Source organism: Mixophyes fleayi, chromosome 7, assembly GCF_038048845.1.
Source record: "Mixophyes fleayi isolate aMixFle1 chromosome 7, aMixFle1.hap1, whole genome shotgun sequence".
In the NCBI taxonomy this organism is placed as follows: Eukaryota; Metazoa; Chordata; class Amphibia; order Anura; family Limnodynastidae; genus Mixophyes; species Mixophyes fleayi.
This window is the reverse complement of record NC_134408.1, coordinates 153,621,208-153,755,468: the sequence shown is the minus strand read 5'-3', so window position 1 is coordinate 153,755,468 and position 134,261 is coordinate 153,621,208. Positions and strand designations below refer to the sequence as shown.

General features: G+C 46.3%; 3 protein-coding genes across 7 annotated transcripts; 1 reads left to right on the top strand and 2 right to left on the bottom strand.

The window, feature by feature from the left end:
• Window positions 1-38,187: 38,187 nt before the first annotated feature.
• On the bottom strand, window positions 38,188-68,210 carry DTX3L (deltex E3 ubiquitin ligase 3L). 3 transcript variants are annotated; one of them, XM_075181242.1, is made up of 6 exons: window positions 67,960-68,210; window positions 66,400-66,502; window positions 56,624-56,970; window positions 42,795-44,204; window positions 40,005-40,222; window positions 38,188-39,284 (listed from the first exon to the last, which is right to left on the bottom strand). In XM_075181242.1, the coding sequence occupies exons 1-6, from the start codon at window positions 68,053-68,055 to the stop codon at window positions 39,215-39,217; spliced, it is 2,244 nt and encodes a 747-aa protein (XP_075037343.1). In that variant the 5' UTR covers window positions 68,056-68,210; the 3' UTR covers window positions 38,188-39,214. The 3 variants fall into 3 exon arrangements, with proteins under 3 accessions (XP_075037343.1, XP_075037344.1, XP_075037342.1); XM_075181243.1 differs by lacking the exon at window positions 66,400-66,502 and having other exon boundaries at window positions 67,960-68,008; XM_075181241.1 differs by lacking the exon at window positions 67,960-68,210 and having other exon boundaries at window positions 66,400-66,815.
• Window positions 68,079-111,434, top strand: PARP9 (poly(ADP-ribose) polymerase family member 9). 2 transcript variants are annotated; one of them, XM_075181245.1, is made up of 10 exons: window positions 68,079-68,305; window positions 68,358-68,473; window positions 88,273-89,188; window positions 89,922-90,140; window positions 98,191-98,406; window positions 98,887-98,953; window positions 101,433-101,978; window positions 102,207-102,349; window positions 105,574-105,745; window positions 110,573-111,434. In XM_075181245.1, the coding sequence occupies exons 3-10, from the start codon at window positions 88,277-88,279 to the stop codon at window positions 110,881-110,883; spliced, it is 2,586 nt and encodes an 861-aa protein (XP_075037346.1). In that variant the 5' UTR covers window positions 68,079-68,305; window positions 68,358-68,473; window positions 88,273-88,276; the 3' UTR covers window positions 110,884-111,434. The 2 variants fall into 2 exon arrangements, with proteins under 2 accessions (XP_075037346.1, XP_075037345.1); XM_075181244.1 differs by having other exon boundaries at window positions 68,079-68,482.
• A 2,489-nt stretch (window positions 111,435-113,923) lies between these two features.
• Window positions 113,924-128,235, bottom strand: FAIM (Fas apoptotic inhibitory molecule). 2 transcript variants are annotated; one of them, XM_075181238.1, is made up of 6 exons: window positions 128,157-128,211; window positions 121,964-122,012; window positions 121,366-121,501; window positions 120,799-121,027; window positions 118,889-118,938; window positions 113,924-115,031 (listed from the first exon to the last, which is right to left on the bottom strand). In XM_075181238.1, the coding sequence occupies exons 2-6, from the start codon at window positions 122,005-122,007 to the stop codon at window positions 114,882-114,884; spliced, it is 609 nt and encodes a 202-aa protein (XP_075037339.1). In that variant the 5' UTR covers window positions 122,008-122,012; window positions 128,157-128,211; the 3' UTR covers window positions 113,924-114,881. The 2 variants fall into 2 exon arrangements, with proteins under 2 accessions (XP_075037339.1, XP_075037340.1); XM_075181239.1 differs by lacking the exon at window positions 121,964-122,012 and having other exon boundaries at window positions 128,157-128,235.
• Window positions 128,236-134,261: the final 6,026 nt, after the last annotated feature.

Sequence of the window (134,261 nt, the reverse complement as noted above, 5' to 3'; positions counted from 1 at the left end):
TGTGGCAGTGCTGTGCTGGAGGCGGTGTTAGAAGCTCGGGAGGTAAGTAGTGGCAGTGCTGTGCTGGAGGCGGTGTTAGAAGCTCTGGAGGTAAGTAGTGGCAGTGCTGTGCTGGAGGCAGTGTTAGAAGCTCTGGAGGTAAGTAGTGGCAGTGCTGTGCTGGAGGCAGTGTTAGAAGCTCAGGAGGTAAGTAGTGGCAGTGCTGTGCTGGAGGCAGTGTTAGAAGCTCAGGAGGTAAGTAGTGGCAGTGCTGTGCTGGGGGCAGTGTTAGAAGCTCAGCCGGTAAGTAGTGACTGCTGTGCTGGAGGCAATGTTAGAAGCTCTGGAGGTAAGTAGTGGCAGTGCTGTGCTGGAGGCAGTGTTAGAAGCTCAGGAGGTAAGTAGTGGCAGTGCTGTGCTGGAGGCAGTGTTAGAAGCTCTGGAGGTAAGTAGTGGCAGTGCTGTGCTGGAGGCAGTGTTAGAAGCTCAGGAGGTAAGTAGTGGCAGTGTTAGAAGCTCAGGAGGTAAGTAGTGACAGTGCTGTGCTGGAGGCAGTGTTAGAAGCTCAGGAGGTAAGTAGTGGCAGTGCTGTGCTGGATGCAGTGTTAGAAGCTTGGGAGGTAAGTAGTGGCAGTGCTGTGCTGGAGGCAGTGTTAGAAGCTTGGAGGTAAGTAGTGACAGTGCTGTGCTGGAGGCAGTGTTAGAAGCTCGGGAGGTAAGTAGTGGCAGTGCTGTGCTGGAGGCAGTGTTAGAAGCTCAGGAGGTAAGTAGTGGCAGTGCTGTGCTGGAGGCAGTGTTAGAAGCTCAGGAGGTAAGTAGTGGCAGTGCTGTGCTGGATGCAGTGTTAGAAGCTCAGGAGGTAAGTAGTGACAGTGCTGTGCTGGAGGCAGTGTTAGAAGCTCTGGAGGTAAGTAGTGACAGTGCTGTGCTGGAGGCAGTGTTAGAAGCTCTGGAGGTAAGTAGTGACAGTGCTGTGCTGGAGGCAGTGTTAGAAGCTTGGGAGGTAAGTAGTGGCAGTGCTGTGCTGGAGGCAGTGTTAGAAGCTTGGGAGGTAAGTAGTGACAGTGCTGTGCTGGAGGCCGTGTTAGAAGCTTGGGAGGTAAGTAGTGGCAGTGCTGTGCTGGAGGCAGTGTTAGAAGCTTGGGAGGTAAGTAGTGGCAGTGCTGTGCTGGAGGCAGTGTTAGAAGCTCTGGAGGTAAGTAGTGACTGCTGTGCTGGAGGCGGTGTTAGAAGCTCGGGAGGTAAGTAGTGGCAGTGCTGTGCTGGAGGCAGTGTTAGAAGCTCGGGAGGTAAGTAGTGGCAGTGCTGTGCTGGAGGCAGTGTTAGAAGCTCGGGAGGTAAGTAGTGGCAGTGCTGTGCTGGAGGCAGTGTTAGAAGCTCGGGAGGTAAGTAGTGGCAGTGCTGTGCTGGAGGCGGTGTTAGAAGCTCGGGAGGTAAGTAGTGGCAGTGCTGTGCTGGAGGCGGTGTTAGAAGCTCGGGAGGTAAGTAGTGGCAGTGCTGTGCTGGAGGCGGTGTTAGAAGCTCAGGAGGTAAGTAGTGGGCAGTGCTGTGCTGGAGGCAGTGTTAGAAGCTCAGGAGGTAAGTAGTGGCAGTGCTGTGCTGGAGGCAGTGTTAGAAGCTCTGGAGGTAAGTAGTGGCAGTGCTGTGCTGGAGGCAGTGTTAGAAGCTCTGGAGGTAAGTAGTGGCAGTGCTGTGCTGGAGGCAGTGTTAGAAGCTCGGGAGGTAAGTAGTGGCAGTGCTGTGCTGGAGGCGGTGTTAGAAGCTCGGGAGGTAAGTAGTGGCAGTGCTGTGCTGGAGGCAGTGTTAGAAGCTCGGGAGGTAAGTAGTGGCAGTGCTGTGCTGGAGGCGGTGTTAGAAGCTCGGGAGGTAAGTAGTGGCAGTGCTGTGCTGGAGGCAGTGTTAGAAGCTCTGGAGGTAAGTAGTGGCAGTGCTGTGCTGGAGGCAGTGTTAGAAGCTCAGGAGGTAAGTAGTGGCAGTGCTGTGCTGGAGGCAGTGTTAGAAGCTCAGGAGGTAAGTAGTGGCAGTGCTGTGCTGGAGGCAGTGTTAGAAGCTCAGGAGGTAAGTAGTGGCAGTGCTGTGCTGGGGGCAGTGTTAGAAGCTCAGCCGGTAAGTAGTGACTGCTGTGCTGGAGGCAATGTTAGAAGCTCTGGAGGTAAGTAGTGGCAGTGCTGTGCTGGAGGCAGTGTTAGAAGCTCAGGAGGTAAGTAGTGGCAGTGCTGTGCTGGAGGCAGTGTTAGAAGCTCTGGAGGTAAGTAGTGGCAGTGCTGTGCTGGAGGCAGTGTTAGAAGCTCTGGAGGTAAGTAGTGACAGTGCTGTGCTGGAGGCAGTGTTAGAAGCTTGGGAGGTAAGTAGTGGCAGTGCTGTGCTGGAGGCAGTGTTAGAAGCTCTGGAGGTAAGTAGTGGCAGTGCTGTGCTGGAGGCAGTGTTAGAAGCTCTGGAGGTAAGTAGTGACAGTGCTGTGCTGGAGGCAGTGTTAGAAGCTTGGGAGGTAAGTAGTGGCAGTGCTGTGCTGGAGGCAGTGTTAGAAGCTCAGGAGGTAAGTAGTGGCAGTGTTAGAAGCTCAGGAGGTAAGTAGTGGCAGTGCTGTGCTGGAGGCAGTGTTAGAAGCTCAGGAGGTAAGTAGTGGCAGTGCTGTGCTGGAGGCAGTGTTAGAAGCTCAGGAGGTAAGTAGTGGCAGTGTTGTGCTGGAGGCAGTGTTAGAAGCTCAGGAGGTAAGTAGTGGCAGTGCTGTGCTGGATGCAGTGTTAGAAGCTCAGGAGGTAAGTAGTGACAGTGCTGTGCTGGAGGCAGTGTTAGAAGCTCTGGAGGTAAGTAGTGACAGTGCTGTGCTGGATGCAGTGTTAGAAGCTCTGGAGGTAAGTAGTGACAGTGCTGTGCTGGAGGCAGTGTTAGAAGCTTGGGAGGTAAGTAGTGGCAGTGCTGTGCTGGAGGCAGTGTTAGAAGCTTGGGAGGTAAGTAGTGACAGTGCTGTGCTGGAGGCCGTGTTAGAAGCTTGGGAGGTAAGTAGTGGCAGTGCTGTGCTGGAGGCAGTGTTAGAAGCTCAGGAGGTAAGTAGTGACAGTGCTGTGCTGGAGGCAGTGTTAGAAGCTTGGGAGGTAAGTAGTGGCAGTGCTGTGCTGGAGGCAGTGTTAGAAGCTTGGGAGGTAAGTAGTGGCAGTGCTGTGCTGGAGGCAGTGTTAGAAGCTTGGGAGGTAAGTAGTGACAGTGCTGTGCTGGAGGCAGTGTTAGAAGCTCTGGAGGTAAGTAGTGACAGTGCTGTGCTGGAGGCAGTGTTAGAAGCTCGGGAAGTAAGTAGTGGCAGTGCTGTGCTGGAGGCAGTGTTAGAAGCTCTGGAGGTAAGTAGTGACAGTGCTGTGCTGGAGGCAGTGTTAGAAGCTTGGGAGGTAAGTAGTGGCAGTGCTGTGCTGGAGGCAGTGTTAGAAGCTTGGGAGGTAAGTAGTGACAGTGCTGTGCTGGAGGCAGTATTAGAAGCTCGGGAGGTAAGTAGTGGCAGTGCTGTGCTGGAGGCAGTGTTAGAAGCTCAGGAGGTAAGTAGTGGCAGTGCTGTGCTGGAGGCAGTGTTAGAAGCTCAGGAGGTAAGTAGTGGCAGTGCTGTGCTGGATGCAGTGTTAGAAGCTCAGGAGGTAAGTAGTGGCAGTGCTGTGCTGGGGGCAGTGTTAGAAGCTCAGCCGGTAAGTAGTGACTGCTGTGCTGGAGGCAATGTTAGAAGCTCTGGAGGTAAGTAGTGGCAGTGCTGTGCTGGAGGCAGTGTTAGAAGCTCAGGAGGTAAGTAGTGGCAGTGCTGTGCTGGAGGCAGTGTTAGAAGCTCTGGAGGTAAGTAGTGGCAGTGCTGTGCTGGAGGCAGTGTTAGAAGCTCTGGAGGTAAGTAGTGACAGTGCTGTGCTGGAGGCAGTGTTAGAAGCTTGGGAGGTAAGTAGTGGCAGTGCTGTGCTGGAGGCAGTGTTAGAAGCTCAGGAGGTAAGTAGTGGCAGTGTTAGAAGCTCAGGAGGTAAGTAGTGACAGTGCTGTGCTGGAGGCAGTGTTAGAAGCTCGGGAGGTAAGTAGTGGCAGTGCTGTGCTGGAGGCGGTGTTAGAAGCTCGGGAGGTAAGTAGTGGCAGTGCTGTGCTGGAGGCAGTGTTAGAAGCTCTGGAGGTAAGTAGTGGCAGTGCTGTGCTGGAGGCAGTGTTAGAAGCTCTGGAGGTAAGTAGTGGCAGTGCTGTGCTGGAGGCAGTGTTAGAAGCTCAGGAGGTAAGTAGTGGCAGTGCTGTGCTGGAGGCAGTGTTAGAAGCTCAGGAGGTAAGTAGTGGCAGTGCTGTGCTGGGGGCAGTGTTAGAAGCTCAGCCGGTAAGTAGTGACTGCTGTGCTGGAGGCAATGTTAGAAGCTCTGGAGGTAAGTAGTGGCAGTGCTGTGCTGGAGGCAGTGTTAGAAGCTCAGGAGGTAAGTAGTGGCAGTGCTGTGCTGGAGGCAGTGTTAGAAGCTCTGGAGGTAAGTAGTGACAGTGCTGTGCTGGAGGCAGTGTTAGAAGCTTGGGAGGTAAGTAGTGGCAGTGCTGTGCTGGAGGCAGTGTTAGAAGCTCTGGAGGTAAGTAGTGGCAGTGCTGTGCTGGAGGCAGTGTTAGAAGCTCTGGAGGTAAGTAGTGACAGTGCTGTGCTGGAGGCAGTGTTAGAAGCTTGGGAGGTAAGTAGTGGCAGTGCTGTGCTGGAGGCAGTGTTAGAAGCTCAGGAGGTAAGTAGTGGCAGTGTTAGAAGCTCAGGAGGTAAGTAGTGACAGTGCTGTGCTGGAGGCAGTGTTAGAAGCTCAGGAGGTAAGTAGTGGCAGTGCTGTGCTGGAGGCAGTGTTAGAAGCTCAGGAGGTAAGTAGTGGCAGTGCTGTGCTGGAGGCAGTGTTAGAAGCTCAGGAGGTAAGTAGTGGCAGTGTTGTGCTGGAGGCAGTGTTAGAAGCTCAGGAGGTAAGTAGTGGCAGTGCTGTGCTGGATGCAGTGTTAGAAGCTCAGGAGGTAAGTAGTGACAGTGCTGTGCTGGAGGCAGTGTTAGAAGCTCTGGAGGTAAGTAGTGACAGTGCTGTGCTGGATGCAGTGTTAGAAGCTCTGGAGGTAAGTAGTGACAGTGCTGTGCTGGAGGCAGTGTTAGAAGCTTGGGAGGTAAGTAGTGGCAGTGCTGTGCTGGAGGCAGTGTTAGAAGCTTGGGAGGTAAGTAGTGACAGTGCTGTGCTGGAGGCCGTGTTAGAAGCTTGGGAGGTAAGTAGTGGCAGTGCTGTGCTGGAGGCAGTGTTAGAAGCTCAGGAGGTAAGTAGTGACAGTGCTGTGCTGGAGGCAGTGTTAGAAGCTTGGGAGGTAAGTAGTGGCAGTGCTGTGCTGGAGGCAGTGTTAGAAGCTTGGGAGGTAAGTAGTGACAGTGCTGTGCTGGAGGCAGTGTTAGAAGCTCTGGAGGTAAGTAGTGACAGTGCTGTGCTGGAGGCAGTGTTAGAAGCTCGGGAAGTAAGTAGTGGCAGTGCTGTGCTGGAGGCAGTGTTAGAAGCTCTGGAGGTAAGTAGTGACAGTGCTGTGCTGGAGGCAGTGTTAGAAGCTTGGGAGGTAAGTAGTGGCAGTGCTGTGCTGGAGGCAGTGTTAGAAGCTTGGGAGGTAAGTAGTGACAGTGCTGTGCTGGAGGCAGTGTTAGAAGCTCGGGAGGTAAGTAGTGGCAGTGCTGTGCTGGAGGCAGTGTTAGAAGCTCAGGAGGTAAGTAGTGGCAGTGCTGTGCTGGAGGCAGTGTTAGAAGCTCAGGAGGTAAGTAGTGGCAGTGCTGTGCTGGATGCAGTGTTAGAAGCTCAGGAGGTAAGTAGTGGCAGTGCTGTGCTGGGGGCAGTGTTAGAAGCTCAGCGGTAAGTAGTGACTGCTGTGCTGGAGGCAATGTTAGAAGCTCTGGAGGTAAGTAGTGGCAGTGCTGTGCTGGAGGCAGTGTTAGAAGCTCAGGAGGTAAGTAGTGGCAGTGCTGTGCTGGAGGCAGTGTTAGAAGCTCTGGAGGTAAGTAGTGGCAGTGCTGTGCTGGAGGCAGTGTTAGAAGCTCTGGAGGTAAGTAGTGACAGTGCTGTGCTGGAGGCAGTGTTAGAAGCTTGGGAGGTAAGTAGTGGCAGTGCTGTGCTGGAGGCAGTGTTAGAAGCTCTGGAGGTAAGTAGTGGCAGTGCTGTGCTGGAGGCAGTGTTAGAAGCTCTGGAGGTAAGTAGTGACAGTGCTGTGCTGGAGGCAGTGTTAGAAGCTTGGGAGGTAAGTAGTGGCAGTGCTGTGCTGGAGGCAGTGTTAGAAGCTCAGGAGGTAAGTAGTGGCAGTGTTAGAAGCTCAGGAGGTAAGTAGTGACAGTGCTGTGCTGGAGGCAGTGTTAGAAGCTCAGGAGGTAAGTAGTGGCAGTGTTGTGCTGGAGGCAGTGTTAGAAGCTCAGGAGGTAAGTAGTGGCAGTGCTGTGCTGGATGCAGTGTTAGAAGCTCAGGAGGTAAGTAGTGACAGTGCTGTGCTGGAGGCAGTGTTAGAAGCTCTGGAGGTAAGTAGTGACAGTGCTGTGCTGGAGGCAGTGTTAGAAGCTCTGGAGGTAAGTAGTGACAGTGCTGTGCTGGAGGCAGTGTTAGAAGCTTGGGAGGTAAGTAGTGGCAGTGCTGTGCTGGAGGCAGTGTTAGAAGCTTGGGAGGTAAGTAGTGACAGTGCTGTGCTGGAGGCCGTGTTAGAAGCTTGGGAGGTAAGTAGTGGCAGTGCTGTGCTGGAGGCAGTGTTAGAAGCTCTGGAGGTAAGTAGTGACAGTGCTGTGCTGGAGGCAGTGTTAGAAGCTTGGGAGGTAAGTAGTGGCAGTGCTGTGCTGGAGGCAGTGTTAGAAGCTTGGGAGGTAAGTAGTGACAGTGCTGTGCTGGAGGCCGTGTTAGAAGCTTGGGAGGTAAGTAGTGGCAGTGCTGTGCTGGAGGCAGTGTTAGAAGCTTGGGAGGTAAGTAGTGGCAGTGCTGTGCTGGAGGCAGTGTTAGAAGCTTGGGAGGTAAGTAGTGACAGTGCTGTGCTGGAGGCAGTGTTAGAAGCTCAGGAGGTAAGTAGTGACTGCTGTGCTGGAGGCAGTGTTAGAAGCTCGGGAGGTAAGTAGTGGCAGTGCTGTGCTGGAGGCAGTGTTAGAAGCTCGGGAGGTAAGTAGTGGCAGTGCTGTGCTGGAGGCGGTGTTAGAAGCTCAGGAGGTAAGTAGTGGCAGTGCTGTGCTGGAGGCGGTGTTAGAAGCTCTGGAGGTAAGTAGTGGCAGTGCTGTGCTGGAGGCAGTGTTAGAAGCTCAGGAGGTAAGTAGTGGCAGTGCTGTGCTGGAGGCAGTGTTAGAAGCTCAGGAGGTAAGTAGTGGCAGTGCTGTGCTGGAGGCAGTGTTAGAAGCTCTGGAGGTAAGTAGTGGCAGTGCTGTGCTGGAGGCAGTGTTAGAAGCTCAGGAGGTAAGTAGTGGCAGTGCTGTGCTGGAGGCAGTGTTAGAAGCTCAGGAGGTAAGTAGTGGCAGTGCTGTGCTGGAGGCAGTGTTAGAAGCTCGGGAGGTAAGTAGTGGCAGTGCTGTGCTGGAGGCAGTGTTAGAAGCTCAGGAGGTAAGTAGTGGCAGTGCTGTGCTGGAGGCGGTGTTAGAAGCTTGGGAGGTAAGTAGTGGCAGTGCTGTGCTGGAGGCGGTGTTAGAAGCTCTGGAGGTAAGTAGTGACAGTGCTGTGCTGGAGGCAGTGTTAGAAGCTCGGGAGGTAAGTAGTGGCAGTGCTGTGCTGGAGGCAGTGTTAGAAGCTCGGGAGGTAAGTAGTGGCAGTGCTGTGCTGGAGGCGGTGTTAGAAGCTCAGGAGGTAAGTAGTGGCAGTGCTGTGCTGGAGGCGGTGTTAGAAGCTCTGGAGGTAAGTAGTGGCAGTGCTGTGCTGGAGGCAGTGTTAGAAGCTCAGGAGGTAAGTAGTGGCAGTGCTGTGCTGGAGGCAGTGTTAGAAGCTCAGGAGGTAAGTAGTGGCAGTGCTGTGCTGGAGGCAGTGTTAGAAGCTCGGGAGGTAAGTAGTGGCAGTGCTGTGCTGGAGGCAGTGTTAGAAGCTCAGGAGGTAAGTAGTGGCAGTGCTGTGCTGGAGGCGGTGTTAGAAGCTCGGGAGGTAAGTAGTGGCAGTGCTGTGCTGGAGGCAGTGTTAGAAGCTCAGGAGGTAAGTAGTGGCAGTGCTGTGCTGGAGGCGGTGTTAGAAGCTCGGGAGGTAAGTAGTGGCAGTGCTGTGCTGGAGGCAGTGTTAGAAGCTCTGGAGGTAAGTAGTGGCAGTGCTGTGCTGGAGGCAGTGTTAGAAGCTCTGGAGGTAAGTAGTGGCAGTGCTGTGCTGGAGGCAGTGTTAGAAGCTCAGGAGGTAAGTAGTGGCAGTGCTGTGCTGGAGGCAGTGTTAGAAGCTCAGGAGGTAAGTAGTGGCAGTGCTGTGCTGGGGGCAGTGTTAGAAGCTCAGCCGGTAAGTAGTGACTGCTGTGCTGGAGGCAATGTTAGAAGCTCTGGAGGTAAGTAGTGGCAGTGCTGTGCTGGAGGCAGTGTTAGAAGCTCAGGAGGTAAGTAGTGGCAGTGCTGTGCTGGAGGCAGTGTTAGAAGCTCTGGAGGTAAGTAGTGGCAGTGCTGTGCTGGAGGCAGTGTTAGAAGCTCAGGAGGTAAGTAGTGGCAGTGTTAGAAGCTCAGGAGGTAAGTAGTGACAGTGCTGTGCTGGAGGCAGTGTTAGAAGCTCAGGAGGTAAGTAGTGGCAGTGCTGTGCTGGATGCAGTGTTAGAAGCTTGGGAGGTAAGTAGTGGCAGTGCTGTGCTGGAGGCAGTGTTAGAAGCTTGGGAGGTAAGTAGTGACAGTGCTGTGCTGGAGGCAGTGTTAGAAGCTCGGGAGGTAAGTAGTGGCAGTGCTGTGCTGGAGGCAGTGTTAGAAGCTCAGGAGGTAAGTAGTGGCAGTGCTGTGCTGGAGGCAGTGTTAGAAGCTCAGGAGGTAAGTAGTGGCAGTGCTGTGCTGGATGCAGTGTTAGAAGCTCAGGAGGTAAGTAGTGACAGTGCTGTGCTGGAGGCAGTGTTAGAAGCTCTGGAGGTAAGTAGTGACAGTGCTGTGCTGGAGGCAGTGTTAGAAGCTCTGGAGGTAAGTAGTGACAGTGCTGTGCTGGAGGCAGTGTTAGAAGCTTGGGAGGTAAGTAGTGGCAGTGCTGTGCTGGAGGCAGTGTTAGAAGCTTGGGAGGTAAGTAGTGACAGTGCTGTGCTGGAGGCCGTGTTAGAAGCTTGGGAGGTAAGTAGTGGCAGTGCTGTGCTGGAGGCAGTGTTAGAAGCTTGGGAGGTAAGTAGTGGCAGTGCTGTGCTGGAGGCAGTGTTAGAAGCTCTGGAGGTAAGTAGTGACTGCTGTGCTGGAGGCGGTGTTAGAAGCTCGGGAGGTAAGTAGTGGCAGTGCTGTGCTGGAGGCAGTGTTAGAAGCTCAGGAGGTAAGTAGTGGCAGTGCTGTGCTGGAGGCAGTGTTAGAAGCTCTGGAGGTAAGTAGTGGCAGTGCTGTGCTGGAGGCAGTGTTAGAAGCTCTGGAGGTAAGTAGTGGCAGTGCTGTGCTGGAGGCAGTGTTAGAAGCTCGGGAGGTAAGTAGTGGCAGTGCTGTGCTGGAGGCGGTGTTAGAAGCTCGGGAGGTAAGTAGTGGCAGTGCTGTGCTGGAGGCAGTGTTAGAAGCTCGGGAGGTAAGTAGTGGCAGTGCTGTGCTGGAGGCGGTGTTAGAAGCTCGGGAGGTAAGTAGTGGCAGTGCTGTGCTGGAGGCAGTGTTAGAAGCTCTGGAGGTAAGTAGTGGCAGTGCTGTGCTGGAGGCAGTGTTAGAAGCTCAGGAGGTAAGTAGTGGCAGTGCTGTGCTGGAGGCAGTGTTAGAAGCTCAGGAGGTAAGTAGTGGCAGTGCTGTGCTGGAGGCAGTGTTAGAAGCTCAGGAGGTAAGTAGTGGCAGTGCTGTGCTGGGGGCAGTGTTAGAAGCTCAGCCGGTAAGTAGTGACTGCTGTGCTGGAGGCAATGTTAGAAGCTCTGGAGGTAAGTAGTGGCAGTGCTGTGCTGGAGGCAGTGTTAGAAGCTCAGGAGGTAAGTAGTGGCAGTGCTGTGCTGGAGGCAGTGTTAGAAGCTCTGGAGGTAAGTAGTGGCAGTGCTGTGCTGGAGGCAGTGTTAGAAGCTCTGGAGGTAAGTAGTGACAGTGCTGTGCTGGAGGCAGTGTTAGAAGCTTGGGAGGTAAGTAGTGGCAGTGCTGTGCTGGAGGCAGTGTTAGAAGCTCTGGAGGTAAGTAGTGGCAGTGCTGTGCTGGAGGCAGTGTTAGAAGCTCTGGAGGTAAGTAGTGACAGTGCTGTGCTGGAGGCAGTGTTAGAAGCTCGGGAGGTAAGTAGTGGCAGTGCTGTGCTGGAGGCAGTGTTAGAAGCTCAGGAGGTAAGTAGTGGCAGTGTTAGAAGCTCAGGAGGTAAGTAGTGACAGTGCTGTGCTGGAGGCAGTGTTAGAAGCTCAGGAGGTAAGTAGTGGCAGTGCTGTGCTGGAGGCAGTGTTAGAAGCTCAGGAGGTAAGTAGTGGCAGTGCTGTGCTGGAGGCAGTGTTAGAAGCTCAGGAGGTAAGTAGTGGCAGTGTTGTGCTGGAGGCAGTGTTAGAAGCTCAGGAGGTAAGTAGTGGCAGTGCTGTGCTGGATTTAGTGTTAGAAGCTCAGGAGGTAAGTAGTGACAGTGCTGTGCTGGAGGCAGTGTTAGAAGCTCTGGAGGTAAGTAGTGACAGTGCTGTGCTGGATGCAGTGTTAGAAGCTCTGGAGGTAAGTAGTGACAGTGCTGTGCTGGAGGCAGTGTTAGAAGCTTGGGAGGTAAGTAGTGGCAGTGCTGTGCTGGAGGCAGTGTTAGAAGCTTGGGAGGTAAGTAGTGACAGTGCTGTGCTGGAGGCCGTGTTAGAAGCTTGGGAGGTAAGTAGTGGCAGTGCTGTGCTGGAGGCAGTGTTAGAAGCTCAGGAGGTAAGTAGTGACAGTGCTGTGCTGGAGGCAGTGTTAGAAGCTTGGGAGGTAAGTAGTGGCAGTGCTGTGCTGGAGGCAGTGTTAGAAGCTTGGGAGGTAAGTAGTGACAGTGCTGTGCTGGAGGCAGTGTTAGAAGCTCTGGAGGTAAGTAGTGACAGTGCTGTGCTGGAGGCAGTGTTAGAAGCTCGGGAAGTAAGTAGTGGCAGTGCTGTGCTGGAGGCAGTGTTAGAAGCTCTGGAGGTAAGTAGTGACAGTGCTGTGCTGGAGGCAGTGTTAGAAGCTTGGGAGGTAAGTAGTGGCAGTGCTGTGCTGGAGGCAGTGTTAGAAGCTTGGGAGGTAAGTAGTGACAGTGCTGTGCTGGAGGCAGTATTAGAAGCTCGGGAGGTAAGTAGTGGCAGTGCTGTGCTGGAGGCAGTGTTAGAAGCTCAGGAGGTAAGTAGTGGCAGTGCTGTGCTGGAGGCAGTGTTAGAAGCTCAGGAGGTAAGTAGTGGCAGTGCTGTGCTGGATGCAGTGTTAGAAGCTCAGGAGGTAAGTAGTGGCAGTGCTGTGCTGGGGGCAGTGTTAGAAGCTCAGCCGGTAAGTAGTGACTGCTGTGCTGGAGGCAATGTTAGAAGCTCTGGAGGTAAGTAGTGGCAGTGCTGTGCTGGAGGCAGTGTTAGAAGCTCAGGAGGTAAGTAGTGGCAGTGCTGTGCTGGAGGCAGTGTTAGAAGCTCTGGAGGTAAGTAGTGGCAGTGCTGTGCTGGAGGCAGTGTTAGAAGCTCTGGAGGTAAGTAGTGACAGTGCTGTGCTGGAGGCAGTGTTAGAAGCTTGGGAGGTAAGTAGTGGCAGTGCTGTGCTGGAGGCAGTGTTAGAAGCTCTGGAGGTAAGTAGTGGCAGTGCTGTGCTGGAGGCAGTGTTAGAAGCTCTGGAGGTAAGTAGTGACAGTGCTGTGCTGGAGGCAGTGTTAGAAGCTTGGGAGGTAAGTAGTGGCAGTGCTGTGCTGGAGGCAGTGTTAGAAGCTCAGGAGGTAAGTAGTGGCAGTGTTAGAAGCTCAGGAGGTAAGTAGTGACAGTGCTGTGCTGGAGGCAGTGTTAGAAGCTCAGGAGGTAAGTAGTGGCAGTGTTGTGCTGGAGGCAGTGTTAGAAGCTCAGGAGGTAAGTAGTGGCAGTGCTGTGCTGGATGCAGTGTTAGAAGCTCAGGAGGTAAGTAGTGACAGTGCTGTGCTGGAGGCAGTGTTAGAAGCTCTGGAGGTAAGTAGTGACAGTGCTGTGCTGGAGGCAGTGTTAGAAGCTCTGGAGGTAAGTAGTGACAGTGCTGTGCTGGAGGCAGTGTTAGAAGCTTGGGAGGTAAGTAGTGGCAGTGCTGTGCTGGAGGCAGTGTTAGAAGCTTGGGAGGTAAGTAGTGACAGTGCTGTGCTGGAGGCCGTGTTAGAAGCTTGGGAGGTAAGTAGTGGCAGTGCTGTGCTGGAGGCAGTGTTAGAAGCTCAGGAGGTAAGTAGTGACAGTGCTGTGCTGGAGGCAGTGTTAGAAGCTTGGGAGGTAAGTAGTGGCAGTGCTGTGCCGGAGGCAGTGTTAGAAGCTTGGGAGGTAAGTAGTGACAGTGCTGTGCTGGAGGCAGTGTTAGAAGCTCTGGAGGTAAGTAGTGACAGTGCTGTGCTGGAGGCAGTGTTAGAAGCTCGGGAAGTAAGTAGTGGCAGTGCTGTGCTGGAGGCAGTGTTAGAAGCTCTGGAGGTAAGTAGTGACAGTGCTGTGCTGGAGGCAGTGTTAGAAGCTTGGGAGGTAAGTAGTGGCAGTGCTGTGCTGGAGGCAGTGTTAGAAGCTTGGGAGGTAAGTAGTGACAGTGCTGTGCTGGAGGCAGTGTTAGAAGCTCGGGAGGTAAGTAGTGGCAGTGCTGTGCTGGAGGCAGTGTTAGAAGCTCAGGAGGTAAGTAGTGGCAGTGCTGTGCTGGAGGCAGTGTTAGAAGCTCAGGAGGTAAGTAGTGGCAGTGCTGTGCTGGATGCAGTGTTAGAAGCTCAGGAGGTAAGTAGTGACAGTGCTGTGCTGGAGGCAGTGTTAGAAGCTCTGGAGGTAAGTAGTGACAGTGCTGTGCTGGAGGCAGTGTTAGAAGCTCTGGAGGTAAGTAGTGGCAGTGCTGTGCTGGAGGCAGTGTTAGAAGCTCGGGAGGTAAGTAGTGGCAGTGCTGTGCTGGAGGCGGTGTTAGAAGCTCAGGAGGTAAGTAGTGGCAGTGCTGTGCTGGAGGCGGTGTTAGAAGCTCTGGAGGTAAGTAGTGGCAGTGCTGTGCTGGAGGCAGTGTTAGAAGCTCAGGAGGTAAGTAGTGGCAGTGCTGTGCTGGAGGCAGTGTTAGAAGCTCTGGAGGTAAGTAGTGGCAGTGCTGTGCTGGAGGCAGTGTTAGAAGCTCGGGAGGTAAGTAGTGGCAGTGCTGTGCTGGAGGCGGTGTTAGAAGCTCGGGAGGTAAGTAGTGGCAGTGCTGTGCTGGAGGCGGTGTTAGAAGCTCGGGAGGTAAGTAGTGGCAGTGCTGTGCTGGAGGCGGTGTTAGAAGCTCGGGAGGTAAGTAGTGGCAGTGCTGTGCTGGAGGCAGTGTTAGAAGCTCTGGAGGTAAGTAGTGGCAGTGCTGTGCTGGAGGCAGTGTTAGAAGCTCTGGAGGTAAGTAGTGGCAGTGCTGTGCTGGAGGCAGTGTTAGAAGCTCAGGAGGTAAGTAGTGGCAGTGCTGTGCTGGAGGCAGTGTTAGAAGCTCAGGAGGTAAGTAGTGGCAGTGCTGTGCTGGGGGCAGTGTTAGAAGCTCAGCCGGTAAGTAGTGACTGCTGTGCTGGAGGCAATGTTAGAAGCTCTGGAGGTAAGTAGTGGCAGTGCTGTGCTGGAGGCAGTGTTAGAAGCTCAGGAGGTAAGTAGTGGCAGTGCTGTGCTGGAGGCAGTGTTAGAAGCTCTGGAGGTAAGTAGTGGCAGTGCTGTGCTGGAGGCAGTGTTAGAAGCTCTGGAGGTAAGTAGTGACAGTGCTGTGCTGGAGGCAGTGTTAGAAGCTTGGGAGGTAAGTAGTGGCAGTGCTGTGCTGGAGGCAGTGTTAGAAGCTTGGGAGGTAAGTAGTGGCAGTGCTGTGCTGGAGGCAGTGTTAGAAGCTCTGGAGGTAAGTAGTGGCAGTGCTGTGCTGGAGGCAGTGTTAGAAGCTCTGGAGGTAAGTAGTGACAGTGCTGTGCTGGAGGCAGTGTTAGAAGCTTGGGAGGTAAGTAGTGGCAGTGCTGTGCTGGAGGCAGTGTTAGAAGCTCAGGAGGTAAGTAGTGACAGTGCTGTGCTGGAGGCAGTGTTAGAAGCTCAGGAGGTAAGTAGTGGCAGTGTTAGAAGCTCAGGAGGTAAGTAGTGACAGTGCTGTGCTGGAGGCAGTGTTAGAAGCTCAGGAGGTAAGTAGTGGCAGTGCTGTGCTGGAGGCAGTGTTAGAAGCTCAGGAGGTAAGTAGTGGCAGTGCTGTGCTGGAGGCAGTGTTAGAAGCTCAGGAGGTAAGTAGTGGCAGTGTTAGAAGCTCAGGAGGTAAGTAGTGGCAGTGCTGTGCTGGAGGCAGTGTTAGAAGCTCTGGAGGTAAGTAGTGACAGTGCTGTGCTGGAGGCAGTGTTAGAAGCTCGGGAGGTAAGTAGTGGCAGTGCTGTGCTGGAGGCAGTGTTAGAAGCTCAGGAGGTAAGTAGTGGCAGTGCTGTGCTGGAGGCAGTGTTAGAAGCTCTGGAGGTAAGTAGTGACAGTGCTGTGCTGGAGGCAGTGTTAGAAGCTCAGGAGGTAAGTAGTGGCAGTGCTGTGCTGGATGCAGTGTTAGAAGCTCAGGAGGTAAGTAGTGACAGTGCTGTGCTGGAGGCAGTGTTAGAAGCTCTGGAGGTAAGTAGTGACAGTGCTGTGCTGGAGGCAGTGTTAGAAGCTCTGGAGGTAAGTAGTGACAGTGCTGTGCTGGAGGCCGTGTTAGAAGCTTGGGAGGTAAGTAGTGGCAGTGCTGTGCTGGAGGCAGTGTTAGAAGCTTGGGAGGTAAGTAGTGGCAGTGCTGTGCTGGAGGCAGTGTTAGAAGCTTGGGAGGTAAGTAGTGACAGTGCTGTGCTGGAGGCAGTGTTAGAAGCTCAGGAGGTAAGTAGTGACTGCTGTGCTGGAGGCGGTGTTAGAAGCTCGGGAGGTAAGTAGTGGCAGTGCTGTGCTGGAGGCAGTGTTAGAAGCTCGGGAGGTAAGTAGTGGCAGTGCTGTGCTGGAGGCGGTGTTAGAAGCTCAGGAGGTAAGTAGTGGCAGTGCTGTGCTGGAGGCGGTGTTAGAAGCTCTGGAGGTAAGTAGTGGCAGTGCTGTGCTGGAGGCAGTGTTAGAAGCTCGGGAGGTAAGTAGTGGCAGTGCTGTGCTGGAGGCGGTGTTAGAAGCTCTGGAGGTAAGTAGTGGCAGTGCTGTGCTGGAGGCAGTGTTAGAAGCTCTGGAGGTAAGTAGTGGCAGTGCTGTGCTGGAGGCAGTGTTAGAAGCTCTGGAGGTAAGTAGTGGCAGTGCTGTGCTGGAGGCAGTGTTAGAAGCTCAGGAGGTAAGTAGTGGCAGTGCTGTGCTGGAGGCAGTGTTAGAAGCTCAGGAGGTAAGTAGTGGCAGTGCTGTGCTGGGGGCAGTGTTAGAAGCTCAGCCGGTAAGTAGTGACTGCTGTGCTGGAGGCAATGTTAGAAGCTCTGGAGGTAAGTAGTGGCAGTGCTGTGCTGGAGGCAGTGTTAGAAGCTCAGGAGGTAAGTAGTGGCAGTGCTGTGCTGGAGGCAGTGTTAGAAGCTCTGGAGGTAAGTAGTGACAGTGCTGTGCTGGAGGCAGTGTTAGAAGCTTGGGAGGTAAGTAGTGGCAGTGCTGTGCTGGAGGCAGTGTTAGAAGCTCTGGAGGTAAGTAGTGGCAGTGCTGTGCTGGAGGCAGTGTTAGAAGCTCTGGAGGTAAGTAGTGACAGTGCTGTGCTGGAGGCAGTGTTAGAAGCTTGGGAGGTAAGTAGTGGCAGTGCTGTGCTGGAGGCAGTGTTAGAAGCTCTGGAGGTAAGTAGTGGCAGTGCTGTGCTGGAGGCAGTGTTAGAAGCTCTGGAGGTAAGTAGTGGCAGTGCTGTGCTGGAGGCAGTGTTAGAAGCTCTGGAGGTAAGTAGTGGCAGTGCTGTGCTGGAGGCAGTGTTAGAAGCTCTGGAGGTAAGTAGTGGCAGTGCTGTGCTGGAGGCAGTGTTAGAAGCTCTGGAGGTAAGTAGTGGCAGTGCTGTGCTGGAGGCAGTGTTAGAAGCTCTGGAGGTAAGTAGTGGCAGTGCTGTGCTGGAGGCAGTGTTAGAAGCTCTGGAGGTAAGTAGTGGCAGTGCTGTGCTGGAGGCAGTGTTAGAAGCTCAGGAGGTAAGTAGTGGCAGTGCTGTGCTGGAGGCAGTGTTAGAAGCTCAGGAGGTAAGTAGTGGCAGTGCTGTGCTGGGGGCAGTGTTAGAAGCTCAGCCGGTAAGTAGTGACTGCTGTGCTGGAGGCAATGTTAGAAGCTCTGGAGGTAAGTAGTGGCAGTGCTGTGCTGGAGGCAGTGTTAGAAGCTCAGGAGGTAAGTAGTGGCAGTGCTGTGCTGGAGGCAGTGTTAGAAGCTCTGGAGGTAAGTAGTGGCAGTGCTGTGCTGGAGGCAGTGTTAGAAGCTCTGGAGGTAAGTAGTGACAGTGCTGTGCTGGAGGCAGTGTTAGAAGCTTGGGAGGTAAGTAGTGGCAGTGCTGTGCTGGAGGCAGTGTTAGAAGCTCAGGAGGTAAGTAGTGGCAGTGCTGTGCTGGAGGCAGTGTTAGAAGCTCAGGAGGTAAGTAGTGGCAGTGTTAGAAGCTCAGGAGGTAAGTAGTGACAGTGCTGTGCTGGAGGCAGTGTTAGAAGCTTGGGAGGTAAGTAGTGGCAGTGCTGTGCTGGAGGCAGTGTTAGAAGCTTGGGAGGTAAGTAGTGGCTGTGCTGTGCTGGAGGCAGTGTTAGAAGCTCCGGAGGTAAGTAGTGGCTGTGCTGTGCTGGAGGCAGTGTTACAAGCTCTGGAGGTAAGTAGTGGCTGTGCTGGAGGCAGTGTTACAAGCTCAGGAGGTAAGTAGTGGCAGTGCTGTGCTGGAGGCAGTGTTAGAAGCTCAGGAGGTAAGTAGTGGCAGTGCTGTGCTGGAGGCAGTGTTAGAAGCTTGGGAGGTAAGTAGTGGCAGTGCTGTGCTGGAGGCAGTGTTAGAAGCTCAGGAGGTAAGTAGTGACAGTGCTGTGCTGGAGGCAGTGTTAGAAGCTCGGGAGGTAAGTAGTGGCAGTGCTGTGCTGGAGGCAGTGTTAGAAGCTCAGGAGGTAAGTAGTGGCAGTGCTGTGCTGGATGCAGTGTTAGAAGCTTGGGAGGTAAGTAGTGGCAGTGCTGTGCTGGATGCAGTGTTAGAAGCTCGGGAGGTAAGTAGTGGCAGTGCTGTGCTGGAGGCAGTGTTAGAAGCTCAGGAGGTAAGTAGTGGCAGTGCTGTGCTGGAGGCAGTGTTAGAAGCTCTGGAGGTAAGTAGTGACAGTGCTGTGCTGGAGGCAGTGTTAGAAGCTCTGGAGGTAAGTAGTGGCAGTGCTGTGCTGGAGGCAGTGTTAGAAGCTCTGGAGGTAAGTAGTGACAGTGCTGTGCTGGAGGCAGTGTTAGAAGCTTGGGAGGTAAGTAGTGGCAGTGCTGTGCTGGAGGCAGTGTTAGAAGCTCAGGAGGTAAGTAATGACAGTGCTGTGCTGGAGGCAGTGTTAGAAGCTCAGGAGGTAAGTAGTGGCAGTGTTAGAAGCTCAGGAGGTAAGTAGTGACAGTGCTGTGCTGGAGGCAGTGTTAGAAGCTCAGGAGGTAAGTAGTGGCAGTGCTGTGCTGGAGGCAGTGTTAGAAGCTCAGGAGGTAAGTAGTGGCAGTGCTGTGCTGGAGGCAGTGTTAGAAGCTCAGGAGGTAAGTAGTGGCAGTGTTAGAAGCTCAGGAGGTAAGTAGTGACAGTGCTGTGCTGGAGGCAGTGTTAGAAGCTCAGGAGGTAAGTAGTGGCAGTGCTGTGCTGGATGCAGTGTTAGAAGCTTGGGAGGTAAGTAGTGGCAGTGCTGTAGTGTTAGAAGCTCGGGAGGTAAGTAGTGGCAGTGCTGTGCTGGAGGCAGTGTTAGAAGCTCGGGAGGTAAGTAGTGGCAGTGCTGTGCTGGAGGCAGTGTTAGAAGCTCTGGAGGTAAGTAGTGACAGTGCTGTGCTGGAGGCAGTGTTAGAAGCTCTGGAGGTAAGTAGTGACAGTGCTGTGCTGGAGGCAGTGTTAGAAGCTTGGGAGGTAAGTAGTGGCAGTGCTGTGCTGGAGGCAGTGTTAGAAGCTTGGGAGGTAAGTAGTGACAGTGCTGTGCTGGAGGCCGTGTTAGAAGCTCAGGAGGTAAGTAGTGACAGTGCTGTGCTGGAGGCAGTGTTAGAAGCTCTGGAGGTAAGTAGTGGCAGTGCTGTGCTGGAGGCAGTGTTAGAAGCTTTGGAGGTAAGTAGTGGCAGTGCTGTGCTGGAGGCAGTGTTAGAAGCTTGGGAGGTAAGTAGTGGCAGTGCTGTGCTGGAGGCAGTGTTAGAAGCTTGGGAGGTAAGTAGTGGCAGTGCTGTGCTGGATGCAGTGTTAGAAGCTTGGGAGGTAAGTAGTGGCAGTGCTGTGCTGGAGGCAGTGTTACAAGCTCGGGAGGTAAGTAGTGGCAGTGCTGTGCTGGAGGCAGTGTTAGAAGCTCTGGAGGTAAGTAGTGGCAGTGCTGTGCTGGAGGCAGTGTTAGAAGCTCAGGAGGTAAGTAGTGACAGTGCTGTGCTGGAGGCAGTGTTAGAAGCTCAGGAGGTAAGTAGTGGCAGTGTTAGAAGCTCAGGAGGTAAGTAGTGACAGTGCTGTGCTGGAGGCAGTGTTAGAAGCTTGGGAGGTAAGTAGTGGCAGTGCTGTGCTGGAGGCAGTGTTAGAAGCTTGGGAGGTAAGTAGTGGCTGTGCTGTGCTGGAGGCAGTGTTAGAAGCTCCGGAGGTAAGTAGTGGCTGTGCTGTGCTGGAGGCAGTGTTACAAGCTCTGGAGGTAAGTAGTGGCTGTGCTGGAGGCAGTGTTACAAGCTCAGGAGGTAAGTAGTGGCAGTGCTGTGCTGGAGGCAGTGTTAGAAGCTCAGGAGGTAAGTAGTGGCAGTGCTGTGCTGGAGGCAGTGTTAGAAGCTTGGGAGGTAAGTAGTGGCAGTGCTGTGCTGGAGGCAGTGTTAGAAGCTCAGGAGGTAAGTAGTGACAGTGCTGTGCTGGAGGCAGTGTTAGAAGCTCGGGAGGTAAGTAGTGGCAGTGCTGTGCTGGAGGCAGTGTTAGAAGCTCAGGAGGTAAGTAGTGGCAGTGCTGTGCTGGATGCAGTGTTAGAAGCTTGGGAGGTAAGTAGTGGCAGTGCTGTGCTGGATGCAGTGTTAGAAGCTTGGGAGGTAAGTAGTGGCAGTGCTGTGCTGGAGGCAGTGTTAGAAGCTCTGGAGGTAAGTAGTGGCAGTGCTGTGCTGGAGGCAGTGTTAGAAGCTCTGGAGGTAAGTAGTGACAGTGCTGTGCTGGAGGCAGTGTTAGAAGCTCTGGAGGTAAGTAGTGGCAGTGCTGTGCTGGAGGCAGTGTTACAAGCTTGGGAGGTAAGTAGTGGCAGTGCTGTGCTGGAGGCAGTGTTAGAAGCTTGGGAGGTAAGTAGTGGCAGTGCTGTGCTGGAGGCAGTGTTAGAAGCTTGGGAGGTAAGTAGTGGCAGTGCTGTGCTGGAGGCAGTGTTAGAAGCTTGGGAGGTAAGTAGTGACAGTGCTGTGCTGGAGGCAGTGTTAGAAGCTCAGGAGGTAAGTAGTGGCAGTGCTGTGCTGGAGGCAGTGTTAGAAGCTCTGGAGGTAAGTAGTGACAGTGCTGTGCTGGAGGCAGTGTTAGAAGCTTGGGAGGTAAGTAGTGGCAGTGCTGTGCTGGAGGCGGTGTTAGAAGCTCTGGAGGTAAGTAGTGACAGTGCTGTGCTGGAGGCAGTGTTAGAAGCTCTGGAGGTAAGTAGTGGCAGTGCTGTGCTGGAGGCAGTGTTAGAAGCTCTGGAGGTAAGTAGTGACAGTGCTGTGCTGGAGGCAGTGTTAGAAGCTCTGGAGGTAAGTAGTGGCAGTGCTGTGCTGGAGGCGGTGTTAGAAGCTCGGGAGGTAAGTAGTGGCAGTGCTGTGCTGGAGGCAGTGTTAGAAGCTCAGGAGGTAAGTAGTGGCAGTGCTGTGCTGGAGGCAGTGTTAGAAGCTCTGGAGGTAAGTAGTGGCAGTGCTGTGCTGGAGGCAGTGTTAGAAGCTCTGGAGGTAAGTAGTGACAGTGCTGTGCTGGAGGCAGTGTTAGAAGCTTGGGAGGTAAGTAGTGGCAGTGCTGTGCTGGAGGCAGTGTTAGAAGCTTGGGAGGTAAGTAGTGACAGTGCTGTGCTGGAGGCAGTGTTAGAAGCTCAGGAGGTAAGTAGTGGCAGTGCTGTGCTGGAGGCAGTGTTAGAAGCTTGGGAGGTAAGTAGTGGCAGTGTTGTGCTGGAGGCAGTGTTAGAAGCTTGGGAGGTAAGTAGTGGCAGTGCTGTGCTGGAGGCAGTGTTAGAAGCTCGGGAGGTAAGTAGTGGCAGTGCTGTGCTGGAGGCAGTGTTAGAAGCTTGGGAGGTAAGTAGTGGCAGTGCTGTGCTGGAGGCAGGTGTTAGAAGCTCAGGAGGTAAGTAGTGGCAGTGCTGGAGGCAGTGTTAGAAGCTCAGGAGGTAAGTAGTGGCAGTGCTGTGCTGGAGGCAGGTGTTAGAAGCTCAGGAGGTAAGTAGTGGCAGTGCTGGAGGCAGTGTTAGAAGCTCAGGAGGTAAGTAGTGGCAGTGCTGGAGGCAGTGTTAGAAGCTCAGGAGGTAAGTAGTGGCAGTGCTGTGCTGGAGGCAGTGTTAGAAGCTCAGGAGGTAAGTAGTGGCAGTGCTGTGCTGGAGGCAGTGTTAGAAGCTCAGGAGGTAAGTAGTGGCAGTGCTGGAGGCAGTGTTAGAAGCTTGGGAGGTAAGTAGTGACAGTGCTGTGCTGGAGGCAGTGTTAGAAGCTCAGGAGGTAAGTAGCGGCAGTGCTGTGCTGGAGGCAGTGTTAGAAGCTCAGGAGGTAAGTAGTGACAGTGCTGTGCTGGAGGCGGTGTTAGAAGCTCAGGAGGTAAGTATTGGCAGTGCTGTGCTGGAGGCGGTGTTAGAAGCTCAGGAGGTAAGTAGTGACAGTGCTGGAGGCAGTGTTAGAAGCTCAGGAGGTAAGTAGTGGCAGTGCTGTGCTGGAGGCAGTGTTAGAAGCTCAGGAGGTAAGTAGTGACAGTGCTGTGCTGGAGGCAGTGTTAGAAGCTTGGGAGGTAAGTAGTGGCAGTGCTGTGCTGGAGGCAGTGTTAGAAGCTCGGGAGGTAAGTAGTGGCAGTGCTGTGCTGGAGGCAGTGTTAGAAGCTCGGGAGGTAAGTAGTGGCAGTGCTGTGCTGGAGGCGGTGTTAGAAGCTCAGGAGGTAAGTAGTGACAGTGCTGTGGAAGACATGGCAAAATGGAAGGCGAACAAAGTAGGGCGAGGAAGGGATGGACAAAAAAGGAGAAGGACTGTAGAGGGCTAAAGACCAGAGTGGAATGGAAAGGTAGTGTCAAAATGGAGTACAGTAAGCATAAAATAACATTGGAATAAAAGTAAAATCAAATGCAGTAAATAAAATACAATAAAATGAACTAAATAAGAGAAGGTAAAGGTGACCAAATTGTAAAGTAGAAATGAGAAAGAAGGTACAATGAAAAGAACAATACACTGTAAATGAGATGAAAAATGCAATGAGAAATAGGATGAAAAATACAATGTAACAGGAGAATGGAGGACTAAAGAGAGCAGGTACCAGGCAATGAGGAAGGAGATCGCAGGGAACGAGCGAGTCCAGGCAGAGTCCAGGCAGATCACGGGTCACAGGTAGTAGCTGGAGGGACAGTGATCTAAGGGAAACCGAGTTCAGGCTGGATGAGAGGTCCGGGAAGTAACAGTCACAGAGAGCAGGAGACAGGTGATGAAGAACCAGGAGAGCCCAGAGTTCAGGAGGACCAGCGATCAGGAGGGCCAGGTGAGACAGCATTGGAACATCAGTGGGAGCAGCAGGACGGGAGACCCAGAAGACGGAGCAGCAGGACGGGAGACTTGGAAGGAGCAGCTGGAATCAGGGCCATCTTTTCCATTGGGCACGATGGGCAGCTGCCCGGGGGCCCCACGGGCAAGGGGGCCCCATAGGCACGGCTCTTAATGAGAATAAATAATCCTGCAAAAGAAAAAAACCTGCAAAAAAAAACCTACAAGGGTCACTGGGCAAGTACATCTATCTATCTCTATATATCTATATCTGTATCTGTATACATCTATATATCTATATCTAGTGGCCCCGGTGCACTGCTTTGCCCGGGGGCCCATAATGTTGTTAAGATGGCCCTGGCAGGAATCCACATGCGGCGACCCAGGAGAAGATCATAAGGACCGGAGAGAGCAGCGTCGTCCCGGAGGAGAGTAGAATAAAAGGGCCACAGGACCGGAGACAGCCGGAGGACCAGGACCGGAGGCAGCCGGAGGACCAGGACCGGAGGTAGCCGATGAAGGAGCAGCAGCAGAGGACGGAACAGCGTCGTGGAGGCAGGAAGCGGCCACGTGGTCAAGACTGCAGGCGTCCAGCGGAGATGGAGTCAGAAGGGCAGCGGGAGTCGGCAGCAGGAGAGCCAGAAGGCAGCGTGGCAGACGGACCGGCATCAGGTAAGAGCTTAACGCTGTTAGGAGGTTAATCTCACATTAGTACAGGGAGTTATGACCTACAATAGCACGGGCCCCGGTCACCCCGCAGCCTGCGCCGCCTGTGTCCTCCCCGGCTGCTCCGTCGTTTGTAGTTTCTCCTTTCTCTTCTCCTTGTTGTAAAACCCGGTCAATATCTGTATCGTTTATTTTTTCTAATGGACGCTGTTTGTTTTATTACCTGTATATTCATATGCTGTTTGTAACACATCGCGTCATTGATTGATACGTACAGTTCACACTTGCAAAAATAAAATCTTTAAAAAAAAAAGTCAGTATTAAAAGTGGTTATTAAAAATGTTTAAAACTTGTTATCAAACGGTGTTAGTAATGAACAGTAACAATAACGATTAGTATGATTAGTAAAAATTTGACATCCATTTACAGACAGAAGAATGCACGAGGTGCGTGAGGTGCACGAGGTGCGTGAGGTGCACGAGGTGCGCGAGGTGCGTGAGGTGCGCGAGGTGCGTGAGGTGCGCGAGGTGCACGAGGTGCGTGAGGTGCGCGAGGTGCGTGAGGTGCGTGAGGTGCGTGAGTGCGTGAGGTGCGCGAGGTGCACGAGGTGCGTGAGGTGCACGAGGTGCGTGAGGTGCGTGAGGTGCGTGAGGTGCGCGAGGTGCACGAGGTGCGCGAGGTGCACGAGGTGCGTGAGGTGCACGAGGTGCGTGAGGTGCGCGAGGTGCGCTGTGCAGCTAGTCAGAAAAGTTAGAATGGAAGATGCTGTAGCCACTAAAACAAGAAAGAAAACACAGATAGGAATTGAAGAAATAAAAGAGGAATGTAAAGAAGGTAATTAAAACACGTTAAACAATTTAAGAAAACTATAAGGTGCACCCGGTTCTGTTATATTAAAAAAAGGACTTCCATATTTCAGTTGGTATGGACAAGCACAACAGTATCCCTGACCAGACCCAAGAGGGATATCAGCATAAAGTGAGTTCAAGCAGTGTCCAAGGTGAGCAAATGGTAGTACTCCCCATGGTAAAAACGATGTGTTCTGTTTCTTTGTTAAACATTATTAAAATATGTTTTAAGATTGTACGCTCCTCTGAGCAGGGCCATCTCTCCTCCTGTTTCCACCACTTCTAACTGCTCTCCAGCTACCTTGCCCTCCTCCTCGAGAGCCCTCCTCCCCCCTCTGGGGGTCTCCCTGTCTTCCGCGCCCTCCTTTTGGGCCCCGTCATTTGCGGATACTCCCCCCGCCCTCACTAGCTGTGCATTGAACTTACTGAGTTACTGTGCTTTATGTTTACTGTACTGTGCTGTCTCACCTTGTATTGTAATTCGTTTTTGTCCCTGTACGGCGCCACGGACACCTTGTGGCGCCCTATAAATAAAAATTAATAATAAAAATACTTGTCCTTCCCTTATATAGATACCATCGTCATTTCAGACAAATGTTCGGAAGGAGAGAAGGATGCAATATGCACTAATATTTATAGTACTTCTGGTGAAGGGCAGCACGGTGGCTCAGTGGTTAACACTTCTGGCTCACAGCACTGGGGTCATGAGTTTGATTCCCGACCATGGCCTTATCTGTGTGGAGTTTGTATGAAACCGGAGCACCCAGAGGAAACCCACGCAAACACGGGGAGAACATACAAACTCCACACAGATAAGGCCATGGTCGGGAATTGAACTCATGACCCCAGTGCTGCGAGGCAGAAGTGCTAACCACTTAGCCACCGTGCTGCCCAAATGACACAAACCCCTGAGGAGAGTCCATCCACAAGTGCTATGTGTAAGCCTGGCCTTTCTGGTAGTGTACCCATAAAGAAGGCCCCTTTCAGCATTTCTGCAGATGTGTGCATGAACAGCCCGAGTGTAGCCAGTGATACACAAATTGAGGATGTCACTTTGGAATTGCAACAGGATGAGGGGGGATATTTGTGTATCTGATGAGGGCACTAATGAGGATTTTGATGAGGATGATGTTGTTTGTGTAAGTCCTGCAACAGTGGAAGCAGCTCCTGCACGTGACAAGAAGAAGGCCATTGTCATGCCTGGGCATAAGACCAAAAATTTTACCTCTTATGTGTGGAATTATTTTTACCCAAATCCTGATAACAGTTATCTAGCCATTTGTAGCATTGTAAAGCCACAGTCAGTAGAGGTAGGGACCTTAACCATCTAGGAACCTCATCCATGTTACGCCATTTGAAGAGAGTTCATGGGAAGCTTTTGGGAAAATCAAAAACTTATGCTAAAAAAATAACAACAAGCATCAGCTAGGTCCCTTCTCTCAGCTACATCCCGACACCTGCAATCTACACCCACAACACCGTCCTTATCAATATTCTCAGTAGCGATTGGAGTTAGTCCTGCATCCAAGTTGCTAAGGCGAGATGACTCCCCCACTATCCTGGATTCCTCTGAAGAATTCTTGAGCGTTAGTCCCACTGCTGCTGCTGGGGGTGAATCTTCATCCTAGAAGCAGACCAAGAAGAAGACTACTTGTAGTTTACAACAATTGACTGTTAAACAATCCTTTGCAAGAGGAAGCAAGTATGAAAGCTGTCACCCAGTCGCAAAGCGGATCACAGACGCCATAGCGACTATGCTAGTATTAGATCTGCATCCAATATCCACTATTAATGCAGCTGGTTTTAGACAGTTAATTGAGGTCTTGTGGACATAACACCATTTTACTAGAAAAGCTATCGCTCATCTCTACCAGAAGGTTCATAAAAACGTAATCATTGGGCTACAAAATGCCATTCTACCCACTGTACACTTAACCACAGACATGTGGACAAGCGGAAGTGGGCAAACTAAAGATTATATGACTGTGACAGCCCACTGGGTTGGTGATTCACCTTCACCAGCAGGAACAGCAGCAGCATGTACCCAACTACATCAGATTTTTCCCAGGCAGCTGCTCTGTGTATTACTGGCTTCACTAAGAGGCATACAGCTGACAATATGTTACACAAACTATGGGATGTCATTGATAAATGGCTTATCCTGCTTGGACTCTCCTCCGGATATGTCATTTCTGATAATGCCACCACTAATGTGAGAGCATTACAGATGGGTAAATTTCATCACATTCCCTGTTTTGCTCACACAATCAACTTGGTGCTTTTTGAAAAATAAAAAGGACGTGCAGGAAATGCTGTCTATGGCCCGTAAAATTTCGGGGCATTACCAGCATTCTGCGACAGCATGTAGGAGATTGCAGCAGCTACAAGAACAATTTAATTTGCCCTGCCACCAACTGAAGCAAGAGGTGGTAATTAGGTGGAATTCTGTCCTTTATATGCTTCTGAGGATGGAGGAACAGTAAAAAGCCATCTTGCTAACTCTACAAGCCATAACATTGGGAAAGGAGGGGGATGTATATTAGTCCTGCGCAGTGGAGAATACTTTCCATGTTGTGCAAGGTGCTGAAACAAGTCAAAGTAGTCACCTGTGAAGTGAGTTCAGACACTGCTAGTTTGAGCCAAGTGATTCCCTTGATTAGACTTTTGGAAAAGGAGCTTGAGAAACTGAAGGAGGTAATGAAACAAAGCAATTCCGCTAAGTATGTCGGGTTTCGCCAGGATCCAAGAGTTATTAAATCTTAAAATCGTATCACTACATTTTGGTCACTGTGCTTGATCCTAGGTTTAAGAGCTATGTCTTCTCTTTGCTTCCAACTGACCCAGAGCTGAAGAGATGCAAGGAGCTCCTGTTGAGCAAGTTGACAGCTCAAGTGTTACGTGACATGACGGAGTCTCCTTCTTCAGCTTCTCAGGCAACTGCTGCTAGAAAAAAAACTTAGCTTTCCCAAGAGACCCATGGATGATGCAGATGACTCAGCACAACATTTTGACATTTTGGTCTAAAAGAATTGACGAAAAACATGACACCTCTGCCGTAACTCTGCCTGATCCTACTATCAACATACAGAGGATGGTGGAGGATTATTTTAACGACAGCATTGAAATAGACATTTACATACTGGGAGGAAAAAAATGCAATTTGGAGACCCATGTACAAACTCTCTTTGCAATACCTAAGCTGCCCACCCTCCAGTACTCAGAAAGAGTTTTCAGCACAGCCGGGAACCTTGTCAGTGTTCGGCGTAGAAGGCTACTTCCTAAAAATGTGGAAAGGATGATGTTCATCAAAATGAACTACAATTTCCACGATGAAGGTGTGGTGGTCGTGTACTGATGGGAAATCCTTCCCTTACCTTGTCTCCCAGATACAAGTCAGGTTCTTTTCTCTTTTGGATATCCGGTGGTCAGGAGATAAATACTTCAATGAAAGGGACAAAGATTGGTCAAACAACTTGATTTTATTGAGAATGCGGTAAGGATAGTTTTGGTAAGACACCGCGCCACTGACCCCTTCAGCTCAATAGTAATGACAAATTAATGCGTCTGATCAGCATAGAGCACAATAGCATTTAACATATGACATACACCTGGTGAGTATAAGGCAGAATAACAATAACATCTTCAATGCACATTGTCTAATAAGGCACACTGGTAATCACAGTTACTACTTTCACGTTAACAATATCTGACTGGTGATGATTAGAGATGAGCGGGCTCGGATATCTGAAATCCGAGCCCACCCGAACGTTGCCGATCCGAGACAGATCCGGGTATTCCCGCCAATTGCAAAACTGAAACCGAGGCTCTGAGTCATAATCCCACTGTCGGATCTCACGATACTCGGATCCTATAAATTCCCCGCTAGCCGCCGCCATCTTCACTCGGGCATTGATCAGGGTAGAGGGAGGTTGTGTTAGGTGGTCCTCTGTCCTGCTATATCTCGTGCTGTGCTGTGCTGTGCTGTGGAAATAACAATGCCCTTAGAAGGACACAGCACAGCACAGCACGAACATTTTTAAAAAAAGTTATAAAAAAAAGAAATAAAAAAAAAATATCCAAAAACAATCCTGCAGTATAAGTCCATTGGTACTGCAATATTACAAAGTTCACTGATTCTGCAGAATAGACTGGGAATTAGTGGAAATGATTGTTATTGAATGTTATTGAGGTTAATAATAACGTAGGAGTGAAAATAAACCCAAAAACTTGATTTTAACACTTTTTATGTTTTTTTTATCAAAATAAATCCGAATCCAAAACCTTAAATCCGAACCAAACCCTTTCGTCAGGTGTTTTGCGAAACAAATCCGAACCCAAAACCTCAAGCAAATCCGAATCCAAAACACAAAACATGAGACACCAAAAGTGGCCGGTGCACATCCCTAGTGATGATGCAATAACCATCAATAATAACCCATCAAGACTCTTACGGTCACTACCACGCCCACTAGAGGGCTACTTCTTATTCAGGTGTTTGGGGTACCGTGCTATTCCCTATGGGTCAGGCGCCCCACTTTTAGCATCTACTGCTGAGTTAACTTGAATTGCAGCGGTACCACTAACACTGAATGTCACACCTTCAATATTCATAAATCAATTCTTAGGTAAATCACATAACATTAACATCATCTAAAACATTTGGTGCACCAATATTATCCCCGGTAACGTTACCATATTTTCCACTCAGTCCTGGGCTGACCTGTGCACAGGAATTTGGGTACTGTTCCAATGTCCTGCAGAGGTTTCCATCAAGGGTTAAGTATTATAGTAGAAAGCAGAGGTGTTGCTCATTTCAGCCACAAGATGGTGCTGTTCTCTCAACAGTCAATGAATCTCTATCAGCACATGTGCTCTGCAGCAGGGTATAACGTCCAGATATCAGCACACACACACACACAGGATATAGCTGAAACGACCGTCTTAATTGTTCCCTGCAGCCTGTGTATAGGTATGATCTGGGGGAAAAGCTCTCGCAATCCTTCCTTGTACAAGAATGCAATGTCAGTTTTGGATAGATTCTCTCATCACTCTTCCCTCTGACACTAGGGTGTGTGCAGTACACTGCAGGCTGAGGTTTTACCTTGAAAAGAGTTCTGTAGTTAGTGGGGACTGTCTTTGGCGCCCACTGCGTGTCCCCAGCTGTTCTCCGTCCGCTTTGCTGGCAATGTCACAGTTCTGGCAGCAGCTTATCTTCTCTCTGCTCAGCTGCACATCCTCCCCCTTGTTCCTTCTACCATGCTGCTCTCTCTCCCCCTTCCTGCACAACCTCTTCCTGTTACTCCCCCAGCCAATCAGGGCCTTCATCCTCCTCCTGTCAGTCACTCCTGGGCACAAGTTTTCAGGAGCACAATTAACCCCTTGTAGCCCTGCATTTTAAAAGCGTTTATGCACTCCTCTGTGCTGTTCAACAGGGCTTTGGGGTACCACAAAGGCTTTTACCGCCAATTACATCAAAGTACAAAGACTTCTGTAATGGTGAATTCAAGCAGCAATGAATTAATATTGTGTGAGGATGATGTACACACTGATGAGGATGAGGCTGAAGATGATGACAACAACATCTTGTCACTGTAGAGTTCGTTGACAGCATTGTTGGCTACCAATAGCTTGTTTTGTGGGGGCCCAAACAAACCAAGCACTTCAGCCACAAAGGTGGCTCTCCTTGTCGCTGGAATGCTTGGTTTGTTAAACTGTACATGTCCTTTTCAGTATCTTACATAAGAGTGGGTGGGAGGGCCCAAGCACAATTCCATCTTGCACCACTTTTATTTTCTGCCACTGCTATGTGGCAATGTTTCCTAGATGTGCTATGAACTGCTGTGTGTTTGTGTCGTTGCTCTGTCGCTTAGCATCCAGCCAGCTCGCTGCACTCTTTGTCTGAAAGTGTATAAAAATAATATTGTGACCTGTGAGGTGGTCAAAATTTACTGGAAATGACTGGAAATTAGTGTTATTGAGGTTAAAAATAATGTAGGAACAAAAAAAGAGCAAAATTATGTGATTTTAGCATATTTTAGCAATCTTTCTAAAAAATACAAATCCAAAACCAAAACACGCAAGGGCGGTTTTGCCAAAACTAAAACACGAAGTTCATACAGATCCAAAATCAAAGCACGGGGGTCAGTGAACATCTCTAATATTTACTAATTTGTGGTTTTGAAAAAGTGGAGATGTTGCCTATAGCAAACAATCAGATTCTAGTTGTCATTATGTAGAATGTACTAAATAAATAACTAGAATCTGGTTGCTATAGGCAACATCTCCACTTTTTGAAACCCACAGTTTAGTTAAAGGGTGGAGGCAGGTGTACAATTATGCAAGGTGACATATGCAATACAAATCTATATAAATAGTTTCCTACTCAGCCATTACTTTAAGAAAGTTCTGTACACACACAGGTTTTAACGACAATAACATGTACAATCAATACACATAAATATATGACTATTATGCCATTGTATTTTAAAAATAATTACATATAATAATGCAAAATCAAATAGATGGACACATGTCACATTAGGAAATTAGTGATACTTTAATGAGAATATGTATTTTAACATGTGACACACATACATGTGTACACGTGCATACAGGATTACATGAGTATCATATGGATCATGTAAAACAGATTTATTATTGCTTCTCCATTAAAAGCATATTATTCCCAGTTAACTGACGTTCTGACACCGCACCACGTGGGAGAGGTAGAGACAACATCATAAATTTCAATATATACACCCAGACAGGAGTCTCTGTTTGAGGAACTATCGGCAGTCGGTCAAGCAATTGGTTATGATTTCCTACACACTGCAGGATCGGAAGGCGGTTGGAACGAGATTTATAGTTCTGCTGAATAATTAAACGACAATCGGTACTTTGGAACGACTGTCGTTCATCGTGCAAGTATACACATGCGATATCGTGCCGAACGGTTGTTTATCGGGTGATTGTCCTGATCATTGGCTGAAAGCACTGTAGTGTGTCCCCAGTCACACTATCCCCATGTTACAGATTGGACTAATATTATGACTGCTACACAGAACTCTACAGAAATGTGCTGAATACCATTACATTTTTTTGAGGTATTGATCTAAGGCTGGGTACACACTACAGGTTTTTCAACCGATTATCGTGTCAATCACAAGATAAATGACTGTTAGTTCCGATATTGCATTAGTGTGTACGCTCCAGTGATCATGTTGTTCAAAAGCACATCGTATCGTTTAGTTTGATTTTATAAATGGACTAAAAATCTGTATATACGATGGAACGATGTTGGGCAAATTCTGCAGTGTGTATGCACTTACAACCAGCAGTGTAGGCAGATCTCCATAGAGTTTACAGAGTCATGATCTTTTCATCATCATCATCACCATTTATTTATATAGCGCCACTAGTTCCGCAGCGCTGTACAGAAAACTCACATCAGTCCCTGTCCCATTGGGGCTTACAGTCTAAATTCCCCAACACACACAGACACACAGACAGACACACAGACTAGGGTCAGTTTGATAGCAGCCAATTAACCAACCAGTATGAATATCTTCCACGACTTCGGTTAATATCAAATTTGCTCATACACAGAGCAAAATACATAAAGAGTAACTCATGGCAAAGGTTTGAATTCAATATATAGTTGAAATGTTGATTTGATTAAAAAAGTATAATAAACCTGTTAGGAGCCACAGCGGCCACGGGCACCGCCGCTACTCGTCTATTACCCCGCTGAGCGTCCCGGCCGTCTCCTTAGTGACCGGGACGTCACTTCTGCCAGCTGGTCCGACCGTTGCTAAGACAACGGCTGGACGCCGATTCCATGCACAGCGCGCCCCGGCAAACAGGACAGCCGGGCGCAGGCACTGAAATCTCCCCAGCCTGTGGGCTGAGTAATGTGGCTTTCATTAATGTGTATTGTTACAGGGCTGAGCCCTGATTGGTTGCTCTATGTATTTAAGGCAGGGAGGGCTTAGTCTCCCTGCCAGTTATAGCGTTTCTGACCCAGTCTTGCTGACCTGCTCCTGTTTGCTGTACCCTGTCCTGTGGATACTCTGTTGGATTTTCTGTGTATGACCCCTGCCTGGACTTTGCCTGTTTGTTCGTGACCCTGACCCTTTTGGCCTGTACCTTGGACTCTGTTACCTTGCCTGTGACCCCAACCTTTGGTGTGTTTATTGACTACCCTGCTTGCCTGTGACCCTTGACCTCGGCTACCATTTGACTATCCGCTGCTTTCTACCAGTCTCCTGGCCTGCCACTGTTGTCTGCATTACCAACCCACACTACACCTGGAGCTAAGTCCTGGGGGCATCTGAGTAATGGTGAACGCATCAAGCTGTAAGAGAAAGGCGGCTGCTATAGGTGAAAACCTCCGTCATCTAGTTCTGTGGGTTGGTGATCAGACCAGCAGCCTAACAAAACCAAAGTAAGAATTGAAACCACCATAAAATAACACACTATATCTATTGAGGGCTGGGTTTGCTAAATTGAGTTATTTGCAAAAGTCTTCCTAGGTAGAGCAGCAGTGCAGTTAAGTAGGAGAGCTATGATTGTCCGCTATGTCAGGTACTTTTGGTGCATAATATAACACAGAAAACGTGGTATATTTGTTTCAATGCACTCCATATTCATTTTACTATATGTTATATCAGTTTTGCCATATGCCATATTCATTTTACAACAGTCAAGGCCAAAGGCTCCGAGAATGACACAAATATTGCCACGTCATCTTAAATTAATAGGCCCCGCTATTAAATTAAATTGCCCCACTATCACCCCACAAATAAAATAGCACCCATTAGCCACCACCTACCTCACACCCACATTACATTTCCACAAGCCCCAATGCCCACACACACACACATTACCATAACACACATAACACACAACACACATACCTTGTTTCAGGCGCGCTTCCTGCAGTGCACACATGGGACGGCACCTGTCACATGGTGCGCGTCCCATGTGACTCCTGAGAATCAGGGGATGGAATAGGCTATGCACGGGAAGGGGCGGCCAGATAAAGGATTCGCTGCTTTCGCGGTCACAAGAAGGAAGTTGATTGCTGCTCGCCCGCTGGCCCCCCTGGTGGTGGTGGTGGGGGGGAGGGTGGTCCTAAAGCGTCGGGGCCCACCAGTGATTCTTCCGGTATCCCGTCGGGCCAGTCCGACGCTGTTCCCAACCCCTCCCAACAATCCCTCCACCTGATCCGCAATTTGCCGAGCCCGAGCACCCGGAAGACAACACACTGTTCGGCATGTACGGTCCCGGTAACAGATTACCTTCCTAATAATTGAATCCTCTACCACCACAATCTGCCTGGGTCCCTGAGTAACTTTGGTCTCCTCTATGCTGGAGAGACCATTCCCCTGGTTGCTAGAGGAAGCAGTGTCATCCAACTCTACCAATTCTGTACTGACTTCCACAGTATCTTCATCCAATCTGGCAAATCTGCTCAGAACTGGCCTGCCTCTTCCTCCCATTGCTACCGCTAGTAACTGTTACCCAGCTGCCTACCTGTGCATCCTCCTCTGTCTCTGATGTTCAGCTAACGCATCTACGATGAGCTGTAAACTCTGCTCCAGGTTGGCAATCTCTCTCAATGCTGCAATGGTCTGCTTTAGATCAGTTACCTGGGCTTCCAAAGAGACCAATTGCTCACATTTCTCACAGAGGTATAAATATTGGAACAATTGCTCCAAGTGTGCATACATATGACAAGTTATGCATTGAGTGAGATCATCAAGCCTGCTACCACTCATCTTATTATGACAAACGTAACTTCTTATAGCCTACAGCAGTGGTTCCCAAACTTTCTCAGCTCGAGTCACCCTTATGGTCACCATAATCTTTCCAAGGCACCCTAAGCAAAAATAATTACCAGGTAGTCCCGTTTTTTAAGTAGTTGGGTCAAAATGACGTCAAATGTATTTAGACCCCTTCACCATATCACTCTGTACCCCCTTCGCCATCTCACACTGTGTCCCCCTCTTCATCAGCTCACACCCTGTGTCCCCCTCTTCATCAGCTCACACTCTGTGTCCCCCTCTTCGCCATCTCACACCCTGTGTCCCGCTCTTTGCCATCTCACACCGTGTCCCCCTTTTCGCCATCTCACACCCTATGTCCCCCTTTTCGCCATCTCACACTCTGTGTCCCTCTTCATCAGCTCACACTCTGACCCCCCTTCAGCATCTCTCTGTCCCCCCCTTCAGCATCTCTTTCTGTCCCCCTCCTTCAGCGTCTCTCTCTGTCCCCCTCCTTCAGCGTCTCTCTCTGTCCCCCTCCTTCAGCGTCTCTCTCTGTCCCCCTCCTTCAGCCTGTCTCTCTGTCCCCCTCCTTCAGTCTGTCTCTCTGTCCCCCTCCTTCAGCCTGTCTCTGTGTCCCCCTTCAGCCTGTCTCTGTGTCCCCCTTCAGCCTGTCTCTCTGTGTCCCTCTTCAGCCTGTCTCTCTGTGTCCCCCTTCAGCCTGTCTCTCTGTGTCCACCTTCAGCGTCTCTGTCCCCCTTCAGTGTCTCTCTCTGTGCCCCCCTTCAGCCTGTCTCTCTGTGTCCCTCTTCAGCCTGTCTCTCTGTGTCCCCCTTCAGACTGTCTCTCTGTGTCCCCCTTCAGCCTATCTCTCTGTGTCCCCCTTCAGCCTATCTCTCTGTGTCCCCCTTCAGCCTGTCTCTCTGTGTCCACCTTCAGCGTCTCTCTGTGCCCTCCTTCAGCGTCTCTGTCCCCCTTCAGTGTCTCTCTGTGTCCCCCTTCAGCCTATCTCTCTGTGTCCCCCTTCAGCCTGTCTCTCTGTGTCCACCTTCAGTGTCTCTCTGTCCCCCTTCAGTGTCTCTCTCTGTGACCCCCTTCAGTGTCTCTCTGTGCCCCCCTTCAGTGTCTCTCTGTCCCCCTTCAGTGTCTCTCTGTGCCCCCTCCTTCAGCGTCTCTCTCTGTGCCCCTCTTCAGTGTCTCTCTGTGCCCCTCTTCAGTGTCTCTCTGTGCCCCCCTTCAGTGTCTCTCTGTGCCCCCCTTCAGTGTCTCTCTGTGCCCTCCTTCAGCGTCTCTGTCCCCCTTCAGTGTCTCTCTGTGCCCCCCTTCAGTGTCTCTCTGTCCCCCTTGAGTGTCTCTCTGTGTCCCCCTTCAGTATCTCTCTATCCCCCTTCAGTGTCTCCCTGTCCCCCTTCAGTGTCTCTCTGTCCCCCTTCAGTGTCTCCCTGTCCCCCTTCAGTGTCTCTCTCTGTCCCCCTTTAGTGTCTCTCTCTCTGTGCCCCCTTCACTCTCCCTTACTTACCTTCTATCCTGACGTACTCTCTGCTGCTCCTCGTCACTGAGGCTGACGGACGGGATAACGTCACGCCCGGCAGTCAGTGAGGAGGAGGATCCGGCGCTGGATGATGGGTAAGTTTCTTTGTTTGTTTGTTTTTTTTGTTTTTTTTTACTATGGCGATCGCGGCACCCCTGTGATAGCACCGCGGCACCCCAGGGAGCCGCGGCGCACAGTTTGGGAACCGCCGGCCTACAGTGAACTCAGAAGAACTAACCTTTGCTAGCCCCTTATCAAATTAAACCCCCTCTTGGATTCAACTCCCTACTGGATCCAACTCCGCACTTTAAACAAATATCACTTGCAATCAAAATGCAGTGGAAATCACAAGCTCAATGAAATCGCTTACCACCATCTGTTAAATAGAGCTTGCACTCACCAGCTGTATCAACTAATGCAATTAAACACACCCACTAGCTCTAACAGAAAAAAGACACTTACTAAACACAGAAAAACAAATCCCGTTCAATTAAGCACTGAGAATATTTCCCCAATGTATATCACTCTCTCACACAGAACTGCACTCCTTACTGGATCCAACTCCACACTTTAAACAAAAAGCATTTGAAATCAAAATGCAGTGGAAATCACAAGCTGTGCTGCATCAAATGGTGTGAGCGCCATTCTTCTAGGCTGAATCTTTCAGATTACACCATCTTTTGGCCTTCTTGCAAGTAGGTTTGTAGGTGGGCCTAAGACTGACTTCTCTGAAAGTAAAGGTCTCTGATCTCTCAGTGTTCTTCCAAGGTAGACTTGCAGTTCTGCTAGATGTTCGTACGTTTTTCCAGGGAGTGTTACGGGTTCAACCACCTTATGTTCCACCCGTGGCTTCCTGGGATTTGAATTTGGTTTTGGAGGTTCTTCAGCAGGCTCAATTTTTTTGCAGGTCATAGCGTCTGCGTGCAGGGTGTCAGAACTGGGTGCCTTATCCTGTAGGGCCCCATACTTGGTGATTCATGAAGATAGGGCTGTCCTCAGGACAGTTCCTTCTTTCCTACCAAAAGTTGTATCAAGTTTTCAAATGAATCAGGATATTGATGTTCCTGCTTTTAGGAACAGTTTGTCTTCCTTGGAACCTTCATTCCCTGCATCCTTGGATGTCGTTAGAGCATTGTTAATTTATGTGGATAGAACATCGTCTTGCAGAAAGACGGATTCTTCTTTGTTCTTTATGATTCTCAGAAGAAGGGTTGGCCGGCCACCAAGCAGACTATTGCTTGCTGGATCAGATTCATAATTAAGCACGCTTATGTGAGAATCACTGGTCACTCCACTCGTTCAGTTGGGTCATCTTGGACCGCGCGCCATGGGCTTCTGCAGATCAACTGTGCTGAGCGGCCACCCGGTCCTCCGTTCATACCTTCACAAAGTTCTAAAAATGTAATGTTCTTGCGTCAGCTGACGTGGGGTTTGGCTGCAATGTCTGGCGGATCAGGCTGTCAGAGCGTTCCCTCCCTTAGGGGGCTTCTTTGGGATGTCCCCATTGTAGCAGTGTCCCCCAGAGTGGATGACTGAGAAAAGAGGATTTATGTACTTACATTAAATCTCTTTCTCTGAATCCATCTGGGGGACACTGCGTTCCCTCCCTTTTGCTCTTCTGCTGTGTTGTCTTGGTTGGTTATTCTCTTCCTTTGGGCTTTTGTATTACACTGAGGCTAGTAGGGGTTACAGAGGGGAGGAATGAGCAGCAAGTTTAGTTTGTTAACTGTTTAGGTGCCAACTCCATGCGCCCTCATACAAGCCCATTGTAGCAGTGTCCCCAGATGGATTCAGAGAGATTTAACTTAAGTACATAAATCCTCTTATTTTGCACATAAGTTTAATACTGTGTTTTTTTCATGTCACACAAATATTTTATAGCTTTATTTGTACACTGAAATTTAAAGTTGATCTAGGACATGCCCTACCCCAACTATAAATCTGCCATCACATTTTAAATTTGCCTCCCCCTCCAATGCAACATGGTTTTGCCAAGGTGCAAAGTTACCCCATTTTTTTTTGCTTTCCTTTCCTTAATGAATCAGGCCCGTAGTGTATATTGTAATATATGGCACTAACATTCCCTGTCTTTAATAGAAACTAAAGCTTGAAGTAGCTATATTATTACAAATAATGTTTCGGACATTGAGAATGTTGGTGCATGGTAATAGAGACTTAAAAGAGGATCTAGAAATTATAGACCCTTTTTGGGTGATTTCAGCTGAAATACACCTGAGGAATAATTGGAAGCCGGAAGCAGGGGTTGCACGCTAAGAGAGACAGAGCAAATTTCAGAAGAGGGGACGTGGCATCCTATAAAGCGGGAATAACCATTCCAATAAACAAAACATTGTCAGGTGGAAACATTAATTAGTTACAGTAAAGACCCAGAACAGAAGGAGGGCAGCAAAGCGGGGAATACTTGTGGTGCAGGTGATTGTCAGCTTTTCAGACAAATATAATATCTCTGTTAAGCTTGAGGATACGTGTGATGATGAAGATTGTCTATCACAAGTGAATGTGATTCAACCAATAATTTATTCCCCCCGGGATGACCCGGTGCCCATTATTTTCACAAGCTCCGTCTATGCACCACTTCACCTGCCCCATCTACATCACACCTACATGTGCCTCTGTCTGCCCACACTGACCCATTACCCTGAGATGAGAGACTGAGCTTCTGGTACGGTCGTTCAGTGTCACTTGGTATCCTGGAGTGAAAATCCGGACTGGTCAGTCAGATTGAAATTGTGTCAACGATGATTGGTCTGATCTAAATCACTATGTGAATGTAAGTATGTACGTCCAGGTTGGCGGCCAATGCGTAAGAAGAACCATATTCTATAATACATACCAGATCATTTACAGGGAACTGTTTGATCTTTTAGGGGGGTATTCAATTGTTTGTTTTAACGCGCTAAAACCCAAAAAAACGAGCGCTCTAAAAAAACTTCATATTATACGGTAATTTTGCGCGCGTAAACAGTTAATACGGTACTTACTCGCTGCCAGCGGGCTGAATTTCAGCTCGCTGCTCAGGGAGCTGCGAGATGAAATTTAGCGAGTAATTACCGTATTAACGGTAATATTTTTAGAGCGCTCGTTTTTTTTGGTTTTAGCGCGTTAAAACAAACAATTGAATACCCCCCTTAGTGTGTGATTGACATTAGGGCTTGTATATATATGAGCGACGCATTCCCTGGAAGGTGAGCGCAGTGTAAGTGACATTTATCACTAAGAGGAATCCTTCATATATACTCACCGCACACTAGATGGACCCTGACCGCAGCTGGTATCTTTATTCCATCCAGCACTGAGTACTGACAAAGCGTAATAAGTTCCTCTTAGGGATCAGTAGATTTGCGCACACAGCGCTCACCTTATGGTGAATGTAGACAACGCAGCACAGGCAGAAGATCAGCGGCTCTCACAAGGGTATAATTACAGCATAAGCATCAATAACATAATGTGCGGACGTACAGTAAGAGGCATCAACAGACACTTGTAGATTTAATCGCTTTTAATCATGTTTTTAACTGAATGAACATTTTTCTGAACGTGTGAATAAAAATCAGTATTTTCCACAGCCTCAAAAATAAAGAAAATCACCGGATTTATACATCTGGACGAAAGTAAACAGAGTAAAAGCAGATAGTACTGTAAATAAAATTATGATTACAAGAGAAAAGAACATTATACACTGATTTTATTAGCAGTCAGATTGTGGGGACTCCGCTATGGATAGTGCCTATAATCTTCCCAATCTGGCTCCCAGATGGTCTTCTGCAGGGATCCCCAAACACACTGGGGGTCATTTGTGATTGTGCAAAAGTGCGCAGCACATGTCTTCAGTGTATACTTTTGTTCAATGTGTCCGATTTGAGCCACATGCATTGATTTTGCACATAAACATAGTGTCAATGTCGCATCATACCATGGAAGAACCTGGGCAGATTGGGGTGTTTCTTGCTGAATGCAGAGTAAGTGCCCTCAGGCAAATAGGAGATTCTATTTAGGGGAGAGGTGCTCATTGTTTAAGTACAGAACTTACTCCTCTATGGAACATATACGTTTGTGAATGGTACAAGCTGCATTTTCATATTGGATCAACTTGTAGTGTAGGGTTAGTGGCTCTATAAGGGATCGTACACCAGGGACTGAGTTCAGAATTAATTAAAGTGTCTACTTAGCCTCACTGCAGCACAACACACAATGTACTTAATGTGCGACTCCTATGCAGGTCCATTGTATTTACCTAGTGTTAGCTCACGCACACTGCAAGTAACATTGAGGCCAAGAGAAGCTGAAACTGTGTGTACAGATCCGTTCACTTACATTCGTTTTTAGGCTACCTGTGTCAAAGAGCGTTAAATAGACATTGAGAAAGCATGTTAAATACTTCAGAATAACACCTGTGTGTACGAGGCCTCAGCAGAGAAAGAGAAAATCTTATAAGTAACAAAAAAACATCAGCCAATATTATCAGAGTAATTAGACAGAAAGAGCAACAGCAGCTTCTCCTGAGATCTTCACTCAATGCCTTTGGCTTTCAGCTCATCTCGAACACGTTTCAGATAATCAGGATCAGGGTACCCAAAGCTGCAAGAGAAAAATAGGGACAAATAGGTATAAATTATACTGTGCAGAACACCCCCTGCTCTGTATATAATACACATACACCCCCTGCTCTGTGTATAATACACCCCCTGCTCTGTATATAATACACATACACTCCCTGCTCTGTGTATAATACACCCCCTGCTCTGTATATAATACACATACACCCCCTGCTCTGTGTATAATACGCATACACCCCCTGCTCTGTGTATAATACGCATACACCCCCTGCTCTGTATATAGTACACATACACTCCCTGCTCTGTGTATAATACACCCCTGCTCTGTATATAATACACATACACTCCCTGCTCTGTGTATAATACACCCCCTGCTCTGTATATAATACACATACACCCCCTGCTCTGTGTACAATAGATACATCCCCTGCTCTGTATATAATACACATACAGCCACTGCTCTGTATATAATACACATACACCCCCTGCTCTGTATATAATACACATACACCCCCTGCTCTGTGTACAATAGATACACCCCCTGCTCTGTATATAATACACATACACCCCCTGCTCTGTGTACAATAGATACATCCCCTGCTTTGTATATAATACACCCCCTGCTCTGTGTATAATACACATACACCCCCTGCTCTGTGTATAATACACCCCTGCTCTGTGTATAACACACATACACCCCCTGCTCTGTGTATAATACACAAATAGACTATTTTCATCTTACTTCGCTGGGCCACCAAATCTGCTGGTTTTATGATGGATATCATTCCAGGTCACGGTGTCTGTAGCGCCAGTGGTACGAGAATCCCCCACAGTAAAGATTAATCTTTGATCAAAAGCCCTTTTCAGTAAGCGCAGGATCTCTTTGCCCTCCTTGTTATCCGGTAAATAGGCTGTGCGACTAGTACCAGAGAAATACTTTCCTGGGCGAGGATGGTTTTGCTGATATTACCAAAACAAGATAGACACAGAAACAATACAGAGTAAATTAAACATTTAATAATAAAGCAGTATGCATAATATTCTAATAAAATGAACTTGCCCATATAGATAGAAAACAGCAGAAATATTCCTGCATTAGTTTTTAGGCTACCTGTGTAGCCTTAATAATAATAAAAAAGAAGTTTGTTAACCTAAAACTTGATAAGGAAACTACAAGTGGGGGAATAGTCACAGAAGTTAGTTGGAAAGTGCTTGTAAGTACATGTAAACCCGTCAGGCGGGTAACCTTCAGGGAGAGTGCCAGGCGGGTAACCCCATAGGGAGAGCGTCAGGCGGGTAACCTGCAGAGAAAGTGTCAGGCGGGTAACCTTCAGGGAGAGCGTCAGGCGGGTAACCCCATAGGGAGAGCGTCAGGCGGGTAACCTTCAGGGAGAGCGTCAGGCGGGTAACCCCACAGGAAGAGCGTCAGGCGGGTAACCCCACAGGGAGAGCGTCAGGCAGGTAACTTGCAGGGAGAGCGTCAGGCGGGTAACCTTCAGGGAGAGCGTCAGGCGGGTAACCCCATAGGGAGAGCATCAGGCGGGTAACCTTCAGGGAGAGCGTCAGGCGGGTAACCTTAAGGGAGAGCGTCAGGCGGGTAACCCCATAGGGAGAGCGTCAGACTGGTAACCTTCAGGGAGAGCGTCAGGCGGGTAACCCCACAGGGAGAGCGTCAGGCGGGTAACCCCATAGGGAGAGCGTCAGGCGGGTAACCTTCAGGGAGAGCGTCAGGCGGGTAACCCCACAGGGAGAGCGTCAGGCGGGTAACCCCATAGGGAGAGCGTCAGGCGGGTAACCCCATAGGGAGAGCGTCAGGCGGGTAACCCCATAGGGAGAGCGTCAGGCGGGTAACCCCATAGGGAGAGCGTCAGGCGGGTAACCTTCAGGGAGAGCGTCAGGCGGGTAACCCCACAGGGAGAGCGTCAGGCGGGTAAACCCACAGGGAGAGCGTCAGGCGGGTAACCCCATAGGGAGAGCGTCAGGCGGGTAACCCCATAGGGAGAGCGTCAGGCGGGTAACCCCATAGGGAGAGCGTCAGGCGGGTAACCCCATAGGGAGAGCGTCAGGCGGGTAACCCCATAGGGAGAGCGTCAGGCGGGTAACCCCATAGGGAGAGCGTCAGGCGGGTAACCTTCAGGGAGAGCGTCAGGCGGGTAACCCCACAGGGAGAGCGTCAGACTGGTAACCTTCAGGGAGAGCGTCAGGCGGGTAACCCCACAGGGAGAGCGTCAGGCGGGTAAACCCACAGGGAGAGCGTCAGGCGGGTAACCCCACAGGGAGAGCGTCAGGCGGGTAAACCCACAGGGAGAGCGTCAGGCGGGTAACCCCATAGGGAGAGCGTCAGGCGGGTAACCCCACAGGGAGAGCGTCAGGCGGGTAACCCCACAGGGAGAGCGTCAGGCGGGTAAACCCACAGGGAGAGCGTCAGGCGGGTAACCCCATAGGGAGAGCGTCAGGTGGGTAACCCCATAGGGAGAGCGTCAGGCGGGTAACCTTCAGGTGGAGTGCCAGGCGGGTAACCCCATAGGGAGAGCGTCAGGCGGGTAACTTGCAGAGAATGTGTCAGACAAAGAGAACTGCATGAAACACATGAGCCCATGAAGCCCCCAGGAAGCGAGTCAGCCAGTAAGGCAGGAGCCCCACAAGACATTCCACAGGTTTAGTTGCCCTGTCAGTGGGTTAGTTGTTTTTTATGATGATTTTACATGTTTCAGATTTTTTCCTACCGTTTGGACAACAATGGATGAAGAAAGATTTTTTTTTTTTATGTAATAAAGCCGTGAACAAAGGTTAAACGTTATCTGAATATTGTGTATGTGTGTTATTTACTCTTTTGGTACATAGGGAGCTCTGTCTATGATACTTGGAACAATGGGATGACAAATCGTGTTAGTTACCCTGATCCGCTCTGACCAGCTTGGGGCTGTTTTTTTACTATAGCAGAGGAACCGCAAGGTCACAGTCTCCATGTTAGTGTGGAAACCAGACCAGGCAATCTAAGACTGGGGCAGTTTGAAGATCATGGGGGAAGGGCAGCTCCCCATTTTCTAATTCCTTATTTTACTTTTGACACGGTGCGCTGGGTATGGGAAGTGTTGTATTAGAGACCGATCTCCATCAGTTCTGAGCTGATGCAAAAATCAAGTCTTTGGTCAGTGTGTAAATGGCCGGGATCCCCTCCGTGGGGCGGGGAACGCTCCTGAAAATGATCTCTCGGAATGATATTGTGTTTCTGCACTGCTCCGTAATTCTCCAGTGTGCTTCTTCCATACATTAGCAGGAACACCTCCCCTCCACAACCTGAGGGGCACAGTGCTCTGTCTGCACTGCAGAGCGGAAGCATTTCCTCAATTACCTCCACTTACGGTTGGGAACACTAAGCTGAACCTTATGGTAATGTAAACGGACAGTTTGGCTCCACCATGTTATATAATAAGTTGGATGTTGAGTAGATTTGCCCTTCTAGACACAGAATATCCCATTGTATCACTGCTTATCTGAGTACAACGGAGTTAATGACCTTCACACTCACCTTCTGACTGCCGCTTTGGATGTTGTAGTGAATCTCAATGGTTCCACATCCTAGAAATCCCTGCAGAGATTCTCTCAGTACTTTGTCTGACATAGTTCCATCTGGCTGATTACCGGTAAGAACCCCGTATGAGACGCTACATATTGGGCAGACTGGCTTGTGTGTCATGGCTTCCCGGAGACAATCAGCGCAAAATACATGCTTACATTTAGACAGAGCTTCTTTATTTTGTATCTTGTCCAGGCAAATAGGACATTTATCCTCCTGATCATCAGTGTCCATCGGCTCCTCAGTGTCACCTCCAGAGGCTGCAGCTTCCGGAGCTCCCTGCGGGTTGCAGAATCCAATGAGCTTCTCTCCAGCAAAAGCCACATGGATTGGAGAACCGATCAGGGCCACGGACCCTTTGGAATATTCCAGAATAATATCTACGCCTCCTGACTGCAGCTCTTTGTGAAACGGACCAAGGATTCCTTCTTTCAGTTCTGGTTTCACAGTGATTATCTTTTTCTCGATGTTAGTGATAGTCTTCTGCAGAAGGCTGATGAAGCTGTGACAGGCATAAGGGCCAAGGTCAGGGGATCCATTTAAAGCTCTGAATGTGACACATACACTTCTGCCTTTGCTCCGTTCCTCCATCTTCACATTGTACTTCTGCTCAATGTCTCTAATCTCCCTGTATTTTAATTTCTGTAAGATATCCATGTGTCCCACGTCTACTAAGACCTCAGTCTCATCTCTGGAGGAGATGGTCACAACTCTACGAGGCAGGACGGGTTTAACTTCACCCTTTTCTAGTAGTTCTACAGCTTTGGACAATTCATATTCAGGTCCACGAAGAACTATTTTATCTCCATCCTCTATCACTAATATTTTGCTGTATCGTTCTTTTATGAACTGTTTCATGTCTTGTGGTAGAACTTTAATGCCTGATAAAGACACTTCTTTCTGCCCCCAGTCACTGGTAATTTTTTGGATCTTAGTAGTAAAACGTTGCTTGGCATGATCAACGGCGGAATCCGATCCCAGAGAATAGAATTTTATGAATGCAGATTCCTGTGATGTGTTTACATGGGATATTCTCACTTTACATTGAGTCTCTATGTTTTTCGCTTCCTCTGGGTAAATCTCCTGAAAATATTTGTATAAAGCTTCAGGAACACATAAACAGTCCTCCAGATCCTCCGTCAAGCTCTTCTCTGTCCTGCTCTCTGACGATCTATTTATCTTACCTCCTAGTTGCTCCTGGAGATAGTTGTGCAGTTTATTTATCTCACTAAAGGTTCCTCTCACCTTGATGACTTCACGTATCGGCTCCATTTTTATATACGGAAACTTGTGTTGCATTTCCTGTATTATCACCTTGCCGATCAAGTCAATATTTAATTGTGCTAAAACTATAGGAAAGATCTATAAAATAAATAAAAAAATAAAGGTGAGATGAAGATAATGCTCATATTCCTAACATTATTCTATTTAGAACTCTATAGGATGCACATTATAACATAAGCACCTATTGGGGAAGGCTAAAAGCAAACTATGCCAATATATAAATGGGTGCGTATGCCCAGACCCACCACTGTATCTTCCGTCTGACGTCAGCAGGTTCCAAATTACTAGTGTGTACAGATATTCTCGGTAATGATTCAAAAACTGCTGAATTTGATGTATGCTGAAACGGTGGGCAACATAAACCCAGCTCCCTGTAGGAAGATACACTCTGCTTGAAAGTGTATCTAACCAACAGTGATAGCTTGTGTAGGGATTATACTTACAAAATAGACCTGTGGCTCAATAAAGACCATTTTAGTAAAAATTATAAGAAAGAGATTTACTTTAATTATGACTCTAATGTGGTTAGATGCTATTGATCAACAACATTCCTGTTTCATACAGACTGAGATGTTGTCGAAGCCCCTCCCTGTGAGCCTCCCATTCACGTGTGGGCTGGGCCAGAAACCGCATGTAACCTTTAACAAAAGAATGTGGCTGTCAGGATAACACCATCCCCATTCCTTGAGCAAATATTTATCTTTCAAGTCACATGGCATATTATAATAATACGGGAAAATAATTTTACCATGAGGAATTGGAGAACGTCACAAATACAAATGTATTACTATGGAAATGATCTGCTGACATGTTTTTGAAGTAATATGGTGGTAAAACAAAGAAAGCCATTTATTAAAAAGAATTTACCAGTGTTTGAATGACACAAACTTGGTTGAAAGAGTCAATCACAGAGTCATTTTAATATATCACATTTTCAGTTGACTGACAAGGTACATTTGGATATCAATGGAGGTATTATTCAGTTATTATTAAAATAAAGTGTAAAGATTTAGTAAAAAGATAAAAAGCCCAGGAGCAGATCAATATTAAGTCATTTTTAAACAAATATCCTGTTGCAAAATGATTTTTCAGCATTAAGATGAGTAAGTTGTATTGTACATTTTCTAGATCTATATTTGTGTTTTTTACATTGATATGTACTTTGGTGATTGGTGTGGTATGAATAGTGTAACATTGCTTCTCGGCCTTTTGGCTAAGGTCAAGTGTAGATGCCCATGTACGTAGTAGTGGCTTAAAGACACCCCCTATAGGCGATTGGCCGTCACCTAGTCCTCTGGCCAAAAGGCCCCTGGTTAGAAAGGGCCGGGAGTGCCTGAAAATTCACTGGTGATGGGGAAACTGAAGCACCCTTAATAGTGAACAGAGTATGGCACTGAACACTAAGCACTTTCATTTCCTTTCATCATTTTTCATTTCTTGGTCCTGGCCTTTTGGCTGGACCATAAATCTTTTTAAACCCACCGGCCATTAGGCTGGGGCCTGCGGGCACTTATTTATTTATTGCCACATAGCACTTATCACAAGTAACTTTTTATGTTTTTCTTTTTTTTTTATTGATGTGGAGTACCACATTTTGTCGAGGTTTGGGTATAGACCCTTATGGGTGACCCTCTCTCCCCAAGTCATCTGAGGCTCTCCTCTTATGGGGGAAACTGAAGAACCAGTCCCCCGGGGGAAGCTTCGGCCAACCTCGGGGTAAAGACCTGTCACTCACCGGACTGTGAGTGCCTCTTCTCCCGTTGTTAGGAACCGTGGCCGTCCGCCATCCTGATGGTCTGCGCATGCGCAGCCTCTATGAACCCTTCAGACCTGTTGCTTTTAGTTAATTGGCTGATCAGGCAACACTCCCTATTTAAAGTACCTGTGGTCATTACCTGATCTTGGAGTCTCATTCCCTGTGAGTCTCTGAAGGTGTTCCTGTGTTTCATCGTGTCTTCAGCTCCAGCTGATTCCTCGCTACTGCATTACCGGTTTCCAGACCGCTTCAACTCTCCTGTGTTTCATCGTGTCTTCAGTTCCAGCTGATTCCTGTCTACTGCATTACCGGTTTCCAGACCGCTGCAACTCTCCTGTGTTCATCGTGTCTTCAGTTCCAGCTGATTCCTCGCTACTGCACTGCCGGTTTCCAGACCGCTTCAACTCTCCTGTGTTTCCTCGTGTCTTCAGTTCCAGCTGATTCCTCGCTACTGCATTACCGGTTTCCAGACCGCTTCAACTCTTCTGTGTTCATCGTGTCTTCAGCTCCAGCTGATTCCTCGCTACTGCACTGCCGGTTTCCAGACCGCTTCAACTCTCCTGTGTTTCCTCGTGTCTTCAGTTCCAGCTGATTCCTCGCTACTGCATTACCGGTTTCCAGACCGCTTCAACTCTTCTGTGTTCATCGTGTCTTCAGCTCCAGCTGATTCCTCGCTACTGCATTACCGGTTTCCAGACTGCTTCAACTCTTCTGTGTTCATCGTGTCTTCAGTCCTAGCTGATTCCTGACTACTGCATTACCGGTTTCCAGACCGCTTCAACTCTTCTGTGTTCATCGTGTCTTCAGTCCTAGCTGATTCCTGACTACTGCATTGCCGGTTGCCTGACCGCTTCAACTCTCCTGTGTTTCATCGTGTCTACTATTCCTGCTGACCTCCGCAAGAATCATCATTGCTCCACTCGTGTTATGTTCTCTGTCTGTGTGCTTCACAGACACGGATTATCGCTACCACTCTCCTGTGGCCTCTACTCGTGTCGGCGTTCAGCCGCTCAGCTATCCCTGTGTTTCTCTCGTGACAGCCTGCTCAACTGAACCGCGGTATGCTTATCTTTTATTGACTTTACCAGTTTATTGCATATCCGCTTGGACTGTGTTCTGCTCATCTACGGAGTCCTCTATCTCACGAAGTTATAGATGCTATTGACTTTGTCTCATATGACCTGGATCTCAGTAGTGACTTTGTATCTTCAAGCAGCGCTAGACATTTGCTATTGTATATTATATACCATTGGAATCAAGTTCCTTGTGCTCTCCGTGTTACCTTTGATGCTCCACTCATCTACCCTAGTGCCTATCCTCACCTATATATGCAGTGGTACAACTTGCTGTACGCAGACCACTGACTTCCCCCGTTACCTACTTGCACCTGGAACCAGTCCCGTCACTACAAGCAGTGGTACAACTTGCTGTACGCAGACCACTGACTTCACTACCTCCTATCTATCCCTGGACATTCCTCTCACTATAGCAGTGGTACAACTTGCTGCACGCAGACCACTGACTTTCCTCATGTCTTCACGTCCATCAAGATCCTCGTGTTCATATTGTTTAACCCATAACCTGTTGCTGCTAGTCATAGACCTTCCTCTAGCATCCTCTCACCATCTGCTGATTCTCCTGTCCTGCTAGTCACCCTGCTACCAGAAGACCACTGTGTGCATACACTACTCTGGTAAGACTACATCTGGTGATATCCTGGGCAAAGACTCCTAGTGCCCGTGACAAGACGCTTGCCTCCTAAGGGTCCTTTTGGCTCCGGAGGCCGGGAAAGTTAAGGGGCTCTACCTAGGTTCGGCGAAGAAGTGCCCGAAGATCTCCTTTTTTCACTCTCTGGGGCCTTCTGGCTCCTGAGAGAAGGGGCCCTTTCCCTTCTGGGTACCCAAGCCCCCAGCACAGTCACAGACTGCACTGGGTGATTTGGAGCACGCACCTCAAACTTAATAAGAAAAAAAAATTAGCAGTGTATCATAATGTATCATCTCTTAATTGAGTAATATATAAATGAATGAACTCACCACAACCCCTGTGGAAGCCAGTTTACTTGATGAAGCATATTGGGCAGGTGATTGTGGTGGCAGATACTTGTAGTTACATTGGATGAAGAATTAACACGAAAACTACAAAAACGTTCACGTAAAGCAGAACGTCACTGGCGTAAATCTTGTACCTCTAATGATTTCATAACATATACTGCTATCTACCACTCCTATAGAAATTCTCTGGACACTGAAAAACAAACATCCTTCCAATCTCTCATCTATGCTCAGGCTTCTAACCCCAAATGCCTTTTTAACATATTTAAATCTCTTCTCAATCCTCCCACCCCAAACCTTCAGACTACCATCAGTGACCAGGATCTTGCTTCCTATTTGAAGAATAAAAAATAGATAAGATCAGACTTGTAATGGTATCATCTCCCTCGACAATCAATCAACTCAATTAGTTTGTAGCACCCTCTGACACTCTCTCTTCATTTGATCCCACAAAAGAGGAAGTTTCTACTCTCTTCTCATCTTCCTACTCTACCTCCTGCCCTCTTGATCCCATACCCTCACAAATTAGTAAGTACCTGTCTCCTGTGGTCATTCCCCCTCTAACTAAAATCTGTAATCCCTCTCTCTCTACTGGTATATTTCCATCACTATTCAAGCATGCAGTGATTACTCCCATTTTGAAAAAACAAAATTCTGACCCAAATTCTCTCTCAAATTACCACCCCATCTCCCAGCTCCCATGCACCTCCAAGCTTCTCGAGAGAATTGCTTAAACTCACCTCACACACTTTCTTACAGCAAACAACCTACTGGATTCTCTTAAGTTAGGCTTTCGCTCTCAACACTCCACAGAGACTGCGCTGACCAAGGTTGTCAATTCTTTGATCACAGCAAAAACTGAAGGCCATTTTTCTCTTCGAATTCTCCTGGATCTCTATGCAGCATTTGACACTGTTGACCACTCTCTCCTCATACAAACACTACAATCCCTAGGTCTTGAAAGCAACGTCCTATCCTGGTTCTCATCCTACCTATCTAATTGCTCTTTCAGTGTTAATTTCTCTGGATCCACCTCTGCTCCGCTTCCTTTATCAGTTGGGAGTATCACAAGGCACAGTCCTAGGTCCTCTGCTATTCTCTATCTACACCACTTCTCTTGGAAAATGAATAAGCTCCTTTGGATTTCAGTATCATCTCTATGCGGATGATACACAAGTCTATCTATCCTCTCCTGATCTCTCACCATCTGTGTTGTCTCGCGTTACTGACTGTCTTTCTGCTATTTCATCTTGGACGTCTTCTTGCCAACTCAAACTCAATCTTTCAAAAACTGAATTAATAATATTCCCACATCAAAAAAAAGGATTTTTATACTTAGGATAAATCCGTTTCTCTGATTCCATCTGGGGGACACTGCTACCGTGGGGGTTGTATGAGGGGAGTGTGGAGTTGGCACTTAAGTAGTTAACTTGTTTAATGTATCAATGCTGACTGACCTCTCCCCTCTGTGACCCCTGTAGCTCCTCAGTTTAATTATAAAGCCCCAAGGAAAATAGGCTAAACAACCAAAGAACATATTGCAGAAGAGCAGAAGGGAAGGAACGCAGTGTCCCCCAGATGGAATCAGAGAAACGGATTTATCGTAAGTATAAAAATCCTCTTTTTCTTGCATCCTATCTGGAGGACACTGCTACCATGGGGACGTTCTAAAGCAGCCCCCCTAAGGGTGGGACCACTCTGACAGCCCGGCACGTAGAGCCCTATGGCCAAAATTGGAGTCTTTAGACGCACAGACATGGAATTGATAGAATTTAGTAAACGTATAGACTGAGGACCAGGTGGTTGCTCTGCAAAGTTGGTCTGCTGAGGCCCCATTTCTCGCGGCCCAGGATGCCCCACCGAATGGGCGGTAAGGCGATCTGGCATCGGCCGGTTAGCACTGATGTAAGCCTGCCTAATGGTTGCAGTAATCCATCTGGCAATGGATTGCTTTGAGGCCGACCAGCCTTTTTTGTGAGGGTCAAACAGGATAAATAAGGAATCAGTGCGTCTAATGTGGAACCACAATTTCCTGGTTCAGGTTAAAAGCCGAGACCACTTTAGGTATGAAGGAAGGAATAGTCCGTAGAACTGCTCTTTACTCGTGAAAAACCAAATATGGTTCACGACACGAAGGGCTCCTATCTCTGACACTCTACGAGCTGATGCAAGTGCGAGAAGGAAGGCTACTCTCCATGTTAAGAACCTTAAATCAGCTGAATGTAATGGTTCAAAAGGAGGCCCTTTAAGCATATAAAGTACCAGGCTGAGATCCCATGGAGCTGTAGGCAGTACGTAAGGCGGTTGTATATGCAAGACTCCCTGCAGAAAAGTCTTAACATCAGGCATGTCCGCCAATCGAAGGTGAAAGAAAACTAAAAGGGCTGATATTTGTACTTTTAGAGAGTCCAAACGGAGACTCCCATCCAGGCCATCTTGGAGGAATGCCAGAAGACGGGGAAGACGAAAGGCTGATGTATGGCATGGCCAATTTTCACACCATCTGATATAGGTGCGCCAGATGTGATGGTAGATACGAGTGGAAACTTACTTGTTAGCCCGCCTCGAAGAGCCATTAGCATGGCCTTTTGTTCTAGAATGTTGATGGACAGGGAGGACTCCTGAGTTGACCAAAGGCCTTGAAGGCATAAGTGAAGGGCTACAGCCCCCCACCCCATCAAGCTGGCGCCCAGGACCACGGGGAAAAGGACCTGCCTGCCGCTAGGTGATCCTGGACCAACCACCACTGAAGAGATTCCTTCGCTTTGGATGACAATTTTATCCTCTGGCGATCCAAATGTAGATGTGAACCTGACCACTTGGTTAAAAGATCCCAGCGGGAATGGAACCGACCATAAGGAATTGTCTCGAATGTCGACACCATCTTCCCTAGGAGGTGCATGTGTAAGTGAACGGTTGGACTGGGAGTGGCCAGGACCAGCATAATTAGTTCTCGTAACAATCTGGTCTTGTGCTCCGGAAGAAACACCTTTTGTTCCCTGGTGTCTGTGATGAGCCCCAGGAAGGTCATCCTCTGGCAGGGAATCATTTGAGATTTTTTTAAGTTTATCAGCCATCCATGGTGCTCCAGGATCCTGATGGTAAGCGCCAGGTGCTGTTGTAATAGATTCGCTGATGTGGCCTTAATGAGGAGGTCGTCTAAATATGGTATTATTTTGACCGCTCTGGAACGAAGGCATGCCGCCATCACTGACATTATTTTTGTGAAGACTCTGGGCGCTGTGGAAAAGCCGAAGGGGAGAGCCTGGAATTGGTAGTGGGCTGAACCTACCGTGAATCTGAGAAGTGACTGATGTCCTTCCCAGATGGGGACATGAAGATAGGCGTCCATTATGTCTATTCACGCTAAAAAAACGCTAAAAATTCGTCTGCCTCCAGTCCATTGATCACTGATTGGAGAGACTCCATGCGAAATCTGTCCATCTTCAGGTGTAGATTTAACATTTTTAAATTGAAAATGGGTCAGAATGAGCCATCCGGTTTCGGAACCAGGAACAGATTTAAGTAGAACCCTTGTCTCTTCTGATTGTCTGGTACCGAGCAAATGACTCCTGCAGAAAGAAGACAAGCGACACAGAGTTGCATCGCCTGTCTCCTTTCTGGATCGCGGGGTATGTCGTAAAGAAGCAACGAGGGGCCGGGCCTGCAAGGTCTACCATGTACCCTCTCGGCATTATTCTGCAAATCCAAATGTCTTGGGAGGCCGCTATTCACTGTTCCTTGAATAGACTCAACCGCCCCCCCCCCCCCCCACCCTCCCCCACTCCTGCTGCTGCAAGAAGGGGTGGGTGAGAGTCAGGAAGCAGGTTTTTCTTGAACTTTATCAGACGGACGTCTCGTGGAGGGGGAGGGTCTGCCTCTGAAGGAATGCCCCCTGCTACCAGATGGTCTTCCTCTGGCCGTCTGACCTCTAGTAAAGGAGCCTCCCCGAAATGGCTGTCTAAAGGAGCCAAAAAAAGGAGGTATTCTTAGGCACATTTACTGGTACAAAAGTACTTCTGCCACCCGTGGCCTGACAAATGATATTGTCCAATTCAGGCCTGAACAATACTGCGCCTGAATAGGGTAAGGTTTCAAGCGATTTTTTAGATTCTGTGTCAGCATCCCAGGACCTCAGCCATAGGGTCCTTCTAGCTGCCATCGCTGAGGCTGAAATGAAGGACGAAATAGAGGCTGCGTTCTGGGCCGCCTCTTATAAGTATCCAGACGCCTCTTTCAGATGTAGGGCTAGGGGAAGCAATTCTGACTCCTGCAGTCCCTCTGCCAGCTGTTCTGCCCATGTTTCCATCGCTCTGGCAACCCATGCCGATGAAAACATGGGCTTGATGGAAGTGCTTGCTGCTACATAGATAGATTTTAGATGACCCTCAACCTTGCGGTCAGTGGTATTCTGTAGGGCCACTGTTCCTGGCACCGGAAGCATAGTAGGACGAGCTAAGCGAGCAACCGTTGTATCAACTTTTGGAATCTGCTCCCATTGGGCCAAATCCTCCTCCTGTAACGGGTACAGGGTGAGGAATCTCCATGGAATGGTAAACTTCCTGTCCGGCTGTTTCCAAGCAGCCTCTGCATTGTCTGTGAGTTCCACTGACGGAGGAAACCGGATTGCGCGTCTTCTCATTTTTTGAAAAGGCCCTGATCCAAAGATTTGGGTTCATCCAAATCCATAAGATCCAGAGCTTTCCTGACGTCTAAGACCAGATCCTCAATACGGTGATGTCTAGGGCAATCGTCCTGATCCGTGATATGTGTAGAGTCAGAATTAAAAATAACCTCACCTTCCTCTTCTGATGATTTCTCAGAATCAGAGAGGGATAGGAGGGGATTTGTAGACGAGACCTCTTATTGGTAGAAAGCACCGTTCTTGGCGCTTCTAGAAGGCGGTTTAGTCTGCCTAAGCCTCTTACCAAGCAGGACCAAGCAGGTTCTCCGGAGGAAGAGCCTGGCTTAGTGGGCAGTGAAGATGTTCCGATGTCCCTGCGGTCACTGGCATCCCTGTAGTCACAGGGAGGACAGTTTCCCCCGAAGCTGTGGGGAGAACGGCAGAAACTGCTGTTAACCCCGTAGACTTAGTAAGCAGTTGGTGCAGTGTAGTAACCGACTCCGCCAGGGAAGATACCTATGACGGTTCCTCCGGCAATGGTAGTACGTTATCCTGGGCCTGCATAGAGAGTGTCCCTGCGTCACAGTCAGTACAAAGTGCCCCCAGGTCCTTTTGTCCAATAGGCAACTTAACTTTGCATTTTGAACATGTGAAATATTTTGTAAAAGGTGCTTTTCCCTTATCAGACATATTTTTAAGAGGAAAACACACTGAAGTAACAGAATGCAGTCACACAAGGTATAGTGTGAAAATATATACAAGAATAGTAAGTAATCTCTAACAGACAGGTTATATCTTGTAACAAACAGTATGAGAAAATGCAAGTTGGCTAAGTAGAATCTAATATACATATAATCTACTAGCAACACAATAACCAAGCATATATATATATATATCTAATATGAATATTAAGAAAAAGTCAGATAAGGAGGACAGGAGTCATTCAGTCAGTGTCCCTTGAAGTGCTGAGGTGAGTCTGCAGTCTTCCCGGGCAAACTCTTGGTGCCAGCAGGGAGGAGAATCCACTGTGCAGTAGAACGAAGGGGGAGCTCTAAACAGCTTAGCTCCCCCCCCCCCCCATGAGGATTTCTGCTCCGGCTTCAAACTGTGGCTACCTCTGTTATTTTTCAGGCCACCGTTGTTTGTCCTCTGCTGTTGCAGGGATAAGCCCGATGTCCGCAGTCTAAAGCCAAGACTAAATTCCTTCTTTATTGAGTAGGGAACTTGGTCTGGCCCCGTAAGATGGCGCCCGCCATTGCTCCGAGTACCGCCACTCTATGCCTGTCAGGCATCGCCGGTACTTGGGAGGCTTGAAGTGTGACAGCGGATTCATTATTGGCCTGCCAGCACTAAACACTGACAGCGCTTTCAGTGAGAGCAATCCGGCTCTCACAAGACAACATAGTGTGGCTACATACCAGGAGTGTGTTCTCTATAGGTAGAACACACTCCTCGCATAAGAAAACAATAAAAAATTCCTTTAAAAAATTAATAAAATTAAATAAAGTTAAATAAAATGAAAACAAAAAAGTAAAACCCTAGCATTGAGGATTAAGCCCAACTCCCTTGGGCACTTAATCTAAACTGGGGAGTTACAGGGGGTTGCAGAGGGGAGGTGTCAGTCAGCATTGATACATTAAACAAGTTAACTACTTAAGTGCCAACTCCACACTCCCCTCATACAACCCCCATGGTAGCAGTGTCCCCCAGATAGGATGCAAGAGAAACAGAAGCTTCCTGCCTGACATTTCTGTTTCTGTTGATAACATGACCATAAATCCCACCCCGCAAGCTTGTTGCCTAGGTGTAATCCTTGACTCACAACTATCATTTATTCCCCACATCGACTCTATATCTAAATCATGTTACATACATCTAAAGAACATTGCCATAATACGCACATATCTCACACAAGACACCGCAAAAACATTAATTCATGCACTCATCATCTCCCGCATCGACTATTGTAATTCCCCCCTTACTGGTCTTCCCAAAGTCAGACTTGAACCCCTACAATCTATTTTGCACGCAGCATCTAGATTGATTTTCCTTACTGATCGTTCTTCCTCTGCTGAGTCACTCTGCCAGTCTCTACATTAGTTGCCTGTTTTTCAATGAATCCAATATAAAATTCTTCTTCTTACATATAAGGCCGTCAATAAAATTGCGCCAACATACATTTCCTTACTGGTCTCAAAATATCTCCCAACTCAACACCTCCATTCTATACAAGATCTGCATCTCTCTTCCACTCTCATCACATCCTCCTATTCCCGGTTACAGGACTTTTTTCGGGCTGCACCCACTTTTTAGAATTCCCTCCCTCGCACAATAAGACTTTCCTCTAGTCTTCAAACCTTACAGCGTTCTCTGAAAACCCACCTCTTCAGACAAGCTTATAATATTCCTCAACTAGCATCTTAAGCTCTCTAGGTTATCCTATTACCACCATCTATACAGCTTACACAAGACAACAACCCTCTGACCAACATTGCTGTGTGACTGATCACACAGCCCACTCAATACTTTTTGCCTTTGCAGTCTAGCTGGTCCAGTGTGCAATATGATGTAGCACATGCCTTTGTGTTTCAAACTCCCATTGTCACATACATTGTAAGCTTGTGAGCAGGGTTCTCTTACCTCTCTGTCTGTCTGTATTACCCAGTATTGTTTTATTAATGTTTGTTCCCAATTGTAAAGCGCTACGGAATCTGCTGGCGCTATATAAATAAATGTTGATGATGATGATGATGATGGATACAGGTTAACACTACTACAATAGACTCTTACTCTAATTGGGACTATAGTCCATTGTCTGGGTGGTCCTATAATATGGAGATTAAAGCCACCATTTGGGAAAAGATACCTCGATGATGGGGTGCCTTGTTGATCAGGGTCCACTAGATTATACTGTGGGTAATGTCTCAAATATTATTAAAATTGAAGATCAGTTACTTTCCTACAATAACTGTGGAGCTGGGCTGATTTGCTGTACAAGATTCCACTTGGGGATCTGATTGATTTTAGCTGTGGACAGTTAGAAAGGAACAAGATCCCTAAGATCTCAATTTTATTACATCCACAAGGACAACTATTAATTTATATTCTTAATTACCAGTGTTGAGATGTTTGAATCCTTACACTGAGTAGCATAATATATGGGGACAATAGTCACCCTCAAGTGTTTTAAATAGTATCTAGGGGCCTGATTCATTAAGGATCTTAACTTGAGAAACTTCTTATTTCAGTCTCCTGGACAAAACCATGTTACAATGCAAGGGGTGCAAATGAGTGTTCTGTTTTGCACATAAGTTAAATACTCACTGTTTTTTCATGTAGCACACAAATACTTGATAGCTTATTTGTACACTGAAATTTAAAGTTGATATTTGTGTCCTACATGAAATAACAGTCAGTATTTAACTTATGTGCAAAACAGAAAACTAATTTGCACCCCTTGCATTGTAACATGGTTTTGTCCAGGAGACTTAAATAAGAAACTTCTGAATTTAAGATCCTTAATGAATCAGGCCCTAGATGTTTGTTTAAGCTAATAGGCTATCCAGGAAACAGTTCCAGATTGTGTGCTTTTCTGCAGTATAACTATGTTGGTGTTAGAGGGCATAAGTTAAATACTGTCTGTTTTTTAATGTAGCCCACAAATATCAACTTTAAATTTCAGTGTACAAATAAGTTATTAAGTATTTGTGTGCTACATGAAAAAACAGACAGTATTTAATGTATGTGCAAAATAGAAAATTAATTTGCACCCCTTGCATTGTTTGTAACAGGGTTTTGTCCAGGAGACTACTTACTCTATTTTTTACTTAACTTTCCCTAATGAATCAGGCCTAGAGTTACAACACTAAATGGTTAACATTTAAGTTCATCAAATAGCTGGGCACAAGCTGTATTGTGGAGCGATGTCTAAGCTCACAGACACAATCACTGCACCATGCAGCCTGGCAGAGCAGAGAAAACAAAGAGCTCATCTATTCTACCTGCAAAGTTCACTGACCACAAATATGAGTTACACCTGTACCTACAGTAATAACATGCTTACCTCTGGGTGATCCAGCTGGGGGCGCTCCTCTGCACCGGTAGTGCTGCCTGGATAATACGTTCGTGTCATGTCTGAGTGGGGAAATTTGTTGTGTTCTGCAAGTCGGGATTTATGAGTTTTGTCAAACTGTTCCTCTCTTGTACTGAGATCTAACTCCTCTTGATCATTATCTTTTCTTTTCCTGTCACTCGAATAAATATCTTGAGTCTTCAGTTTTGTGCTGTCACTGGAAGCAGTGTTGATAAGTTCGTCCTTGTACCTTAGTACATCCTGTCCATCTGCAATCTTCACCTCAGCGGGAATAAACTGTATTACATGATTTTTCTTTTCCAGCACTCTTTGCTGAGCTGTATGTATAATGAAAGAAGCAGAATATGAAATCATATTATAGATAACAGGATTCTGCCCAACATTTTACTGTTCAAATAATAGATTGTGTGTACAGTTTAGCAATAGTGGAAGCTTCCAATCAATGTTCTTGTAAAGGGGTCGTATTTGTGTTTCCAGCTGATACATGAGTTTGATAATGATGAGCTAGAAGAAGTCTGAAAGAGGTGTGTGTGGGGGGGGGGGGGGGGCAAGGACATGGGCCCGAGAAGGTGGTGCATGATATTACTCTACAAGTAATTTAATACATCACCATCTCCACCCAACTCCTTCCTTCCAACCATGTTATCATCACTCCCTATTTACCATCAAGGCATCAATAAATGGTCCTATACCTCTCACAATTTCTAAACTGCAAAAGACGCCATTATAAAAGGACAGATTTGAATAGGTCTTAATAGACGTTAAGATACAGATACAAATTCTTATACACAGTTGCAAACACATAATAGCTGCAAAACTGACACATTTGGAGCCTAGAAGAAATATATTCATAAAACAAAGACCAATCTAAGTGGGATTTGGCTGCTGCCCTTGATACCTCACTTCCCTCCTCTGCATCTCTATTTTAATCTTTGGCACCTCGCATTTTTTTTATATCTCTTTGCACTTTTCCCACTTACTCTTCCATGTTTTGTTTTGCTGCCGCTCTCAGAACTCCTCCCACTCCTGGGCATTACACACACTTACACCCAAGAGGGCGTGACGATAGTGAAATACATATCTGTTTATTTTAAGCATTACAAAGGTTACATAGGCTGAAAATAGACACATCCATCAACCTTTCATAAGTTCTAATTGCTTTGATCCAGAGGAAGCTAAAACAAAACCCACAGTGTGACAGTTGACAATTTAGCCTGACGGGGGAAACATTTCTTTCCTGACCCCAACAATGACAATTAAATAAATTCCCTGGATCAATCCCTCCCATAATATTCCCTAAAGGCCATTGCTTGCTTCTAATTCTCATCCTACCTAATCGCTCTTTCAGTATTAGTTTCCCTGGATTCGCCTCTGCTCCTCTTCCTCTATAAGATGGAGAGCACAAGGCTCAGTCCTAGGTCCTCTCCTCCTATCTATACCACTTGTCTTGCACAATTAATAACCTCCCTTAGGTTTCAGTATCACCTCTATGTAGATGGCACCCAATCTACCTATCCTTTCTGAATACTTCATTGTCTGTGTTTGGCCACATTACTGACTGTCTTTCTACCATTTCATCTTGGATGTCCTCTCGCCACCTCAAACTCAATTTTTCAAAAATCGAGCTAATACTATTCCCGTCAGCCAACAGAAGTTACCTACCTGATATCTCTATTTCTGTGGACAACATAACAATAAATCCCACCGTGCAAGCTCGCTGCCTAGGTGTGCTGGTTTCCTTAGAACTGTCCTTTGTTCTCCACAACCAGTCTGTATCTAAATCCTGTTACATAATGTATATCTAAGAAACATTTCCAGGATACTCACATATCTCACATTAGACACTGCAGAAACTTTAGTACATGCCCTCATAATCTCCTGAATTGACTATTGCAAGACCACCTTTACCGGTTGTGACAGGATGGTTCTCCTATGACACCCTGTCATGTTGCTGGGGACCGGCTGGGCTTGCCTTGCTACCATCCCCTTTCTTTATCCCAAATGCGCCCCTATGAAACACTATAGGGACTCCATGCTGCCACAACGAAACTCCTTCACAAGGACCCGGAAATGATTCCTTCTGGGTAACTCTCGCTGCTAGTGTACCCCCTTGCTGGGCACCTGGGCTGGTACCCCTGACCTCTTACTTCAGATCAGGGTTGCTGTGGATGGTTCCCCCCTAGTCTATCACATTGATAGGCTGCAGGGTAGAGGGCAGAGTATTGTTACTAGATGCTGGGTCCTAACCTCAGAACAGCCAGATAACAAATTAGATTGGTGTAATCTGTAGGTCAAAGGTATTACAGCAGGTAAATAAGCGTCAAAGCAGGAGACTTAAGCAGTGATGTTTATTAGCTCAATAAGTCCTAACAAAGACAGTTACACGCCAGTTTGAGGTACTAGTGATCATTCATAAGTTACAGATGTAATAATATATAACATGGTCAAAGAGGGCTCTTTTTATACAGTTTCTGACACACATGTTGGCAGGGGGTAACCCAGCCCCCTGATCCTAGATGGCATCACAACGTCTGAGATATTACTTCCGATGTTAATCCTCAGGATGTAATATACTCTAGACTTGGAGATCAAGCAATTTTAAATTTTAACAAAATTTACATCAATCTGTGATTTCCCAAATCACTTGCTGTGTACATTGTTCAGAGGTTTCCTATCTCTCTAAGACACAGGATGAAAAAGCTACACAACGTAGAATGGTAACGATCCCCTGCTGTGCAGTCAGACTACAAAGATATACTGAAAATACAAAATGTGCATGGGAAGTCCTTTCTTACAAACCCAAGCATCCTCCAACAAGACATATTACCTCATAAATCAATACATAAATATATGAAAATAAATAAATTTACACTCCCAGCGCCAGGACTTGGCCCTTTCCGGTGCTGCGCGCTGGTTACTGCCCAGTGCCCATAAATATTTACAATAATAATGCCTTTAATACATTTTTAATCCTTTAGTGCTGAGGTTTAACCCATTTGGCACAGCAACATCAAGTCACTGCTGAAGCAGTCATTTAGACCATGTAGGAGGCGAGGGGGACCAGGCCACACTCCTCTCGCCCCTGTCTATGCGAGCCACCAATGGGCCATGTCCCCACGATTTCGCTCCTGGTCCGCAGTCTCTTGGGGTTACCGGGGGTGACCCGACTCTTTCTGCCAAGACCGTCCATTTGCACTGCTGTGGGCCTTTCCTTGCTTGTGGACAATGTGAAATTCATAAACTTGAAGTGCAAAGCTCTACCGCAAGAGTCTGCCATTCTCCCATCAGGTGTGTTGTAGCCACTTGAAAGGGTTGTGATCAGTCACCATCGTTAAATGTCGTCCATACAAATAAGGTTGAAGTTCCTTCACTGCCCAAACAATGGCCAAACATTCTTTTTCAATTATGGCATACCCCACCTCCCGGTCCAGCAGCTTCCTGCTCAAATAGGCCACAGGGTGCTCCGGCCCAACTGGCCCCACCTGGCTAAGTACTGCTCCCAACTCGCACTGTGACACATCAGTTTGTACAATAAAGTCCTTGTCATAATTGGACGCCAACAGTACTAGAGTATGAATCCTTTAATGACTGATATGCCAGCTCACAAGCGGGTGTCCAGTTCACTACTTTAAGGAGTTTTTCCTAGTGAGATACATCAGGGGCTTTGCTACAGTACTAAAGTCTGGGACGAAATGTCTGTAGTACCCAGTGGTCCCTAAGAAGGCCAGTACTTGTCTTTGGGTTGTGGGCCCATTTGAGTCTCGGACTGCCTCTACCTTAGCTGGTTCTGGCTTAACCCTACCTCAATGCGCCAGGTACTTTACCTCTGACATGCCCATTTGATATTTGTCTGCTCTGATGGTAAGACCTGCCCACTGAACTTTCTCCAACACCTGCCCTACATGGTTCAGATGGTCATTCAAGGATTTTCTGAAATGGCAATGTCATCTAAGTAAGCCTGAGCACAGCCTTTACACCCTTCCAGTAGGTAATCAACTACATGCTGGAAGGTGGCTGGCGCATTCTTCATCCCAAACGACATGCACTTACCCTCAAACAGGTCAAATGGGGTGATGAATGCCATGTCAGTGGTTCCTGCCAAAACCCCTTGCTCAAGTCAAAAGTTGAAATATACTTTGCTCCTGCTAACTTGTCTAACAGAGTGTGCGGGGCAGGGGTTAGGCGTCAGACATGGTCATCTCATTCAACCACCGGTAATCTCCAAAAAAACGTTTTGTCTTGTATTGGTTCCCAAGAAGGACAACAGAGGACGCCCATGGATTGCGCAATGGCTGGTTCACATCTAGCTCAATCATCTCCTACACCGGATTATGCAATGAATTGTCTATGAGACTCTTTTTTCCTTTTTTTCCCTATATGTGCACTATAGGTGATTTCAACAAAATTTAAGACCAAAATTAGTCCAGATTAATGATTTGGTGGAGTATGTTTTGATATTTTCTTTTCTTTTTAATTTTTTACTTTATATATGTATTAATGGTTATACAAATAAATGTTGTTATATATTTTATATCTACAGTGGTATTTCATCATCATCATTACCATTTATTTATATAGCGCCACTGATTCCGCAGCGCTGTACAGAGAACTCACTCATATCAGTCCCTGCCCCATTGGAGCTTACAGTCTAAATTCCCTAACGCACACACACAGACTAGGGTCAATTTCACAGCAGCCAATTAACCTACCAGTATGTTTTTTTGGAGTGTGGGAGGAAACCAGAGCACCCGGAGGAAACCCACACAAACACAGGGAGAACATACAAACTCCACACAGATAAGGTCACGGTCGGGAATTAAACTCACACCCCAGCACTGTGCGCGTTTTTGTTTTCTTCATTATAATTGAAGTTGATGCACAACAACTTCTATAAAAAAGCAGCAATTGTTTCCAATCAAAGTATATTAATCGTTATTTGAATCGGTTTTGTATTTATACTATACAAGGTATAGACTGCTATAGTCAGCGCCAAATTTTTCTGCTCATTTGGGTTTAGAAATCTGCTGCACCTCCCTGTACATACACTACTTGGCCTCTGGTGAGACCCGATAAGCGGATTGGCTGCAGACAACATCCTCTGCGCTGCTAGGTGTCTTTTCAGATGCAAAGAGCTGGTTGGTTCCTGAAGATCTACCAACTTGAGTCTTTTCTTCTGGGCTGGATGATGCTGTGGTTACTGGTGATGGCTGTTGTCTAGCAGCTGTGGTCTTTTCCTCTGCTGTGCAGATATAGATCCCGAAGACTGTAGTCTGGTAGCCGGGTAATGGAGTTCAGAAATGCGGTCACAATTTCACCCCCAACGTCATTGCTCAAGGATCACATCGGTTGGGAGGCCATCCATAACGGCAACATCTCGAAACTCCTGGACATTTTCCCAGTCCAGATACACCCTTGCTACTGGCACTTCCTTTTCCAGTCCATCTGCCACAGTAAATCTGGCAGTGCGAACCTGCAATACTGGAGCAGAATCAATAAGATGTGGACTGACTACAGTGGTTGAGGCCCCTGAGTCTCTATGTCCTTCTCTCAGCAGGGGTCCCACTTGGACTGCCTGCAGGTCCCTCCATATGTTTTTGGTTGGTCTTTTGGCCAAACAAGTGACTCTCTTCACTGAGTTACTCTCATCACTGCCACGCTCCTCTGGACTGGCTTGTGTGGGAACAGTCTCTTTGGGCTCACCTCCGCCAGTTAGACAAGTCAGCCGGGCTCCAGGACTCGGATTAGGGGCATGAGTCTGGGTGTCATGGGTTCTGGGACAGTCTCAGGTGGCCGATTTTCCCGCAGCCATAGCACTCCAGCCGGGGGTCTAGTGGTCTCTGATAACTTCCAGGGACAGGGCGGAGTAGTGGCTGGCTAGAAGCACCCAACTTTGTGGGTACTTCCCCTGTTCATATAGTCCTTTGTGGCTGGCGCTTCTGCCAGTGTGGCCAAACTACCACATACTTATCCGCCAACTGTGCCGCTGCTTCCATGGTTGCTGAGCTAGGGTTCAGGCAAACTTGCCTTTACAAGCCATCGCCCCTTTAAATTTTAGCTGCAAAGACGCCGATCTCCCGCGAGATGAAGAAACCGGACTTTGATACATTTACCCCCAGGTGCTGGGATCTGGGGGGTTACTGCAGGCACCTCTTAAGTTTTGCGTCTCCTCTGTCGCGATCAGCTTCCTCATCTCCTGACCTGTGCTGCTCACTCCATGCCATTAGCGCCCTTTTCATTTCACTGTCACGGGCACTAGGAGTTTCTACCCAGGATTCACCAGGTGTGATTATGCTTACCAGAGGGGCGGAGTTTATCACAGCGATCCTCTGGGCAGTATGGTGAATGGTTGGAACAGTACAACAACTTAGGATAAGGAATGTCAATGGAGAGTCAGCGACTTGCAGCTATGCAGCAGGAGAGTCAACGACTTGCAACTATAATGCGGAGGTAGGTATAACCACTGATGTGCAGTGAAGACTCGTGCCACTGCAGGTGGGTAGCGGGGAGAGTCAGTGGTCTGCGGATAGCAAGTTGTACCACTGCGGTGATGGGAAGACTTGTCCAGGTGCAGGTAGGTAGCGGGAGCGTCAGTGGTCTGCGGATAGCAAGTTGTACCACTGCGGTGATAGGAAGACTTGTCCAGGTGCAGGTAGGTAGCGGGAGCGTCAGTGGTCTGCGGATAGCAAGTTGTACCTCTACGGTGATGGGAAGACTTGTCCAGGTGCAGGTAGGTTGCGGGAGCGTCAGTGGTCTGCGGATAGCAAGTTGTACCACTGCGGTGATGGGAAGACTTGTCCAGGTGCAGGTAGGTGGCGGAATAGCGGGTAGTCTGTAGCGGCAAGTATACCACTGATGAGCAAGGGAGACTTGTCCAAATGCGGGCAAGCAGCTGAATAGCAAATAGTCTGTGGCGGGTACGTTACCACTGATGAGCAGAGAAGGCTTGTCCAGGTGCAGGTATGCAGCGGAATGGCAAGCAGTCTATAGCGGGTATGTTTACCACAGAAGAGCAGATAAGGCTTGTCCAGGTGTAGGCATGCAGCGGAGTAGAGGTAGTCTATAGCGGGCAAGTTTACCACGGATGAGCAGAGAGGACTTGTCCACAGCAAAACACGAGCAGAACACAGGAAACACCTAGGAGTCTCAAGGGAATGAGAACCAAGAACAGGCAACGATACTAAGGACACAGGTGCCTTAAATAGTGAGTGGTGATTGATTCACCAATAGGATTAAAAGCAAGGTTTTAAGTTCAAGAGTCCTGCACATGCACAATCTAGTCAAAATGGCGGACGGCCGCGGCTTAGGACAGGCGCCGGCAGGAATGAGAGAGAGCCACGTACCAGACCAGAGGCACTAACCGTCCAGTGAGTGACATTCGCTCCTTGTCGCTGAGTAAGGAAATTCAATGTTCTTTGCTTGGCACAGGATCTCGAGGTACACCTTGGACATTGCACTGTATTTAGCCATCCTGTGTATTCCACTGTGCTGCAGGTACTCTACACTTGAGTAACTCAGCTCTCCGAAACAGGTCTCCAAAAAACACACCTGGTGAATCCTGGGTTATGCAGCCACTTGCCACCAGTTATAAACTGTGACCGGATGGGCTTACTTCATCATCTGGTCTGTTAGGGGAAGTAGGATGAAGGGATGTACTTCCTGCACAGTCTATCTGGGTTTCTTTCTCACCGTCAGTAACTGTCTGTAACTGACCACTCCTACTGGTGTCACCTGACACCAAACACTTGCCGACGTGCAAAATGCCAAATAGTTGTAGAAGAAGTAGCTGCTGCAGTGCCTCTTTGCTGTGGGCTGACTGGTACCTCCCTGCCAGCTTATTATGGATCAGGACTGCTGGGTAGCGGAAAAAGCGTTGACACAGGACAGCCGGGGAACGGATTAGAGTGTAAGCTCTTATCTGTTGGTCACAGGATACAGCAGGCAATAGGTGTCATGCAAAATCTTCAAGCAGTGTTGTTTTATTGCTCAAGGGTCCTGACAAGGACCATTTCGCACTAGTTTAGTGGTACTGGTGATCACTCAGAAATACAGATGGAATACTACTACCTGGTCAAACAGGGCTTTTTTTTATACAGTTTCTCACACACATGTTGGCAGGGGGTGATCCAGTCCTCTGATTTTAGCTGGCATCACAAGTCATTCAATGTTTACCATCAGGATGTAATATATTCTCTAATCTTGGATTGAATGCAATTTATTTAACAAAATTTACATAAATGAGTGATTTCCTAAATTACTTGCCGGTTTGATTTTTCGTGTAGTTTGTCTATCTTTTAAAAAAGACAGGATAGAAAGGTAATGACTCCCTACTGTGCATTCAGGCTAAAAGAGATCTTGGTTACTCACAAATGAAAAGGCGTAATTATCATGAGATTAACTTTCTTTCTTTCTTACAAAAACACATTTCCTCCAACATATACCTACTGCATCAGAAATCAATACATTTCTAACACAAATATCAGTACATTTGCAATGATATAAATTTGCGCACTGCACCACTGATTGAAATAAATTTATACAATAAGTTATTTAAAAGTAATCCAGCCACACTCCTTGGCCACTAGTGAGACTGGATAAGCGGGTTGCCTAATTGGCATATGCTCACTAGTGTCCACATGGTACATCACCCTAGGAAGTCCGGCCGGGCTTTCTACTAAACTGAGTCGCAAAGAGCCCTGCCTCAAACTGCTCCCTCTTGCAGGCACTCAACTGAATTTTAAAACTGTGTACAGTCCAGCCCAGGCAGTCTGGAGCTTGTTCTGACGAGTGGGCACCAGAACAAATACCTTCTGCCCACCCGCAAAAAATCTGGCTAGCCCCATGAGATTCTCTTACCGATACCTGAGCTTTAACATATACTCCACCACAGAGACATCCTGGGTAGCTCCCCTTTCCAAGACTCTTGGAATAGGTTGAGGGGTCCACGTACTCTGTGGCCATATAGTAACTCAAAGGGTGAGAAACCGGTAGACTCCTGCGGCAGCTCTCGATAAGCAAACAGGGAGTACGGCAGATAACGTTCCCAGTCACCCCCTCCAGGATTACAAATGCCTGTAGCATATGCTTCAGAGTGCTCACACAGTCCGTTAGTCTGGGGATGGTAGGGGGCGGTACTGCGTTGCCTCAATCCGCACTTTGCCCAGAGACACTGAACCAGTTCATTCTTGAACTGTGTCCCTTGATCGGTTAGGATCTCACTAGGGGACCCTACTCTATTAAATATTCCTAACAGCACATCCACTACCTTTTCCACAGTGATGGCGGCCACAGCCCCTTGATAACGGGTAGCATAATCCACCACAGTGAGGATGTACCTGTTCCCCAAACTACTGGACACAGGTAGAGGACCTACAATGTCCACAGCCACTCCCTGTAAAGGTCCCCCTACTATTGGCAAGGACCTGATGGGGGCACACAAGCCGCTGACACACATCGGAGGACTTACAGTAGGCCCGGATGTCATCCGATATTCCAGGCCAAAAAAAGTTTGTGTCAGACGCTTCAGTGTTCGGGCTCTCCCCCGGTATCCAGCCATAGGGATTTCGTGGGCAACTGACATCAGTAACGTGCATTAGCTCCGTGGGACCACCACTTGAAGTTGTTCTCGGTCAGTCATATCCCCTCCTACGTTCCTGCCTACCCAGTACAGCAACATATAGTAGTGATAGTAATAAGAGACGGGTATGTGAGGTATTTGGGGTATGTGTGGGGTATAATGTAGCACTCACCATCTTCACCCTTGAAGATCACATAATACGTCTCTGGGTCCACAGCAATCACCTCACATTCTCCTCCTCCTGATTTACTTCTGGATCCGAAATATTTCTGAACCTTCAGGGATACATTTTTCTGGGTGGGTCGGATTCTCACCAGGACGGGGTACAATGTGACCCCCAAAATATCTATTTTTCCCATATTTGTGTTTCCTAGCTTTGTACTTCCAAACCCTGTAGTGTCCATCTGTCCCCCCATATACTGTGTGTCTCTCTGTGCCATATGCTGTGTGACTCCCCCCATGTCTGTCTGTCCCCCCATATACTGTGGGTCTCTCTGTGCCATATGCTGTGTGACTCCCCCCATGTCTGTCTGTCCCCCCATATGCTGTGTGTCTCTCGCTGATATATTCTGTACGACTCCCCTCGTGTCTGTCTGTACCCTCGTATCCTGTGCATATCTCTGGCTCTCCATATGCTGTGGGACTCCCCCCATGTATGTCTGTCCCACCACATGCTGTGGGACTCCCCCCATGTCTGTCTGTGCCGCCATATACTGTAGTACTCCCCCCATATCTGTCTGTCTCCCCATTTGTAGTAGTACTCCCCCCATGTCTGTCTGTCCCATCATATGCTGTGGGACTCCCCCCATGTCTGTCTGTCCCATCATATGCTGTGGGACTCCCCCCATGTCTGTCTGTCCCCCCATATACTGTGGGACTCCCCCCATGTATGTCTGTGCCACCATATGCTGTGGGACTACCCCCATGTCTGTCTGTCTCCCCATTGGTTGTGGAACTTCCCCCATGTATGTATGTCCCCCCATATGCTGTGGGACTCCCCCCATGTGTGTCTGTCCCATCATATGATGTGGGACTCCCCCCATGTCTGTCTGTCCCCCCATATGCTGTGGGACTCCTCGCATGTCTGTCTGTCTCCCCATTTGTTGTGGAACTCCCCCCATGTGTGCCTGTCCCATCATATGCTGTGGGACTCCCCCCATGTCTGTCTGTCCCCCCATATGCTGTGGGACTCCCCCCATGTCTGTCTGTCCCCCCATATTCTGTGGGACTCCCCCCATGTCTGTCTGTCCCCCCATATTCTGTGGGACTCCCCCCATGTCTGTCTGTCCCCCCATATTCTGTGCGACTCCCCCCATGTCTGTCTGTCCCCCCATATTCTGTGGGACTCCCCCCATGTCTGTCTGTCCCCCCATATTCTGTGGGACTTCACTCACGTATGGCTGTCCCCCCATATTCTGTGGGACTCCCCCCATGTATGTCTGTCCCTCCATATTCTGTAGGGCTCCCCTCATGTCTGTCTGCACCCCCATATTCTGTGGGACTCCCCCCATGTCTGTCTGTCCCACCATATTCTGTGGGACTCCCCCCATGTCTGTCTGTCCCCCCATATACTGTGGGACTCCCCCCATGTCTGTCTGTCCCCCCATATTCTGTGGGACTCCCCCCATGTCTGTCTGTCCCCCCATATTCTGTGGGACTCCCCCCATGTCTGTCTGTGATGTATCCTGTAGGACTCCCCCCATGTCTGTCTGTCCCTCCGCTCCCCTCTCACCCATTTGCTCCATGTTATATATAAGAGTCTCCCTCCAGTATCGGGCTGTCTCTCTGTCGGACTCTGCCGTCTGTCTGTCTCTTCTTTCACTTTCATTTCTCGGGACTGGGAGGAGCGGACTCAAAACAGAAAGTTACTTTACTCCAACTCCGAGACCCCGCGGTCACTCCCCGGTCCTGAGCACCCCGAGATCCTGGGGCCACACCCCGGTCCTGAGCACCCCGAGATCCTGGGGCCACACCCCGGTCCTGAGCACCCCGGTCCTGAGCACCCCGAGACCCCGCGGTCACACCCCGGTCCTGAGCACCCCGAGACCCGCGGTCACACCCCGGTCCTGAGCACCCCGGTCCTGAGCACCCCGAGATCCGCGGTCACACCCCGGTCCTGAGCACCCCGAGACCCCGCGGTCACACCCCGGTCCTGAGCACCCCGAGACCCGCGGTCACTCCCCGGTCCTGAGCACCCCGAGATCCTGGGGTCCCGAGCACCGTACCCCGCAGAGAGTGACACCTGGGTGAGTCATGTATGTAACGTGTAATAACCATGGGGTGTGTTGTGTGTGCTGCATGTATTGTGGGATCGACATTAACCAGTGGCCACATAACAGCCTGACGTTAGCTTCTTATTAACAAAAATGATTTCTGAACGATTAAATCTACGTGGATCTCTGATTTGAGATTAGATTAACACAACAGGGTGCAGGGGCCATAGTGGCCCATCTTAGTGGTCACTGGGCTAGCTGCATTTTTTCCTTTAAAATGTTCCCAATAGGCCGCTGAGGTGAGTGTTTCCCCCAGGGCTAAAATTTGCCAGCCGGCCCCTGACAGGGTGATGACCCTCCACATATTGCAATTTTATTTATTCTGGCTAAACATGGGTTAGAGCAGTTGTTCCCAAACTTTTGCAGTTCGCGGCACCCTTAGAGTCTCCAAATTTTTTCAAGGCACCCCTCCAAAATAATTATTGAGCAGTCCTGTTTTAGAAGTAGTTGGGTCAAAAAATTGTAATAAGTATTTAGGTCAGGACAGAAATACTTATTTAGTTGTATGCAAAAATGCCCCCTCTGCATCCAGACACTCTGCCCTCTCTCACACTGCCCCCTCTGTCACGCTGTCCCCCCTCCTCTGCCCTCTGTCACGCTGTCACACTCCTCTGCCCCTGTCACACTCCTCTGCCCCGTTGTGCCCCCTCTGTCACGCTGTCCCCCCTCCTCTGCTCTGTCACGATGTCCCCCTCCTCTGCCCTCTCTCACACTGCCCTCTCTCACGCTGTCCCCCATCCTCTGCCCTCTCTCACACTGCCCCCTCTGTCACGCTGTCCCCCCTCCTCTGCCCCCTGTTTCACTCCTCTGACCCTGTGACACTCCTCTGCCCCGTTGTGCCCCAGCTGTCACCCTCTCTGCCCCCGCTGTCACCCTCTCTGCCCCGCTGTCACCCTCTCTGCCCCCGCTGTCACCCTCTCTGCCCCGCTGTCACCCTCTCTGCCTCCACTGTCACCCTCTCTGCCCCGCTGTCACCCTCTCTGCCCCAGCTATCACCCTCTCTGCCCCGCTGTCACCCTCTCTGCCCCAGCTGTCACCCTCTCTGCCCCCGCTGTCACCCTCTCTGCCCCAGCTGTAACCCTCTCTGCCCCCGCTGTCACCCTCTCTGCCCCACTGTCACCCTCTCTTCCCCCGCTGTCACCCTCTCTGCCCCCGCTGTCACCCTCTCTGCCCCAGCTGTCACCCTCTCTTCCCCGCTGTCACCCTCTCTTCCCCCGCTGTCACCCTCTCTGCCCCCGCTGTCACCCTCTCTTCCCCGCTGTCACCCTCTCTGCCCTAGCTGTCACCCTCTCTGCCCCAGCTGTCACCCTCTCTGCCCCAGCTGTCACCCTCTCTTCCCCGCTGTCACCCTCTCTGCCCCCGCTGTCACCCTCTCTTCCCCGCTGTCACCCTCTCTTCCCCACTGTCACCCTCTCTGCCCCGCTGTCACCCTCTCTTCCCCCGCTGTCACCCTCTCTGCCCCCGCTGTCACCCTCTCTGCCCTAGCTGTCACCCTCTCTGCCCCAGCTGTCACCCTCTCTGCCCCAGCTGTCACCCTCTCTTCCCCGCTGTCACCCTCTCTGCCCCCGCTGTCACCCTCTCTGCCCCCGCTGTCACCCTCTCTTCCCCGCTGTCACCCTCTCTGCCCCCGCTGTCACCCTCTCTGCCCCGCTGTCACCCTCTCTTCCCCGCTGTCACCCTCTCTGCCCCCGCTGTCACCCTCTCTGCCCCACTGTCACCCTCTCTTCCCCGCTGTCACCCTCTCTGCCCCAGCTGTCACCCTCTCTGCCCCTGCTGTCACCCTCTCTGCCCCGCTGTCACCCTCTCTGCCCTAGCTGTCACCCTCTCTTCCCTGCTGTCACCCTCTCTGCCCCCGCTGTCACCCTCTCTTCCCCCGCTGTCACCCTCTCTGCCCTGCTGTCACCCTCTCTGCCCCCGCTGTCACCCTCTCTGCCCCCGCTGTCACCCTCTCTGCCCCACTGTCACCCTCTCTTCCCCGCTGTCACCCTCTCTGCCCCCGCTGTCACCCTCTCTGCCCCGCTGTCACCCTCTCTTCCCCGCTGTCACCCTCTCTGCCCCGCTGTCACCCTCTCTTCCCCCGCTGTCACCCTCTCTGCCCCCACTGTCACCCTCTCTGCCCCAGCTGTCACCCTCTCTGCCCCAGCTGTCACCCTCTCTTCCCCGCTGTCACCCTCTCTGCCCCCGCTGTCACCCTCTCTGCCCCCGCTGTCACCCTCTCTGCCCCAGCTGTCACCCTCTCTTCCCCGCTGTCACCCTCTCTGCCCCTGCTGTCACCCTCTCTGCCCCCGCTGTCACCCTCTCTTCCCCGCTGTCACCCTCTCTTCCCCCGCTGTCACCCTCTCTGCCCCCGCTGTCACCCTCTCTGCCCCAGCTGTCACCCTCTCTGCCCCGCTGTCACCCTCTCTGCCCCAGCTGTCACTCTCTCTTCCCCGCTGTCACCCTCTCTGCCCCGCTGTCACCCTCTCTGCCCCGCTGTCACCCTCTCTGCCCCCGCTGTCACCCTCTCTTCCCCGCTGTCACCCTCTCTGCCCCGCTGTCACCCTCTCTGCCCCGCTGTCACCCTCTCTCCCCAGCTGTCACCCTCTCTTCCCCGCTGTTACCCTCTTTCCCCAGCTGTTACCCTCTTTCCCCCGCTGTCACCCTCTCTTCCCCGCTGTCACCCTCTCTGCCCCGCTGTCACCCTCTCTTCCCCGCTGTCACCCTCTCTTCCCCGCTGTCACCCTCTCTGCCCCCGCTGTCACCCTCTCTGCCCTGCTGTCACCCTCTCTGCCCCCGCTGTCACCCTCTCTGCCCCGCTGTCACCCTCTCTGCCCCCGCTGTCACCCTCTCTGCCCCGCTGTCACCCTCTCTCCCCAGCTGTCACCCTCTCTTCCCCGCTGTCACCCTCTCTGCCCCGCTGTCACCCTCTCTCCCCAGCTGTCACCCTCTCTTCCCCGCTGTCACCCTCTATGCCCCAGCTGTCACCCTCTCTCCCCCGCTGTCACCCTCTCTTCCCCGCTGTCACCCTCTCTGCCCCGCTGTCACCCTCTCTTCCCCGCTGTCACCCTCTCTGCCCCGCTGTCACCCTCTCTCCCCAGCTGTCACCCTCTCTTCCCCGCTGTCACCCTCTCTTCCCCGCTGTCACCCTCTCTGCCCCCGCTGTCACCCTCGTACCCCGGTTTTTGCAAATCGCGGGAGATTGGTGTCTTCGCAGCTTAAATTTAAAGCGGCGCTGCCTTGTAAAGGGAAACTTCCGGGGTATGATACATTTACCACCGGGTCTGATTCATTAAGGAAAGTAAAGCAAAAAAATGAGTAACTTTGAGCCTTGGCAAAACCATGTTGCATTGGAGGGGGAAGTACATTTAAAATGTGGGGGTAGATTTATATTTGGGATAGGGCATGTCCTAGATCAACTTTAAATTTCAGTATAAAAATAAAGCTATCAAGTATTTATTTATCTGCTGCATGAAAAGTCAGCCGGTATTTAACTTATGTGCAAAATAATAAACTAATTTGCACCCATTGTATTGTAACATGGTTTTGTCCAGGAGAAAACTTACTCATTTTTTATGCCTTACTTTCCTTAATGAATCAGGCCCCAGTGTATCTAATGTGTTGTATGCATGAACTTTATTTTGGTGACAACTTCTCTTGAATATGTTATTAGCCCACAAATAAAGCTAATGATGTAGAATGATCCCGCAATAGGTGTCAGGGGTCATTCCTCATCAAATCAACACAATTTTAGAAAAAATGTACCTTACATTCTCTAATTTCAATTAAATTTGGTATAATAAATGCTGCCATCGGTGTAAAGCCCCCCCGAAATCTTAGGCTGATATGTACACTGGTTTTGAAGTTATACACCTTTAAAGTTGCGCCTTTTCTCAGCGAAAAACTTGCTTTTAATGTTTTATTAAATTGCATTTGTAGCTCACCTGATTGTGCTGGAGAGTTGGGCAAGGTCTCATTTTAAACTTCTTTTTATGGGCTTTCATATGATACATAACACAGCATCATGTTTCAATAAAAATATAACATTTTCAAATCAAAATTTAGATTTTCACAAAAAGCCATATTTTAAATTTTTTGAAAACATCTTAAAAATTGTATGTATTACCCAGTATTGTTTTGTTACTATTTGTTTCCAATTGTAAAACGCTACGGAATCAGCTGGCACTATATAAATAAATGATGATGATCACTACCGTCTTCAGCTCCAAGTATTAGTGAGTAATTCCATCTTGTATTATTATAGTCATGACTAATTCATCAGACATTATAGTACATTGCCAGTCACAAGCTCCATATCCGAGTGGTATATTTTGTTTTCAGTGACCAAACTGTTTTTCTATTTTTAATACGATGAATCATCATCATCATCATCAACATTTATTTATATAGCGCCAGCAAATTCCGTAGCGCTTTACAATTGGGAACAAACATTGATAAGGCAATACTGGGCAATACATACAGAGAGAGAGGTAAGAGAACCCTGCTCACACCTTACAATCTATAGGACAATGGGAGTTAGAAACACAAGGGCATGTGCTACATCATATTGCACAATGGACCAGCCAGACTGCAAAGGTAAAAGTACTGAGTGGGCTGTGTGTGTTGCAATGTTGGTCAGAAGGTTGTTGTCTTGCGTTAGCAGTGTAGAGGATGGTAATAGGGTAATCTAGGGAAATTAAGATGGTGGTTGAGGAATATCATAACTTGTCTGAAGAGGTGGGTTTTCAGTGAACGCTTGAAGGTTTGAAGACCAGAGTAAAGTCTTACTGTGCGAGGGAGGGAATTCCACAATGTGGGTGCAGCCCTCTCTCCCCAGCTGTCACCCTCTCTTCCCCGCTGTCACCCTCTCTGCCCCCGCTGTCACCCTCTCTTCCCCGCTGTCACCCTCTCTGCCCCAGCTGTCACCCTCTCTGCCCTAGCTGTCACCCTCTCTTCCCTGCTGTCACCCTCTCTGCCCCCGCTGTCACCCTCTCTTCCCCCGCTGTCACCCTCTCTTCCCCCGCTGTCACCCTCTCTGCCCTGCTGTCACCCTCTCTGCCCCACTGTCACCCTCTCTCCCCCGCTGTCACCCTCTCTGCCCCACTGTCACCCTCTCTTCCCCGCTGTCACCCTCTCTCCCCCGCTGTCACCCTCTCTTCCCCGCTGTCACTCTCTCTGCCCCGCTGTCACCCTCTCTTCCCCGCTGTCACCCTCTCTTCCCCGCTGTCACCCTCTCTTCCCCGCTGTCACCCTCTCTTCCCCGCTGTCACGCTCCCTCTCATTCCTCTGCCGCGGACCAAGCATTAAAAAAAAGAAAAAGCACAGAAAGTTACCAATCCGCCGGGCGCCGGGACCCAGCAGCCTCCTCTCTCCCGCAGCAGCTTGTTACTGACATCGATATTCAGTGACAGCTGCGGGAGAGAGGAGTCTTCTGGGTCCCGGCGCCCGGCGGATTGGTAACTTTCTGTGCTTTTTCTTTTTTTTAATGCTTGGCCCGCGGCACCCCAGTGACAGCGCCGCGGCACCCCTGGGAGCCGCGGCGCACAGTTTGGGAACCGCCGGGTTAGGGCCTGAAATCAGGTGGCAAATTGGGCACAGGCATCACACTTAATCATTGCTGTATTGTTTCAAGGGTTAGTGTTTTATTAAATAATTGCAACAATAAATACTATATCACTTTCTTCAAAATAAAATAGACTATGTACGGCAAAGGATTTGGGTAAAAAGGACCAATAGGAAGGAAACTTCACCTTATCATGACACCCAGTTCTATAACAATCCCTCCACAAAAACTACAACATAATTTCCCCAAAAAGATAATTATATACACCAATGAAGCAAGACATCCCCTAACACAATACTCTGCATTACAACTACCCAGACACCAATTTATAATATCACCCACACACCCTTTACTGTCTGGAAATGAAAACAGACTTTAAATATATGCAAACCTTACTAAAAAAAAGGGCGTTTCCACAATATCTAATAGTAAAAGAATAGGATAAATAGCCAAGAATCGAAAGACTGCCAGATCTTTGCTGCACCTAGGGAGGTCTCATCCTCCACCAGAGTCTACCCCAGCTAGAGATGGGCGGGCTCCGTTTCCTTGAAACCTAACCCACCCGAACTCTGGGGTTCCGAGTACCGAGCCGAGTTGGCTCGGTAGTCTAGCGCCTATTCGGATTCCAAAACGTCATCGGATTTTGCGGGTTTTGGAATCAATAAATACCCGCCTCCAGGGCGATCTAGCGCCATTTGAGAGAGGGACAGAGAAGGGTTAGGTCACTGTAGAGCAGGCAAAGTGATAGAGTAGAAATAGGAGGGTGGGTATTTTTCTGAATTTGCACTACAACGTGTTTGGGGTCTCATATACCCCCTTATAAAAGACCTGATTTTTCTGAGTGCTGAAATCCTAATATAGCAGTCATTGCACTGTATTTCCAAAGAGAAGCAGGGATGACGCAGGTGGCAGACCACAACAGTTTGACATCTTGTCTGGTTTGAAAGATTTTACCAAAAAAGTGTGACCTCAGCCATAACTCAATCCGATCCTACTATTAACATGCAAAGGATGGTGGAGGATTATTTTCGAGAGTTCATTGAAATCGAATTGTCAGACAGTCCCTTTCCATACTGGGAGGAAAACAAGCAATTTGGAGACCCATGTACAAACTCTCTTTGCAATACCTAAGCTTCCCACCCTCCAGTGTGTACTCAGAAAGAGTATTCAGCACAGCCGGGAACCTTGTCAGTGATCGACGTAGGAGGTTACTTCCTAAAAGTGTGGAAAATATGATGTTCATCAAAATGAACTACATCTTCCACGAGGAAGGCCTTTACCGGCAAATACATCCAAGTACTGACACTTCTCTAATGGCGGATTCCAGCGGAGATGAATTAATAGTCTGTGATGATGATGTACACACTGATGAGGGTGATGTTGATGCTGCTGATGATGACAACATCTTGACAGCGTATAATTCATTTCACAGCACTGTTGGTCTAACCTGCCTTTACGGCATTGATAGCTGATTTAGTGGGGGCCCAAACAAACCAAGCACTTCAGCCACAAAAGAGCCCTTGTCGCTGAAGTTCTTGGTTTGTTAAAGTGTGCATGTCCTTTGTAAGATCCAACATATGTGGCCTATGTCGTGCATGCCAATATATGAAACAAACAAAAGAGTATAACGATCGATATTCCAAAACATTTAACATTAAACAATTCTTAAACTGTAATTCACCAAACATTGTCTATTGTCTCACCTGCCCATGCAATCTACACTATATAGGAATGACAGGTAGACCATTCAAAGTTAGAGTCTTGGAACATGTGGGCAATATAAGAAGAGCAAAGAAAGATAAGAAGCATTACAAACAACTCGCATCCTTCGCAAGGCATTTTTTGAGGTGCCATAATTCTGACCCAAGATCACTCCAGGCTTTTGCTATGGAGCAAATTGCGTTAGGCCTAAGAAGGGTTGACCTCCATCAAGAACTGTATAGGCAGGGCACTCCAGATAGGTCTGTAATTAAAAATGAATAAATTTTATTAAGTATGCATTAAAAGCTAACTGGTAGGATATGGTAGGATTATTCTCTCTACTTTGACCATTCCTAATGCAGACTAGAACAACATATATTTCATAATGTAAGTGAACAAAAAATGCCAATTAACTGCTATTTTAATTTGTATAGCAAAAATATCAACTATATATATAGTCACTTGTAGAGGAAATGATGGTAATAAAGTTAAATAGTTCAAATAGATGGAACTAGAAATGTAATCAATACGGAGACTCAAACTATCACCTATTAAATAGGGTCAAGTGTTCAATAGATGGAAGAGTGATGGAGTTTATTTAGATCTTATAAGAAGGCCATATAGCTATTATAGTCATTGAGACCATTAGGGACCATACTTCCTATAAGGAAGAATTTTTTGGTTTCTCTTTTCAATAATTTCTTTTGTATGACGCCACCTCCTATCCCCATGCCAACTTTTTCCATGGCATATCTGAACAATTCTATTTCTACACGGCAATAGCGCTATTTTGGAATGTTGCTGTAAATTGTGATTTTCTCGCACTTATAATTGTGCTTTAAGACATTTAGCAGAGGCTATGCAAATAATTTTGCATTTTATTTCACTTATACACTTGTTTGTCTCTTTATGTTACATTTTAATATTTTGCTCCATATCCTACCAGTTAGTTTTTAATGCATACTTAATAAAATGTATTAATTTTTAATTTCAGACCTATCTGGAGTGCCCTGCTATACACATCTTTTTCTTTCCTGTTTAACCTTAACCTTAGTTATGTGTTTGGGTGCACCCCCTAGGACATTCTGCCTTTTTTCCCTAGGTAATCATACTATATGATGTATTGAGGATTAGGTCAATACTATATACCTAGTGCGGTCTTCAACCCCTTTTTCTGCTCCATCAAGAACTAAGGAGAGAAACTAATTTTTTTTTTATTATGAATAGTTCAGCACCGCATGGTCCTAATGCTTCTAACAACTTTATGGTATTTTTATAACATATTGTGGATTTTTTCAATATATGGATATCATTTAATAAATATATTCATCTGACTGGCTTCAATTGGTCTCTATATTTATACCATCTGATATAGAACCGATCCTGTTCATAGTAGGCTTTGGAGTTATCATAATGTACTGATTTATGTATATTCATTCACCTTATATTTATTAATAACAAGCCATGTTAATGATAACATCACAAACATTATAATCTACCTACTCATGGATAATATGAGCATTCCTTTGGTGGATATCACTATACTTATATTTATTCCTACTATACTAGTGTATGAATTATAGGGTGGCCTATATATGTAATAATATTCACTTCTTTTTCACTTTAACAGTTATGATCTATTCACTTAAATAAAATACATTTATTACATTTTATTGATTTTTCATACCTATTTTTTTTTCGCACAGACCGGTCATGTCTGTGAGTCATACACAATTTTTTCCCTTTTTCCTTTTCTCAATTAAATAATCTTGACATATTACATTATTTTTTTCTTATGATACACTTGCTAGGTTTTATAATGCCTACTTTCATCAGTCACACCACACACACATCAATATCATATTTTATTATAGCGTCACCCGCTTTTTCCTCTTCGTTATTCATGTAAAATCTCACACATTATTATACAGTTACTTTTCCTTCTGTATATTATGGTATCCTCCGTATAGCGATTATTATTTATCATCTAAATGCCTTTTCTAAATAATTTAATCAATACATTATTTGGTTATTGTAATTCACCTATGCAGTTTGAGGTGTTATATCCATGTTACTGCTAGTGATCATTAGGGTATGCAGTATGAGATTAATACATTATATACATATTGAATCATTGTGGATCAAATGTCTACTGTAGTATTATGGTACACAATTAGTTAGTACAAAATAATACCTAAATTATGTGATTTTAGCCCAAAAAACGGAATTTTTAAAAAAATGGCTAAACAAAACCAAAACCCGAAGGTAATCCAAAACCAAAACATGGGGGTCAGTGAGCATCTCTAACCCCAGCTCACAGTATCCATCCGGCCCCTTTCCAATTCTCTTATTTTCCAAACCTCATTCAGAATAGTACCCACCACCTCACTGCAGGGAAGAATTTTGCCCCTAATGGACACTAAACACTGTGCATTCCACAGGTAAAACCTAACAACTGTACTATCTAAAAACAAGTGCTTAAATCAAAATCCCCACACCTTTTGAGCCCTCCATACATCCACTCAGGGTAACTAAACCCCAAAGGGCACGGAAAGCCTAAGTTGTTGTACGCTCCCTTATAAACCTTGATATTAAAAGGACACTGAAGCTAGAAGTAGTCCATTGTCTCCACTTCCCCATAACATTCCTCCCATGGACAACCATGATCAGCAACACTCCTATGCTTCAGGTTACCCTTAACACAGGGCGTGTCTTCGATTGGGCACAATGGGCAGGTGCCCGGGGGCCCTGTGGGCAAGCGGGCCGTCCGAGGCAGCGCTGTTAACGGAAAGAAAAAAAATCAGCAAAAAAAAAAAAAAAAGGATAATACTTACCTAGCGGTCACATCAGCTGGCGATCCGGCTCCCTCCCTGGTCTCCTCCTCCGTGCGGCGCTCACATTGAATGTCGGGCGTGACGCATCCATTGCGGAGCACAACACGGAGGAGTCATCCGCGCGAGAAGAACTATCAGCAGCAGTGAATCTGAGAAAAGAAGAGAAGAGGACAGGAGAACAAGCTGATTAAAACGTAAGTTAAGGGAATTTTTTTTTTTTAGTATTCCAAGGGACACTGACCAGTGCATAAAAGTCACCTGGTCCTGGAGCATCACAGACCTTATCTCCCTGCTACATACTTCTACTTGTAATACTAATGGGGCATTATATATTATTCTCTTTGGCCCATTATAAGTTGTTATAAGGCCCATTATAAGCCAGTGTAGCACTCCTCTGCACTTGCATGTTGGATGTGGAACAGCTCAACCAATAAGTACATACTATCTCCTGTCAAGTACTGGACTTATGCAGCTTCGCTGTAAGCAGCCTGGGAGATTCTCTTTAAATGCAAAAACAATTCTGTGCCATGTGGCCTGTTCTTTGCTGAAATATACTCTGTATCATGTGTGTTTGGATTTATTGGTCTTTAGTACTGGTCTATAGCAGTTGATCTCAAAATTTCTCAGTTCGAGGCACCCCTAGGGTCTCCATAATGTTTTCAAGGCACCGCCAAGCCAAAATAACTACCAATTTGCCCCCACCTTGCTTACCACTGGCCCTTGCCGCAGCACCACAGTGAGACTGCTACGGCACCCCAGGGAGCCACGGCACCCAGTTTGGGAACCACTGGTCTATAGTATTATACTATAATCACTTTTTGTATTGTTTCCATGCAATATCAATAAAATGCATTTAAGCCAGGCATTGTATATCAGGGTGCACTGACCAGGCCTGCAGTACCTGACATATACTTCACTGTGACCCCAAATTGTCACCTGTTTTGCTAATTACACCACTATGTTAGTTAAGGGATAACAACTTATAATGGGCCAAAGATAATAATTTATTCTCTTTGACCCATTATAAGTTGTTATTTCTTAATGTGAAGGGGGGTGGGGGTCCTACAGTCACACAACAATGTGAGGGGGTCCTACAGTCACACAACAATGTGAGGGGGGTCCTACAGTCACACAACAATGTGAGGGGGTCCTACAGTCACACAACAATGTGAGGGGGGTCCTACAGTCACACAGCAATGTGGGGGGTCCTACAGTCATACAGCAATGTGAGGGGGGGTCCTACATTTACACAGTCACACAGCCATGTGAGGGGGGGGGGTCCTATAGTCACACAGTCACATAGCATTTTTTTTTATGTTTAAACACTGAATTTGTTGCAGGTAACAATTAATATAACCTTAATTTTATCGATAATTTATTTTTTTTATTCCTGTGAGTGGTTGTGTAGGTAGGGGCCCCAGTGCACTGCTTTGCCCGGGGGCCCATAATGTTCTTAAGATGGCCCTGCCTTAACATAGAGCCTCCCATGAAATACAAGATAGGTGAGACCTCTAAACTTCGAATTAATCCTCTTGGAATTCTCCAAAGACAGACATTTCGATCACCTGGACAATCCTTTAGTAACGGGCACATCAAAGTGAGTATGCAAAATCTTCCTCTTCAACACCTTCCAAGAGGAGTTTTCTGCATCACCCACCCCGATCTGCCATTTCCTTGTCACATTCAAACTCTGAATCACATAGGCTGGGAGGTATCCATGCTTAATTCAAAGACTTTTTATGGGACCCCCATCCAACAATGCGTTGAGAAAGGGGTGCACACAGACCCGAAAGCCAGCTACCCACTGAGGGAGATAATCCAAAAAGAGATTCACAATATCAAGCTTCAAGAAGGTAGTACTAAAGAACAGCACTGGGTTTACCATTCCAAGGCCACCTTCATCCTTCGGTTTCTTTGTCGCACTCCTTGTGAAGAAGTTTTAACCACTTGACTGGCCTGAGGAAGCATATCCGGAAGGGCAATCTGCTGCCCTTTCTACCTTAACCAGAGAACTTCACTCTTTTCATGGTTTATCTCTGAACACGAAGCCTCAGAATATTCGCAGATCAAATTTTCAATGCCTCGCGCCTCGGCCACCTCTTACAGGACAACTGTGACACCATCTGTATAGGCCATTACCTTCAAGGGAACATCCACAGTCAGCTGCTCTCCCCTCACTATACTGTTCTCAAACCTCCTGATAAAAGGGTCAATCGCGAATACATAGAGGAGGGGGAACCTTGTCTGACTCCGATGACACCCCAATAGTAGGGCCCATCCAACTATTCACTAGATGGAAGCTCTCAGCCTGCCTGTAAATGATATGTAGCCAATCAACCACTCTCACTGGCGGACAATACCAAGAAGAAGAAGGAGTGCCCACAGGTATTAATGCTTAACATGATCAAACGCCTTAGATTGAGAAAGTACTCCTGGTTGCCAAGGTGACCTACAGATTAGACCAATCTAATCCGTTATCTGGCTGTTCTGAGGTTGGGACTCAGCATCCAGTACCAATGCTCTGCCCGCTACCTGCAGCTCTGGCCAGTGTGATAGGCCAGGGGGATCCATCCAGAGCAACTCTGATCTAAAGAAAGAGGGCAGGTGTACCAGTCCAGGTTCCAGGTGCCCAGCAAAGGGCTACGCTGGCAACGAGAGTTACCCAGAAGGATGCGGTTTTAGGTGCAGAAGAAGGAGTCTAGTGGTGACAGCAGGCCCCTTCTGCTGTTAGAGGGGCGCAATTTTGGATTGCCACAGACAGGGTGGCATATGAGGTGCATCTTGTCACACTTGTGTTTCACAGTAGTCCCTAAAGGATTGTCTAACCTTCTTGTCCCCCAGTTGAGTTTAAACACCACAGTCCCCTACTTTTCTGAAGGGTGTCCAAAGCGTTCAAAGACAAAGGTGATCCAAGATCTCTACCGCCACCAACTTTGGAGTTGATATGCCAGAGCTCCCTTTAACAAAAACCTATCTATTCTTGACCTACTTTTACCTCTAAAAAAGGTGAACACTGTGAAGTCTGGAGAGTGACGAATAAGCACATCTACCATCCCAGCCTGACTTACCATACAAACTAAAAAAACCTGCATTATAGCCGAGCGATGTCTACGAGCCTACCTTATCCTCTGGCCTAAGAGTGGTGTTAAAATCACTCCCTAAGACAATCTACTGGCCCGTAAATAGGTAAAGGTTAAATTCACCAAAAAGGCATTTCCTGCCCCGTCTGGTCTGTGGACCACAGATATTAATCAATGTAAATGTACTCACAGCGCTAGTTACAACTTAGTCCTAAATAAATAATAATCAAACATTAAACACTGAATCCGTGGATTAATATGTGTTAAGTGTTTGATAAGTGTTTAATGTTTGATTATTATTTATTTAGGATCTGTCTTGTATCTAGCGCTGTGAGTACATTTACATCTTCTATCAGGAGGTTTATAGGAGCTTACAGTTTCCTTCATAGCTGCAAAAAACGCTCAAGACCCGATGCAGTTTCTTCAAATTACATTTATTATATATCTTTATATAAACTAATTTTTTATTATTTTTATCACATTTAGCTTGGCCTTGGTTAAAATACTCAGGGCCGGTGCTAGGGTCCATGGCGTCCTAGGCATTTTTACAAAATCGGCGCCTCTTCCCCTCTCCCCGTGCATCTGAATGCTGTGCGGCGGCCGTGACAGGTATGGTCAGCGGTCGCCGCACAGTTTTAAAGTAATTTACCATTCTGTGGCGCCCTCCAGAGCCCGGCGCCCTAGGCAAGTGCCTAACTTTGCCTAATGGGAGCGCCGGGCCTGAAAATACTCAGCGCTTGAGAGTCTTTTTCCATAGCTTGTGTATTATAGATAATAATCAGCCTCAGAACTTGCCCCCTTAGGGAAACATCCACAACCATACATCTACCCACTCTTATTTCTATAATCCACAGAATGGTTACCATACCTGTAAAAAGGACTGGCCACTCCACAAGAGACCAATAGGAGGGACCTCGCCTCCACTCCTGTTTACACTTCTCGATGCCTGCGAGGTGTCCAACCCTACTCTCTTGCAAAAACAAAAAATCAACCTCAAGTGTGTTAAAAAAAACCGAAGGCCAAATCACTAGTTTGGTCGGAACACACAGATACCAAATTAATTGTGGTAAACCGTATGAGTCGGGGAGCGATCATTAAAGATCATAGGCATAGCCTTCATTTCCTTAGCATTGTATTACCTAACCGCTATAAGACTTTTCGCCGTGTACACAATCACTTATGGCCAGAGAGTCTTCTAACTAAACCACACCATCCATTCTAGCAATTGTCCCCACCTACCTCCGATCCTCCTCATTATACCCCAGATTTCCCCCATGTGACCGAATGGGCTTACTTCACCCCCTGGTCTGTTGGGGGAAGAAGGATGAAGGGATGTTCTTCCTGCACAGTTTAGGTTTCTCTCTCACCGTCAGTAACCGACTGTTACTGACCTCCTACTGGTGCCACCAGACGCTCGCCAACTGTACAATAGTTGTAGGAGATTTTGGCTGCCACCACTGGGCTCCTGCAACGGCACCTAGAACCGCTTACTTCTGGGTATAGCTGCTACAGCATGTCTTTGCTGTGGGCTGGCTGGTACCTCCTGACAGCTTACTATGGATCAGGACTGCATGGTAGCAGGAAGAGCATTGACACAGAGCCGCTGGGTACAACACAGGACAGCCGGGGAACGGATTAGGGTGTAAGCTCTTATCTATTGGTCGCAGGATACAGCAGGTAATAGGCCTCAGGTGGAATCTTCAAGCAGTGATGTTTTATTGCTCAAGAGTCCTGACAAGGTTGGATTATTCATGCAGTTTGTCTATTTTTTTAACAAGACAGGATAAAATGTAACGACCCCTTGTTGTGTATTCAGGCTAAAAAGGTGTTGGTCATTCATAGATGAAAATGGCCTAATTAGCATGGGATTAACTTTATTTCCTTTCTTACAAAAACACATTTCCTCCAACACTTACCTGCATCAGAAATTAATACATTACTAATACAAAAATCAGTACATTTGCAATTATATAAATTGGCGCACTGCGCCACTCATTGAAATACATTTATAAAATAAGTTCCAGCCACAATATATTAAAAAAAAAAAGGTTATTTTGGTCTAGAAAGCTGCTGTTGCTTTTTTGGATATGTTTATTTATTTTGCTTGTCTCGTTTTTCAGCCACTCCATAAAACTGGTGAGTTTATTATGCATGGAGAGGGTGGAGAAAGATTTAACAATCATTCTAGTAGCATAAAATAAGTATGCCCACTAAAACTGTAGATTTTGGGAAGTGTAATGAAAGGCATTTACAAAACTGGAACAGTGGGGATCTCTGCGGGATATCTTCCAATATGAAAATGGCTTCCATTAGAATTACTCAACTAAATCAATAAAATATCTTACATAAAGTGCAGTCACTATGTAAAAAATCCTCAAACTTATAAATACAATGTGTACATAGGAAAAGACTGATGCAAGAAAAAGCGCATGTTTTGAATAGAAGGACATATAGACAGGATGTCAGCAACTAATGACACATTTACTGGTGCATCCATCCAGTATGTAGCACTGTATCTAATGTTCTGGTTTTAAGAACTTCAGTGAGTGAAAAATTCAAAAACAATGTACCGGTACTTATACAGTTACTCCTTTGTTTTATGGTTCTGTCACCACTCTGCTGCTGAAATGTGCTATATCATTTTGCTTCTGGTATATTGGTAACAATTATGAATACAATTACCATAGAGAAGCACTGTATTCAATGTTCTGCATATATAAACATTTATCAAATAGAGACTGGGGGGTAAATGTATCATACCCCGGTTTTTGCAAATCGCGGGAGATTGGTGTCTTCGCAGCTTAAATTTAAAGCGGCGCTGCCTTGTAAAGGGAAACTTCCGGGGTATGATACATTTACCACCGGGTCTGATTCATTAAGGAAAGTAAAGCAAAAAAATGAGTAACTTTGAGCCTTGGCAAAACCATGTTGCATTGGAGGGGGAAGTACATTTAAAATGTGGGGGTAGATTTATATTTGGGATAGGGCATGTCCTAGATCAACTTTAAATTTCAGTATAAAAATAAAGCTATCAAGTATTTATTTATCTGCTGCATGAAAAGTCAGCCGGTATTTAACTTATGTGCAAAATAATAAACTAATTTGCACCCATTGTATTGTAACATGGTTTTGTCCAGGAGAAAACTTACTCATTTTTTATGCCTTACTTTCCTTAATGAATCAGGCCCCAGTGTATCTAATGTGTTGTATGCATGAACTTTATTTTGGTGACAACTTCTCTTGAATATGTTATTAGCCCACAAATAAAGCTAATGATGTAGAATGATCCCGCAATAGGTGTCAGGGGTCATTCCTCATCAAATCAACACAATTTTAGAAAAAAATGTACCTTACATTCTCTAATTTCAATTAAATTTGGTATAATAAATGCTGCCATCGGTGTAAAGCCCCCCCGAAATCTTAGGCTGATATGTACACTGGTTTTGAAGTTATACACCTTTAAAGTTGCGCCTTTTCTCAGCGAAAAACTTGCTTTTAATGTTTTATTAAATTGCATTTGTAGCTCACCTGATTGTGCTGGAGAGTTGGGCAAGGTCTCATTTTAAACTTCTTTTTATGGGCTTTCATATGATACATAACACAGCATCATGTTTCAATAAAAATATAACATTTTCAAAATCAAAATTTAGATTTTCACAAAAAGCCATATTTTAAATTTTTTGAAAAACATCTTAAAAATTGTATGTATTACCCAGTATTGTTTTGTTACTATTTGTTTCCAATTGTAAAACGCTACGGAATCAGCTGGCACTATATAAATAAATGATGATGATCACTACCGTCTTCAGCTCCAAGTATTAGTGAGTAATTCCATCTTGTATTATTATAGTCATGACTAATTCATCAGACATTATAGTACATTGCCAGTCACAAGCTCCATATCTGAGTGGTATATTTTGTTTTCAGTGACCAAACTGTTTTTCTATTTTTAATACGATGAATCATCATCATCATCATCAACATTTATTTATATAGCGCCAGCAAATTCCGTAGCGCTTTACAATTGGGAACAAACATTGATAAGGCAATACTGGGCAATACATACAGAGAGAGAGGTAAGAGAACCCTGCTCACACCTTACAATCTATAGGACAATGGGAGTTAGAAACACAAGGGCATGTGCTACATCATATTGCACAATGGACCAGCCAGACTGCAAAGGTAAAAGTACTGAGTGGGCTGTGTGTGTTGCAATGTTGGTCAGAAGGTTGTTGTCTTGCGTTAGCAGTGTAGAGGATGGTAATAGGGTAATCTAGGGAAATTAAGATGGTGGTTGAGGAATATCATAACTTGTCTGAAGAGGTGGGTTTTCAGTGAACGCTTGAAGGTTTGAAGACTAGAGGAAAGTCTTATTGTGTGTGGGAGGGAATTCCACAACGTGGGTGCAGCCCGGAAAAAATCCTGTAACCTTAGAATGGGAGGATGTGATGAGAGTGGAGGAGAGACATAGATCTTGTGCAGAACGGAGGTGTCGAGTGGGGAGATATTTCGAGACAAGTGAAGAGATGTATGTCGGTGCAATTTTGTTGATGGCCTTGTATGTTAGTAGAAGAATTTTATATTGGATTCGTTGAAATACAGACAGCCAATGTAGAGACTGACAGAGTGGCTCAGCAGAGGAATAACGGTTTGCAAGGAAAATCAGTCTAGCCGCTGCGTGCAAAATAGATTGTAGGGGTTCAAGTCTGACTTTGGGAAGACCAGTAAGGAGGGAATTGCAATAGTCGATGCGGGAGATGATGAGTGCATGAATTAAGGTTTTTGCAGTTTCTTGTGTGAGATATGTGCGTATTATGGCAATGTTCTTTAGATGTATGTAACATGATTTAGATATAGAGTCGATGTGGGGAATAAATGATAGTTGTGAGTCAAGGATTACACCTAGGCAGCGAGCTTGCGGGGTGGGATTTATGGTCATGTTATCAACAGAAACAGAGATGTCAGGCAGGAAGCTTCTGTTTCTCTTGCATCCTATCTGGGGGACACTGCTACCATGGGCGTTGTATGAGGGGAGTGTGGAGTTGGCACTTAAGTAGTTAACTTGTTTAATGTATCAATGCTGACTGACCCCTCCCCTCTGCAACCCCCTGTAACTCCTCAGTTTAGATTAAGTGCCCAAGGGAGTTGGGCTTAATCCTCAATGCTAGGGTTTTACTTTTTTGTTTTAATTTTATTTAACTTTATTTAATTTTATTCATTTTTTAAAGGAATTTTTTATTGTTTTCTTATGCGTGGAGTGTGTTCTACCTATAGAGAACACACTCCTGGTATGTAGCCACACTATGCTGTCTTGTGAGAGCCGGATGGCTCTCACTGAAAGCGCTGCCAGTGTTTAGTGCTGACAGGCGGATAATGAATTTGCTGTCACACTTCAAGCCTCCCGAGTACCGGCAATGCCTGACAGGCATAGAGTGGCGGTACTCGGAGCAATGGCGGGCGCCATCTTACGGGGCCAGACCAAGTTCCCTACTTAATAAAGGAGAAATGTTTTTGCGGTGTCTTGTCAGATATGTGCGTATTCTGGAAATGTTCTTTAGGTGTATGTAACATGATTTAGATATAGAGTTGATGTGGGGAATAAACGACAGTTGTGAATCAAGGATTACACCTAGGCAACGAGCTTGCGGGGTGGGATTTATGGTCATGTTATCAACAGAAATAGAAATGTCAGGCAGGAAGCTTCTGTTCTTGGGTGGGAATATTATTAATTCAGTTTTTGAAAGATTGAGTTTGAGTTGGCGATAAGACATCCAAGATGAAATGGCAGAAAGACAGTCAGTAACGCGAGACAACACAGATGGTGAGAGATCAGGAGAGGATAGATAAATTTGTGTATCATCCGCATAGAGATGATACTGAAATCCAAAGGAGCTTATTAGTTTTCCAAGAGAAGTGGTGTAGATAGAGAATAGCAGAGGACCTAGGACTGAGCCTTGTGGTCTCCAACTGATAAAGGAAGCGGAGCAGAGGTGGATCCAGAGAAATTAACACTGAAAGAGCGATTAGATAGGTAGGATGAGAACCAGGATAGGACAGTGCCTTCAAGACATAGGGATTGTAGCGTTTGTATGAGGAGAGATTGGTCAACAGTGTCAAATGCAGCAGAGAGATCCAGGAGAATTAAAAGAGAGTATTGGTTATTATTTTTTGCTGTGATCAAATCATTGACAACTTTGGTCAGTGCTGTTTAAATTTTTTGTTTCACACTTGTATCTATACACTTAGAGCTATACACACTAACTAAGCAGCCATCACTGGCTTTGCAGCCATTCTACTATGAATATATCTGCTTAACAGACACATGTGATCAGAGTACTTCCATCAAGCCCTCAATAAACCCCCCCCCCCCCCCAACAAACCTTAGCAGTAAAATGTTTAAACAAACAAACAGTGAAAGGACAACTTGCAATAAGGTTGTAGTAGTAATTACCATTAGAAATAAAACTGCATTTTCTTAATTCGGATCAGACTGTTTGCAATATATGTATATATGAATATATGAATGCATATATGCATTATTATGACCTGATTAGAGACACTGATGTAGTTTGAGGGGTCACCTCTAAGCTTTAATGTTCTTCACTGTTTTGTTATCAGGAAGATGGAGGCTCAGAAGAAGATTCCTATTTCAGAAGACAGTTATAGACAACTTCTTAGTTGTCAGAGTGAGGTTAATGACCTTCTCATTAGGAAGTTCCACTGTGCTATTGAGCTGAAGGGACCCAAACCTGGGTCGTCTGCAGCTGAATCAGTGAAGCCTGTAGTCGTTTATGAAAAGAGACCTTTTCAGAAGAAAGTTTTGGTCAGCGTGTGGAAGGATGACCTCACCAGGCAAGATACCGATGTTGTGGTGAACGCAGCAAATGACCGACTGGACCATATCGGGGGCTTGGCCTTGGCTTTGGTGACAGTTGGAGGACCAAAGATTGCTCAGGAAAGTAAGGATTATATTTCTAGATATGGAAAGTTAAAAGCTGGAGATATCGCTGTGACGAGTGCAGGAAACCTGCCCTGTAAAAAGATTGTCCATGCAGTGGGACCTATGTGGCTCAGTGACACGCCTGCGACATGTCAGTCTGAGCTGCAGCAAGTCGTGAGGGAAGTCCTTGACTATGTGATGAAGCATAAAGACATCAGATCTGTGGCCATCCCAGCGGTGAGCTCAGGGATCTTCGGTTTTCCTCTTGACTTTTGTGCAGATATTATCGTGAATATCGTCCGCTCATTCATTTACAATGCATCCTGTGATCACCTGAAAGAGATCCGATTTGTAAACCACGATGACAAAACTGTTCAAGCCATGAAGTCAGCCTGTGAACAAATACTTGGAGTAAGCGACACAATCAGTGGTGGAACATCACCTTCCCCTTATCCAGGGTCATCTTACCCACATCAGGCGTCCTACCAACCAGAGCCACCTTCACGTAAAGCGTCCTTTCCAAATATGTCACCATCCATGAAAATCAACGGCTTAAACATTCACCTTATACACGGATTGATCGAGGACCAGAAAGTAGGTTCTGTTTGTTCCTCTGTCTTAATGGGCTGACAGATTAATTCTGTGGCTGTGTTTCCTCTAGTTGTGTCTTCTACAGCTGGCGGTATCAGATGAGTCTGTCTACTGGGGGAGGTTTTGTTAGTAAGTACAGAGTGCTCCTGTACTGCAGATTATACAACCTGCACTGTACATGTTATAACGTGAGACTAGTGTAGTGTATGACAAGGAGGTTGTGCTAATTCTGTACAAGAGATCTGAGAGAGGTTGATACTCTTTGCTAGGTCTCTGAGTTAGAGGTAACAGGACAATGACAATGGGGTTAAATTAGAGACAAGTTTAAAGCCAGTCGAAGCATCAAAACCATGTAACATAATATGCAGGACATCATCTATGTGTATATCTCAGAATAGAACATGTATAGAAACATCGGGGTCCTACCTAGACCCTCTACATATATAGAATGTTCTCTTCCCCAGAAGCTGATGTTTATCACTAATGGGTTTTCTGACATTTACCAGCTGTATGAACCAGAACACATTAAACACTATAGCACCATCCCAGGTCCATGCTGGGTCGGTGCATTGCACAGATTTTCAGCATTTCTCATATATTTAATGTTAATGAGCACCCTTCACCCCCTCAGACAAGTGATGCTAAGGTAAGTTATTGTAAAGTACCTTCTGTTGTGACTATATGTGAGTAGATTTTGTGCTTATAATAACCCTATTCGTATTACTTTTCTTTGCAGACAACAGTTATTGTGAATTCAGTCTCCTCAAATCTGGATCTGTCTTATGGAGTAATAACAAAAGCAATTCTCAATAAAGCCGGTTACTCCTTGCAGACAGAAATTAATAAGAAAAGAAGCTACAGCTCCCCCATGATCCCTACCAAGGGGTACAACCTGTCCTGTGATTTTGTATATCATGTGATACTACCACTTTCTCATTCAAGGAGCACTGAGCAGGTGAGTATTTATATAGTACATATTATCATTCTTATCCTTTATTTATACGTTCTCTGCCCAGGTACAGGACAAATATTGTATTAAGAAATGCTCATTATCACTTTTGTTCTAATGGTTATAATGCAGTTTATCGCTTTATTCACACAGCATGTTCAAGTACTTCTGTGGTCTTCATCTCAACCATAAGGATGTGATTATTATTGTGTATAGACTGTATTATGCAGAATACAGGTATGTTAGATGCTCTTCTGACAAGATAACAATTCCGATCTGTTCCATCCATTAACGCAATTAATGTCTAAAGAATCTGTTCTCTTCTCCTCCACGGTCCAACAGGGAGAACGCTAACGCCACACAGATAAGGTCATGGTCGGGAATCGAGAATTGTGACCCCAGTGCTGTGAGGCGGAAGTGCTAACCACTGAGCCACCGTGCTGCCCATACAATGAAGTTGGACCGTGGAGAAGAGGGAAACCTGACAATGAATTTGTAACTTCATTAACCCTAGTCTTTGTGCGTGTGTTACAGAATTAAGACTGTAAGCTTCAACGGGACAGGGACAGGGACAGATGTGAGTGACAAATTTTCTCTGTACAGCGCTGCAGAATTGGTGCTGCTATATAAATAAATGATGATGATGATGATGATTGTCATTATGACAACTACATTGTCAGGTTCCTCTCATCTCCTTCACAATCCAATTACATTGTCAGGTTCCTCTCTTCTCCTCCACAATCCAATTACATTGTCAGGTTCCTCTCATCTTCTCCACAGTCCTATTACATTGTCAGGTTCCTCTCTTCTCCTCCACAGTCCAACTTCATTGTCAGGTTCCTCTCTTCTCCTCCACAATCCAATTACATTGTCAGGTTCCTCTCATCTTCTCCACAGTCCTATTACATTGTCAGGTTCCTCTCTTCTCCTCCACAGTCCAACTTTATTGTCAGGTTCCTCTCTTCTCCTCCACAGTCCTATTACATTGTCAGGTTCCTCTCTTCTCCTCCACAGTCCAATTACATTGTCAGGTTCCTCTCATCTTCTCCACAGTCCTATTACATTGTCAGGTTCCTCTCTTCTCCACCACAGTCCAACTTTATTGTCAGGTTCCTCTCTTCTCCTCCACAGTCCAATTACATTGTCAGGTTCCTCTCATCTTCTCCACAGTCCTATTACATTGTCAGGTTCCTCTCTTCTCCTCCACAGTCCAATTACATTGTCAGGTTCCTCTCTTCTCCTCCACAGTCCTATTACATTGTCAGGTTCCTCTCTTCTCCTCCACAGTCCAATTACATTGTCAGGTTCCTCTCTTCTCCTCCACAGTCCTATTACATTGTCAGGTTCCTCTCTTCTCCTCCACAGTCCAATTACATTGTCAGGTTCCTCTCTCCTCCACCACAGTCCAACTTCATTGTCAGGTTCCTCTCTTCTCCTCCACAGTCCAACTTTATTGTCAGGTTCCTCTCTTCTCTTCCACAGTCCAATTACATTGTCAGGTTCCTCTCTTCTCCTCCACAGTCCTATTACATTGTCAGGTTCCTCTCTTCTCCTCCACAGTCCAATTACATTGTCAGGTTCCTCTCTTCTCCACCACAGTCCAACTTCATTGTCAGGTTCCTCTCTTCTCCACCACAGTCCAACTTCATTGTCAGGTTCCTCTCTTCTCCTCCACAGTCCTATTACATTGTCAGGTTCCTCTCATCTCCTCCACAATCCAATTACATTGTCAGGTTCCTCTCATCCCCTCCACAATCCAACTGTATTTCCAGGTTCCTCTCTTCTCCTCCACAGTCCAACTTTATTGTCAGGTTCCTCTCTTCTCTTCCACAGTCCAATTACATTGTCAGGTTCCTCTCTTCTCCTCCACAGTCCTATTACATTGTCAGGCTCCTCTCTTCTCCTCCACAGTCCAATTACATTGTCAGGTTCCTCTCTTCTGGCCCAGAGGGTATACTTACTGGAAAACAAGGTCCTCACACTCTTGCGCAAGACCAGGACCCTACCCTACTATCTCTCCTCAGCTGCATGAAACTCCTGGGAACGATGGTATCAGTGTTCGAAGCAGTGCTCTTTGTGCAAATCTCGCCCTCTTCAACAGGAGATTCTCCGAAAATGGTCGGGTTCTCAGGAGAATTTAGACAGGCAGATCGTCCGCCTGTCAAAACCCACTCATCTCTCTCTGGCGAGGTGGTTATCCAAACACAATCTGGAGAAGGGTCAGTCCCTTCAAACCGACCCATGGATCTTAGTTATGACAGATGCAAGTCTGGTAGGTTGGGGAGGTGTAACAGGGTCCCTGAGATTTCAGGGCCTCTGGTCCCCCCCAAGAGGCCACACTCTCGATCAATGTCCTAGAACTCAGAGCGGTGTACAGGATGTTGACGCAAGCACAGAGGTTTCTGCCAGGGAAGGCTCTTCAGATTCAGTCAGACAATGCGACAACCGTGGCGTATCTGAATCACCAAGGGGGAACTTGCAGTGTAGGGGCCATGCGGGAGACAGCCAGGATCATGGTATGGGCGGAGCGCCATGTACCCAATATATCGGGCGTTTACATTCCCGGCATGGAAAATTAGGAGGCAGACTTCCTCAGCAAGCAGAGGGTTCACCCAGGCAAATGGTCTCTGCCCTCCTAGTACAACGCTGGGGCAGGCCGGAGATCGATCTCATGGCATTCAGACTAAACCATCAAGTCCCCCTGTATTGCTCAAAGTCTCGAGACCCTCAAGCACTTATCACGGATGCCATGACAGTGCCATGGTACTTCTGGCTAGTGCACCTGTTCCCACCGATACACATCCAGGTTTAGCCTTCCTAGACTGCTGGCCTTCCTGCAGGCCGGCCTAGATAAGGGGCTCTGTCACAGGATGGACCGCCTATGCCACCCTGTCTGTTGTTGCGGGGAACCGGTTGGGCTTACTTTGCCACCGTTCCCTTTCGTTACCCCAAATGCGCCCTCTTGTCGCAGTAGGAGGGGCTTACATGTGCTGCCACCACTGGGCTCCTTGCCGGCATCCAGTACTGGGTTTATTCTGGGTAACTGACGCTGCTAGCGTGTCTCGTTGCTGGTGTACCTGGGCTGGTACTCCTGACCTCTTACTATGGATCAGGGTTGCTGTGGATGTATCCCCCTCCCCTGGCCTATCACACTGAACAGAGCTGCAGGGTAGCAGGCAGAGCGGTGGTACTGGAAAAGCTGGGTCCAAACCTCAGGACAGCCGGATTAGATATTGGGTCTAATCTGTAGGTCACAGGAATACAGCAATATTGAAGATGTTTTCAAGCAGGTCTTTGAAGCAAGATGTTTATTTGCTCTCACTGGTTAAGGGTACCAGTGATCAGGTCAGATGGTGAGATCAGAAGAACAAGTTTTGAATACAAGCTAGTGCCTTTTATACAGTTCAGACACATGCTATTTGTAGCATCAGGATATAACCTGTTTACACAAACATGGATTTACATGCATTGAAAAGCCAATAATATTTACACTTAGCTATGAAATTCTTAAAAACCTTGCTGTGATATCCTGCATCTTATTTCAGAGGCAGGATACGTACTAGCAAGTCAAAAGGTCTAACTGACATGAATACCTTCTTCAGACAGTCACCGAATACACATTCCCACAGAACAACCCAAACAAGCCAATTCCCCACATCACAATACACCAAAGGCTCATTGTATCAGATATATACATCAGACATAATGCTTTTCCTCTAGAAAGACTAAACAGAAAAAAAAAAACATTTTCAACCCTGCTCTCAGAAATAACGATTTTGTATCTCAAAATATGCACAATATTAAAAATAAGTGCATTGGTAATTTATATAAATAAGCGCCCTGCGCTATTTCCTTTAAATAAATTCATACCATAAGTTATTTATATGTGATCCAGTCACACTCCCCTCCCCTTGTCCATGCTGCAACCAGTGTGCCATGTCCAAACGTTTTGGCTCCTGGTCTCTTAGGGTTACCGGAGGTGACTCGGATTTCTGGGTCTTCCTGCCAGGACTGTCCATCCGCATTGCTGTGAGCCTTTCCTTGCTTGTGAATTATGTCAAAGTCATAAATTTGAAGTGCAAGGCTCCAGCGCAACAAACGGCCATTTTCCCCTGAGGTGTGTTGTAGCCACTTTAATGGATTATGATCAGTCACCACAGTAAAATGTCATCCATACAAATAAGGTTGTCGTTTTTTCACTGCCCACACAATGGGCAAACATTCCCTCTCAATTGTGGCATACCCCACCTCCCGGTTTAGCAGTTTTCTTGCCCACCTGGCTAAGTACTGCTCCCAGTCCATACTGTGACACATCAGTTTGCATAATAAAGTCCTTGTCATAATCGGGCACCAACAGTACTGGAGCAGGAACCAGGGCTTCCTTTAACGACTGAAATGCCAGCTCACAAGCGGGTGTCCAGTCAATGACTTTGGGGAGTTTATTCTTAGTGGGATATGTCAGGGGCTTCGCTACAGTGGTAAAGTCTGCGACAAAACGTCTGCAGTTGGTAAGAATGCCAGTACATGTAACTGGGTTGTGGGCTGGAGCCAGGCTCGGATTGTCTCTACCTTAGCTGGTTCTGACCTAACCCTACCTTCCCCCACACGATCACCCAGGTATTGTACCTCTGACATCCCCATCTGGCACTTCTCTGCCCTAACAGTGAGACATGGCCACCCCATCTTCCCTAACACCAGCCCTATTTGCTTTAGATTATCTTCCCAAATCTTACTGAAATTGGAAATGTCCTCTAGGTAACCCTGCACTCTGTTCAACTCATCTACAGAAGCATTACAGGGCAAGGGGTAGGTGTCAGACATGGGCACAGGCAGGGGACCTACTATGTCCACAGTCACTCGCTGAAAAGGTTTCCCAATTATCGGCAAGGACCTGAGTGGAGCACAAACACTGGGGCGCCCGAGACACTGACACACATCACAGGACCCACTGTAGGCCCGGACGTCGTCCAACGTTCCAGGCCAGAAAAAGTTCTGTGTCAGACGCTTCAGTGTTCGGTTTTTCTGCCCTGGTGTCCTGCCATAGGGATTTCAGGGGCAACTGACATTAGTTAAAGCCCCGTGGTACCACCAGTTGAACTTGTTCCTTCTACCTTCCTAGCTACACGGTACAACAACCCTTTACGCCAGGTCACAGTCCCCACCTCCATCGCTGGAAGGCTGGCGCCTCATGACTTCCAGTAAGGGATCAGAGAGCTGCGCTGCCCTGAACTCTTCCCTGCAGCCCTCACTATTGTCTAAGTCAGGATACGCTGCAGGGGGTCTATGTTGGTGTGACTAGGGTCAGGCAAAGTGGGGTTAGTCCAAGGATGGGTCACTGTGGTCAGCTGTACGCACCGCTGGAGCTGGCATACTGCTAGGGACAGGAGCATCACCGGGCACCCCCACAAGATCAGGTTGGCAAGAGACAACATCCCCTGCGTTGCTAGCGGACGTAGTCTTTCCAGAGGCAAAGGGCTGGTTGTTTCCTGAAGAAATAGCAGATGTGGTCTTTTCCTCTGGGCTGGCGGAAGCTGTGGTTGCAGGTGATGGCTGTTTTCTAGCAGCTGTGGTCTTTTCCTCTGGGCTGGGCTGTGCAGGTGTAGATCCTGAAGACTGTAGCTTAGCAGCTTGACTCCGGGTAATAGAGTTGAGAAATGCGGTCACAATTCCACCCCCAACATCATTGCCCAAAATCACATCAGTTGGGAAGCCATCCCCAGTCCAGATACACTCTTGCGACAGGCACTTCCTTCTCCAGTCCATCCTCCACAGTAACTGGCAGTGCGATTCCATAATACTGCAGCAGGATCAATAAGATGGAGACTCACAACAGTAATTGAGGCCCCTGAGTCTCTCAGTCCGTCACCCTGCAGGGGTACCACTTGGACCGGCTGCAGATTCCTCCACATGTTTTGGGGGGTCTTTTGGACACACAGGTGACTCTCTCCGCTGAGTCACCGTAAGACATGCCACACTCCACTGGGCTGGCAGGGGTGGAAACAGTTTCTAATGACTCACCTTCGCCAGTTAAGCAAGTCAGCCGGGCCCCAGGACTCGGATTAGGGGCACGAGTCTGGGGTGCTGGGGCTGTGGGACAGTACATCCTTAAATGACAGATTTTACTGCAGTGGTAGCACTTTCTCTCCAGCCTGGGCTCCGATGGTCTCTGATAACTCCCAGAGACAGGGCGGGCAGTGGCTGGCAAGGTATACCCGAAGGGTTAGGTACTTGCTTTTGGGGGTGAGTAGAAGAGGGGTGTCCCCCTGATTGTACAGTCCTTTGGGGTTGGCTGTTAACCTGGCGTTTCTGCCAGTGTGGCCTCACTGCCACATACTAATCCGCTAGCTGGGCCGCTTTTTCCAGGGTTGCTGGGCTACGGTCCAATACCCACTCCTTCACCTCCGGCCCGCACCGGTGGTGCAATTGCTCTCTGCAAATTAAGTCATAATTCTTCCTAGGACTTGGCGTCAGATCCATTAATCCATCTTATTGCCAACTGCCGCAACTGGTTGGCAAATTCCTCTTGGCTGATGTGGGTGCTTTTAGCCAAGTCCCAAAACTTCTGCCGGTAGGTCTCCGGGGTAATAACATAGCGCTTAAGGAGGGCCCATTTTACCACATCGTAGTCCGCACAGTCCTCTGGGGCCACTCCGCGATAAGCTTCCACTGCACGTCCTTGTAGCATGGGAACCAGATACTTTACCCACTCCTGTTTGGGCAAGTCATGGAAGCTACAAGACATTTCAAACACCTGCAAGTGTCCACCAATATCTCCAACAGTGTCATCAAATTTGGCGCAAGGTATTGCATGTTGCCGTTCCAGAGAATTCCCTCCCTTAGAGGCAGCTTCGGTATGTCCCAATGTCTCGCAGTGTCCCCTAATGGTAGGAAAGAGGAAAGAAGATTTTTACTCACCGTAAAATCGATTTCTCTTACTCCATTGGGGGACACTGTGCACCCTTCCTTGCTCTGTAAATAGTTTTGTTGTGTGAATTTTATGTTTATATTCTCTACCCTATGGGGCTCCCCTTCCTCATATCCTTCGTTAGTCAAAACTGAGTTATCCACAGGAGAGGAGGGGCACAGTATCATTTCCCGGCTTGACTACTGTAACCTTCTTCTCACCGGCCTCCCTCGCTCTCGCCTCGCCCCCCTTCGTTCTATACTCAATGCGGCTGCGAGGCTTATCTTCCTTTCTTGCCGCTCCTCTTCTGCCTCCCCTCTCTGCCTTGCCCTACACTGGCTCCCCTTCCCCTAGAGAATTCTTTTTAAACTTCTTACCCTCACCTACAAGGCTCTCTCCCACTCTAATGCCCCTTATATCTCCAATCTCCTCTTCATCCACACTCCCACCCGGCCCCTGCGTTCGGCCAATGACCGTCACCTCTCGTCCACTCTGATCACCTCATTCCACTCCAGAATTCAAGACTTCTCCCGGGCTGCCCCCTGCACTGGAATGACCTCCCGCGCTCCATCCGTTTGTCCCCTAACTTGTGCTCCTTCAAACGGGCACTCAAAACTCATCTCTTCCTCAAAGCTTACCAGCCTTCCACCTAACCCTCTCTCCATGCGCACTCTCATCCCCTCGCTCCTCCTCAGAAGAATCCCTTTCTGACTCCCTTTGTGCCGGCCGTCTGTTTCCCCTCCCTTTAGGATGTAAGCTCTTATGAGCAGGGCCCTGCTCCCTCCTGTCTCTCTACCTTCTCTTCTGCTCCAACTTCAATATAATTGCTTTGCCTGGAGCCTCTGAAGTCTTGGTACTGCTCGTTTATTGCTCTGTACTGTTATTCCCTGTACTGTATTGTCCATTGTTTGTATTGTGTACGGCGCTGCGGAAACCTTGTGGCGCCTTATAAATAAATGATAATAATAATAGTAGTAGGGTGAGGAGAATAAAGACCAAAGAAGTTGACTCCCAGACCCACTACTATACCCCAAGGTCTCGCAGTGTCTCCCAATGGAGTAAGAGAAATCGATTTTACAGTGAGTAAAAATCTTCTTATGTCACTACACAATATAATGTCGATATTCCTGTGTTCTGTCCCATATTTTGCAGGTTCTGAGCCAAGTGACCCATGAGTGTCTGAGAACAGCATGTAAATACGGTTCTAACTCAATCTCATTTCCGGCCCTGGGAACTGGTAATGTCGGTCTCTCCAAGCAGACTGTGGCGAGAATCATGACAGAGGCCGTTGTCACCTGCACCAGAAATTCCCAGCACAACATGGACGTGTTTTTTGTCATTTACCCCAGTGACAAAGATACTTTTAAGGTTTGTTGCAGCTTTTGTTGTAGATTTTGCATTTACTTATAATGGTATTAATGACAGAGAACGTTATGTGTAGAATCATCACTGGTACAATCTGCCCCAAATTGTCAGAAAAGGACATTTTATAGCCAGCTGTAGTCATTTGTAGCATGTAGTAATAGAAGACAGAATTGTGCAGCTGCTAATATGCACATGTACTACATACTAGGGCAACAATTCTATATTACAATGTGACCCTGTATTAGGATGCAGAACCTCTATATTAAATCAAAGAGTTGATGACTCGGAGATTATGATGATGTAATATACGTATTTTACTGGGAGCAGCTCCCTACTCTCAGCGCAGCGTAGTGTACATAGATATTTACATTTGTAGCACTTACTCTCCCAGAATGCTCAGCGTAGATGGAACAATAGATCCATTGAGGGTAATGATTTTTTTCTTTAAAAACATCAAATCTGTCATTTTCATTCTGGTTTAAGGCTTTTCAAGATGCATTTTCTCGGGTCAACAGTGATAAGAATACGGAGAGCAGAGCGGAGAGGAGAGGTGAGCGTCTAAGTGGCTGTTTTATGGGTTCTTCCATTATCAATAATTGTCATTTTCTATCAATCATCTTGAGGGTGATTTAGGAAGCATTTGGATTAACAATCAATGTGTCAGAGTCTGCGGCGGTGCAAACATTTCTTCTGAGGTGAGGAATGGGTAAAATGGCGCATCCATTAAACTGCTAAAACCTCTCTGGTGCCCGATACTGTTATCATCATCATCCGCTATTTCCACCATCTCTGACCACCACAAATAATACGGCCTCTTAGGTGCACATGCATCTTATTGCGCAAACAGACCCGTACTGTACTCAGCCTATGTTAGAACATCCCGTCCCACCTCTCCAGGCGTAAGTGGCAGAATCGCACAAATCTGCATGGTCACATGTGTGTGTTGCTGCTCTTCTGGGCAGAGCGATTTCATGCATGGTTCACTGCGCCAGCTGCCGTGGTACTCCTTCTGCATCAGGACCAAGATCTTTAAACATGGGGATGGAGAGTGAGCAAAATGCGTAGTAGGCAGCGGAGATCAGACTTTGGTACGGTCAGTGAATCACCATTTGAACAAACATGTTTATACCATCAAATGCCAAAGTAATAAAAATATTAGCAATAGTGACACATGAAATGGAGATTGTCCCAATGATCCTCCTGCTTAAGAGATGACTAGGGCACACGTAAGCTGTATTTTAGAAGAAAAATTATACGCTAATAGGCGGAATTCAAAAGTTGTGTTTCTACTCAATGCATTTCCATCTAAACCCACAATCCAACAGACAGTCGCACAGAAAGCAGGTGAGACCCTAAGTATAGGCTACGGGGATAAATGGGCAGCTTTGTGCATGATGAAATGCGTTACGTTGCTGCATTTTCCTGGATCATAAATGACCCCCATTGTATCAGTCTATTCCTTGGTGCTGGATGGTAAGAGGAGCACCTAGTATATTGTTATAATTCTCTGTATATAACACCAACATATTTCTGTGCTTTACATACATGATGTCACAGATCAGTACAAAGCTTAGTAAGCATAGAAACATCAAGCAGTACACCAGAGTAAAGTCGGCCCGTGAGCTCACAATCTATAGGATAATTACATTGTACCACCATCCTACCTGGTCGTGGCCATCAGACAAATGTGCAGACGACACATCACAGCCGAGCAGACAGGACACAGACGACACCTGTTAGACATTTGCTCTGACTGTCGCATTGCTCATAATCCTGGTGCTGATGGTCAGGAGGACGATGGGAGAGTGACACATACAACAAGCAGTTAGGTCACATTCCTGCTCACAGCATGCAGGACATCAGAAGGTTAATCAGCACTCGGGTAGCACCACCAAAATTGACATTGTGACGAGTTTCGAGCCGCAAACACACCTTCTGGTTACACACAACCTCCAACACATCAAAATTATCATGTAATAAAAATATATATGAAAATGTTCAGATCTGAACTTGAAATTAGAAACAATATCCATTCATGAGACGTAACATCCCATACATTAACCGGCCAGATAAATCACCACCGCTTGGGAGTAAGCTGTTGTGTATAATAAGGACGGATTGCCACCACATGCAGACCAGATGCATGTACATCTCAGAAAGCCGTATTATTAGTGAGTGGTCAGGGACAGGTCGCCAGCACTAGTGAACAGCTTTTGATTGGCTGGTTGCTTCGCTGGTGCTGAACGGTGCTTTCTACGTTGCTTGTGCATAGATTGGGTTTTTTTTGTGCGTTTTAGCAATTTATTTTCTGTACACAAGACTGAGAGTTGTTTCTGCTGTATTAGAGGATTTTTTTCTAAGCTTTATTGATGCCTAATAGCGAATTCTTACTTTACAAGCAGAACAAATGATTAATAACAATAGGTTTAAGTATATGCGACGTATGCCTGGTGTAAAACAGCGCACATGCTGCCTATGTGGAGCTGTAGATATCACCAGATACGGACTAGCATATTGGAGGAATTACACTATTTTTGCATGGTTTTTTTTTTTTGAGTAAATTACACCCATTTTGCAACCAAGTTTGCATCTTATACTTGTGACCTGAGACACGGTAACTAACATTCCAGGTATTACAGGTAATTTGCTACTTGTTAGGAGACTGATTAGCTGGGACATTAATGTGAGATTGGGTCGGGTAGGAGAGGGCTGAATATTGTGACAGCTGATTCCTTTTCTCTCCTCCTTCTTCCAGTCTGTAGCTGCGCTTTATAATACAAGGTTCTGCTGAGCAGGATGTGAGTAATGCCAAGAAGTAGGAGATTATTCTGTGTATTTGTAAATATTAGAAAATAATCTTTTAAATAACTTCCATTATGCTATACCTTCTTGTATTTTGCCCGTCTGTGTAGTATGCTCTACATCCCCACTGTGGCTGTTTGTGGTATCATATATAATAGGTTCGGACACAGCCCATCGTCAGTAGCAGCAGATTAACTGTCAACGTGTTGGTCTTTATTTCCGTTTAGCAGAGTGGGAGAGCTCAGAGGTGAAGGAACATTTCAGAGATGAAGAAACATCTCTGACCATTGACGGACCGAGCAGAGAAGATGTAGAAGCAGCTGCGGCCTTTCTGGACAGTGTTGTCCGCTCCTGGCCGGTGGTCATACAGAATAACCACATAGTGCTGTTTGGGAACAAGGAACACGACATTTTAGCATCTCCTGATTTCCCAGATGTCTCCATACACCTGGAAAATGGGACTGCCACTCTGAAGATTGATGGTCCCCGCCAGAACAAGGTTAAGGCGGCCGTACTGGTGGAGCGGCTTCTCTTGGAGGTTGAGAAGAAACACGCTGAGTCGCTGGAGGAGGAGCTGGTGGAGGCCGCAGTGATTTGGTTCTATGAAAATAAAACTGGGAGTCACAGATACTCGGCACAAGCAAACAGATTGATAGAGAGAGCCTACGTATCCCAGAGCTACTTAACACTGAAGGTCGAGCCCGGTCATGTCCTTGATATTAAGAATCTCACAGCAGAAGGTCCCACCGGAATATTTCAGCTCAGGAGACGGTGTAAGTATGAGCTGTAATGTACAATACAGAACGGGGGGCAGTGAGGGTCATCGGTACAGAAGGATCTATCTCTGCAGTAGTATCACAGATTACCAGGGTACTGACTGCACAGATATCTCATGTTCATGTGTTCTCCAGATAATCACTGTACCAGAATCACCATATAAACAGCTCTCGGATGATAATTAATCTACGTACAATCCTAGGAATGACATTTCCTTTCTACAGGTATACGTGAATATTCTAAAACTGGGCAGAAGGCGCCTATGTCCAGACATTGGCTGTCACAGATCGAGACGGTGGTAGAATCCAGCCAGGAATTTAGAGACCGGAAAAATGAGTTCAGGAAAGCAAATCTCGCATTAATCAAGGTAACTCCATTATTATTATTATAACCTTTGGTGATGGCAACATTATATTATATGTAGGGATTGAGCATATGAGTGATTTGTATTATACGCATGTATTCAGGCCTTGTGCACTCTGGAATCCATCAAGGTACAGATCTCAAGATACATGCACTGCTCAATCCGGGTGTAGGTCTGCTGGGCTCTACTACACAGACGCTGCAGGATACGTCCTATACTTATGTGGATCATACATTTGCAAAAGAACAAACAGAAAAATAAATAAATAATTGAATTAATGTCACGTTAATAATAATATAGGCATTAATGATAAAACATTATTTAAAAAAGTGTTGTTTTTTTTCATTTTTTTCCCATGAAATACATTTATTAGGTTGATCTTAATGTCTACTCTGTACATAAAATACATTGTTACAGTTTCTCCTGATTGCAGACACGTTACAGCTGTATACACAGCCGTCATCACTAGTACTCAGCACTAGGACCGGTAGCTGGAGCTAGAGATATGGCAAAGAAACATGTTACTTTGAGACAAAAAATTATTGGAGAAAACAGGCTTATCTCCGTGTGAGGCAGAGGCAGCATCCATTAACCCTTTTCCCAATCCCTATTAAGAGCGCTTATCAATCTATGTTTTTTGACATGTTACTAGGAGACGCTCAGAGCTGGACTTGGGTTCTGGCCACGCGCAGAGTGCTTTTGCGTAGGATGCGCTCAATATCGGCAGATACGTTCCTTCATGGATCAGCCCAACGTGTCCATTTGTAAGAATTCAGAGATCCATGGGACGGTTATTATTCTTTACTCAAGTGGTCACATCTGTGATTGTTATTATGTTTATTTCTTGTCTCTATATGGGACTATTATGTTTTACATAAGAGATATTGCTCAATCATACCTGTGATTGTGTCATATTTGTGACCATTATATTTGATATTTTAGCTGCGTTCAGCTGGTTTCAATTATTGGTATTCTGATGTATTGTATTTATTATAGGTTGAAACCCTCTGATATGTCTTTAATTATTAAATGTATGTTTAGATTTATCTAATTGGATTGACCTTTATTATTCCACCAATTAAGTTTTTATATATTCTATCGTACCATCCTTGTACTGTCTTGTCATTTGTTGGTATTTGGTTAGAAGAAGGGGGCTCCGAAACATTAGCTCTAAGCCAATTTAATACTATAAGATAGGAACAGATTAAATGATCAATTCTTTATTAGATTGTTTGTTACACAAACATTTTTACACAACAAGATCTCCTCAATTAAACCATGGGTGGGCCTGGAGAACAATCTGGTTCAGGCCATAAACTAGCAGCTCTATTGTGGTTCCACCGCCATCTGAACTCCCTAGGATCACATAAGCTGCCTTGCAAGTGTGGGACAAGACTTTGTAGACCACAGAATCCATGACATTCCCCACATATAACCTCTCTATCCCTGCCCTAGCGAAACTCATCCCAGACCTCAACCCTAACACATGATATGCTAAAGGTGTCACCACTATTAAAACTTTATTTTGGGGCCAGACTATTTTATCTTTTTCGCAACTACAAGATCAGTTCCAGATAGCGAACCAGGACTTTTACAAACACTTACAGGTCCGACATTGGTTGACTTCTCTGTGCTCACAACACCTCACCTTACAAGAGCCCCTCCACTCCTTTATACTAGACTGACGACAGGGGCAAATAGGGCTCCAATATCTTTCTGGTACACATTTCTTTACTCTGAAAGCGAACTGACAAAACTTTCCTTCCAACGTGCTTGGGAAAGAGACCTAGGGGTATATTTACTAAACTGTGGGTTTGAAAAAGTGGAGCTGTTGCCTATAGCAACCAGATTCTAGCTGTCATTTTGTAGAATGTAAGCCCGACTTAACATCTATGTTACTGCTAGATTCCCCTGCGCACTAGGCCTCCTATCAGCTAAGACATTTCATGCGGATCATTTAGACATATCCCCTCACAGGCCTATATAGACGATTGTAAACTCCATTAGTTATGACAGTTTGGTGTTAGATGCTCAGAACGGCATTAATGTTCTTTAGCGGGTAGAGTGCTCGTGCGTCCTTTCATTTTTTTTAGCAGTTTCATAATTAAAAGTTCCATGTATGTAGCTGGGGATGTGAATCATTATATCCCCTAGATGATTGTATTACAAGAATTACCAATAGTGCTGTTATTCATTATAATTCATTCATTATTTTAGTTATCTTATATGTTCTGCTTGTAAAATGTGATCAAACCTGTTTATAAGAAACTCAAATGTATAGTTCAATACTATAGATTTTATTAGCTCAAATTTATGTGTAGAGTCATAACTTTGTGTTCCCTAATAATTTCCCCACCGCACTGACCACCGTTCAACCGGCAGAGAACAAGCAGGCGGATCTCCTTATAACAAGCAGGCGGATCTCCTTATAACAATCAGGCGGATCTCCTTATAACAAGCAGGCGGATCGCCTTATAACAAGCAGGCGGATCTCCTTATAACAATCAGGGGGATCTCCTTATAACAATCAGGCGGATCTCCTTATAACAATCAGGGGATCTCCTTATAACAATCAGGCGGATCTCCTTATAACAATCAGGGGGATCTCCTTATAACAATCAGGGGGATCTCCTTATAACAAGCAGGCGGATCTCCTTATAACAAGCAGGCGGATCTCTTTCTAACAATCAGGCGGATCTCCTTATAACAATCAGGCGGATCTCCTTATAACAATCAGGCGGATCTCTTTATAACAATCAGGCGGATCTCCTTATAACAATCAGGCGGATCTCCTTATAACAATCAGGTGTATCTCTTTATAACAATCAGGTGTATCTCTTTATAACAATCAGGCGGATCTCCTTATAACAATCAGGCAGATCTCCTTATAACAATCAGGCGGATCTTCTTATACCAATCAGGGGGATCTCATTATAACAAATCAGGCGGATCTCCAACTTGCTTCTTCTTAATAATGGTATATTCACAAGTGAACATTTCTTATGTGAGTCTAACAGGGTTAAGATCATTTTAACACCTTTTAGACAACAAAAACAACCTATTTTCTTGGATTCCATCATCTATTCCATCATCTATTTTACAGTTATGTTAAAGTGTTCTGCAACTGGGGCTTCCGATAACTTTAGGACCCCCAGCACTGTAAAAGCTGTGATCCAGACCCCCTACGTCACTTCTTATCCTTCTAAACTGTTTCTGTTTTCTTCCAGGTGGAGAAAGTGCAGAACCAGCTTCTGTCAGCAGTCTATGAATCCAAGAAGGCGGCCATAGAACAGAAATCAAAGAAGCAGACTGCTCATCACTTATACCAGCTGGTTCACGGAGGGTTCCGGAAGCAGATTTGTGATGTTGGGTTCCAAAGACTGTACACAAGTCCTAGCGGTGAGTGTCAACAGTGTGGTCATGTTTCAATATATTCATAGACGTGGCCCGGAATCCATTTTTGCTGACCAGGATTCTTGTTTTTCTCTAATAAACTGAATTCCTGTCTGACGTCATGTCCCGGACGAGCCCCCAAAAGTTTAGAAACCACTGCAAATAAATCACACAGAGGTAATCTACGACTCACAAATATCTTGTAGAGAAAACAGGCTTCTCTCCATTCTGAAATCTACCCTGGGATATGAGGTGATCTCCCAGAGACAGATGTTATCAAGGATCAGGAAAACACAAATGGATTTCAGGCCATAGATGTATAATGTATGTCACATGATTGAAGGAAACAATGTACCCATTTGCTGTGTTACTTTATCATATATACCCTTGACTAAAAAGCTTACAATTAGATATCTCCTGTTGGCTACTTCTACATTAAGTTTTTTACTTTTTTGCTTTTACTCTCATCACAATGTTTAACAAATTGCTTTTCTTGGTCTCTTTTCATGGCATTATTTTTAGGACTGTATCATCATTCACCCCTCCACCAACACAAACATTTGTCCACATTGCACCTTCATTACTTCACTCACCTCTAGTTAACACGCATGAACTGTTGTCCTATTTATTATCTCTAACAAGTGCAGCCTCCACCTGTCGCCAGAAAATAAAAGATCACACATCTTACAATCCCCTTACCTATCTTTCTCTCTCTCTGCTTCTATTATCCGGTGATATATCACCTAATCCAGGTCCCCCCACTACTCACACACACACATACATCTGAGCACTACCGCTCTATAGCAAACCTCAAACACATCACCTGTCTCCCCTCTCTTCCAAAGTCCTTTAAATGTGCCCTTTGGAATGCACGCTCTGTTTGTAACAAACTTACCTCCATTCATGATCTCTTCCTCTCAAAAAACCTCAACCTTCTGGCAATAACTGAAACATCATTAAAAAGAGAAGTGGACTGCACCAGATGTACCATTAAACCTCCTCTTATTGTATAAATACCTCTTTCCCCATTAATATGGAGAAAATAAATTTATTAAGGAGGGGTGCACCCGGTCAAAGATTTGTAATAACCTTTTTAAAGAAAAGAAAGAGAAATGACCAGCTGGGGCACTCATAAATGGATGTGAACATATATATTTTAATTATATTTATATGTTGAATGTAATAAAATCAATCTTTATTGGTATCTAATTAAAAACAGTTGTCTAATAGCGAAATATAAAAAGTGATGATGGAAACATTGATTATTATAAACATAAATTCAGTTAAGATAGACAAAGAATTGTCTAGCCGCGAGGCTACTCGTGTGTCTTAGGACTTATTCAAATGAATTCTGTAATAGATCCACCTTATTAGGTATTGCAACACTCCTAATTTAAATATAAATACTTCGTATTGCCTCTGTTATTTCACTCAATTAATATATACTCATAGATAGGATTCAGCATAGGATGGTATAGAGTCAAATTATCCCACTAATCCCTTACTGGTTATAAGTGGTTTAGATTAGCTCCTAATAGTCAGTTCATAAATTATCATTATGAGTGCTTGTTATTACTTCTGTTTTTTTCACCTTTGTATTCTCTTATATAAAAATCCAGCAGTAGGTACTTCCTATATAGATTGATCCCATAAGTTCCTAACGCCCCCTGGAGCACACCAACAATTTATTGAGGATTTCTCTGCATGGCTCCCTCACTTCTTATCTTCAGACATCCCCACCATCATCCTGGGTGATTTCAACATCCCCATTGATAACCCACCTTCCAAAGCTGCTTCCAAACTACTCTCTCTAACCTCCTCACTTGACCTCTCCCAGTGGGTTGAATCATCTACTCATAAGGATGGTCACTGCCTTGATCTTGTTTTCTCTAGACTATGCTCACTTTCTAAGTTTCTTAACACACCCTTCCCCCTCTCGGATCATCACCTTATCAGCTACACGCTCACACACTGCTCTAACCTCTCTACAGTCTAACTTTCCCAAGCCTCCTCATACCCGCAGAAATCTTAATTCTATTAATATTCAACAATTTTCCACCTCTCTCCAACACCTTCTCTCCCCTATCTCTACATTCTCCTCCCCTGAGATGGCAGTACCTCATTTTCACCAAACCTTAGCAACAGCCATTGATCAAGTGGCTCCAGCGACACTACATACTACACGTCGACTTCGATGTCAACCGTGGCACACCAAAGCAACACGAAATCTTCAAAAACTGTCCCGTAAAGCAGAACGTCACTGGCGTAAAACTCGCACCTCTAATGACTTACTTCCAATCTCTTATCTATGCTCAGGCTTCTAACCCCAAACGCCTTTTTAAGACATTTAAAGCTCTTCTCAATCCTCCCACCCCAAAACCTCCGTGCACTATCAGTGCCCAGGATCTTGCTTCCTATTTCAAGGACAAGATTGATAAGACCAGACTAGAAATGGTATCCTCTTCCTCGACAAGCAATTGGCTCAATTCCTTCCCACCAACCTCTGACACCCTCTCTTCATTTGACCCCACAAATGAAGAGGAAATTTCTACTCTTATCTTCCTACTCTACCTCCTGTCCTCTTGATCCTATTCCCTTGCAAATTGGTAGATCCCTGTATCCTGTGCTCATCTCACCTCTAACTAAAATCTGTAATCTCTCGCTCTCTACTGGCATCTTTCCGTCACTATACAAGCACGCAGTGATTACTCCTATTCTAAAAAAACAAGATTCCGACCCAAACTCTCAAATTACCGTCCCTTCTCTCAGCTGCCGTGCCCCTCCAAGCTTCTAGAGAGACTTGCCTACACTCGCCTCACACGCTTCTTTTCCGCAAACAACCTGTTGAATCCTCTTCAGTCAGGCTTTCGTTCTCAACACTCCACAGAGACTGCGCTGACCAAGGTTGTCAATGATCTGATCACTGCTAAAACTAAACACCATTACTCTCTCCTAATTCTCCTGGATCTCTCGGCTGCATTTGACACCGTTGACCACTCTCTTCTCATACAAACGCTGCAATCCCTAGGTCTTCAAGACACTGTTCTATCCTGGTTCTCATTCTACCTTTCTAATCGCTCTTTCACTGTTAATTTCTCTGGGGCCACCTCTGCTCCGCTTCCTTTATCAGTTGGAGTACCACAAGGCTCAGTGCTAGGTCCTCTGCTGTTCTCTATCTATATCGCTTCTCCTGGAAATCTAATAAGTTCCTTTGGCTTTCAGTATCATCTCTATGCGGATGATACCCAAATCTATCTATCCTCTCCTGATCTCTCGACATCTGTGTTGTCCCGTGTAACTGATTGTCTTTCTGCCATTTCATCCTGGATGTCCTCTCGCCAACTCAAACTTAATCTTTCTAAAACAGAGTTAATAATATTCCCACCCACCAACAAGAGCATACCTGACATTTCTATCTCTGTTGATAACATGATCATAAATCCCACTGCACAAGCTCGCTGCCTAGGTGTAATACTTGACTCACACCTATCCTTTGTTCCCCACATTGACTCTATATCTAAATCATGTTACATACATCTAAAAACTTTTCCAGAATTCGCACATATCTCACACAAGACACTGCAAAAACCATAATTCATGCACTCATCATCTCCCGCATTGACTATTGCAATTCCCTCCTTACTGGTCTTCCCAAAAACAGACTCAAACCCCTACAATCTATTTTGCACGCTGCGGCAAGATTGATTTTCCTTGCAACCCGTTATTCCTCTGTTGAATCACTCTATATGTCTCTACACTGGTTGCCTGTTTTCTACCGAATCCAATATAAAATACTTTTACTAACCAACAAGGCCATCAACAAAGCTGCACCAACATACATCTCCTCTCTTGTCACAAAATATCTCCCAATTCGGCAACTCCGTTCTGCACAAGATCTGCGTCTCTCATCCACACTCATTACATCCTCCCATTCCCGGTTACAGGACTTTTTTCGGGCTGCACCCACTCTATGAAATTCTCTCCCTCGCACAATAAGACTCTCCTCTGGTCTACAAGCTTTCAAGCGTTCTCTGAAAACCCACCTCTTCAGACAAGCTTATAATGTTCCTCAACCACCCTCTTAACCTCACTACACTACCCTATTACCACCTGTTATACAACTACCCCTTGACCAACATTGTTGTGTGACAGGATCATTTAGCTTACGAGTCACTTTTACCTTTGCAGCCTGGCTGGGCCGACTGCAAATGTAGACTTAACCTCATGTGTCAAACTCCCATTGTCCAATAGAGTGTAATCCTGCGAGCAGCCTTCTCACCTCTTTGTCTGTTTTACCCAGTTTGTTTATTAGCTTACTATGTTTGTCCCCAATTGTAAAGCGCTACGGAATATGTTGGCGTATGATGATGATTAAGTTTCATCACAGAATTGACTCGTACATGACCTTAACCTTGTGTGACGTTATTTATCTTTCAAATTTGTAAATCAAACGTTTACACTTCTATCTGCCTTGTCCTTATTGTTTCTGTTACTACATCAGCAGATATTTGGTACAATTAACAAACTAGGAAAGAGTTAAACAGATTTATGCAAATATGGGTAAAGCCTCCACATTACTATCTATCTGTAATTTGGGTAATTAGCAATGGCTAAGCTAGTACCCATTATATTGTAGAGTATACCGATGTCAGTATGTGTGTGCAGATACATACATGTTATGTGCATGTTTTTATCTTACGTAATATGTAGTATTAAATGTGTATATATAAAGGTGTTACTATGTATTTATCTGCCACACTGGTGGATAAATCTGCCCCGTTCCCTGCACACCAATATGTCAGATCTATAGACGCCTGATCTCTCTCTCTCCAGGGTCTAACTACGGAGTCGGAATTCATTTCAAGAAAAGTCTGAATAACATTCTGCAAAGTTTTAAAACCCCGGATGAAAATGGCCTGATCTATATATTCCAGGCTGAGGTCCTGACCGGCACCTCTACTGAAGTCACTTCTCGACTGAGGGAATCACCACTTCCTCTGAAGGGTAAAGATGATCTGGAGCCGTGCGACAGTCTGACAGATTACAAATCATCACCAGAACACTTTGTCATATTTGACTGTTTTCGAGCAAAGCCCTTGTATCTGTTCACCTGCAGACGCACTGATCCAGGCAGTAGGTATTAGCTGCAGGGGGCTGGGATTATAGTCACCTACACTCAGTGGATGACGTTGAGATTACAGAACACTATTCAAGGTTAAAGTATATACCCAAATAATCATTTATATTTCCTATGTGACTGATCATTTAGTCTGGATACAATCATTTATAATGTATCTGAGTACAAAACTCTTTGTAGATTCCACCTAGCACAAAGTGTATTAATAACCAGACAATAAATCTCTAGTGCAGAAGTGTGAAACTGGGGGGAGCGCTTGTGCCCCCGACGCTGGTGGGCACCTAAACTATTCTATATAGTGCTTTAGGGTTCTCTATTTTTCTACCAGTTGGGATAAATTATTTTCTAAAGTTTCTTTGTTTTTTTGTAACTGTGGATAAAATTGCAGCAGTTATTAGGAGATATATTTAGCCTATATTGAATCTAGTAATGGGGTAATATGGGGTGTTTACCTCCCGCTACGTACTGGCAGGGTCATCCTATAATTACAGACACACAGCAGCCTCAGGGGCTTCTGGGTAACAAAATATAATTCATTTTTAAAATGCAAATTGTTCTAAATCTGTTTTTTTTTAGATCTAATAAAGATTAAACTATAAATAAATGGTATTATATAGTGTGGACTACTTTGTATAAAGATCGTTATATCACCGGCATTGTGATGACGTGACTCACACTGACATTAGTGTAGACAGTGTGTACACGCTTAGGGCATGTATACGATATGATTCTTGGGTCACGTGTGCTATGTGGCTCAGGCCACGTGTGTACTAGGAGGCTCAGTATGGACAAGTCTGTCACATGTATGAAAATCATGGTGAAATCTAAATCCTACAACATGTGACCCTCCCTTTACTACACTGACAATAGACGTCTGGGAGCCGACCCGGCAATCTGGGAGTTAGGACAGAAGGTCGTTTTTAGGATTATGGGACGTTACTTAATCTTGGTGGATCCACAGATAACTTTGCTCATTAAGAGTGATTGTTGCAGGAATCTTAAACAGTTTCTAGTTGTAAATTCTCTTGGTAGAACCACGGGTCTTCAAATCCTATAGAAGACTCTTCTTGGCTGTAATGATTGTTAGCTGAATAGAGGTATCACACTAATCTTATGCTGCACCTCTGGTTCAGGGGGGGGGGGGGAATTCTGGGCTTCTGTGACAGCTTTATAATAATTACAGATTACTTCATATCAATGATATCAGGAGATGAGTGATGTGTTAGTGAGGACAGAGGATGCATGTGACAGGGGCAGTGACATGATGTGAGGAGGGGAATGGAGGCAGCAGGAAGCCACAGACTGAGAGTTATATAGTGGAAGGAGCAGGGTCCCCAGCAGCACAGAGTATATCAGGAGATGAGTGATGTGTTAGCGAGGACAGGGCTGCATGTGACAGGGGCAGTGACATGATGTGAGGAGGGGAATGGAGGCAGCAGGAAGCCACAGACTGAGAGTTATATAGTGGAAGGAGCAGGGTCCCCCAGCAGCACAGAGTATATCAGGAGATGAGTGATGTGTTAGTGAGGACAGGGCTGCATGTGACAGGGGCAGTGACATGATGTGAGGAGGGGAATGGAGGCAGCAGGAAGCCACAGACTGAGAGTTATATAGTGGAAGGAGCAGGGTCCCCCAGCAGCACAGAGTATATCAGGAGATGAGTGATGTGTTAGTGAGGACAGGGCTGCATGTGACAGGGGCAGTGACATGATGTGAGGAGGGGAATGGAGGCAGCAGGAAGCCACAGACTGAGAGTTATATAGTGGAAGGAGCAGGGTCCCCCAGCAGCACAGAGTATATCAGGAGATGAGTGATGTGTTAGTGAGGACAGGGCTGCATGTGACAGGGGCAGTGACATGATGTGAGGAGGGGAATGGAGGCAGCAGGAAGCCACAGACTGAGAGTTATATAGTGGGAGGAGCAGGGTCCTCCAGCAGCACAGAGTATATCAGGAGATGAGTGATGTGTCAGTGAGGACAGGGCTGCATGTGACAGGAGCAGTGACATGATGTGAGGAGGGGAATGGAGGCAGCAGGAAGCCACAGACTGAGAGTTATATAGTGGGAGGACCAGAGTCCTCCAGCAGCACAGAGTATATCAGGAGAGAAGTGATGCGTTAGTGAGGACAGGGCTACATGTGACAGGGGCAGTGACATGATGTGAGGAGGGGAATGGAGGCAGCAGGAAGCCACAGACTGAGAGTTATATAGTGGAAGAAGCAGGGTCCCCCAGCAGCACAGAGTATATAAGGAGATGAGTAATGTGTTAGTGAGGACAGGGGCAATCAGTGAGAAAAGTAATGGAAACAGCAGCAGAGTATTTTTGTTTAATCTCTATTTTATGCAATAATTTCAATAAGATGATTGCATTAAATGCACCTTTGAAATATGTCTCAATTTACAAGAAACCCCCTAAATATGGAATGTTACCTCTTATACTCTTGTTAATTCCTGTAAAAATGGTTATTTTACTAAATGGTGCCACCGGCTCCTGGGACGGAGAGGACACGGGCAGACACTTGTGTGGTACCCGGGCAGCAGCATCTTAGGTATGTGCCAGATTTGCCCCTTTGTGGTTATGTAGGCGGGCGTGGATCCTCACACCCTGAGGTGGCACAGGGGTAGAGGGTAGGTAGAACTGTGCCAGCATAGAGACATCATGATACCACGGACACTGGTAAATGACTGATTCAACTTGTCAGAGATCCTGAACATGGCTCTGCTTGGACCTTACTTGGGAAACAAGGACAGTTACTCTGTATAGTTCTTTAGTGATTTTCAGGGTGTGAGTTCTGCATCATTTGTGGTTTCTTTAAGTATTTATAAGGAATATTAATATAAAGTATAATTAAGAAGAACAACCTCCTGCAGCCTACTTTTGATTTTGTACTTTGTGTGATATGTAAACAGGTAAAACTCGTTACCAGGGCAGATGGCTTATTATTATCCATGAAAAGGGATGTGGGACAGACTTTTACAGAAATACGGCAGCTCGCAGTGAGAAACTTCTGAATATTTTTCTGCTTCAGTAAAGTTTGCCCTCTAACGTAACATAGTAAAATGTGTTTATTGCTGTCAGGTATGACTAATCATTGCACTTTCTGTCACTGAAAAAAGTTTCACATTTTAGGTTGAGCTTTAAGGTACTGGTCCGCAATCCCTGGAAATCATGAAAAAGGCTACAGTGTAATGTAAAATAAATAATATTCAATACAGCAGAGAGTAAAAAGACAAGATATTGATTTCAACTACCAGTTTTCAACAATAAACCAGAAACAAAAGTTATTGGAATAATTAAAGTATCAAAATAGTCTAAAACAGATGTTGAATTATTTACATTGTAAAATATATGTAACATTGTATACATGGAAATATCTCTCACACTACTGTATAACTTGGATCTTATTCTATGGCTCAAACACATAAATCTATTATACTCCGAATGTGGCGTTTTCTGACTGCGCTAAAACTCAGGGATGAGGAATAAAAACGTCCAGGATTCTGACAAATAGAAAATATTTGGGCAAATGAATGTGGAGTTAGGGAGCAGTACCCAGCGTTTTACCATACAGACCCGTCCTGCGTCCTCGTATTATGTAATCTGAGTAGTAATGTGAAATAAACTTATGTGCTTACAAAATAAACATGTATAGAGTGAAAGCTCCTGGACCGAGGCAGAGAAAACTTGTTCCACTATCAGAGGCCTCAGCTATTGCCCTATGGCGACCTGCAGTGATATGAACAGATCACGTGACAGAACACGCTAATCTCATTATGAGTAACCTCTTCTCTGATCAGCGCCCAATGAACAACATGGTAATACATGGCAGACTGGGATTAGTAATAATGATATATCCACCATATTCCATCTGATCTACGCACATGTACAGGAATACAGAACCACACTCATATGGGGGAAGGGCACTAGCCATCTATACCCACCAGGGGGCACTACACACAGTAGTATGATTCCCTGATTATTATTTAGCGGTACATAGTGAGTGAATTACGCCGCACTCTCCGGGATTTCCCGGTCATCCACCACCAGCATATGTACGATGCCCTCTCTGCGTTTGCCGCTGCTCACAGCCTTTATACAGCAGTCGTGATCCCCGATGCTGAAATGAGTTTCGGTGCCGTCATCTACAAACTCTCCCTGTAGAGATAAAACACAAGTGTTACAATGTAGATTAACTAAGACTTCATTCATCCAGATGGATCATGTGTGACTGGGACAAACAGCGCGATGGAGTACACTTGTAACAAACTTACCTGTTCCACGCTCCAGCGCTGCTCCGGTCCAAACCCGGTACTTCCGGGTGGCAGGTCACATGATCCGCCTGTCTGAGGGGTATTTTGAATTTGCATCACTATTTAGACGCTGCCTGTGTCAGCTGAGCGTCTGACTCCTGCCGTTCTCCCTGTGAGTCTCTGTTTCTGGATTTCCTGTGTACAGACCTTGGCTCGTCTGACTACCCGGGTACCTGATGCTAACCGGTCAGTACTTCTGTGCCCGATTCCTTGTACTGGATCCTTGCCAGCCTGTTTATTCTGTTTCATCCATACACCTGATTGCAGTATATTCATTACCTCCGAGTTATCTTTTGGGATTATCATCCTGCCTTTAGGCCTGTGTTACACCCTGAGACAGTCCAGGGGGCCGCGAGTTGCAAGTTCTTGGCAGAGAAGTCCATCCCGCCCAGCAGCAGTTGTTGTTGAACCCTGGGGAACTCGTTAGACTCCCCGAGTGGCTGGAGGCCTCTAGTCCCCAGGACAGAAGAAGAGTCAGTCTGAACGTCAGTTCCGACAGCCTAAATTATTTGTGGCACGGATACAAGGTGCTGGTCCTTAGAGAACTGGTCCATGGTGACATGATGGTATAGCGCAGTAGCTGCAGATATGTCGGATGCACATTCATGCTGTAATTCTCCCGGAGGTGCTCTATTGGTCTAAGATCTGGGGACTTTGGAGGCCATTGTAGTACACGGAGCTCATTGTCATGTTCGTAGAAGCAGCTTCAGATGACGCGTTATCCTGCTGGAAGCAGCTATTAGATTGCTAGACTCTGGCCATAGAGGATGGACATGCTCAGTAACAATACTCAGGCAGGCTGTGACATTTAAACAATGCTTAATTGTGTGCTAAGAAAACATCTCACTCACCAATACACCTCCACCAGCCTGCACTGTTGACGCAAGGCCAGATGGATCCATGGGCAGCACGGTGGCTCAGTGGTTAGCACTTCTGCCTCACAGCACTGGGGTCATGAGATCGATTCCCGACCATGGCCTTATTTGTGTGGAGATTGTATGTTCTTCCCATGTTTGCGTGGGTTTCCTCCGGGTGCTCTGGTTTCCTCCCACACTCCAAAAATATACTGGTAGGTTAATTGGCTGCTATTAAATTGCCCTTAGTCTGTGTGTGTATGTGTATGTTAGGGAATTTAGACTGTAAGCTCTAATGGGGCAGGGACTGATGCGAATGAGTTCTCTGTACAGCGCTACGGAATCAGTGGCGTTATATACATAGATGATGATGGATTCATATTGTTTGCACCAATTTCTGACCCTACCATCTGCATGTCGCAGCAGACATTGAGATTTGTCACACCAGGCAACAGTTTTCTAATCACTGCTTAGTTTTGGTGAGCCTGTGCCTACTGTAGCCTCAGTTTCCTGTTCTTAGCAGACAGAAGTGGAGGCCGGTGTCGTCTTCTGCTGCTGTAGCCCATCTACTTCGGGGCTCCACGTGCTGTGTGATCAGAGATGCTATTCTGCATTACCAGTGTTGTAACACACAAAACTGCTCTCACAACAGTGACCAATGATCTGCTTACTGCAAAGTCTAATGGTAATTTCTCCATACTCATCCTCCTGGACCTCTCTGCTGCTTTTGATACTGTGGATCACCCTCTTCTCCTACACACCCCTCACTCTATTGGCCTTTGTGACACAGTTCTATCCTGGTTCACTTCCTACCTATCGGGCTGGTCCTTTAGTGCTTCTACCTCTGGCACATCCTCCCCTCCACTCCCACTATCTGCTGGGGTCCCACAAGGCTCTGTTCTTGGCCCGTTACCTTTTTCACTGTACACCTCTTCTCTTGGGGCACTAATTTGATCATTCGGCCTCCAATACCGCCTCTATGCTGATGACACCCAAATCTATATCTCTTCCCCTGACCTCTCGTCTTCTATACTATCTCGTGTAACCAACTGTCTTTCTGCTATTTGCACATGGCTGTCCATGGATGTACCCAAAGATCAACAGAACTTATTATCTACCCTCCTGCCAGAGTCACCACCTGCCCTCAGATCTCCCTCACTGTCTATAACACCACAATTTCCTCAGTCTCCCAAGCCCGCTGCCTGGGTGTCACACTTGACTTCACCCTCTGCTTTATTCCTCACATCCAGACTCTCTCCCAGTCCTGTCGACTCCACCTTAGAAACATTGTCAGAATACGCCCTTTTCTTACTCAACATGCTACCAAAACTCTTATCCATTCTCTCATCATCTCCCATCTTGACTACTGCAACCTCCTGTTGTCTGGTATTCCTGACACCCATATATCCACACATCAATCCATACTAAAGACTGATCTTCCTCTCTCTCCACATCTGCCGCACCACTTTGCAAATCCCTACACTGGCTCCCTGTGTCCTCCAGAATCCAATTCAAATTACTCACCCTTACATACAAAGCCCTCAACAACTCCACCCCCTTCATATATCACAAATCTCATATCCAAACACTCTCCCTCCCGCCCTCTTAGATCTCCCTCTGACCTGCACCTTGTCTCGACTCTGGTAACCACCTCTCACTCCCACCTCCCGTGCTGTTCCCCACTTATGGAATTCCCTACCAAGTCCAATCAGACTTTCCCACAGCCTTCAAATCTTTAGATGCTCTTTGAAAACCCATCTCTTATTTAGAGGTGACCTTATCCTCGATAACACTATTCACACTAATGCACCCAACTATCCCAATCTCCACTCTGAGCCACACTCACTCCTCTTATTTCAGCTGTGCCCTCTTCCCTATAGAATGTAAGCTCTCTAATGAGCAGGGTCCTTCATATCCTTTGTTTTCATGTCTGAATTTATTTTGTCTACCTTGTATGTTCTTGTTTTATTTACTGTTTTCCCTACTGTACGGCGCTGCGGAGCACTGTGGCGCCTTATAGATCTATGATAATAATAATATTTCAGTCACTGTCTCCTGTCAGCTGGAACCGGTCCGGCCATTCTCTTCTGACCTCTCCCATTAACAAGTTGTTTCCACCCACAGAACTGCCGCTCACTGGATGTTTTCTTGTTTTACGCACCATTCTCTGTAAGCTCTAGAGATTCTGTGAAATCCTGGAAGATCAGTAGTTTCTGAGACCCTCAAACCACCCGTCACCAACAATTTTTCCACGGTCACTTAGATCACATTTCTTCCACATTCTGGTGTTTGGTCTGAACAACAACTGAACCTCTTGACCATGTCTGCAGCCTTTTATACACTGAGTTGCTGAGGCATGATTGGCTGATTAGATATTTGCATTAACGAGCAGGTGTACCTAATAAAGTGACCACTGAGTGTATATAGACTCTGGTTCTAACAAACAGTAAACACATTTCCCCGTCATGTGTGTCTGGATGATGGATATATTTAGTATAAACACACCAGTTATTTCCTGTATATTATTCAGCTCAGTAATACACTGATGACAGATCCTGTCTGTTTCATCTTTAAGGTCTGATAACTGCTACAATTACAATGGCCAATTAGGCCATTTTAGACAACTCTGCAGTGTCTATGGGCCGATAAAAGCCACAAATCCCATTATGAATATCTGACATTAGGTTACTGTCCCTCTATCACACACCGTTACACTCAGTAACTGAAATGTGAACTTATATCCAGTTTCTCAAAACTCTTCAAATGAGCGAAGTTTAGTGATGGAGATTACTGTAACCAAACAATAAAACAAATCCATGGAATCAGGTCACGGTCTCTGTTCACTTACCGCAGTCTCCATCTTTTTGCCGTTACACCAGACGTCCATCGTGTCCTTCTCTGAAAGGAGAACAACAATTATAATCTCCACACAACAGCGCCCCCAGCTGGCACCTATCATTCAGTATTCATCGTAGTCCTGTCCTATTGCCTCTGTTGTTCCCAACACATTATGTAGCGCTGTACAATGACAGCAAGAGGTGAATAGATATGGGCAGTAACAACTACAGCAGGACAGGAAGCCAAGAAGCCGGATGTCAGTGTTGGGGTTCCCCTATATTTAGAGCTCAGGTAAAAAGAATGAATGAATCAGTAATTTAGGAACAGGTAATGTAGGGCTGGTGGATCCTGCGCCAGAACACAGGCTGCATGTAAACTCCGTGTTGGTGTGGAATGCCCCACAAACATGCATGTACTCATACCATGTATGTAAAGACACTGTGTCCTCTAGATCACTGCAGGGCAGCTGTTCACATGCAGAGGGCTGTATGTATAAATATATATATATATATATATTACACGTATGTGCTTGCAGGCCCAATACTATGTATAAATATGATGTCACATGGTTCATGAAATTGGTCAGGGCCGTGGATGGCTCATGGGCCGCCAGCTTGCTGTACCTGGCGGTGTTGACTCCCTAGCCCAGGACCATGAGACCCTGAGCCAATCTGTAGAGGTCACATGACTGGTGGCTGCTCTAATATCACAGCTACGACCCATCCACGCAGGTCCAGCAATGTATGTTACACTCATAGCTTTCAGACCTTGCTCAGTAGCATATATAATATAAGTATTAGCTTTTGGACTTGAGCTACAATAAGCTACATAGTATATAAATAATACTACTTTTCTAATAATAAATGAAGAGCTAAATATTTTATAAGTAAAACATTTGTATCGTTACTTTACTATACACTGCAAATAGTTCACTTTCTTTTGATCTAAATATCACTGTCCTGGTATCAGATCAGTTTTTTTTAAAGGACAATAAAAAATGTATAATATTTATATCTATACTGGGGTAATTTTCTATACATTGCACAAGTGAGAATATTTTCATTTTTAATTATTGGAGCAAATATGTTCTGGTAAACAATAGGTGGTTGTATTATACTAATTATCTGATAGCGATGTCTATAGTCAGGTAGTGTGATCCAGGATAACTGAGTGTATAGAGGAAGAGATATCACTGGGTGACAGTGACTGATGTACAGGACTCTTGTAACGACACAATAGGTGGTTGTATTATACTAATTATCTGATAGTGATGTCTATAGTCTAGGTAGTGTGATCCAGGATAACTGAGTGTATAGAGGAAGAGATATCACCAGGTGACAGTGACTGCTGTACAGGGCTCTTGTAGAGACACAATAGGTGGTTGTATTATACTAATTATCTGATAGCGATGTCTATAGTCAGGTAGTGTGATCCAGGATAACTGAGTGTATAGAGGAAGAGATATCACTGGGTGACAGTGACTGATGTACAGGACTCTTGTAACGACACAATAGGTGGTTGTATTATACTAATTATCTGATAGTGATGTCTATAGTCTAGGTAGTGTGATCCAGGATAACTGAGTGTATAGAGGAAGAGATATCACCAGGTGACAGTGACTGCTGTACAGGGCTCTTGTAGAGACACAATAGGTGGTTGTATTATCCACAAGGATTGTCAGTATTTATTGTTTGGGAAATCTGAGTTTATTACTAGTTTTGTTGTCACCACTGTTCTCCAGTGTTAATAACTGTACCATGAAAAACTGAAAAAGATCCTTATCATTTGGTGTTGTTTATATATTTCTATTTTAGAGTGGGGAGAAGGGGGTTTGTCTCCCCCCACCCTATGTATTTCTCCTCCCTCATTACATCCTGCCCTGGAGAAGGGAACAAGGACATTATGTCAGTATGAGGTTACCTAGGACCACCCGGCAGTCCTCTCCATCCACATGCAGCACCCAGGTGTTGGTGGTCTTAGACCGGTTCTCCATGTACTTCTTCAGACTCTTCCCGTTCACCTCCAGCGTGTACTCATATGCAAAACCACTGACTGCATCGATGTTAATCGTGGCCTTGGTCTGAGAAGCCCCCACAGGAAAGGCCTCCTTCCCCACCAGCTTAAACATCCAATCTTTCCGGATGATCTCCTGGGACACAAAAGGGGAATAATCAGTCATATATTATAAGTTAATGGGGGAGATTCAATTAAATCCATAATGAGTAACTTTACATAGTGCTTCCATCACCTTATACTGTAACATATTGATCAGAGTAGTTCAATTATGTTTTATAAACCAATGTCCCTTCAAATAACCAGACACTAAGGCCTGCTCTCCAGACTGTCACTCACCCCGTGCATCAGTAACACCCCAGAGGAGGAGGAGCTTCAGCACAAAATTATTAAAATAATGAGTTTTAGTCAAATTAGACAGTTCAATGAAAGAATTTTTCACACAAACAGCATTATCTTCCCATTCCATATTACCTTGCCGTCCACATACACCACTCGTTTCCCTGACGTGGTCCCATGTTCAAACTCAATCTTATGGACGCCGTCGCTGAGAGCGACCTCCCACACAGCCACCAGGTCGCTCATCTTCTCCAGCCGGGTGTAACGGGATCTGCAGCGAGATAAACATGTCCTGGTGTAATGATCACAGACAGAGATAACAGGATAACAGCAGCCGGATTACAGCCGGGAGAAGGATTATGTGTACAGAGGTGAGCTGACTGATTATATGTGCAGAGGTGAGCTGACAGACTGCGTTCTATAGGGCTGTACACACTGCCGGCCTGTCAGCTATCAGCTGGCAGAGAATGCTGGGGCTTGGAGTTTCACAGCACCTAGAGAGCCACAGGTTGGCCAGGCCTGCTATATAGTGTGTATAATATATATATATATAATGTCAGTGACTGGGATGTGATAGTGTTACAATGTAGCAGTAGAAGTGGCGGTATGACATACCCCCGTATACCCACCACCCACCACTGTGTAGATCAGTCGCCCTGCGCTGGGTGGCAGATCCCAGAACATACATCGCAGACATTTCTATGTACCAGTCCTGTAATAGACAATGCGTTACCTCATTTCATCCTCGTACACCGTGACCTCATCGCGAGCTGCCATACCCACTAGTCCAGTTAGCAGCAGGAAGAGAGAGAAGAAGTTTTGTTATAACGATCCACCCTGGTTCTGGTGTCTGAATCTAGTCCTGACATCCTACTGGTGTCATGGGTAAGATGATGCGGTTACGTGCTTAGGATGTATATGTGCGATAGTAACACGCCAGACGTATATAGTCACACGTTATTACATTATTTTATCTTTTCCTTTTTAGAAAAAATTAAAAGATACTTGAACTTTGCACAAGAAAAATGTGATGTGACCCCGGTGACCGGCTTCTAGCACAGCCCGCACCATGCAAGGTCCAACGACATTGGTTACAGAACCTTTATCTGCACCAGTTTTCATAGATATATTTAAATTTGACAACTAACATTATTGCAGAATCGTAATATCGGGATCACAATCTAAACACATTATGGTCAAAGTGATACCACGATCCTGTGACTGATTACAGGTTTCCTGACGCCCATTTCTTTTATATTTCTTACTGACACCTAATGTGGTCAGACACTTAGTACTATACCATAGAGACAGACAAATCCCTTGGTATAAGATCACCCATTGCAGGAAGGAGTCTTATCCGCATATTCATAATGAAGGAACAGTAGCACCAGCAGTGCTGCCAATCAAGTCAGTAACCTAGTAACACAGGGGCACACCCACTATCCCCGCATAAACATCTGCCCGCCCACTTTACCGCATGCACAGGGGCACACCCACTATCCCCGCATAAACATCTGCCCGCCCACTTTACCGCATGCACGGGCGCCCGCCCTCTTGCACAGCATGCACAGGTGCCACGCCCACTTTCCACATACAGGTAGGGTCTCCAGATATGCAACAATTACCTGTTATTATTTCCTTGAGCCCCTCTACGGCGCAGTCACTAACGGGTTAATCCCGTCTACAGGAAATAAATTTGCACCTAAACGCTTTGGTAGAACCTGTATAGAACATACATCTAACGCATACTTGCCAACTCTCCCGGAATGTCCGGGAGACTCCCGCATTTTGTGAGAGTCTCCCGGACTCCCGGGCGAGTGTGGCAATCTCCCGAATTCTGCCCACTTCACTAGGAAGTGCCCCACTTCCTAGTGAAGTGGGCAGAATTAGATCCCAAACGCCGCGATTCCCGGTGAATCGCGGCGTTTGGCCCCGCCCCCGCTGTCAAATGACGCAATTTGCGTCATGACGTCACAGGGGGCGGGGCCGAAATGGCGCGATTTCGGCCACCCCGCCCCTTCACGCCCCCCTCCACTGGCTGGCTCCCGGAAGGGAGCTGAAGAAAGTAGGTAAGTATGATCTAACGTCTCCTTAATCTGGCTGGAGAAGGACGCTCCATTCTACTGTGTAGGAAACAATCTGTATTACATCATCGGCAGCTGCTTGTGGGATACACTTGGGATTCCTATCTGGATAAGCTCCTGTTTATAACAGGCAGATACACAACAAGCTACAGTACAGCGCCCAGTACTAAGTGGTACATGGATTATTAAACAATATTCTTTTGTGCTTTTTAAAACCGTCCGCACAGGTTATGATTAGTGCTGAAAACACTTCAGTAAAGATCACTGAGGGGATCGACTTATACTGAATTCTTCCATTTTCAAAACATCGGATTCAAATTTAGGAAACCTCATTTTATGTCTGATTTTGAAATATTACGGAGATATTTTATAGAAACTTTTTAACCTATATATCTGCCTGTATATAACAGCCTTCCAAATGAGAACTGCATCAAATCCTTAAAATATTTACGTGTAATGGGTTCCCCTCGACACATATAGTGAGGTAGAAAACATGAATCTCTATATTGATCATAGTCGTGATGGACTGATTATTAAATTATATAACAAACTGGAACATGCCGTTTATCCGCAGACCAAATAATGTAACTCAGTAATCAATATACAGTGTAGGTCACCAAGCTCACACTCAGTTTGCCAGGTGAGTATACGATGGTTCACACAGCTCGGGGCCTACTGGTGCCCATGGCGGGACCCCGTGTTGACGAAAGAACTGACATTGAATAATATTGAGTCCTACAACAACCTAGTTTGTTTAGATGGCATAAAGGTCTATAGATCCTAACCTAGAAAATTTAGAGCGATCGTTAAACACTGTCACAAACACACTCCCAGCTTACGTGGCTTTGGGGTGTTTCCTGTATGAGGTCACATGATTCCAGCCCACAGTCTCTCTCTACCTATCACACAGGTTATAGACCTACTGAATCGCCCACACACTTCAGATTCTGCCACCACCTATTGAATACTGGCAATAGGACCCCAATATACTGTCCCACACTGGCACACAAGGCATCTGGCTACTCACTGGTTAGCAAAGCCCACACCAGAGATCAAAGGGTTAACTCGTCACTCCTCCAGACTGTTACACAAATGTAAATGCAAGCACACACTAGGCCTGTTAGTCAAATGTATCAACAAATCACACACCGGCATTCAAAGGCTTAACTTGGTTGAGCCATATTCTTCTTAACAGGCTAATGGATTCATTAGAGTATCAAGGACATCACTTACTAAATTTATAGATTTAATATACCAAGGTACAGGGCATACAGATATATAAATAAAACAATTTATAAAAAAATAACATAACATACACAAGCAAAACAGTTTAAAATAAAAGGGGTTACATTCAGAGTATAACTTACATGAGATGTGCCATGGGAAATTGGCTAGGAAGATGGACAGCTCATCAATGTGGATTCATTTTCCCAAAAGTCTGACAATTTGCTGTACCTGGTCTCAGCCTTTTAAAAAGACACTTCCACACCTCTTTCTATCCCCAGGGGGTTGTGGTCTGTGACACTTTTTTCAATCACCATTTGCATGTTGCCTGATTTACTACCCAATTCTACTAGAAGACCTAACTTTTCTGTGGAGCGTCACACAGACCCAATTTTATTATTAATAAATCCCCAATGAATCTACCCATCTATTGATACCAAACAGGCCTAGGTACAGGGTATTAACATTTCCTCAGCTTCTCTGTGTGGCAGAATTCTTAATTTGAAATATGAGCTGCCCTTCATCATGCAACCGAGGAATTTGTGGCTGATCACTACTTTTATTGATTTTAAGTGGCATATTTTAAAACTGAATTATTCTTGTCTATATACTATAATTCAGCACATGGTCTCTGTGATCCAGACACCATGCTGAATGGTTCCTAAAAGTCTACTCAGGTGTCAAAACTCCATCCTAGGCCAGGATATAGCTCACCGCAGGGGCCTTTGAAGCTGCTACAGGTGACACTGCTATCTTCGAACACTGGGATGTGCAGAGCCACTGAATAAACACACAACAGACTCTCTGACTTCACAGTTTACACTTTAGTAGCTCAATTTATCAATGGATTCATTTTATATAACATAGTTAGACTGCAGTTATGATTTAGACCTTATTCCCCACAATTATGTGATGGGTCAACCCTTATAAATAACTGTAAGTTCTCTATGATCACGACAAACAGGTTTTCATCGGTTTTTTTAGATGACCTAAAATACACATTGCGCTATTAATCTTTAAATGGTTGTGTACCACAATAATGCTGCCATTTTCTGATGTGCATAGTACAATATTAGATTCGTCTTTAAGAGAGATCAAAGCTGTCCTATCTCGCACATTTACATTACAGTTGTGTAAGTTCTAAACGCATCCATAACTTCCTTATATTGGAAATAGGCTTAAATACGATGGTTTCCTATAAAGCCTCCAGCTCACATCCGCACTCTGTCCTCCATCTGTACAGATACTTCCCCTTTACCCTCTGTAAATAATCTGCATTAGAAAAACACATGATTGCAGCAGTGGTCCCCCTTCCTTGTGTGCACTCACATATATGTCCTGCTGGATATGAGCCAGCGCCCCCTGGTGGAGGACAACGGGATCACAAGGGCATCGGGCAACTGTATGATTGTGTATTACACCACATACCAGGAACTACCCCCAGTACAAGGGAAGTGGTACTGAGTACAACATAGAGTATTACACCACATACCAGGAACTACCCCCAGTACAAGGGAAGTGGTACTGAGTACAACATAGAGTATTACACCACATACCAGGAACTACTCCCAGTACAAGGGAAGTGGTACTGAGTACAACATAGAGTATTACACCACATACCAGGAACTACCCCCAGTACAAGGGGAAGTGGTACTGAGTACAACATAGAGTATTACACCACATACCAGGAACTACTCCCAGTACAAGGGAAGTGGTACTGAGTACAACATAGATTATTACACCACATACCAGGAACTACCCCCAGTACAAGGGAAGTGGTACTGAGTACAACATAGAGTATTACACCACATACCAGGAACTACCCCAGTACAAGGGAAGCGATACTGAGTATATACATAGAGTATTACACCACATACCAGGAACTACCCCCAGTACAAGGGAAGTGGTACTGAGTACAACATAGAGTATTACACCACATACCAGGAACTACCCCCAGTACAAGGGAAGTGGTACCGAGTACATACATAGAGTATTACACCACATACCAGGAACTACCCCCAGTACAAGGGAAGTGGTACTGAGTACATACATAGAGTATTACACCACATACCAGGAACTACCCCCAGTACAAGGGAAGTGGTACTGAGTACAACATAGATTATTACACCACATACCAGGAACTACCCCCAGTTACAAGGGAAGTGGTACTGAGTACAACATAGATTATTACACCACATACCAGGAACTACCCCCAGTACAAGGGAAGTGGTACCGAGTACATACATAGATTATTACACCACATACCAGGAACTACCCCACAAGGGAAGTGGTACTGAGTACAACATAGATTATTACACCACATACCAGGAACTACCCCAGTACAAGGGAAGTGGTACTGAGTACAACATAGAGTATTACACCACATACCAGGAACTACCCCCAGTACAAGGGAAGTGGTACTGAGTACAACATAGAGTATTACACCACATACCAGGAACTACTCCCAGTACAAGGGAAGTGGTACTGAGTACAACATAGAGTATTACACCACATACCAGGAACTACTCCCAGTACAAGGGAAGTGGTACTGAGTACAACATAGAGTATTACACCACATACCAGGAACTACCCCAGTACAAGGGAAGCGATACTGAGTATATACATAGAGTATTACACCACATACCAGGAACTACCCCCAGTACAAGGGAAGTGGTACTGAGTACAACATAGAGTATTACACCACATACCAGGAACTACCCCCAGTACAAGGGAAGTGGTACCGAGTACATACATAGAGTATTACACCACATACCAGGAACTACCCCAGTACAAGGGAAGTGGTACTGAGTACATACATAGAGTATTACACCACATACCAGGAACTACCCCAGTACAAGGGAAGTGGTACTGAGTACAACATAGATTATTACACCACATACCAGGAACTACCCCCAGTACAAGGGAAGTGGTACTGAGTACAACATAGATTATTACACCACATACCAGGAACTACCCCCAGTACAAGGGAAGTGGTACCGAGTACATACATAGATTATTACACCACATACCAGGAACTACCCCCAGTACAAGGGAAGTGGTACTGAGTACAACATAGATTATTACACCACATACCAGGAACTACCCCAGTACAAGGGAAGTGGTACTGAGTACAACATAGAGTATTACACCACATACCAGGAACTACTCCCAGTACAAGGGAAGTGGTACTGAGTACAACATAGAGTATTACACCACATACCAGGAACTACTCCCAGTACAAGGGAAGTGGTACTGAGTACAACATAGAGTATTACACCACATACCAGGAACTACTCCCAGTACAAGGGAAGTGGTACTGAGTACAACATAGAGTATTACACCACATACCAGGAACTACCCCCAGTACAAGGGAAGCTGTGTATATAAATGATATTTCTGTGATTATATATATATACATATAGGGGTGATGGGGTATCAGTGTCACTCATATGTGGTAGGGGGGTTATATATGATTGATAGAGATATATATATATATATATAGCAGTCAGTTGGATACACGGGGGGGAGATGATTATATGGAGGTTACAGGGTGTAAGGGGGGGGGGGGGGGGGTCGGGGTATTATACACGGGAGGGGGGGGGACACCCCCGGACTCACCTCAGTCTCCGCGGCCGGAAGTGTCTGTGACGCTCTCGGTGCTGCCGGGCAACGCTCCGGGGTTACTGCGCATGTGCGGAGGAGGCGGGGTCAGAGGTCACAGGCTGGGGGGAGGACAGCGGGATAGTTATTATGTCGGGTTAGGTGACGTCCATGATGGGGGGGGGCATGGGGGGGGTGATAGTACAATGTGCCCGTCACCCCGGGGGCCGCTCCCTGGCCCCCGGCTCTGGGGCCCCAGACCTATTATCTGTTACATTGTGTCATGTTATTCCTCAGTAGCCCCCAGTTATATGGGGGGGGTCACATGACGTCATGTTACACGTTATGGGGATCAGTCAGCAGCCGCTCAGGTCCTGGTACCGGGGGCCACAGAGGTCCATGAGGTACCGGTGCTGTACTGACACCACAGACACTAATCCCACCCCCCATATATCTGTCACTGTCTGTGGAACATCCGTGAGACCCTTCACAGCTCACTGACCACCCCCCCCCCCCTATATATATATATACACGAGGGTGAAGTTAGCTTCTTATTCGTTTCTAATTCATGCTCCAGCTTCTTGTTCAGAAAAGCTTATTTTTAAAGCCAGGCACAATACAGATGTTTTATATGTAACTGACCACCCTGTGTTGATTCCCACTGTCAAATTGCTGGTCCAGCGGCATTTAACCCTTGCAAATCTGCAGCTACTTATTCAAAATGATAAAATATGGTGACTTTGCCCCCTGATTTCATGCCCAGAACCTTGTTGGGTCAGGCGAAATACTAATGCATTTTGTATAAGGGACCCCCTGTAGTGTTAATTTGATGTGAAATCAGTGATCCAAATTGATTTAATCCTTTAAAAATAAGCTTTTCTGAACAAGAAGCTGGAGCATGAATTACAAACGAATAAGAAGCTAACTTCAGCCTCCTCTATACATATCACACACACACTATATGTATCTGCCCACACCTGTTAATTATTGAATTGAGGTGTTACAATCAGACCCGTTGCCAGAGATGTATAACATCCAGCACCAGCCATGCAGTCTCCATTTGCAAACATTTGTGATAGAAAATGCGTCATTCTGAAGAGCTCAGTGACTTCCAGCGTTGTACTGTGATAGGATGTGTGATACTGTGATAGGATGTGTGATACTGTGATAGGATGTGTGGTACTGTGATATGATGTGCGGTACTGTGATAGGATGTGCGGTACTGTGATAGGATGTGTGGTACTGTGATAGGATGTGTGGTACTGTGATAGGATGTGTGATACTGTGATAGGATGTGCGGTACTGTGATAGGATGTGTGATACTGTGATAGGATGTGCGGTACTGTGATAGGATGTGTGGTACTGTGATAGGATGTGTGGTGCTGTGATAGGATGTGTGATACTGTGATAGGATGTGTGATACTGTGATAGGATGTGTGATACTGTGATAGGATGTGTGGTACTGTGATAGGATGTGTGACACTGTGATAGGATGTGTGGTACTGTGATAGGATGTGTGACACTGTGATAGGATGTGTGGTACTGTGATAGGATGTGCGGTACTGTGATAGGATGTGTGGTACTGTGATAGGATGTGTGACACTGTGATAGGATGTGTGGCACTGTGATAGGATGTGTGATACTGTGATAGGATGTGTGGTACTGTGATAGGATGTGTGGTACTGTGATAGGATGTGCGGTACTGTGATAGGATGTGCGGTACTGTGATAGGATGTGTGGTACTGTGATAGGATGTGTGATACTGTGATAGGATGTGTGGTACTGTGATAGGATGTGCGGTACTGTGATAGGATGTGCGGTACTGTGATAGGATGTGCGGTACTGTGATAGGATGTGCGGTACTGTGATAGGATGTGTGGTACTGTGATAGGATGTGTGACACTGTGATAGGATGTGTGGTACTGTGATAGGATGTGTGGTACTGTGATAGGATGTGTGGTACTGTGATAGGATGTGTGGTACTGTGATAGGATGTGTGATACTGTGATAGGATGTGTGACACTGTGATAGGATGTGTAATACTGTGATAGGATGTGTGACACTGTGATAGGATGTGTGGTACTGTGATAGGATGTGTGACACTGTGATAGGATGTGTGACACTGTGATAGGATGTGTGGTACTGTGATAGGATGTGTGACACTGTGATAGGATGTGTGGTACTGTGATAGGATGTGTGACACTGTGATAGGATGTGTGACACTGTGATAGGATGTGTGACACTGTGATAGGATGTGTGACACTGTGATAGGATGTGTGGTACTGTGATAGGATGTGTGACACTGTGATAGGATGTGTGGTACTGTGATAGGATGTGTGATACTGTGATAGGATGTGTGGTACTGTGATAGGATGTGTGGTACTGTGATAGGATGTGTGATACTGTGATAGGATGTGTGACACTGTGATAGGATGTGTAATACTGTGATAGGATGTGTGACACTGTGATAGGATGTGTGGTACTGTGATAGGATGTGTGGTACTGTGATAGGATGTGTGGTACTGTGATAGGATGTGTGACACTGTGATAGGATGTGTAATACTGTGATAGGATGTGTGACACTGTGATAGGATGTGTGGTACTGTGATAGGATGTGTGGTACTGTGATAGGATGTGTGACACTGTGATAGGATGTGTGGTACTGTGATAGGATGTGTGATACTGTGATAGGATGGGTGATACTGTGATAGGATGTGTGATACTGTGATAGGATGTGTGGTACTGTGATAGGATGTGTGATACTGTGATAGGATGGGTGATACTGTGATAGGATGTGTGATACTGTGATAGGATGTGTGGTACTGTGATAGGATGTGTGACACTGTGATAGGATGTGTGGTACTGTGATAGGATGTGTGATACTGTGATAGGATGTGTGGTACTGTGATAGGATGTGTGGTACTGTGATAGGATGTGTGGTACTGTGATAGGATGTGTGATACTGTGATAGGATGTGTGACACTGTGATAGGATGTGTAATACTGTGATAGGATGTGTGACACTGTGATAGGATGTGTGGTACTGTGATAGGATGTGTGATACTGTGATAGGATGTGTGATACTGTGATAGGATGTGTGATACTGTGATAGGATGTGTGACACTGTGATAGGATGTGTGACACTGTGATAGGATGTGTGACACTGTGATAGGATGTGTGGTACTGTGATAGGATGTGTGGTACTGTGATAGGATGTGTGGTACTGTGATAGGATGTGTGGTACTGTGATAAGCTGCCACCTTTGTAATAAGATGGTTCGTGAAATTTCATCCCTGCTGGATATTCCACGGTCGGCTGTGAGTGATATCATTAGTGGAAGCGTTTAGGAACAACAACAACTCAGCCACAAAGCAGAAGACCACGTAAAATCACAGAGCGGGATCAACAACTGCTAAGGCGCATGGAGCGTAAAAGTCACCAACGATCTGCTGATTCCATAGCTGGAGAGTTCTGAACTTCCACTGACATTAATGTAAGCACAAATACTGTGTGGCCGGAGGTTAATGGATGGGTTTCCATGGCCGAGCAGCTGCATGCAGCCTCACATCACCAAGACCAATGCCCAGCGTCGGATGGAGTGGTGTAAAGCACACTGACCCTGGACTGTGGAGCAGTGGAAACGTGTTCTGTGGAGTGAGGAATCCCACTTCTCTGTTTAGCAGTCAGATGGGCGAGTCTGGGTTTGGTGGATGCCAGGAGAACGTTACCTGCCTGACTGCATTATGCCAACTGTGAAGTTTGGTGGAGGAGGGATAATGGTATGGGGCTGTTTTTCAGGGTTTGACTTAGGCCCCTTATCTCCAGTGAAGGGCAATCTTAATACTTCAGCATCCCAAGTCATTTTGGACAATGTTATGCTTCCAACTTTGTGGCAACAGTTTGGGGAAGGCCCTTTTCTATTCCAACATGACTGTGCCCCAGTGCACAAAGCAAGGACTACAAAGACACGGTTTGATGAGTTTGGTGTGGTAGAACTTGACTGGCCGCACAGAGCCCTGACCTCAACCCCATCGAACACCTTTGGGATGAACTGGAACAGAGATTGTGAGCCAGACCTTCTCCTCCAACATCCGTACCTGACCTCATAAATGCTCTACAGAATGAAGGGGCACAAATTCCCACAGTAACACTCCAGCATCTTGTGGAGCCTTCCAAGAAGAGTGGAAGCTGTTATCACTGCAAAAGGGGCCCAACTCCATATTAAAGTATTTGTATATAATGTCATTAGAGTCCCTGTTGGTGTAATGGTCAAGTGTCCGAATACTTTGTCCATACAGTGTATATGTACCACATATATATTACATACAGCTCTGGTCAACGCTATTGGTATCCTTGTTTTTTTTTTGTATACCTTTAAAATATCTACTGACATAAACTGAGATCAGAATATGTTAATAGGATGTCCAAAGTTATGAACCCAAAAAACTTATTAAATGTAGAAATTGGCCACATTTCTTGTAGTCACCTAGGAGCTTCTTGCACCAGTCCGCTGGTAGCTTCTCCCACTCTTCCATTACAATTTGTTGGAGCTCTGGGATGTTTGCAGGATTCTTTTCTCAATGGCAGATTTCAGCTCTCTCCAATGATTATTAATTAGATTGAGATCAGACTCCTTTCTGGCAAGTGTAAAACAGTCTATTTTTTCCCTTTTCAACCATTCATGTGTTTTTGGATGTGTTTGGCTCTTTATCGTGCTGCAGGACCCATGTTCTTCCACCCAAACCTAGTTTTCTTACACTGGGTAGCACATTTTGCTCTTAAAAGCCTTGGTAACCCTGTGATTTTATGATTCCTTCAATACGGTCAAGGCCACCAGTAACAGAGTCAGCAAAGCAACCTGTGGTAATATCACTTATAGATAACTTATTTTATACGTGTATTTTAATTAGCGCAGTGCACCCCTGTATATAATTGCAATTGTACTGATTTTTGATATTGTTATATTTCTATAGTAGAAATGTATTGATATCTGATGCAGTAGCCATATGTTGGAGGAAATCTGCTTTGTAACTTCTGATGACAGGTTAATCGCATGTTAATCTCATGCTAATTAGGCCTTTTCATTGTGAGTGACCAATACCTCCTTAAGCCTAAATGCCCAGGAGGGGTCATCACCTTTTTTATCCTCTCATGTTAAAAAGATAGACGAACTACATGAATAGTTGACACAACAAGTAATTTAGGGAATCACAGATTGATGTAAATTTTGTTAAATTGAAATTGCATTTAACTCCAAGATTAGAGAATATATTACATGCTGATGGTAAACATCGAATGTAACATCTTGGGCGTTGTGGTGCCAGTTAGGATCAGGGGCTGTGTTACCCCGTGCCAACATGTGTGTCAGAATCTGTATAGAAAGAGCCCTGTTTGACCATGTTATGTATTATACTCAAACTAGTGTATGTAACTGTCATTAGGACACTTGAGCTAATAAAACATCACTGCTTCAAGATCCTGCTTTGACACCTACTTACCTGCTGTAATTCCTGTGACCTACAGATTAGATCAATCGAATCCATTATTCAGCTGTTCTAAAGTTGGGCCCTAGCTTCTAATAACACTGTCCACTACCTGCAGCTCTGGCCAGTGTGATAGGCCAGGGGTAAACCATCCACAGAAACCCTGATCTGAAGGAAGAGGTCAGGGGTACCAGCCAGGTGTCCAGCGAGGGGTACACTAGCAGCGAGAGTTACCTAGAGGGAAGCGGACCTAGGCACCAATGACATAACCTAGTGGTGGCAGTAGAGCACCTCCTACTGTGTTTAGAGGGGCGCAATTGAGATAAAGATAGGGGACAGTGGCCAGGCAAGCCCAGCACCAGGATCGGGTAGCATTGGAGGTCCAGCCTGTCACATGGCCTCACTATATTATGATTCCTCCATGTTTATTTGTAGAGTGTTCTTCTCCTTCAAAGCTTCATTTTATTGCCTATAAACAAATCTCTAGTCTGCATTACCAAAGAGCGCTCCTTTGGTTTCATCTATCCACAGAACATTTGCCCACAAGGATTGTGGTTTGTCTATATAAGTTGTGGCAAAGATCGGCCTTTTCTTATTATGTTTTTTTTTCAGCAGTTGGGTCCTTCTTGCTTTAGTGTGCG

Bases quoted from the DNA above. Each gene is read 5' to 3' on its own strand.
- PARP9 (XM_075181244.1), top strand. The intron at 89,189-89,921 runs GTAGGTTCTGTT...TTTTCTTTGCAG, and splicing joins GATTGATCGAGGACCAGAAA to ACAACAGTTATTGTGAATTC. The intron at 90,141-98,190 runs GTGAGTATTTAT...CATATTTTGCAG, and splicing joins ATTCAAGGAGCACTGAGCAG to GTTCTGAGCCAAGTGACCCA.
- FAIM (XM_075181238.1), bottom strand. From the start codon at position 122,007: ATGGCAGCTCGCGATGAGGTCACGGTGTACGAGGATGAAATGAG. The intron at 121,502-121,963 runs GTAACGCATTGT...ATCTCGCTGCAG, and splicing joins GTGTACGAGGATGAAATGAG to ATCCCGTTACACCCGGCTGG. The intron at 121,028-121,365 runs GTAATATGGAAT...TTTGTGTCCCAG, and splicing joins TGGTGTATGTGGACGGCAAG to GAGATCATCCGGAAAGATTG.
- DTX3L (XM_075181241.1), bottom strand. From the start codon at position 66,769: ATGGGGGGACAGACAGACATGGGGGGAGTCACACAGCATATGGCACAG. The intron at 44,205-56,623 runs GTAAGCATGTTA...TTTATTTTATAG, and splicing joins CCCAGCTGGATCACCCAGAG to ATCTTTCCTATAGTTTTAGC. The intron at 39,285-40,004 runs GTAAGATGAAAA...TTTCTCTTGCAG, and splicing joins AGATTTGGTGGCCCAGCGAA to CTTTGGGTACCCTGATCCTG.